Source organism: Pan troglodytes, chromosome 14 (genome assembly GCF_028858775.2).
Source record: "Pan troglodytes isolate AG18354 chromosome 14, NHGRI_mPanTro3-v2.0_pri, whole genome shotgun sequence".
In the NCBI taxonomy this organism is placed as follows: domain Eukaryota; kingdom Metazoa; phylum Chordata; class Mammalia; order Primates; family Hominidae; genus Pan; species Pan troglodytes.
This window is the reverse complement of record NC_072412.2, coordinates 31,470,072-31,584,880: the sequence shown is the minus strand read 5'-3', so window position 1 is coordinate 31,584,880 and position 114,809 is coordinate 31,470,072. Positions and strand designations below refer to the sequence as shown.

The window sequence follows — 114,809 nt, the reverse complement described above, 5'->3', positions numbered from 1 at the left end:
TGGGACCTCTTGACAGAGGGAAATGGAAGTGGACGGATGCTTATGCAGCCCTGTCCAGTAGGAATATAATGCCAGCTACGTATGTAACTTAAACTCTCTAGGAGCCACAATGGAAGATAAAAATAAATGAAATTAATTCTAATAATATATTAACCCAATATACCCAGCACACCATTTCAACATATAACCAATATAAAAAAATTTTTAATATCTTTTTTCATACTGAATCTTCAAAATTCACTGTGTATTTTTAAAATTTTACTTTATGTTTTTTAGGAGACAGGGTCTTGCTCTGTTGTCCAGGCTCGAGTACAGTGGTACCATCATAGCTCACTGCAGTCTTGAACTTGCTGGCTCAAGTGATCCTCCCACTTCAGCCCCCCAAGGAGCTAGGACTACAGGCACACACCACCACAACCTGGCTAATTTTTGAATTTTTGGTAGATACAGGGTCTCACTATGTTGCCCAGGCTGGTCTCAAACTCCTAGCCTCAAGTGATCCTCCTGCCTTGGCCTCCCAAAGTGCTGGGACTACAGGCGTGAGCCACTGCACCGGGCCCGGGCACAGCGTGTTTGCAGTAGCCACATTCCAAGTGCTCACTAGCCACATGTGACCAGTGGCCCCCGTATTAGCCAGTGCAGGTTAAAATGAAAAAGGTAGCATGTGAAGCTGGGCAAATTATGATAGGATACAGAGATTGTGTCACTATTTTTACGATTTATGTATATTTTCTGTTCCTTATGGGTTCCCTCCTAATATTTAGAGGTCTTTGAAATTCCATTGTTTCTTAGCAGTGCTGAGAAGAATGAGGAAAGTATTCTTCCTCCACGCTGGGAATGGATTTTCAAGGGAGAGCAGCTCATCTCCCACTCCGCCCTATCCCATCCCTAGAGGGAAATCCCAAGGGGAAGGGGAAGTTCTCAGCACAGAGCCCCTCCCCACTTGGATTAGTCCCTTCCTAAAAGCTAACTGTGAAATCTCTGGATTTTGTTTTAGAAGGAAATCACTTTTTTCATAGTTTCTTTTCACAATTTTAGTACCTTAGCTGCCAGAAATAGAATTTATTACTTTACAATAATTATTATAGCCAAAGCCACCATATATTCTGCATTTCCCAGGATGGTGTCAATTTTGAATGTTGTTTCTTTCAGGCAGGCATGGTGAATTTTGGTTCAGAAAACAGGATCACTCTCTCACGCTCTTGAGGGTGAACTGTTGGAGAGTCACTGTGGTGATCAACCAATGGGTACTCCCTAGTTCCTGGAACTGAGAACTTCTGTCTGGATACTTCTCTATAAATGGTGTCGGTAGACTCTGCCACTTTCCCCGGGGATCTGAAAGAGTTCTCCAAGAAGCCCCCACTTCTCAGGCGGCAACAGGGCAGGTACCTGGGCGGTAGCCCTTATGCTACTGTTCATAAATCAATCTGAGTTTTATGGGTGCTTTTTCTGAGGAAGGAGAGATTTAAAGTTATGTAGCGGCAACAAAGCTTTCTAATAATATTTTTGGCAGGCTGCTAAAGAAAGATGAAACAAGAAAAGATACAAGCCCTGGGAGAGTGGTGGTAGCCCTTGGGACGCCAGCCAGATGTTGGTGCTCACAAATCGGGGGAGACAATGGCCTTTACTGTTGCCATTTACAATGCCGGGCAGCTCATTAATCATTAGCTAAAATGATTTCACTTTCAGGGTCTAGGCAGGTCGGGGCTGGGGTTGGGGAGGGCTGTGGCAGGAGGCCTGGCTTCCAGGCCGGGGAAGTGTCCCAGAGACCTACTAGACGGGGCCCCTCCCCTCCACTGCTCAGGGCAAAGGGCACCAGGAGGCGGAGCTGGGGTCGAGGTGGGAGTGGGTGCGTCACCCTTGTTTTCCGGGCTGTGAGTCTCCCAGCGTCCCCAGCTTTCCAGGTAGGGACGCCCCCTCCCACGCACACGGTTCCGGCGGGTGGAAAGGAGGGGCTGGGCTCCCAGCGCCCGCCCCTCTATCCATCACATGGCCGGAGAGTCACAAAAACAACAGCTTTGGCCAAGACCGTGACTTCAGTAAAGGGAACCCGGGGCTCTCGCAGCCAGCCCTCCTGCCCATGGAGGACAGTTTCCTTCAATCTTTTGGGAGGCTGAGCCTCCAGCCCCAGCAGCAGCAGCAGCAGCGGCAGCGGCCGCCCCGGCCGCCCCCGCGGGGGACACCTCCTCGCCGCCACAGCTTTAGGAAACACCTCTACCTCCTGCGAGGCCTCCCGGGCTCCGGGAAAACTACACTGGCCAGGTAATGACAGCGGTCTGGGCGCCGGTGCACGGGCCCGGGGCCACCAAGCGCCCCGGCCGAGCGCGCCCCTGCCCCAAGCCGCTCCAGGGCGCCGCTTGCGCCCCCGCCGCGGGTGCCTGCCGCGGCCCCGGCCCCAGCCCCAGCCCAAGCCTGAGCCTGGCAGCGCGGGGAGCCCGAGCCTCCTCCCTCGACCCCTGAGGCCGTTGCCACCCCTGGCGCCTGGGGGCGCGGGCACGGAGAGGAGGGAGCTCGTCCTGTTTGTTTCCCGCCGCGCTGTCCCGGGGGGGACGGATTCCCGTACTGCGCCTCGCGCAAGCCCCAGCGGCCCCGGCCCCTTCCCCGCCGCCGTGCCCCGCCTGGGGCCAGCCGGGCCGAAGCAGCCTTCACCGCCCCCAGCCTCCCCAGCCCCAGGTCGGGAGGGACTCTTCTTCGGGAAAACCCGGTGGCGACTGCAGAGAAAACCGCCGGGCCCCGCTGGCGCGCAGGCGGCCGCTACAGTGCGTCAACAGGAGCTGTAATCCGAGCGCATGAACGAGGGGTCCGGGGGCGGGGGCCCGGGGCGGCCGTGGCAGTGGCCCGGGGCTGGCAGCCCGCTTTGAAAATCTGGCGAAGTCGGGGAGCCTGCGTTTGCTTTGGCAGCTGCGAAGGCGCACAGGTGCACGGGGGCGGGGGGCTGGCGGCGCCACCACCGACCGTCATTGACAGAGCCTCGCCATGGGCGCCCAAATTCGTTCACTTGCGAATTGCGTAAGCGGCCCTCCGGTACCCAGCCGCTGGGAATTACGCGGGCTTGTGCCTGTGGCCACCTTGCTAGGCCCCACCGCTCCAGCCTGAACTCCCACCGCTCCCTGCCTTGCGCTTGATGTTCCAGCAACTTCGAACTGTTTTTATCTCCTGTAAACCAAGCCGCTTCTCTCCTTGACGCTGGCCTTCCTGCCTGGCTTGCCCTCCCGCCTTCTTTTGCCTTTTAAGACCGGGCAGCTATCCCACCCCGCCAGTATATGCCCCTCTTCTGGGCTCCTTGGCTTCCTGTTTATACCTACGTGACTGTGCTTACTTTTTTGCACATGGTTTTTCTTATCCTTCTGTAAGTTTCTTGAAGGTAGGAGCCATGTCTTACCCTGCCAAGCACATTGTCTGGCACGTAGTAGCTGTTCAGTAGAGGAAGTGGTCCCTTTCCCTCAAAGGGCTTCCCGTCTCACTGGAGAGATAAGGCTAGCCATGGGACCAAGGAACTGCCGAAGAATCAAGGTGATGGACAGTCACGTGCGGATTTCGATGGTGCCGAGATAGTGACCTTAGGAGGAGGGACAGCCTGGGGAGGTGCTCCTGGTTGACTCGCGGAGTAGAAGCTTTTGGCCAGAATATTGCTACATTTTCATAAATTGCAGGGACATGTGACTTCTGGAGGACCGTGGGCACCCTTTCCTAAACCAGGGACACATTTCAATAGACCCTCTCTGGCTCGCTGGGGAGGGGAGGTGGAGGACAGAGGCAGAGTCGGGGAGCCTCCTTGGAACTCAGCAGTTGGTTATTTTGTGATACAGTCATGGTGGGTAAATCTGTTACCAACCAAGTATCTTCTGAATGTCAAATCCTGTTTAATTTCACTTTCGCTTTGCTGATCTGTGGCCTGCCTCATACTGAGTGTCAAAGAGACACTGAGTGTCAAAGAAGGAAGTAAACGTCTTTGGCCAGATTTAATTTCTGACTCTGTTGGGAAGCGAAGTAACATGATGGGTGCAAGATACACAGAATGGAACATCAGGGGCTTGGATTCACATTCCTCATCTGTGAAGCCAGGGCGTTGCCTGAGTGGTCCTTAGGGTCCTTTCTGGCTCTAACATTCTACACTTTTAGGATTTTAATTCCTGATTGACATTTGGCTAAGCAGAAGACACCGGATGAGAGATCACCTATTACAGACCATCTCTCTCTCTCTAGGGACGACTGGAGTGAGCACTGGCCTGGGAGTCTGAAGATTGTGCCTTCAGACCTACTTCGTCACTTACTAGCTGGCGACTTTGGTCAGTCATCTAGTTTTTCCGGGCCTTATGTTCCTTACATGTGACTACTAAAAGGCTACTAGATTATAGGATTTATTAAAGATCCTTCTGACTCTTAATTTCCAGTAGTCAGATTAAAAATAGTTTGCTAATAATGGCTATGTTAAAGAGCTCTGACCTTGGAGTCAATTTATGGCTCCACATCCAAGCTCTACCATTCACTAGTTTTGCTTTTCACCCAACCCCTCTGTGCCTCGGTTTCCTTTTCTGTTAAATGGGGATATCTGTTCTGTTTGCCTCTGAGGGTTTTGTGAAGATTAAATGTGTGTGGGAGGACTTTTTAAACTTTAAAGTGCTATATACATTTTAAGAGGTGTTAGTTACTGCTCCGTTGTTGGTCAGCTGAGATAAATCTTCAGTGTTCCCTGGAGCCTGGCTCTGGAGTGAAGAAGGTAGCTTGGCAGTTGACTTTGAGTCCTCCCGTTTCGCTGGGCATTGGCAGTTCTGGGAGCAGAGCAGCCTTGGCATGCCATGGGGTGGATTGTGTGTTTATAGAAAAGTCTGGGATGTAAGCGAGGAAACGGGCCACAGCTCAGCGGAAGGGAGGCCGGTGGTGAGGATGGAATGGTGGAGAGGCAGGCTCAGGTGTGGCCCACCAGGAGCTGCCTTCCCCACTTTTTTGGGAGGTAGGGTGGGGAAGAAGAAAAGAGCAAATTGTTTAAAAATACACATGTATATAGAAAATAGTAAAACTGTAAGGTTATCTGTGTGTTGTTGGATTCTGGGAAATTCACATTTTCTCTATTCTCTGTATTTTCCAAATTTTCTATAACGAATATGTATTTCTTAGAATAAAAATTTTTTTCTTCAAAATTTGGAGGAAATCGCTTTTTACAAATGTGGGTTCATCTTTTTCTGCTTAACCTTTTTTCTCATTTGATTAAAGAACTAATAAAAATTTTTTTGAAATTAGGATATGTCTTGTCTCCCAAATCAATGTTAGATTTCTGTGCTTTTTACATGTTTTCATAGTTTGAAGTGGATGGAATGTGGAAAAACATCTATTTAAATTCTTTGAATTTATTTTTTAAAAGTTGGAGTTTTAACTGATTAAATTTTTTGAGCACATCAAAGTACTGAAAAATTAGCATGTGCCCTAAATCTGCTTTATCACCCGTGTTTCATTTAAAAAGCATATTACAAATAGGTTTTTACCACTGACCTATAAGCTCTACTTCCAGGAATTCATCCTAAGAAATAATTGGAGGGTGGAGCGGTGGCTCATGCCTGTAATCCCAGCACTTTGGGAGGCCGAGGTGGGTGTCCACTGAGTACTTATAAGACCTTTAGCACTTGTTTAGGGAAGCATATGCCAAATAAGCATATGAGAAGGCGCCTGCCTGGGATTAACCAATGGAAAGCCGTAATCAGCCCACTGCTGTGGGTAAGGGCCAGTGGGGAGTGGCATCTCAAATGCTGTTGGTGGTGAAGGCCGGGGAGGCAGTGAGGAGGATGAAGGCTAATTAGGGAGAAAGGATCTTCTCCACATGGAGACGGTTCTTGAGCTGGCCTTGAAGATGGGAAGGAGGTGGCTGAACGAAGGAAAAGGAACAACAGCCCGACTAAGGAGATGGAGGTGGCAGAGAGCTGGGTGTGCTCCCGGGCTTGATTGAAGTGAAGGCTTCATTGTAGTGAGTGTATTGGTGAAGTAAGCCCAGGACCAGATCATGGAGAACATTAAAGGCTGAACAAAGGAGTAGAGAGCTGTTGTCAGAAGAAATAAGATTCTAATGCCAAGACCCTTTCATTCTCAGCAGATGAGCCAGAACTCTCTCTTTCACAGCTCAGCTGACAAACTCACCTGGAACTGCACCTGTCCTTTCCGCTACCTCAATGAAAGCAACCGTGGGTGAACCTCTGTGCTTTCCACTGTGTGTGTTAAAATGCCTTCCGGTTTTAACCATTTAAACCATTTTTATATACAATCCACTGGCATTGTATTATGTGGAACTACACTCACAATATTGTACAACCATTACCACTATCTATTTCAAAAATTTCTTATCACTCCAAACACACTCTGTGCCCATTAAGCAATAACTCCCTATTCCCCACTCCCCCGACCCCGGGTAACCTCTCAGCTACTTCCTGTCTCTATGCATTTGCCTCCTTTACATGCTTCATGTAAGTGGATCATATGGTATTTGTCCTTTTGTGTCTGGCTAAATTTCATGTAGCTTAATGTTTTCAAGGTTCATCCATGTTGTAGCATGTGTCAGAACTTTACTATTTTTGTATCTCAATAAAATATTACCTTGTATGGGCATACCACTAAAACATCCTTTTTAAATGAAATTGCCATAATAGAGGGTAGCCTTTCTTTGTTTTTTCATGGTCTTATTTGAAAAATTAAAAGTTGTCAATCTTATTTCAGTTCCCCAGAATTTTTTTGAATCTTTACATTTCAATCAAAGCAAAGTCAGGGGAACCACCCTGTAGTACATGTTGCATCCTTTGCAATGTTCTGGTTCCTTTTGGCACCATCACAAATGGTTTGTAACATGGATTCAGTTAGGCTCAAAGGATGCCCGCTGACAGCTGTCTTTTCTCCTTATTCATATCTCTGGATAACATGGAATTTTCCATCATGAGAAGTACCTTTTCATTATTTCTTTTCATTATAGAGCCTTGCACAGAAGTGAAAGGATGCTTTTCTAATGTGATGCAATGGTAAGGCGGAGATGGGGAGAAAAGTATACTTTACAACCAGATAAGCAGTGGAATGTGAGAAACAGTGAGAACAGGGGGCCAGTTAAGTTGGCTAAGTAGTGAGTAGTTGGACCCCAAAGAATACTCTGCTCCACAGTGCTCCTAGCCAGCAGGCCTGGACTGTGGTGTGTTTCTTTATGAGGCCAGGGCTCTCATTAATAAAAGCAAGCTCACAATAGAATGTTTGCAGCATTCCAACTCTGTGAATATAAAAGTGGAGGGTCAGACAGGTGATATATCAAATCTTTAGTCATCTAGGTCTACTTGGAAAATGACTACTAGCTTTTTGTATTTTTCACAATTTTCCTAAGGTGGGTCCTAAATCTCCTCTCCTCACTACCGAGAGTCCTTGTCCTTACCCTCTCTCTGGAGGCTGGGATGAATGAGGACTTAAAAGCTGTATCTGTTTAACAAAGAGTGCAAATATACAGCGTGGTATGTGCTTGTTCTTGCTCATTGGAGAGGCTGTATCAGGAAAGATTGCCCAGCTATACAGGAGATTCACCACAAACACATTCCTGGAGCTGTTGGAACAATGGAAGAAGACCCTGCTGAACTGGGGCAATCCGATATTGCAGGTGTGGATTATGACCCGAGAGGAAGTAGAAATGGATGAAGGAAGGAAGAATAGGGGGAGAATACTTTCAAAGGAAAAGTTCAGGAGATGCATAGGAACTCCCCTGGAGTTCATCTGGTCTGAGCCCAAGACACTGAGAAGCTAAACATCTTGATCAGGGTCAAAGGGATGTGTTCTCCTATTTCTAACAGAGAGCTTTTTTTGTGTACCCCAAAAGAAGAGGCCGGAAAGGGGGTGATCTCGTGAAAGGGTAATGAGTTTGGTTTTGATCTGTCGTATAATGAAAAAACAAGAGCCTTATAAGGGGGCTAAGTTAACCTGGATTTCAACTGTCAGGGTAAGGAAGCTACATTTTTTTGTTGTCAATATTAATGTTTCTCATAATATAAAAAATATTACTCACCAGGGAATTTATTTTCTTTATTAACGTACCATTGAGGGCAACGGGAGGAAATGAGATTTAGATTTTTAAATACGTTTCCATATTTATCCTGGTTATGATGTGTTGGAGAGAGATGTGGTAGTCAACTTCCAACTCCCAAGCAGGTCTAAAGTCTCTTTCTCATCTGCTCACATGTTAGGATATTTATAAGTCAATGCCTTAGTTCCTTCATGGCAGTTTCATGAACCTTCCCCTACATAATAGCACCCGCCTAAGGCCACTCAGACTCTGGATGAACCCAATAAGAATTTTTTTTTAGTCACGCCAAGTTATCTGAAGATACTGAGGCTCTCTGGGATTAAGGAAATTTTATAATAAAGAAAAATTAGTCTGCCTTCCAACTGTTCCTTCATAAGGCAGATCATATGTATGGCTTGGGGAGAAGGCTGTTTTTATCAAGGTAAGAGTCTGGGAAAGGGGAAGGGAGAAATGGGGAAAGAAAAGCCAGCACATGGTTACTGCTGACTGTCTGCCCGGCCCTTTTTGGACACTGGCTTATTGAATCTTCACAATAACCCTGGGATGTAGTCATTTTTATTTTATAGATGAGGATTTTAGGATTGGAGAGTCACACATTTGAGAGACTCAGGGGATTTCATAATACACCAAGTGGTCTCATATTACTAGGGAAGTTCATGGACAAACATACCTACATCCCTTTCACAATTATTGGGGAGTCCTGCTGAAGTATGATTGTATAGCCAGGATTGTCCAGCACTCTTTCCCTACAGATTTTAAGGATATGCTGAAGAAGAAAGAGGGCCTGAAAGGGACTTTCATGCTACCATTTGTTGCCTTGTACCTTGGCTTTCTTTTCTTCTTGGCATTGGTACCACTGACGTATATTTATTTATTATCTATTTCTTTTACTAGAACGTAAGCTTCATGAGATATGATGTAAATTCCATGAGATCAGGAACTTTATTCTGTCCAGCTCCTAAAAGAAGGCCAGGCACATCACAGGCCTTTATTCAACATTTGATGAATGCATTAGTTCATGAAACGCAATGTGAGATGCCTCCTAAGATGTGGAAGCTTGGATGTCAGCATGGCTCTTGAGTAAAGAATGAAACCAAAGGGCAGATTATTCACATAAAGAGAAACGTAAAAGAATGAGGCTGGGCATGGTGGCTCATGCCTGTAATCCCAGCACTTTGGGAGGCTGAGGCGGGTGGAATCACCTGAGGTCAGGAGTTCGAGACCATCCTGGCCAACATGGTGAAACCCCGTCTCTACTAAAAATGCAAAAAATTAGCTGGGCATGGTGGCAGGTGCCTGTAATCCCAGCTACTTGGGAGGCTGAGGCAGGAGAATCACTTGAACCTGGGAGGTGGAAGTTGCAGTGAGCCGAGACTGCCATTGCACTCCAGCCTGGGCAACAAGAGCAAAACTCGGTCTAAAAAAAATAAAATAAATAAAAAAGAATGAATGGGATATGGAGAACAGACAAGGGGGGAAAAAAAGAAAAAATAGAGCCACTCATTCCAAAGTTCTCAATTCGGTGCATAAGAAAATGATTCCTATTTGTTGCAGGTGAAAATGTTTGATGTGCCGGCTCCTTTACCTCATAGTTACAGTAAGAAGAAATTTAAAAATTGGGATCAAAGATGCAGCCGCCTTCCCATTTAAGCAGCACAGACAGCCCAAAGTGACAGTTTTCCTGTACAGTTACTCTTCTGTTATCTGTAACTGATCTATGACATTTTGGGAAAAGACAGCCAAAAAAAATTAGTACTGAGGTAGGTGTGCCTGATTCCTTCCCCAATTCTGCTCATGACTGAACCAACAGAACACAAACACAGGTGAAACCTGCACAGCTGTGAGAGCCTACAAAAGTTCACATGCAAGATACTGAAAGGAATTTCTGCTCAATAGAGTCTGTGGGACCACACTGACACGAGAATGAGGGCTCTCTGGGAGTCTGGCTTCGGACCTCATGAACATGGTCTACTTTGGAGGTATGAGGGGTAAAGGTAAGAGAAGTAGGGCAGACTGGGAACTGTTCCCTGAGTCCCCCTAGCCACTGTGGCTTGGGGACACTTGAGGCTAGCAGTGATTGAGGCTTGGCTCTCCAAGGACAGGACTTGGCCCTGGTGGGGTGGGTGGCAGCACTGCCCAGGTTCGGCCACACCTGGCCTCAGGGGAGGCTGCCCACGTCATCTATAGCTTGGCTCCCTCCCTGCTCTCAGGCTGCTGAGCCATGGAATCTGTTTTCTATCTCCCAGTTTAAAGTCCTCAAGAAGAATGTCAGTAGCATTCAGAGGAAGTGCTGGGATCCAGGAAGAATCCTCTCCGTCAGTCTCCTTTAAGGGTTGTATTAGTCTGTTCTCATTCTACTAATAAAGACATACCCAAAACTGGATAATTTATAAAGGAAAGAGGTTTAATTGACTCACAGTTCAGCATGGCCGGGGAGGCCTCAGGAAACAACTTACAATCGTGGTGGAAGGGGAAGCAAACATGTCCTTCTTCACATGGCGGCAGGAAGGAGAAGTGCTGAGCAAAAGGGGGAAAAGCCTTATGAAACCATCAGATCAGCCGGGCGCAGTGGCTTATGCCTGTAATCCCAGCACTTTGGGAGGCCAAGGCAGGCAGATCACCTGAAGTCAGGAGTTCAAGACCAGCCTAGCCAACATAGTGAAACCCCATCTGTAAAATACAAAAAAAAAAAAAAAAAATTAGCCAAGCATGGTGGCGAGCACCCATAATCCTGGCTAGTCAAGAGGCTGAGGCAGGAGAATCACTTGAACCCGAGAGATGTAGGTTGCAGTGAGCTTAGATTGTGCCACTGCACTCCAGCCTGGGCGATCGAGCAAGACTCTGTCTCAAAAAAAAAAAAAAAAGCCAGATCTTGTGAGAACTCACTATCATGAGAACAGCATGAGGGTAACTGCTCCCATGATTCAGTTACCTCCCATCGGAGGCAATTCCCATGACATGTGGGGATTATGGGAACTATAATTCAAGATGAGATTTGGGTGGGGACTGCCCCTGGCTCCTCCAAAATCTCATGTCCTCACATTTCAAAACACAATCATGTCTTCCTAACAGTCCCCCAAAGTCTTAACTCATTCCAGCATTAACTCAAAAGTCCAAGTCCAAAGTCTCATCTAAGACAAGGCAAGTCCCTTCTGCTTATGAGCCTGTAAAATCAAAAGCAAGTTGGTTACTTCCTAGATACAATGGGGGTACAGGCATTGGGTAAATACACCTATTCCAAATGGAAGAAATTGGCCAAAACAAAGAGGCTATAGGCCCCATGCAAGCCCAAAATCCAGCAGGGTAGCCAAATCTTAAAGCTCCAAAATGATCTCCTTTGACTCCATGTCTCATATCCAGGTCATGCTGATGCAAGAGGTGGGCTCCCATGGCCTTGGGCAGCTCCACCCCTGTGGCTTTGCAAGGTACAGCTCCACTCCTGGCTGCTTTCACAAGCTGGCATTGAGTGTCTGCGGCTTTTCCAGGCACAAGGTGCAAGCTGTTGGTGGATCTACCATTCTGGGGTCTGGTGGGCAGTGGCCCTCTTCTTACAGCTCCACTAGGCAGTGCCCCAGTGGAGCCTCTGTGTGGGGGCTTTGACCCCACATTTCCCATCTGCACTGCACTAGCAGAGATTCTCCATGAGGGCACCACCCCTGCAGCACACCTCTGCCTGGAAATCCAGGCATTTCCATACATCTTCTGAAATCTAAGTGGAGGTTCCCAAACCTCAGTTATTGACTTCTGTGCACCCACAGGCCCAACACCATGTGGCAGCTGCCAAGGCTTGGGGCTTGTACCCCCTGAAGCAATGGTCTGAGCTGTACATTGACCCCTTTTAGCCATGGCCAGCCAGAGCTGCTGGGAAGCAGGGCACAAAGTTTCAAGGCTGCACACAGCAGGGGGGCCCAGGACCCATCTCATGAAACCATTTTTCCCTCCTAGGTCTCCAGGCCTGTGATGGGAGAGGCTGCCATGAAGTCCTCTGCCATGCCATGGAGACATTTTCCCCATTGTCTTGGTGATTAACATTTGGCTCCTCGTTACTTAGGCAAATTTCTGCAGCTGGCTTGAATTTCTCACCTGAAAATGGGGCTTTCTTTTCTATCACATCATCAGGCTGCAAATTTTCCAAACTTTTGTGCTCTGCTTCCTCTTGAATGCTTTGCTGCTTAGAAATTTCTTCAACCAGATACCCTAAATTGTTTCTCTCAAGTTCAAAGTTCCACATGTGGATCTCTAGGGCAGGGGCAAAATGCCACCAGTCTCTTTGCATAGCAAGAGTGACCTGTACTCCAGTTCCCAGTAAGTTCCTCATCTCCGAGACCACCTCAGCCTGGACTTCATCGTCCATAGCAGCATTTTGGTCAAAGCCATTCAACAAATCTCTAGGAAGTTCCAAACTTACCCACATTTTCCTGTCTTCTGAGCCCTTCCATTAGTTCCAGTCTCTGCCTGTTACCCAGTTCCAAAGTTGCTTTCACATCTTTGGGTATCTTTACAGCAGTGCCCCATTCTCTGTCGTACCAATTTGCCATTCTCACACTGCTAATAAAGACATACCCGAAACTGGGTAATTTATAAAGGAAAGAGGTTTAATTGACTCACAGTTCAGCATGGCTGGGGAGGCCTCAGGAAACTTATAATCATGGTGGAAGGGGAAGCAAACACATCCTCACACGGTGACAGCAAGGAGAAGTGCTGAGCAAAAGGGGGGAAAGCCCCATATAAAACCATCAGATCTTGTGAGAACCCACTATCACGAGAACAGCATGAGGGTAACCATTGCCATGATTCAATTACCTCCCACTAGGTCCCTCCCATGACACATGGGGATTATGGGAACTACAATTAAAGATGAGATTTGAGTGGGGACACAGCCAAACCATATTGAGGATGAACTGAATCTAAGGTTTGGGTAAAATTCTCATTGTACAAAAATGAGTAAATAGAAATTCTCACACAGCTTGGGACTCTATAAAAAAGTTTGCCAGCTGGGCCTGGTGGCTCAAGCCTGTAATCCCAGTACTTTGGGAGGCCAAGGCGGGTGGATCATGAGGTCAGGAGTTCAAGACCAGCCTGGCCGAGATGGGGAAACCTCATCTCTGCTAAAAATACAAAACTTAGCCGGGGTGGTGGCACGCGCCTGTAATCCCAGCTACTCGGGAGGCTGAGGCAGGAGAATTGCTTGAACCCAGGAGACAGAGATTGCAGTGAGCCGAGATCATGCCATTGCACTTCAGCCTGGGCGACAGAGCAAGACTCCGTCTGGAGGGGGGTGGGGTGGGGAACAAAAAAAAAAAGAGTTCGCATAATTAGGCTAAAAGAGCGTCGTATTCAAGAGCCATTAATACATTCACAGATATTTACTGAGCATCTCCCATGTGCCTGGCATTCTTCTAGATGCTCAGAATGGAGCAGTGGACAAAGGAGACAAAAATCCCTGCCTTCATGGAACATGTATTCTATCAGAGAAAAAAAATTCTCAAGGAAAAAAGGCAATTTTAGCATCTGCTCTGCTCTGTTCTCTCAAAAAATAAGCAAAGGATTTCACAGGTATGCCACCGGAGGTATATATCCCCAGGAAATGTCCACATACACACAAGAGGTAGGCATAAGGAAGTTCACTGAAATTTGTTCATGATATGGAAAATTGCAAATAAGTATCACTAGAGAAAATACATAAATAAATGTGGTTATTTTATAGCGCTCAAGCACAGCAGTTTAGTGTGTGGCTCTGGGGCCAGAAGCCTAGGTTTTAATCCAGTTGTACCACTCGTTGGCCCTAATTTCTTTGTCTGTAACACGGGGATTGGGGATTCATAGCAGTGCTTATCTCCCAGGTCTATTTGAGCATTACGTAAAAAATGTAAAGCCTCTAGAATAGTGGTTAGCACACAATAAGCACTTAATAAACATTGGCTATATTTATTATTTTGCTGATAATGGAGTACTATGTAGCAGTTAAAGAAAATGGACTAAGTCTATATATCAACATGAATAGATCTAAAAAATGTAATGCTCCTTCATTTTTTAATTCAACAAGTATTTATTGAGTGTTTATATGTTCCACACAGTGTTCTAGGTACTTGGGAATCATCAGTGAACAAAACAAAGATCCTGCCCTTGTGGACCTTATGTGCCAGAGGTAGGGAAATGGATATAACCTCTAAGGAAACCGTATGTTAATTTAGGCGGTGATAAGTGCTGTTGAAAAGGGGAGAGAGAAGCACGGTGAAGGTTTCTGGGAGTGCCAGAGTTAAAGTGGGGGTTGGTTGAATTTTAAGCCAACAAAACAAGTATGAGAAAATGTTCATGATTATGAGCTTTAGGTGGTGTGTATGCAGGTGTGTTATTATTTCTTTTGTCTTTCTCTATATTTACATTTTTTCTAAAAAATTCCTCTCTATGATATAAAAGATTAAAGAAAAACTCCTGATTAGGAGTCTGAAATACGAAGGAAGTTGGTTAAGAAGCAGAAAATTAAAAAGGAGTTAAATGATATATAAAATAATCTAAAGTAAGTGTTAGAATTTTAAAGTATATTAGAGATAAGCAGAGTCACAATGCAGAAAATCAAACAATAATGTAGAAGACAAATGTGAAAATAAATATAGCCAAAAATAACCAGAGTAAATACAACCAAAGCAACAAATAAAGATATCATAGAACATATTTGACTTGAAGGCTCAGAAGTGATTAAAAAAATAAATTAAATATCTAGATATATCCTGGAAAGACTGTTGCAAAAGCTGTTAGTTAACTACCCTTTCTTCTTTAGCAAGCACACTTTGTTGGGTGTGGCAGTGTGCCCAACTATAAAACTAGTTTTCAAGGCCCCCTTGCCTCTTTGGCTGTGTGGAACATGGAGGTGCAGCCTGGCCCTGCAGTGGCCACTAGGAGGCCCTCTGAAGAATGGGAGCCTCTTGCTAAAAAAGATGCTAGACTCCTGGGTCCATGTTGATCATGGAGTTGTGACACCAGCTCTGGATTCTACCTCTGTCTTTTTACACACAAGATGTAGACATTTTAATTTTATTGAAGCCACCACTGTTAGAAATCCACTAACTGGGGTTTCTGTTCAATGCATGTGAACCCACTTTGAACTGAAACCTAAATTTAAAATATTAATGCCTGTGGGGAAAAGATTGTAGTTCAGTAATTCTCATCTAGCCTGTTGTCTTTCATACGAAGACAACAGAAAGGCTTTCTCAGATCTGCAAGAGCTCACAAAGTCTGTAATACCCATGTGCCCTGACTGAATAGACCTGAGGTAAAGGTTCTGGCAGCCCCACATGCAAACGGTAGAAACCCAAGCCAGTTTTTAAGCTCTTGAAGCCCTAGTTTCTTTATTTGTAAACCAAGTAAAAGTAAACGATTTACTTCATAAAATTGTTATAAAGGTTAAAGGGACAGAATATATGCCAAGCTCTTTGTTCACTGCTTAGTACTCTTTTAAAAAAATAATAGAATTTATTGGAACAACCAATCTTAGCCAACCATGAGAGGAATCACAAACAAGAAGAAAAGAAAAGAAAGCCACTGCACCCAGCTAAAATTTAGACTTTTAGAGATTATTACAAACAAAATTAAAAAGCAATTGCTGTACATAATAAAAAATTGACATTCAATAAGAAAGATAAACCTCCTAATAAGGAGGCTTTATTCACCAAAGGACGTGAAAGTGCAGTTCACCAAAGAATATCTCTAAATGATCAGCACACACACACAAACTAATATTGCTGATAATTAAAGACGTAGGGACAAACTAAATGCCTAACCATAGACCATTGGTTAAGCATTAAATTATTAGTTAAGCATTATGTTATGGCACATCCATAGGAATAAGTATGCCATATCATTAAAAATCATGTCATAGAAGAATATTTTATAAGGTGGGAAATAATTTGCTATGAAAAAAAGCTTGGTTAGGCTGGGCACAGTGGCTCACGCCTGTAATCCCAGCACTTTGAGAGGCCTAGGCGGGTGGATCACCTGAGGTCTGGAGTTCAAGACCAGCCTGGCCAACATGGTGAAACCTCGTTGCTACTAAAAATACAAAAATTAGCTGGGCATGGTGGCACATGCCTGTAATCCCAACTACTCAGGAGGCTGAGGCAGGAGAATCGCTTGAACCCGGGAGCTGGAGGCTGGAGTGAGCTGAGATTGCGCCACTGCACTCCAGCCTGGGTGACAGAGTGAGACTCTGTCTCAAAAAAAAAAAAAAAAAAAAAAAAAAAAAAGCTTGGTGCAAACTTGGTCTACTCTACATGATGTTCCTCTTCATGTAACAAAAGATAAAATGAAAAGAAATTATATATATATTTCCAGTCCTGGAAAGAAGACCAAAATGTTAATAATTATTTGTAGATGGGGGAATATAGGGACCTCACTCCTTTTTTGCACTTTTTTTGTTTTGTGATCAGAGAAATAGATGTAAAGATTGCTGAGGGAAATGTTGGAGAATTGGATCGGTACATGGGCTCACAGTTTTGTCCCCCATATTAGTTAATATTACAAAGGAAGCAAGATACCTTTCCAGTGGAGAGGTCTGGCTAACACCACCCTTTAGCCAAGTGATCGAACTTAGCATTGAACTTAGCATGGTGGGACAGACTGTCATTATGTGCAATCAGAAGTACACAAACATCACCTCTGTACTTTGCTTTTAAAAAACATTTAATCTGGGTTTAATCACTAGGAAACAACCACACAAACCCAGAATGCAGAACATTCTCATACCAACTAGAGAAACCAAAACAGCATGAGGACAGTTCTAGATTCAAAGACGTTAACCAGACATAATAACCAAGTGCAGTACTTGAAGCTTATGAAAAATATTCTTGAGACCATTGGGGAATTTTTAAAAATTTAAATGTAAAAACCTAACATTAGGCCAGGAGCGGTGGCTCATGCCTGTAATCCCAGCATTTTGGGAGGCCGAGGCAGGTGGATCACCTGAGGTCAGGAATTGGAGACCAGCCTGACCAACGTGGCAAAACCCCATCTCTACTAAAAATACAAAAAAATTAGCTGGGCATGGTGGTGGGCGCCTATAATCCCAGCTTCTCGGGAGGCTGAGGCAAGAGAACTGATTGAACCCAGGAGGTGGAGGTTGCAGTGAGCCGAGATCGTGTCACTGCACTCCAGCCTGGGCGACAGAGTGGGACTCCATCTCTAAATAAACACATAAGTACATAAATGCATAAAAATAAAATAAAAACCTAACATTAGCTCTTATGAATTAATCACTCTTTCAGGCTCTTTCAGGATGATAGGCCCTGCGGAGTGAGAGCCAGCCCCACCAGACGTGTGAAGGACCTTGCTTAGGGCACTCTGCCTTAATTTTTTAGATGCAATAATGGTATTGTGGTTATGCAGGGAATTGTTCTTATTCTTAAGAGATACTTGATAAGGAATTTAGGAATAAAGTATCGCGATGTATGGGGTTTATCTTTTTTTTTTTTTTTTTTTTGAGACAGTTGAGACAGAGTTTCGCTCTGTCACCCAGGCTGGAGCTGGAGTGTAGTGGCATGGTCTTGGCTCACTGCAATTTCTGCCTCCTGGGTTCAAGTGATTCTCATGCCTCAGCCTCCCGAGTAGCTGGGATTAAAGGTGTGCGCCACCAGTCTGGCTAATGTTTGTTATTTTTAGTAGAGACGGGATTTCGCCATGTTGGCCAGGCTGGTCTCAAACTCCTGACCTCAAGTGATCCGCCTGTCTTGGCCTCCCAAAGTGCTGGGATTACAAACGTGAGCCACTGCGCCCGGCCTGCAATTTACTTTCATATTGTTCTCCAAAAATATACATAGGAGAGACATAAGCTAAGGCAAAATGTGAACATCTGGTGACCATAGATGAAGGGTAAGCAGTGTTCAATATACTGTTTTTCAACTCATTTCCATAGGTTTGTATATTTTCTAATTAAAAGGTTGTGGCGGGAGAAGTTCAGGTGGAAATAAAAAGGAGAGGGCAAACTATAGGATAAATGAGACTTAAGGGACATGGCAACCAAATACAATGTGGGGATCTTGTTTGGTCCCTGATGCACGCACACCAACTGGAGGAAAACACTGATGAGACAAGCAGGGAGACTAAACACTGATGGAGTGACTGATGCAATGAAATAGGAAGGACATGAGAGAAGACTGGCCATATGTTGATAACTGGTCATGTGTATATGAGGATTGAGTATATTATTCCATCTACTTTTGCATGCTTGAAAATTTCCCTAGTAAAAAACTGGGCGTCAAGTTAAAATTACATGCAATGTCTGACTTTCTCAGTGAGTGACTGACTGGCTGAAGAGATATCTAAATATATCTCTATGGTTTTCTATTATTAAATAAAGAATTACACAAAAGAATAAGTTGTGAAATCAAGATTAGCCCCTGAGTTTCTCTTATAATAGTGATTTTAAATGAATTTGAGTGGGGGTTGTGGGAGGTGAAGGTTATATGGAATTAATTATCTTTCTATTTTTTCCCTTTTATTTTCATTCTCTCAATTTCCCTAATGCATGAGGCTCCTGACCACCATAAAGATAGAACTGGGGCTTAACCCTCATCACTTCTGAAGCTGATGGAATGGTATTTATTGCTTCCACTTAAGTTTGAGAATCTCAAGATTGTCTATTTAATCAGTTCTTTATTTAGCTAGTAGAGTTTTTATTGTCCTGCCTATTCAACATGCTACTATGGCTGCTAGTGCTAATTTAACATTTAGGTGGAGATAAAACAAGTTTTGAAGTCATTCAGGAAGATCATACAGGCCAAAAAAAAAAAAAAAAAAAATCCTTGAGAGCCTTAAAGGTGAAAAACACCCTTAGTTTTGTCTGCCTGTTTGTTAGGAAGAGTATGGAGGCCACACAGTCAGATGTGTCTCAGGAAATGATGGATGGTGTTCTTGCCCCATAGTGATCCTGAACCATTTAGCTTTTACTCTAAGGTAAAATTTTGTGATTAAAAGGGCAGTAGTGTTATGTGCTGTTTTTGTTTTCTAGAAGGAAATAGGATTCAAATAAAACAAAACAAACAGTGAATTGGATACTCATGCCTTAAAGTCTTTTTAAAGGAAATATTATAAAGTATTAACTTCCAATCAATAATATAAACCACAAAGAGGAAAACAAGAGCAGATAAGGGTATGTATATGAAAAGAAAAATTCAAGTCTGAAAATGTTCAAAAACCAAAACAAAACTTGTAAGTAGCAGACTTAATAGGAGAACAAATGAAACCAGATTTAGAAGGGATATCAAATCTGGGACCTGAAAGAAAAAATAAATCTTGGATTCAGTTACCATGGTTGCTTAACTTAGTGTACAGAGGATAAGGGAAATACATTATCCACTATTATTTAATCTCCGAACACAACTTTCATTATTTAAATAATATTGATGAAAATAACTTTAAAACTGTACAGTGTTCACAAATATAAAATATACATACCTGAAAATGCATCAGTGCTACCCTTAGATTTTTGTCCTGTCTGTATAATTGTTTGCATCAGAGGTTAAGGTTTGGACTTTCGATGTGCGTATCTTTAAAGTCGAATAACAGACATTCATACGGAAACTATGAGCACTGGTTCATCAAGTCTTCTTTATACTTATCCCTTCCTTCGTGTCACTGGCTTTATCTGTACTAGATTTAAAGTGGCCACATTTTCTTTGCTCTTCCTTCCATTAAGAAGTCTACTTTCCTCGCCCTTCAATGTGGGCCAGCAAAGTGACTCGCTTTGACCAAAAGAATGTGCTGGAGCGCTGGCGAGCAGCTTCTTGTCTTGTTCTCTTTAAATACCGCGGTCTGTGAAGAGACCTGGGTGAGGCTCTTTCAGAAGGATGACAGGCCCTGCGGAGTGAGAGCCAGCACCACCAGACGTGTGAAGGACCCTGCTTAGGGCACTGCCCAGCCCCACGTTGTCAGGTGACGCAGCTGCCGCAGGGACCCCGGGCAAGGCCCGCAGATCGGCCCACCTGAGCCCAGCCCAAATTGCCAACACAAAAGAAGTTCATTCCCGCGCCCACACAATAGACTTCCCAGCGTCTGAGAACTATCCACCTTATCCCTTTTATTTTCTGTTCTGCCTGAAACACTCCGCACGTCTCCGATGATCTTTGCTCCTCTGACATGGTTTCTGGACCTTGCATTTATTTGATCACTCTTCTCTGGACACGTTCAAGCTGGCCAAATTTCTCTTTAAATTGTGTGGCAGTCAGAATTGAAAACAGTGTTTCAAAGATGATTTGCCTCTTTTAACCCTTAGAGTCTTTCTGCTTTTCCCTACAGCCCCTTCTCCCCTAACAAGCCCTCCAGCACTCGCTTCCTCCTCTCTTTCCTGCCCGTGTGCTCAGCCCCTCCCCCAAGAGGCAACAGTTTTCTCATCCCTCAGGGACCAAGTCAAACTTGCATCCCTCCTTTGCATCACTTTCCCCGGCTCCTGACCCTTTCTCTCAGCGCTTTGCTGGGCCAGTTTTTCCTCTGTGCGCTGCGCTGGCTGTGCCAGGTCTGACTCCTTTGGCTGGGCCATGAATTCCTTGAAAGCAACTACTTTCTTTCTGTACCTTAACGCTTCACCTGGCATTTGGCACATATTAAGTGCTCAATAAATGTTTAATGGGTTGGATAATTAACTAATATTCTTTCGGTATTAAAGTGTATTATCTACTGGCCCGCATTTCCCCGCAAAGCTACCAAGGGAGACTGTCAGATTCCTGTTTAAACAAACATAGTATGTCCACTGAATTTCCTGGTTTGCCACTGTTTAGTTCATTAAAAAAGAAAATGCATTTGGTTTGGAATTTCAGTGATCTATGCTGCCTTATTTTTAAATGCTATCAAGCTTCTGAAGAATTTTGACAGATATTTAGTTACCATTTCTGGAATGTATATTCACTCGTTTTTGAAAATGGAAGCATTTTACTTTAGTTTTGTCTTTCATCTCCCTCTTAATTCACCGCAGTATCTCAAGGACTACTTGACATGCGCGCTCCGATGTGTTTATTACTGTGGCGTAGAAACAGTCTGGGTTGGTCAATTTGGCCTCATTGTTATTATAACACCATTTTACTTTTGTAAAGTGCCTTACTGGGTACAAAATGTTTTCTCATACTGGCCTCATTTCAGTCTGATTAGAAGCTCTGTTTAATAGGTAGGGATAATTATCTGTGTTTTACAGTTGAGAAAACAAAAGCTCCCAAGCCTGTGGGGGCACCTGAAGTGCTTACTCATCTGTGGCCCCAAGGCCTCATGTTTGTTCTGTTCTTCCTGGATTAAAGATCTTTCTGCTCCATGGAGAAGACCAACAACAAAAAAGACATTGAATAGCTTTGCTTTCTCTTTGCATTTCCTGCCCTTGTCATTCTCCATCCTTTTTTCCTCCTATTTTTAAATATCTTCTTATTCTGAGCATGGCCATGTGACCATATTTTCTGTTTGTTGGCTGGGTTTGTTTGTCCTCAGTTTTTACAGATGCGGAAAGGAAGCTCAGACACGTCTCCAGTTCTTCCGGAGCATGACATCCACCTTCTGCCAAAAGATAGTACGAGCAAGGATTCAAGTGGAAACATCTTCTCTTTGAAGTTCTTTTGTGCAGAACTGAATAAGCGTATTCATTTTGTTTTGGTTTTGCTTTAAAGGGGAGCTCCATGGTGGTGTTTCTTTTTGCTGTGATATTTCCTACTTAGAGTGGTGGAGGGTAGGAAGGTAGGGGACAGTGGCTCTGTCGCTTTCCTTCTCCTGTTGTGCTTTTCTCCCATTTGGCTCGGGTCATCATTAAAACATAAATATGTTACCTGATAAAGTAGAGCACGTGCATCACTTCCCCACATTTCTCACTAGAACTAGTTTCTCAGATGGGTCCTTACAGAGAACAAAGCTCCAAGGAAATGGGCCAGCTCAGAGTTTAGGGGGCCGAGGGAAGGGCTGCAGCGTGGGGGTCTGGCACCCATGGGCAGGTCTTGGGCAGGGGCACTGGTGCCTCGGAGAGGAATGGGCACCGGGATTGGTGCCCAGGAGGAAAGACAGTCACCGGGCCTGAGACTTAGCTTCAGTTTCTTCTTGAGTCAGTTCTTGCCGCTGTAGAAGGCAGCGGCAGTGACTGTGTCTCTTAGTTTCAAGGACTGGCAACACACACTGCTGCCTCTCAGCCCTCTCCCATCTCCTGCTAAGGAGTGATGCCTTCTAGACGTAATAAGCATCTCTCTTTTGAAACTGCATTTTAACAACTCCAAACCTGGTGGTCTCAGAATTATAAACTGCTAAATGTTAGAGATGGAAGGAAATTATTTCTACTGAGACTATACATATATTTAAGACGTCTCTCTCTCTCATTTCTCCACTTTCCAGACAATTGCAGCATGACTTTCCCAGGGCCCTGATTTTCAGCACGGATGATTTTTTCTTCAGGGAAGATGGTGCCTATGAGTTCAATCCTGACTTCCTGGAGGAAGCTCATGAATGGAACCAAAAAAGAGGTGACAAATTCCTTCCCAAACTCCTGGGAAACCCTGATGTGCACATAGATTGTAGCTGCTGCAGAATGAATAAATTTTATGGAAGGAGTTTAACCGAAAGTTCTGCCAATTTTTCCCCCAAAACAGAACACCAGAGCATAACCTCCTTAGATTCCAGAGAAAGAAAATTATTGATAGTGGGCTCTGAAGTTGTGTGATGAGGAGATGAGGGCATCCTGTAATAAAAATGACGAATAGAGATTACGCTCACCCTTCCCTCTGATTGTTGCATGTTGTTCACTGTTATGTAACATTGTGTTGCAGCAAGAAAAGCAATGAGGAATGGCATATCCCCCATTATTATTGATAATACCAACCTCCACGCCTGGGAAATGAAGCCCTATGCAGTCATGGTAGGAAGAAGTATCATTCTGAATTTTCAGTTATGGACATTTTGTGAGAAAGTTGAAGCATCTGTTCTTTCCTCTTTTTCTGATGTTCCATGATTTCATATTTGCTAACAGTGGTTCTCCCAGGGAGAAGGTAATGAGGTTTTATTTTAGTGTTTCTCTGCTGTTCAATGGCTGAAGTTTGCTGAGATGCTAATCTCACTTGAGGATACAATTTAAAAATAGTCCTTGGCAAATGGTCCTTAGTGTGAATCCTTGATAACTTTTCTGTCTTAATTACTTTCCTACGGCAAGGCATACAGAGAAGCACCCACCGAAATGTTCAGATCAATACTAATACTGAATTAGATGGCGCTCCTAGTGGAGCTACAGGTCACAACAGGACAGTTCTGCCTCTGGTGAGCCGGGAATTTCCACACTGTGTGCTGTTGCTCCCTGGGAGTTCCAGGGCAACAGAATATTTTAGTCTAAAAACAGATTTAGGGCCAGGCGTGGTGGCTCACGCCTGTAATCCCAGCACTTTGGGGGGCCGAGGCGGGCAGATCACTTGAGTCCAGGAGTTCGAGACCAGCCTGGCCACCATGGTGAAACCCCATCTCTACTAAAAATACAAAAATAGCCGGGGCGTGGTGGCGGGCGCCTGTAATCCCAGCTACTTGGGAGGCTGAGGCAGGAGAATCGCTTGAACCTGGGAGGCGGAGGTTGCAGTGACCTGAGATCGCACCACTGCACTCCAGCCTGGGTGACATGAGTGAAATTCCGTCTCAAAAAAAAATAAATTAAATTAAAAAATAAAAACAGATTTAGGATTAACACTGTAACCTTATTGAGATGGTAGAATGCAAATATAAATAAAAACAACTCAGCTCTCCATTGTCAGAATAGCAAAGAACAGTACGATGCCTGTAACAGTGTGCACATTATCCTTTAATTGTGAAGTCTATTTGGTCTTTTTTCATACATATTCCATCTCTTGTGATAATGTTTTCATTCCCTATTGGGTCTAGAAAGGAGGAAGGATCCAGAACCATAAAAATGGGGCAGGAAGGCCGGGTGCGGTGGCTCATGCCTGTAATCCCAGCACTTTGGGAGGCCGAGGCGGGTGGATCACGAGGTCAGGAGATCGAGACCATCCTGACTAACACGGTGAAACTCCGTCTCTACTAAAAAAAAAAAAAATACAAAAATTAGCCGGGCGTGGTGGTGGGCGCCTGTAGTCCCAGCTACTGGGGAGTCTGAGGCAGGAGAATGGCGTGAACCCGGGAGGTGGAGCTTGCAGTGAGCTGAGATCGTGCCACTGCACTCCAGCCTGGGTGAAAGAGCGAGACTCTGTCTCAAAAAAAAAAAAAAAAAAAAAAAAAAATGGGGCAGGAAGCAGATAGTGGAGTATCCTCCTCGCATCATGCAGAATCCCTACCTGGTTAATTGTGAAGTGAATAGGTCCAGACTGGGCTCACGATTTTAGACTTCTTTTTACATCTGGGGCTAACTGGCATACTTACAGGTGTGCTTTTCTCTAATGATCTTCATCAGTTCCACTTACTTATGCCCAGATTGTGGGGCTTTGGTGAATGTAAGGAAGAATGAGCCCCAAACTTGTGGTTACTTCAGTTCATGTCTAGTCTACTTGGGCGAGAAATGAACAGGCACGTGAAGAGTCAATTGAATGAAGGCCATCACTTACAACCAAGACTTAAGGACTAACTGACAAGTAGCCTAAGGGAAGTCATTTTACTTTTGTTTTTGTTTTGTTTTGAGACAGAGTCTCGCTCTGTCTCCCAGGCTGGAGTGCAGTGGCACGATCTTAGCTCACTGCAGCCTCTGCCTCCCAGATTCAAGCAATTCTCGTGTGTCAGCCACCCCAGCAGCTGGGATTACAGGCGCGTGCCACCACGCCTGGCTAGTATTTGTATTTTTAGTAGAGACGGGGATTTGCCGTGGTGGCCAGGCTGGTCTCGAACTCCTGAGCTGAAGTGATTCACCCGCCTCGGCCTCCCAAAGTGCTGGGATTACAGGTGTGAGCCACCGCGCCTGGCCTCATTTTACTTTTTATCTTCTGGATACGTGTAATCTTTTTCGGCCATCCTCAGCTATTAATTCGACTTAGAAATGAGAGGTTTCCGGTTGTGTTATTTAAATCCTTCCCAGTTGAGAAGTGCCCATCTCAAGAATGAAAAGGAAACCTTTTTGCTTAGCTCTTTCCACTCTATGTTTTATAAACACAATAAATTATAGTGATAATAGAAAATTCAGTTTGAGATAAGGTAGTAGTCAATTTATGAATGCAAAGAATATTTGGATGTTTATAAGGAAATTATAATAGTTTTCTAAACTCAAGGAAATGGGGCCCAGAGCATTGACCCAAATTGTATTGCATAATGGGGAGAGCTACTTTTGGAAGGAAGATGATGTGAAGTATGTGACTATCACTTTTATTTCACCAGTTATGTTCCTATGGTACTCCCACTTTCTAAAGGAAGGCATGAGGAATAGGACAAGGCATCTGACAAGTAAATCTACAAAAATCCCATAAGTGACTTTGAGACATCACTGAGTTCATTCATACCGGTGTTCAGGACGTTTTAAACTAGCTCAGTCATCTATTTTTAAAGATGTCCAAAACAAAGAACCTTTACAAATTTCCTACATACTAGATAAAATTGAGCAAAATTTATCATGGAGAATTATGAGAGTGGCTAAGTATGGGAATGAAACAACTGCATTTATTGTGATAAATTAAGGCATTGGATTACTGGTAAAACAAAAGGAATTCTGAAAAGATTTGTAGTAAATGTTAAATGGCAGCATAAACATTCCCAAACATACATACTATGTCTTCAATGTTTTATGTACTTTTGAAAAATCAGGCACTTGAAAATAACTATGAAGTTATATTCCGAGAACCTGACACTCGCTGGAAATTCAACGTTCAAGAGTTAGCAAGGTACTTCTTTGTTTTTCTAGTTCCTCATTATGTATCCTGCTATTTTCAGGTATTTCAGACCGAACAAAAGAATCTTTTCAGGCTGGAAATGGACATGGTAGTTTTCAGGCCAGAAATGGTAATTCTTGGAAATTGATAACTTTGGAATTATTAATGTGAAGACTTTAGTTTTGGGTCAGTTTTCTAATATAATGCTAAATGCTAAATCTTGGCTTGGACTTGGTCCTTTAAAAGGATGCATTTAACATTCTGCTAAAATGCTTCTTCATCAAGGAACATTTAAAAGCACTTTATCTGCATGGGACTGCACATGTCAGTGGTGTTTTTGCATTTAGGCTAAAGATCTTTAGATGTTGAGCAGTCTGCGATTCATTTATGATCTAGATGCTGCTTCTAATTTATAAAGCAATAAATGTTCAAATAATACTAACTTGTTGATTGAATGCATGGGTTCAGATATTCTCTATCTGTATTATTTGATGTCATTGACTTAAAATAGCCAGTGAGATAAGAATTTACTTCTTAGGAGTAAGGCTGGTTCCTCTTATGGTAATAGGCAGATAGTGTCTTCAAAGTGGATCTGTGGACTACTCCATCAGAATTGCCTCAGGTGGCTATTAAAATCCGAGTTCATGGACCCCATTCAGTAGTTGGAATCTCTGGTAATTATATTTCTAACTATATCCCCAGTTGATTCTTCTGCCCACTAGAATTTAAGATTGTTTTAATAAGTATCTCCTAGAAATATATCTCAGGGACTGATTAACATAAGTAGATAGATATATGCATGACATTAACAGGCAAATGTACGATTTTTAAAAAATCTCATGGTGTTCTTTTATGTCTTGAAGCACGTAATTGAGAGGACCAGAAACAAAGCATTTCTGAAGCTTTAGCTCCTTGCTAGCCTCAGGGTGGTTTGGGGGTGTGCAGGGCAGCATGAAAAACATGAGTGGAGGCTGAAAGAGAACTGCTGAACAAGATGTTATGCTTTTGCCAGAGCTAAGTCCTGAGAACAGGGACTGCAATATCTGCAATACTAGAGGACTTGTAAAATATAAGTAACTCATTGTGGTATCCTGCCTTAACTAAATGCATTTTTTTTCCATGTAGAAGAAACATTCATGGTGTCTCAAGAGAAAAAATCCACCGAATGAAAGAACGGTATGAACACGATGTTACTTTTCACAGTGTGCTTCATGCAGAAAAACCAAGCAGAATGAACAGAAACCAGGACAGGAATAATGCATTGCCTTCCAACAATGCCAGATACTGGAATTCCTACACAGAGTTTCCAAACCGGAGGGCCCACGGTGGATTTACAAATGAGAGCTCCTATCACAGAAGGGGCGGTTGTCACCATGGATATTAGAGGCCTATCTTACAGCCATGCAGAATTTTCCTAAGTCAGTTTCTACTTCAATTTTTGTTATTTTTTGTTGCATTTTAGTCAGAGCTCCAATTCCAGTGTAAATAGCTGAACTCAAAAGTTTCTGAGCAAAGTCATTATATTCACTATCTTCACCAAAATTTGTTAAAGTGCTTCTATATGCATGGTCTGATGCTGGGAATTCTGCAGATTTGAGTAAACAGTCTCTTTCTCTAGGGTAAGAATTTGAAACCAAAACTTGAGAACACACCCAAGAATATATTTACATAGGTTCATAGATGAAATAAAGTGTTTATATTATATATAAGCTTCAGTACTATTTGCTCTGAAGTGATCTATTTATTTTTTCAGGAAATTCATCTCCATCGGTAAAGTTGGGAAGGTGGAGAGAAGTGGTGGGGGGGGGGGCAGGAAAAGTTTTAGTGCCATTGCTATTTTGATAATCTATGTATCTAAAAATGTGAGATGTGCGACTCTTATGATACTGATTTTCCTTTAATGTTAATATGCCAGAAAGCATACATCTAAGGGAACATTGTCCTTCAAAGTAGACACTTTGGGAAGTTATTTCTTTATTTTAATGATGTATCATTGTTAAAAATGCTGTCAAATCCTTAATAGCTATAGGAGCTACTGAGGGAAATCAGTGTCATTATTTAAAGTCACACCTTGTGTTTTTACTACTTTATTCAGCAGGATTAAACCTGAATAACTTTTGGCTGTTGTGCTAATAGTGTAAATAAAATAAGCCTGCCTTCATAAAACACTAACTTTTAAAAGGAATAAACGACTTCTAAAATTATGCCTATTAACATGTGTAATTAGTCGGCAGCTCAAATGTTTGGGAGTGCAAGAAATTAGGCACCCCAGGATATAGGTCATACAGGGATATATAAAAGCCATGCTCATTACAAAATGAGCAGTTGATGTTTTATGTGGCATTAAGACAATCAAGTCCTCACAACTCTGGAATGTCTTCTTATACTGATGCTGACTTTATGAATCCAAATTAATTTCCAACAGGTTGGAATCAGATTTAATGTGAGATCATGATAGACAAGACCACAGAGGACGTATGCTCTATTTCTTCTTGGCCAACAGCTTCTTTCTAATGTTCTGTGAAAAATTATTTTAAGTGTCTTATATAATGGTGCTTTTATGGTTATTAAAAATTGTAAATGGTATCACATTTATATGGATTTGTCATTGGATCTTTCTTTGGTTCAACAATAAAAAAATTTAATTACCTAAATGCCAAGAAACTCAACAATATACCAGTTTTTCTGTATCACAGGCTTATTTACCAGTCTTTTTTTAATAAATAGGAATCGTAAAGGTAATGACAAAAGCAGCCTTATAATTTAGTTGCTTATATATTTGATCTGTGTACATGAGACTGTTTTAACGTTATCTGACACTACTGAAACCTGCTCGACATCTCCATGACTACCAACACCATATGTGTAATGTTTTCTTCACTAACATTTTAAAAACTGGTATCTCCTTTGAGTAAGTTTGGCTGACAATAGTAAATCCCAATGAATCTAAGGTGTTATCAGCTTTGCTAACTTCTGTATCTCCAAGCACAACATAAAATAATCTCCTAATGATCTACTTAATAATGCTCCCATTTTCCAGGCCCAGGTAGTCCTGGATATCTTGGTTGATAGGGTGGTGGCATAACCAGCTCAATATGGATGGCTTGACTCGTCTGGGCTGGTAGAGGGGAGAAATGTCAGAGAGCTCAAAGTGGAAATTACCGTCCTTTGATTTCACATGAGCGGTTCAAAGGACCAGATTCAAGCCCTCCTGACTTGGCTGGCTCCCTGCTTTAGGGTTTTTGGCTCACTTGGGTTAAGTGAGTGACCACTATGGAGAAGTGGCTCTGGGTTACATAACTTTTCTAGAGCTCTAAAGAATAGTTTCCTGGCCTATTTAATGTCTCTTCTTTCCCTAGCTGACCCCTGAAATATTTGGTTTGTAAACCATAAAAATTGATTAAATGCCATCAACTTTATCCCCTGTAGAAGTGATCTGTTTTTCAACTCCCATGGCTTCTGATTTGTATAACTCTTTGAACACCCAATACTGACTTGTATTGTGTTCGCTGTTTGCATCATTCATAGAACTGGCAAATGCTCTTTATGGGCAATAGGGTCTCATTAAATGACTGCTGAATAAATAACACAAATTTTTACCATTATCCCTGATGATGCAGTATGTTGACTTTGTAGTCATTAAATTGTCACTTTTGAGGGGATAATATACACATATACTCAAGCTTCATATTTTGTTTCATGTAGCTTGGATGTTATTTATAATTTATAAAAAAGTGTGCGCATATCTATCAACATAATGGGTGTTCTACATGAGAACAGACAATAGCAGTTTTACCAAGGATTCAAAAAAGAAAAGATTAAATTCTTGTAATTTTTTCTGTTCTCCTGTTTGAAACCCAAGTTTTATTCCTTGTTCTAGAGTGGATCACTGCAAAATTAGGATGTGAAAACCAAACTGTTTTAGAAACAAAACAAGTCTCATTAATAAGACTTGCAGAATACTTAAGTTACAAGGAGTAGCAAAATAGACAATTTTGTTAATGCTTTTTACAGAAGAGAAAAATCATGGCTCAGAGTTATGGAAGGAAACAAGTCAATTTTTTAAAAGATTTATTCTTGGCTTTAAACGTATTTATAATTAGATTTGAAAACATGATATTATATAGACATTTAAGGCATTAAAACATCTGATTTAAGAACTTCTCCATGCTATTAACTCCCAGTTAGAAATGTTTTATCCCTTTTCTCTATTAAACATAAGAAAGTAACAAATATTGGCCGGGCACAGTGGCTCACGCCTATAATCCCAGCACTTTGGGAGGCTGAGGCAGATGGATCACCTGACGTCAGGAGTTTGAGACCAGCTTGGCCAACATGGTAAAACCCAGTCTCTACTAAAAATGCAAAAATTAGCTGGGCATGGTGGTGCGTCCCTGTAATCCCAGCTACTTGGGAGGCTTGAGGTGGGAGAATTACTTGAACCTGGGAAGTGGAGGCTGCAGTGAGCCAAGATCATGCCACTGCACTCCAGCATGGGCGACAAAGCAAGACTCCATCTCCAAAAAAAAAAAAAAAAAAGGAAGTAACAAATGAGAGTATCATCTTAAATTGAATTAATCTTCTGCTTCTGTGGTAAGTTTAAAAGGGCATAGGCTCTGGGTCCTGTGACAGCGCTAAAAATAAAGCAGGCAGAATCAGTGCCAATTTGAAAGCAAGATATTTTCTCAAGTTTGAGTTTGGATGACCATTTTGTTGAAAAAAAAATTAACTATGAAATCTTCTGATTTAAAGTATTTGAATTTTTAGTTGAAGTAATTTAATTTCAGAGATCACACTGGAATAGTAAAAAGGAATTAAGAGTTACACTGAGGGTTCTATTTTTCTTATAATCATGCTGACTTAAGGATGAAGAATTGCTCAAAAGGAAACACCACTCTTCATATTCATCCTGACTTTTGAACAGGATGGAACTATAGCAGAACCAACATATTTGCATTAAGGAGAACTATTTCATAGTGAGTTACCTCTAAAAAAAATCCCCTAAAATAGTAGCTAAACTAAAGGGAATTATCTGCATCAAAATAACTGTACTAAGAGACCTCATTCCATTTAATGACACAATCTAAAAGAAAATGGTAGGTTTATTTCACTTGTAAAATAATACTTGTAGTGATCAAATCCAAAGATTTAAAAGATTTTCTTTTCCCCTTTTTTTTTCTTTGTAAAGATGGGGGTCTCCCTATGTTGCCCAGGCTGGTCTTGAACTCCTGGCCTCAAGCACTCCTCCCACCTCAGCTTCTCAAAGTGTTGGGATTACAGGCATGAGCCACCGAGCTCAGCCAAAGATGTTTTTCTTGATTAGTTAATAAATTACATTTAGTTTTAAGATATGCAACTGAAGCAAAAGTATACCAATACGGAATCGGGCAAAACGATTTTTGCCCGATACACAAACGCTGAGGTAAATTTGAAACTAATTTCTTTTCTCATTGTGCAACATAAGTACTAATGTGTGGTTTGAAATTATATTCCAGTCTTATAAACTGGAAAGGTTAAGCATCAATAATTTATTGTCGCCTTTGCAAATGCTTAGATATATTTTTTAGTTGTAATTGTGTCCTGCTTATTTTTCTCACATTCTTCCGTACTGGCCTGGGAACTCTCCTGTTCTTTGATCAGAGATGTAGTACAACGTCGTTTCAGTCTGAGATAATCTTCTGAACTGGTGGGAGCAGTCCTAGTGGATTCACTGACAGATATAAATTGTTTTTCTCCTGTTGAACCAGACAAAAGAGCTTGGGTATTTATCAATGCAAGTTCTTCGTCAGCTATTGAATTACTTTCCAAAAGAGAAATTTCATTGAATTTTTTAAATGGAGTCATCTGAGGAGAATTCAGTTCTTTTTTCTTTATGGGTGTTTCGTATTTGGTGCCACAACTCCTTGGTGGCTGAAATGCCTTCTGTGCAGCCGGAGAAACAAATGTACAAATGGGACTAACAGGTGGAGGTAAAGGCAGTCTACTCAAGAAATCCAAGGCTCTTCTCTTTTTGCAGTTCTTTTGGTCATCAATCTCTTTCTCCCCTTTACAAGACTTTGAAGTCATCTGGGCTGAGACAGGTGTGGAAACAGACTTCCTTTTGGCCATACAAAGTGATAAAGGACTTTGATAATATATCTCACAATTAGGAGAAGACATCTGATAAAAAAATGAAAACATAGCCTATCATAATTATGTAGTAACATAAAAAACTAAATCAAAGTAACTTTTCATTGAAAATATTTAAGCACGCAAATATTACACACAGTCTCCCTCCCCTAACTGCTAATAGGTTAGGTGATTTGAATTCACATTATTCCTATTCTAGATGAAAGTAATTTTACATAAGAACATATAAAATGACATGAAAATGAAGGAAGATGAAGAATAATCACAGTAAAAGACAAAAAAGGAGGTAGGGGACATCACTTATGCTTTAATCTTTTGTTTTTTATTATTAACAGATTAAACAAAGATAAATATTTTAAAGCCATCTTGAGAACACACACTATCTGGGTTCTAATACCTACTTTTCTAGCTTTGTGACCTTATTAGGCAATTGCTTAACCTCTCTCTATGCCACAGTCTCCTCATCTACAAAGTGAGGATAATAGAGTCAAGTCCTCACTTAACATAATTGATAGGTTCTTGGAAACTGTGACTTTAAGTCAAACAATGTATAGCAGGTCTTTGAGCAATGTCATTTAAATCTTCAACATCGTTTTGTTAGAACAGTGATGAGAAAAAAAATGGTTTTGTTATATACATCACTTCCCTTAAAATCAGTTTACAAAAACCTATTGACAATGTTAAGTGAGGACTTAGGTTTTATCTCATAGGGTTGTTATGAGGATTAAATGAGTTAATATAGATACCCTTAGCAAGTATTAGCTATTTAAGAATCAGCCATTAGCCAATGTTAAAGACTTTAGCTTGATTTGCATCTACTGTGATTTAACCACCTAAATAGCTTAGAAACAGCTTACAAACAGCTTAGAAACAACCCTAATTGTATGGAACAGTGAAATAAATGGCAAAAAACACTTTTCAATCACATGTAAATGAAAGCACCTGTTGGGAAAGTGTGCACCCAGAGTTTCATATCTTGCTTCAATAAATAAAATTTCTAAATAACTATACTTACAGGAGCCACATAACAACCACACTTTCTAATGAAGTTTAATTACATTTTACCATGTTTACTAGGTATACAACAGAATATACGATGGCCTCCATATATACTTCTTATAATATTCCTTGAGTTTACATTAACTTACCAGAAGCTTGTTTCCTGTACCAGGAATGATTTGAGCAGCGTACGGCCCTGAAGTACAGTCTTTAGTTGGGGTGGACCACTTGGGATCATTTGCATGCAGTATATGCATAAGCTTGTTTTCTGCTTCATTGCAAAGTATGTCAATATTCTAAGAAAATAAGTGGAAAAGCTGCTTTATAAATTGCAAACCCACATATTTATGTTTCCAAAAGTATTTCCTTTAAAAGCAGAAATGAAAAGTTTGGACCAAAAAAGAATGAAAAACCCTAAATGTGATACCAATTGTCAAACATGCCGACGCAAAATTACAAAACCAGTATCAGTGATTTAGGGGAATCTAGCTGATAGGGAGAGGGGAACAGAGAAAAAGTACGTGTATCTGAAGGAAAGAGATCTTCTCTGTCATCTAGTTTAATCAGCAAGCTGTCATATGATCTGGACTGAAGCTGGAAGATTGGGGCTCAAGTCCTAGCTCTATTTACTACTTAATAGCTGGGAATCATCTCACATCTATAAAGGTACTTCTTTGGTTAGAGAAAAGAAAGAATTGCCTCACCTACCTCACGTCTGTTCCAAGAATTAATTGAAATGATTTATAGGTTAAACTACATGAAACTGTTGTTTGAGAAGTCACAACTGGTCAAATATCAGCAATTTCATATGGTTTAACCTAATTCATGACAGTATTTTGTAAAACTTTAAAACGCTATGTAAATGACAGTTGTCTCTTCAGCAGGATTAGTAAACTGCCTTTGAAGACGTCTCAGAGAAAATGCGGGCTCGGTGGCTCATGCCTGTAAACCCAGTACTTGGGGAGGCCAAGGTGGGCAGATCACTTGAGGCCAGGAGTTCGAGACCAGACTGCCCAACATGGTGAAACCATGTCTGTACTAAAAATACAAAAATTAGCTGGGCGTGGTGGCACGCACCTGTAGTCCCAGCTACTTGGGAGGCTAAGGCACGAGAATCGCTTGAGCCCAGGAGGCAGACACTGCAGTGATCCGAGATTGTGCTATTGTACTCCAGCCTGGGGGTGACAAAGCAAGACTCTGTCTCTAAAAAAAAAAAAAAAAAAGAAAGAAAGAAAGAAAAAAAAGAAAATGTGGGGTGTAAACAGTAGATATGCTGTATGGGAACTAAATAATGAATACAACTCCCACCCCTAATTTAGAAACTAGATATAGCAGAGTGTTATTCATTATGCATAGAGTCTCTAGGTAAAATGTCAACACAGCTTTCTTTATACAGCTCTAATGCTTTTAAAATATATTTTTATATAAATTCTGAATAACACACATTTCAAATATTAAACTACAGAATTAAGAGGCTTATTTTTTGTGTATTCTTCACTAGTTACCAACTTATGAAATCTCAAATTTTACTGGGAAGCAGCATTGCATAGCAGTTCCTAGTCTGGGTTCTGCATTCGATGGCCTAAGTATGAATCCTAGTTTTACTAACTTGGCATTTGACCTAAGGCAAGCCATTTAACCTGTTTCTCACTGATAAAATAGAAAAACAGTTCCCTACCTCATAAGGTTGTGGGAGAATTAAATGAGAAGCTTAGAACAAGGTCTGACACATAGTAAACACTCAATAAACACCAGCTAATATTATATAATGTATATATAGATTTAAGCAGAAAATGCATACCTGATCTAGGGAAAATAATATCAGTGTCTCTTATCTGGGATTAAATCAAGTCAAAGAAATATAATCTGTATAAAACACTAGATATGGAGTTTAAATGTAAACCTGTAGTCTCTATATTATTAACTAATCACACTGCTGACTGCTGCAAACCACAGATAACTCATATTATTCTTGTAACCAATTTCCAGTTTGCTTACAAAGTCTGCATTTCTGAACATCCTTCTCACAATTTCTCCTAACTCATTTCCCTTCAAGTCATTCTTCTCTTTCTAGTTGCTGTCATTTCCCCATTCCCCCATCTCCTGAGGTTCATGGGCAATTAATATATGATTAAACTTTACCTCACATACTACCTCAACTATCCAATTTGTATAAAAGCTATTTCCTTGATACTGGACTGTCAAAATAGAAAAATACCAAAATGTGTGGTGATGCTGAAAAGTAACCTTACCTCAACAGTATTTTTCATTTTGTTGAATGTCTCTTGAAAGTGGCCCTCTTTTGGACTAGCAGAAAACACAGAAAAATCTCCAGCAAATAAAGTAAGAAGGCCTGATTTGGATTCTGGTCGCCACTGGAGGTTGCTTGCAGCAATTAACATATGAGGCTTAATAATGTCCTCATTAAGGTCTATCCAAAACTTTATTGCCAGTAAATTGTAACATTCGTCTGACAAATAGACGAAAGGGGCAAGTCCTAGAATGGAAAAAAAAAAAAAGAATGTTATTATAGATGTGTTAGATGAATTTTAAGATGCAAGAAAGGAAACTCTAATATGCCTATTTATTTTGGTATATGCTAATAATAAAAGCAAATCAAAATAGCTGAATTTGGCGAAAGCTCAGGTTTTCCAAAATGACCTGTTGCTTACAGTGCTAAAATTTCAATACCAATATGACAACACATTCTTTTACTGAGGTCATGTGGAAGTAGGTATACGCACACATTGCTAATAGGAGTACAGATTTGTGCAAGATTTCTGGAGATAAATTTGGCAATACCTAGCAAAGACACATATGCATTTACCTTTGCACCCAGTAATCCCATTTCTTGTACTCCTCTCGGAAGCTAGACCTCTAATAATAGTAAAATACACATGAACATAAAGTTCATGAAAACACCTATGAACAAGGTTACTCACTGAAACATTATAATTATAAAATATTGGAAGCAACTTTTATTAGCTCATATACAGGATAGAGTTGGATAAACTGTGGTACATCCAAACAATGGTGTACCACGTAGCTCTAAAAAAAGAGTGAGGACGATTTCTATGAACTGATCTCCAGGACACAGTGTTGAGTTAAAAAAGAAAAGCATAAAAGAAAGGCTAGAGTATGTTCCCCTTCTTATAAGGAAGAAGGGAATATAAGAAAATACACATGTATCTGTTCATTTGAGCAAAAGAAATCAGGAAGGATAAACTCAGAAACTAAAGGAACAGGGTGTGAGTGGGGGAAAAAGGAGGATTAGGATTGGGACTGCAAGGATAAGGAGGAAGTGACATGAAGTATATCTTTTTGTACAGGTCTGACTCCCTAGAACCACAGTGATACTTCACATACCCAACAAACCAACCAACAAACAAATCCAACTAGACATGAGGGAATCCAAAATGGAAGACAAACATTTCCCACCTCTGTCTGCTGAGAGGGCCTGGCAGTACTGATGCCTCCACAGTAAAGTAATGAGCCTATCTAGCAACCAGATCTTGGATCTAAACACCATTTTCTACTAAAAAAAAGGAGCCAAGAGAAATGGCTGATTCCAAGACTAGGGCAGGGAACATACAAGATGAACTTGGAACATCTTGTGATGTCAAAAAATAAGGAAGTGTCCAAAAAGTGAAGAAAGCTGGTTGAAAGAACACACGAGTCCATATGAGAAAGCTCCTAATGGTCAAAGCTAAAAAAAAAAAGTTAAACAATAAAATAATGAAGGTACCAAATTTTAACCTGCAGAATAAAATAAATGTTCTTGAGTCCATACTGATATAAATAACCAAATAAATACATTGGTGGAAAGGGCACAGCTTTTCCTTATAGAATTCCAATTAACGTAGAAGGAAAGAAAGGGGGAAAAATCATAATTAGGCAAATACCACAGTAATCATTGTTGCAAACAAAATCAACTGATGAATGCTAGTTTGATGTGAAATAGGATTCAGTCTCAAAGAATCTCCCTCAAGATATTTATTAACTACAAAGAAAAAGGAAGTTATTGTACAGAGGAGAAACCCAGCAGATATCACCTTAATCAAGTGATTAAGATCAGTATCATTAACCCCTTGATATGATGTACTGAGAAAGACACATCATCACTTCAGTGGTAGTCTTGCCAGAAATGCATAACTTCATCCTAGTCATGAGAAAACATCAGACGAACTCAAATTGAGGGGAATGCTACAAAATAATTGATCAGTCTATTCAAAAACATAATGATCATTATCAGTCTATTCAAAAGCATAATGATCATGAAAAAGAAGACAGGAAGTATTAAAGACTGGTAGAAAATACAGGGGAAAAAATGACTAAATGCAATTTGGGATCCCAGAACAAAAAAGGGGAAACAGGGTAAAATACCTTAAACTCAAACAATTTTTCAAATACATCTACAGTATGGGTAATAATTATACCACTATTAACTTTCTGATTCTAATTGTACTATGGTTATGCAAGATATTAACATTAGGGGAAGCTAGGTGAGGAATATTTGGAAATTCCACGATTTTTGCAACTTGTTTAAAGGTCTGAAATTAGTTCAAAATAAAGAGTTATAATTTTTTTTTTTTTTTTTTTTTTTGAGACGCAGTCTCACTCTGTGGCCTAGGCTAGGGTGCAGTGGTGCAATCTTGGGTCACCGCAGCCCCCGCCTCCCGGGTTCAAGCCATGTTGGCCAGGCTGGTCTCGAACTCCTGGCCTCAAGTGATCTGCCTGCTTTGGCCTCCCAAAGTGCTGGGATTACAGGCATGAGCCACTGTGCCTGGCCAAGAGTTATAAAATTCTAAAGTGAAAGATGGGTAGGTGCTATCCATTCTATCCTGGGATAAACCAGGATAGAACTGAGGCTAGGAAAGCTGGAGTTGGAAGAGGCACTAAGCATTTAATTCTACTCTTTATACTTTCTTGTTTTTGTTACTCTGAGAATTATGTATCCGTTGTAAATAACAGGGAATGGAAATGTCATTCTCAGATAAGGATTTGTTTATTCTATTGCAAATGATGGTTCATCTTTTCTTTCTTTTCATTTCAAATTTATTTAATGGATCTTAATTTTAAACACTGCTTTTAAAGAAATTATAAGTTTCTCAAGCATGTTCCATTTTCTAATTTTGGAACTTGCCTCTAATTATATTCAAAACTTGATGATAGTACTGTCCTTCTCCCAAATGTCCTTTTTAAATATATCTTGTTTTCCCCAAATATAAAATACATGTTTATTGAAAAACATTTAGAATACAGAAAAATAAAAAGTAAACAGTGTAGTTTCCTCATTTCACTTTTACGTAAGTGGAGGTTTCCATGTCTGGATCAAATTCCATCAAAAGAAATGGAAGCCTTATTTCTTTAATTATCATACAACTGATAACAACTAGAAGAATTTTTAGTGTAACACTTTTAGAATCCTACACTAGGTAAATCTTCACAAGACAAAAGGAAAAGAAGAAACTTATTTTGCAGCTTTGTGGTCTGGCCTACTCTGAACTTGCATAGAATTCTTCAAAGCTTTTAATTCCTTTTAGAAAATGTCACTGAAACAATAAAGGACTTAGCAATTTATAAAACCACTGTCACCGATTCCACCTGGAGTGGATGCCATGGTGCGGGTGCAGATCCCCTTCAGGACCAAGGCATGTGATCCTCCAGCTTCTGGGGAGGGCTAGCTATTGACAACTCACCTCTGAGTTCCCTCCTGGACTTGCCCTCTGTCGAAAGGCATTGTCTTGCTTAAGGCTATGCCCCTCCCTGGAGGAGCCAGTATGCAAGGACTGGCTCTTGCCTCAGGCTAGCAAGACTCTGAAGGGCCACCCAGCTCCAGAAGTCCCTGTGGGACTAACTGAACCTTTCTTCTCCTTCTGCCCAATCCTGCTGCATTTGCTTCCTCACAAGTGCTGTTCCTAAGGGCATTTTCTAATCTCCTACATGAAATCTGTAAGTCTGTTTCCCAGGGAAACAGGCTTTCCCCAAAACAAATCTTTCCCAACCTAAGAAAGGTTCTCGTTTAATTAACTCATTATATATCACAGTGTTTCTGTAATACAGTAACAAAGCATTAGATTAAAAATACAGATGTCCCTGTTTTAAGCCCAACTCTCAAATGTTGAGTTTGCTTTTGTTTTGTCAGCATGAAGTATAAGAAAGAACCTAAGAGCTTTAGGGCCTGAAAGTATAAGTTCAAATCAATTTATAGCATTGTGACCCTGAGCAGGCTACTTAACCTCTCTGAGCTCCAGTTTCCCCATCTGTAAAGTGGGATGATAACAGCAAATGAACAGTGTGACTATGAGGACCGTATGAGATGCTGCATACCTGGAGTTTTCAACAACTGACCCCTGCTTCAACCCATTATGTCAGAAGTGGAAGTAGAAATCCAAACAGAGTCCCTGTCCTTGAAGAGATCATTGTATTACTGAGGCTAGTAGGTGGCTTATTCAGAAATGTACAGGTAGGATCATGGACCATGTGACAAGTGCTGAAACAGCCAAACCAACAAAATGCTTCAAAAGCTGGAGGAAGGAGGATCTAACCCAGACTGTAAGCATCTGACTAGGGAGGTAATACTCGAGCTGAATAATAAATAGGACAAATTCATCAAGAGGGGGAGAACAAAAGAGCATCTACGCAAAACAACATTTTTAAAGGTAGGAAGCATTAAATGTTATCATGCATCAGGAATATGAACTTGTACAGTTTGTTTTATTATTATGTTTTAAAGTAGTTTTTTTTTAAATTTAGTTTTTATGTTTATAGAGACAGAATCTCACTGTTGCCCAGACTTGTCCCAAACTCCTAGCCTTGCGAGCTGCCTCAGCCTCCCAAAGTCCTGGGATTACAAGCATTAGCTACTGCGCCCAGCCTAAAATTAGAGTTTAGCTGACGTGTGTATGGTGGTGGTTTAAGGCAGGAAGTTGAATGGTTTTGGGGGTATACAAAAGAGTCTGGGTTTCATTTTCTAAGGGACAGGGGACCACTGAAGATTTTAAGCTGGGAGGCATCATGACTAGATCTGGGTGTTAGATAAAGCCTTCTGGTTTAAGGTGGCTCCTTGAAACTTTCTAATAGAACTTTAACACTTAAAAACAAATTAAATTTTAAAAAGGAAACATTCACCCAAAATCTACAAACGTGGAATATCATGATATAAAATTTAAAATCTGGTGATTAAGAAACAGAAGATTATGGATAGAACTAAGCACAGGAAGGCTCAGAGTCTAATCTCCTTCCCCAACTAAACTGGTAAAATGACATTTTTGAGAATTCTGTTATTCCTAAATCTGAAGAATCTTTACCTTTTTCTTCTTCTGAACAGAAATGAGAAAAAACTGCCAGGGACCAAACAGGTGACCAGGACTGACTGACATAAGGAAAGGTTCCAGGATGTTACAGGATGCATTGTGACTAATTCCCAGTACCTGTGAATGCAGCCTTATCTGGAAACACAGTCGAGGACAACTTATGATGGGGTTATGTCACAATAAACCCGTTGTTAGTTGAAAATGCATTTAAATAGGGACACATCAATTGGAATGATGACAGATTTCTCATCTAAAACCAGAGGCCAGAGGGAAGTGGCACAATATTTTTCAAGTACTGAAAGAAAAAATTATCAACTACAAATTCTATATCCTGAAACAATTCTCAAGGAATAAAGGAGAAATAAAATATTCTGAGATGAGAGAAAACTAAAAGAATTTTCTCTAACTCAAAAATTGCCTAAAAGAAATTGTTTAAACAGAAAAGAGAAGATTAAAGGAAGACTCTCAGAGCATCAGGACTGAGGACAATAGGATGGAGGAAGAAACAATGGAAAGAGTTTGAGAAATGGACATATACGACAAGCTATCATTTCCTCATGCAGTTTATAAATTATGTTTGATGACTAAAACAAAAATAATAATACTATGATATCCAAGAAAATAGTATTTAAAAGTAGGGAAGAAAAAGGTCTGTATATGGTCACTATCCAATCCCTTTCCCTCCAAAATCAAAATGAAAGCAAAATTCTCACACTTCACTTAGAGTGGTAGAATATTGATACTAGTAGACTGCTGTAAGTCATACATGTATGTTGTAACACCTAGAGAAACAACTACAAAAATAATACAAAAATGCCTGAAAACACTAAAAATAAATCAGGATGGAATCCTAAAATATATTTAAGTAACCTTCAGGAAGGCAAGAGAAATGGAGGAATGAAAAGCAGGAGAAACAAAGAGAAAACAAATAATAAAATGACAAAGTTGAATGCTGGCTGGCATATCAGTAATTACCTTCATTGTAAGTGATGTAAATATCCAATCAATGGACAGAGATTGAAAGAGTGGATAAAAATTTATAACCCGACTATTTGTTCCTTATAGGAAACTCACTTTAAATTCGACAAAGGTAGATTAAAAACAAAAGGATCGAAACAGATATACTCTGCAAACATTAATCAATTTGACTTAATTGGCTTTCCTTCACGTGGCAATAAATGTGACTTTCAATCTCAAAAAAAAACAAAGAAAATGCATTTAATACATTTAACCTACTGAGCATAGAGGTTAGCCTAGCCTATCTTAAATGTGTTCAGAACACTTATATTAGCCTACAGTTGAGCAAAATCATCTAACACAAGGCCTGTTTTTAAAAAAAAAAAGTGTTGAATATCTCATGTAATTTATTGCATACTGTACTGGAAGTGAAAAAGAATAGTTGTAAGGTACTCATGTTTTGTTTTCAGACCATTATAAAGTTGAAAAATCCTAAGACATGCTGGGCATAGTGGCTCAAGCCTATAATCCCAGCACTTTGTGATGCTGAGGCAAGCAGAATGCCTGAGCTCAGGAGTTCAAGACCACCCTGGGCAACATGGTGAAACCCCAGCTCTATTAAAATACAAAAAATTAGCCGAGTGTGGTGGCACGTGCCTGTCGTCCCAGCTACTCGGGAGGCTAAGGCACAATAATTGCTTGAGCTGGGGAGGCAGAGGCTGCAGTGAGCTGAGATCGCACCACTGCACTCCAGCCTGGGCAACAGAGTGAGACCCTAACTCAAAAAAAAAAAAAAAGATGAGGTCATATGTGTAGGGTCCAGCCCTATGCGGCTTAGCGGGTGTTCTCCTCGTGTGCGGAGACAAGAGATTGTAAGAAATAAAGACACAAGACAAAGAGATAAAGAGAAAACAGCTGGACCCAGGGGACCACTACCATCAAGATGCGGGAGTCCGGTAGCAGCCCGAACGGCTGGGCTCGCTGATATTTACCGCATACAACACAAGGGGGCAGGGTAAGGAGGGTGAATCTTCTAAGTGACTGAAAAGGTGAAGCAATTCACGTGATTACAGGATAGGGGGCCCTTTCCTTTTAGGTAGCCGAAACAGAGAGGGAAGGCAGCATACGTCAGCGTTTTCTTCTCTGCACTTATAAGAAAGATCAAAGACTTCAAGGCTTTCACTATTCCTTCTACCGCTATCTACTACGAACTTCAAAGAGGAACCAAGAGTACGGGAGAAGCATAAAAGTGGACAAGGAGTGTGACCACTGAAGCACAGCACCACAGGGAGGGGATTTAGGCCTCCGGATGACTGCGGGCAGGCCTGCATAATATCCAGGCTTCCACAAGAAGCTGGTGGAGCAGAGTGTTCCCTGACTCCTCCAAGGAAACGAGACTCCCTTTTGCGGTCTGCTAAGTAACGGGTGCCTTCCCAGACACTGCTGTTACCGCTTGACCAAGGAGCCCTCAAGTGGCCCTTATGCGGGCGTGACAGAAGGCTCACCTCTTGCCTTCTAGGTCACTTCTCACAATGTCCCTTCAGCACCTCACCCTATACCCGCCAGTTATTCCTAGGTTATATTAGTAATGCAGCAAAGAATACTACTAAAAGCTAATGATTAAGGTTTATAATGATTGCTAATTGTCCATGATCATCTCTATATCTAATTTGTATTATGACTATCCTTAATCTAACTATTTTCTTTATTATACTGAAATAGTGTGTGCCTTCAGTCTCTTGCCTCGGCACCTGGGTAATCCTCCACCCACACATATGGGCAGGCTCTAATATAATGGCTGGTGTCCTAATATATGGGGAAATTTAGACACAGACATGTACATTGGGAGACCACCACCTTACAATGAAGGCAAAGGTGGAGGTGAGACATCTACAAGCCAAAGAATGCCAAAAAATGCCAGCAAATTACCAGAAGCAAAGAGAGAGGCAATGAACAGATTCTCACAGCCTCAGAAGGAATTAACCCTGCCAACACTTTGATCTTGGATTTCTAGCCTCCAGAACTGTGAGAAAACAAATTTCTGTTGTTTAAGCCCCCAGTCTATGGTTCTTTGTTATAGCAAATAAATACATGGCGTTACTCACTGAACTGGGAAAAATGATCCAGAACCAGAGACATCTTCCAGGGATACATACTGTATCATGAATAGAAACTCAAATATCCAGCCCTCACGCTGCAACTAAGCAGGGGGAGAAATTAATCTTAGATAAGTAGAGAGTCAAGAATTACACTGGGTCATGGCACCGACCGTCTCACTTTATTTTAGTGTAAGTCCAGTATTTTGTTTCCTACAAATCTACCTAACATTTTTTTTCTGCTTCATACAAATGGTTTCTCTTACATGCACACACACATTGATTCATTAATTATTGAATGCAACTAATATTTTATCAGATTTGAGTAACTGTTCAATAATTACATCATTAGAGTGAATTACATAATATGTTTCTGAAAACAGCAAGCAGAAAAGATGATTATCACTTTTTCTTTATTTTGAGATGCAGTCTCGTTCTGTGGCCCAGGCTGGAGTGCAGTGGTGCGATCTCAGTTCACTGCAACCTCCGCTTCCCAGGTTCAAGCAATTCTTCTGCCTCAGCCTCCTGAGTAGCTGGGATTACAGGTGTGTGCCACCACCCCTGGCTAATTTTTGTATTTTTAGTAGAGAAGCGGTTTCGCCACTTTGGCCAGACTGGTTTTGAACTCCTGACCTCAGGTGATCCACTCACCTCAGCCTTGATTAGCACATGTTAACAAAAAATCAAATGAAATATGAAAGTGGTCAATATTTGAGTGCCTAAGGACCCTGTCCCACAGAGTTCTAAAACTCAGCAGCCAGTCTCAGGGCCCACTCACAGTACTCTAGAGCTTCATTCATGTTTCCTTTCAATTTGTACAGAAACCTAAGGAGGCTTAAGCTTTCCAGGTCTAACGCATTTCTCTGAAGTTTCCTTAAAACCAGTTTCTCCAAAGAATTGACACTTTTATCCCTTGAAAATTATGCCTTTTTCTATTTTTATTGCTTTTAAATAACAGATAATTGCACTGACATCAGATTTCTTTTGAAATTCCTGAAATCTACCATAGTGCAAATATATGTCTTGCATTATTTCTTCTACCACTGGTTTCATGCACAACACTTTTTGAAAAGTGTCTTCAGCTTTTCTGTGATTGCCTGCTTCTATATACTTTCCTGCCAGTTCTATATAGGCAACGTCAAATGTGGGCTTTTGTTCCACAGCAGATTGAAGATGAAATACAGGTGATCTTATCATTTTGTCTACCTTTTCTCTGTTCTGCCCTCTAGGCTGCTTGTTGGTAGCTTCCTTCATTTGGATCTTTTGTGTCCTGTCACAAAGCCCTATATGGTGATGCAGGAAGGCAGAAGTGGGAGTTGCCTGCAAGGAGGTTTTTAAGAGCTCAAGAGCTTCATCCACAAAGTCTTCTCTTCAGTAAGAAGAGAAGACATATCCAAAGACATATCCAAAGACAAAGGTCTGCGTGGACGTATTGGCCAGAGCTGCTTCAAAGTACTTTTCTCCTTCAGCTTCCTGTCCTTCATCCCAAAGCTTCAGGGCAAGAAGAACCTTACTATATCTATCATCTACATTTAGCCTGACAGCCTGCCTTAGGGTAGGCAAAGAAAATGACTTGTGATCCCCCGTTGCTAATTTAAAGCCATCCAGGCGACAGGCAGTGATTTCATACCCAGTGTTGAGTTCAGGGTTTTCAGCAACCACTGCCAGATCCTTTTCAAAGCAGGCCTTGGCCTGTTCATAATTCTTTCCTCCACATTTCAGCAAGGCCCGTTCTTCCTCACAGTCCATCTCTGGACATTCCATTCTATGACAGAAAGGACTTGAAAACTTCTTGCAAATGTTCTCTACCTTGTCCAGGTAAGTCTGGGTTTCTGCCAGTCTGCCCATGTGGTAATACACCCAGGCAAAGTTGCCCCAGGTTACCAGGCTTCTCAAATCTGATTGGCATCTTCTTTCTGGATTAAGTCTTCAGCTTCTTTCAAGTTCTCCAGCACTTCCTCATTCTGGCCTTTCGGGTGTTTCACATAGGCTAGTAGGTTGTGTATTGTGTATTCCCACACTGTATTTAGTCTAGAAACCCCATCTGGTCCAAGACTCTGTTTTCCAAATCAGGCATTTCATCATCTTTAATTGATACCTCCCATGTAAAGTGACATCTTAACTGCTCCAGACTATCCTTGACCTGATGATCATCAGCATTTTTACTCATGGTTGCTGTGAATTAGGCAGCAGTTCTGCAGTGGTTTAGCCGGACTCCTCTGACATCTAGGCCTCCTCACTTTTTCTTCTCCCACACACCTTGCCTTGGGGCCAAGAGCTGATCTTGTGTCAGTAGTCCCCATAACAAGCACAGGCTCCCCCATAAATATATACACCTGCTATAAACACACAAAAATTAAAACATTTAAAAAAGGCAGCACAGGCTCTCAGTCATGCCAAATTCCCTGGATTCCGTTTCCAGGCTTTGGATGTGGCCTTTCTGGGAACCATCTCCTCCTACCTCTTCATCTCCTCGAATCCTTTTAATGGGGCCTCTGGAACTCAGTAAGATCTCCACTACCGTCACCCTTTCCTGCAGGTGCTCTCATTGCCATCTTGTTGCAACAAACCTGGTTCTTGTCTGCCTGTACAGTTGCCCCTGCAGACCTTGTGCTACTGGAGGGTGAGATGAGGCAGATGTCTTCTTCATGCTTCATTGCTGCTCCTCCCACTCTAAAAACACTCAGTGTTGAACTTCGTGTTATCAGACTGTCATTCATTACTGTTCCTTGCTACAGGCATCCATTGACCCCAGCTCACTCATTGCCTTTCATTCCTTGAAGATTTTAACTCATAACTCACTGTCATTCTGTCATCACGACGGTCATGTTTCCTGGAAATTTCAGTATCCTCACAGGCAATCCTTCCAATACTCTGTTGCTCCCAAGTTCCTTGTTTTCTTCCTAAATGATCATGTCCTCTATTTTCCATTGGTAACTCACTGCAATGGACATACCCAAGACTTTTATTTCCAATAACTCCATTTCCCCCAGAATCTCAATTTGAAGTACCTCCTTCTTCAACCACCTACCTTTGATCTGCCCAGTTCACTCTCTCTAAAACCCTAACTCAAACCCACCGTGACCTACAATCAGCTTTTCTTATCTCCTGTTCATTGATCCACGTCTTCTAATGTCTCTTCTTTGCTCTGCATTGTGTCCAAGGTCAATTATTTAAATCCTCCTTTTGCATATACCCCCAAATTCTTTGCCCTTCTTGCTTTGCATTACTTACCCAGCTAAACTACAGACCTGGTTAAATTCTACTTTCCAACTACTTCATGCCCACACCATCAGAGCTGAACACGGTTGAAAAAATATCACACAACAACAATATATTCATGAACATTAAACCTCCAGTGGGCCCTGGCAGTCATGATGTGTTTACTTAGTCCATTTACTCTACCACTTTCTTAGATAATGATTTCATGCCTTTCCTCTTCTCTCAAACCTTCAACACCCTTCTCTTTCTCTTTTTCTTTTTTGAGACGGAATCTCCCAGTCTGGAGTGCAGTGGTGTGATCTCGGCTCACTGCAAGCTCCACCTCCCAGGTTCACGCCATTCTCCTGCCTCTGCCTCCCGAGTAGCTGAGATTGCAGGCGCCCGCCACCACACCCGGCTAATGTTTTGTATTTTTAGTAGAGACGGGGTTTCACCATGTTATCCAGGATTGTCTCCATCTCCTGACCTCGTGATCCACCCACCTTGGCCTCCCAAAGTGCTGGGATTACAGGCGTTAGCCACCGCGCCCGGCCCCCTTTTCTTCATTCTGACTCTCAGCTGATGATTTTGTGCCCTGTTTCAGCGAGGAAATAGAGCAATCAAAAGAGGTCTGCCACAAGTTTCCTCTTGTATATCAACTCTTCCATTGGTATCTATACCTACGTACTTTACTTTTTTCATGTGGTTACAGATGAACAGTCTCTCCTGCTAGCTAAGGCCAATTTCAACAGAGCCTCTAGATACCATACTGCACAGTATCTGAGAACAGTGCCCCACAGCTGTTCCTGTTTTGCTTCCATCTTGCATTTTACCTTCTTTATTGGATCTTTCTCATCAGCATACAGTATCTCATCAGTATGCTATTAGCACTTTCAACTGAAAAAGCAAATGTTCTCTTGATCCTGATTCCCCTTCTGGCTACTGATTCATTTCTCTTCTTCTCTTAAAGCAAAAATCCTTGAAATGCCTATATTCACTATCATTCCTCCTTTCCCTCCATTTCCTTTGCCCCACTTCAGTCCACTGAAAGTGCTCCTCCACGGTGTTAAAGCCAATGATCAATTCTTGGTCCTCACTTCATTATCAATTCTATGAAATAGCATTTGGCAGACTTAATCACTCTCACTACTCGGCAATTCTTTTTTTCTCTTGGCTTTCAGCATACCTCACTCCAGTACTCCTCCAACCTCTCTGGCCATTCCTCTGTTTCTTTTACTGATTCCTATATTTACATTTATATTTCCCTGCTTCTAAGTATAAAAGGCTTCAATCAGGTCTTGGATCTCTTCCCGTCTCTATCTACTCTCCCATGCCCACAGTGACTTCATCCAGTCTCACGGCTTTAAATGTCCCCTGTATGACTGGCCGGGTGCAGTGGCTCATGCCTGTAATCCCAGCACTTTGGGAGGCCAAGGTGGGTGGATCACGAGGTCAGGAGATCGAGACCATTCTGGCTAACACGGTGAAACCCCGTCTCTACTAAAAATACAAAAAAAATTGTAGTAAAGACTCCCAAATTCATATCCAGCCATTCCTCTGAACAGATTCCTATGTAACCATCAAGTAGACATTTCTACTTAGATGCCTAATAAGCATCTAAAACTTAACTGTCTAAAACTGAGCTCCTGAACTTCCCCACATACTTGCTTTTCTTGCAGTCTTTCCTTCTAAGTGGCAATTCCATTTTTCCCAATGCTCAGACCATCCTGCACTGTCCCCCTACCTTCAAAATACAACAAGAATCTGACTGCTTCTCACCACTTCCATTGCTTTTGTTTGGTTCATCGTCATCTTTTGCCTAAGTGCTTGAAAGAGCCTCCAAATGGCTTGTTTGTACTCTTGTGCCCCCTACAGCCTATTCTCAACACAGCGGCCTGAATGATTCTGTGAAAACCTGTCAGACAGTGTCCCTCTACCTGGAATTTTCCTGTGACTTCCTGTCATCACAGGAAGTTACAGTCCACACAAGGACCCCCACACGACCTGGCTCTTCACTGCCTCTGTCCCTGGCTGTTACTTCTCACTCTCTGGTCTCTGCCAATGCTTCACGGCACACTAGGCATGATCCTGCTGTACTGCGGCCTTTGTAATTGCCTGGAAAGCTTTCCCCAGATGGCCACATGCCTCACCTCACTCCCTCAATTCCTTCAAGCTTCACTCAAATGTCAGCTTTCCAGGGAGGTCTCTCTCCTCACCTCTCAATCTAAAATTACATCCCTCTCTCTTCTCTGACATTACCCCCTTACCCACTTAATTTTTTTTCTGAGCACTAAAAAAACTATACACATGTATATTACTTATTTCTTTGTTTGTAATCTCCCTCCCCCAACCTCATAATGTAAGCTCTATGAGGGTAGGGATTCTTATCTCTTTTGTTAATTGCTATGTACCCAGCACTTAAAACACTGTCTAGCACATAACAGTCATTAAATAAATATTGATGAATTAAATGAACAAAAGTTATCCACCTTCTATAATAACAATAAAATGTGTGAAAAGAGTCATCCAAATATGACCAAGATGAAATAAAATGGCATGGGAACAATGTGTTTTACTAATATAATATAGTCAAAGAAAAACCTACGAAGCACTAAAACATAACTCACCAAACACAAACACATTTAAAAAATAAGGAGAAAAGAACACAGCAAAAGAGAAAGAGCAAAACTCCTAAGAAAACAAAACTCAACAAATAGAAGAAAATTCTTGAATTCTTCACAACAGATTCATGCTATTGAACTTAGTAAGACCATATATTCAATAAAATAAAAGCTTGACTCTGGCCGGGCACGGTGGCTCACGCCTGTAATCCCAGCACTTTGGGAGGCCGAGGCGGGTGGATCACGAGGTCAGGAGATTGAGACTATCCTGGTTAACACGGTGAAACCCCGACTCTACTAAAAATACAAAAAAATTGGCCAGGCTCGGTGGCGGGTATCTGTAGTCCCAGCTACTCGGGAGGCTGAGGCAGGAGAATGGTGTGAACCTGGGAGGCAGAACTTGCAGTGGGCTGAGATTGCGCCACTGCACTCCAGCCTGGGCAACAGAGTGAGACTCCATCTCGGGGAAAAAAAAAAAAAAAAAAACAACGCTTGACTCTGAGATAATAAATAGCCCTGTACAATGAAAAGTAGAGTGTATGGCTAAGGAAATAAATTGAGGACACCAATATAACATCACAATGGGATAAACACATACACTAGAAATAGTAAGAAAACATAAATTGCAGAAAATAAAATTAAGGACAATTTCTATAAAATTAAGTACACAGACTAGGATGTAACTTGTTACCCCTGAAATAATATAGAATTGAGAGAATTGCTTTTCATGAAAAATCAGAGGTTCAAAGAGGCTTACTTTCAGATCACTAGCTAGCTAGCAAATTTGCCAACTGGTAGCTCCAACTAATCATAAGAGATTTTAAAAGACAATGTTTTTTAAAAGAATCAATAAAAAAAATCAACTATACTGTGCATTACCTGTTTTTTTCACAACAGAAACGACAAATCCTATTAGGTCCACCTCAGAACAAGATGGCTGAAAGTCTGGATCTAAAAATTTGCTGAAGTGAAGGGGCTCCCGTGGCTGGTAAACCTGAAATAAAATTTCATCTGAAACCTACAGAAAACAAAACAAAAATTCAACATATGGAGATTCCATAAACTAACAAGCACTTATCAAAACTGAAAAATTACAATGAAAGGTTTGTACCGGTAGTTGTTGATACTGAGTTTTTTTTGTCGCTGCTAACTGTATGTTAGCTCTTTCAGATTTACTTTTAGATTTTGAAGCTGCAAGATGATAAATTCTGTATCTCTTTCCTTCTGTTAACAGAGAATATAAATCTGATGATGGACGCCAAATACTCAGTATAACTGTTTGGAGAAAGATGAGAAAGATGCAATGGAAGAAGTGATTATCATTTAAATTTTTGTTTCAAAATAAATACAGATCCTCTTTTATATTATCTCTTTGTGGGCATTAGTAGTGGATTTTGCTTCTCTGATATAAACTAACTTTATACTTTATCTGGATTTATAATCATTTTGTTAGTAAGGTCATTTTTTAAGTTAATAAAACTGATAAAAACAAAGCATTTACATACTTACCTGAATCTTTTTCTTTTTTTGAATAGCTTACAATACGCAACTTCCACACGGTTGTGACATCCCTTGATAAACCTTGTTCCTTTTGTTCAGCAGATTCCATGGCCTTCCTAATTTCCAACTGGATCTGAGCTTGTTTCTTATCATTCAACATTTGCCTGTGATTATTCAAGGCTCTTAACTGCTCTTCACTGAAATAACCCTGTGACCATTTAAGATATTGGAATAAAAAGCAATCAGAACAAAAAAGTTCCACCTATTGTAACTGGATGGCTTTAAACGGGACAAATACAACAAAATTAGAGCTCATCTTAAGGGTGTGGTTAATGTAATCAGTTTCTCACATAATATTCTCAGGTGCCTCAAACTATTAATAATTCTATTTCCCTATGGCAAAAATGATCCTCCAATTATAAGTGTACTCTAATAATCATAATCATCACCAACTACATTATAGATGGCTAATATCTGAATGCTCATTATTTTGAGAAATAGATCTATGTGAAGTAAATGTACTAATTCATTTAATCTTCACAACAGTCCATGGGGTAGGTAATATCATTGTTTCTGTGTTGTAGGTAAAACTGAGGCACAAAGGGGACAACTAATTTGCACAAGCCACATAGGTAGAGGTTGGCCCTAGAACCCTCATTCTTAGCCCCAGGAGTATAATTCCATTAACTTTGAAATAGCAGATACAATTTAAAACAGATATGTACTAAACATACTTTTATGTTTGCCTCTACACTTCTGTCCTACTCACTTTAGCAAATTTCTACTTGTACCTCTTGGGAATCTTACCCAGTGTAACAAAAATAAACAGATAAATCAATAAACAGATAAAATAGGAAATGGAATTTAGACATGTAACATACCAGACTGCTGCTACACTTTAGGATATTATACATCTTAATATCCTAATCTATACCGGGAAGGGAGATTATCTATACTGAAAAGGGAGATTATCCAATCTCTGTATCTTATATAGGTATAGAGATTCTAAATATGCAGGCAGTGTTTAAACAATTTTGTTGTAAAACCTGATTTCAAAAGGCCATCATTCAACATTGTTACTGAAAACAAATTCTAACAGGACTGTTTTAAAAATGGATGCCTACGTTCTCCTCAAATAATTACAAAGATAACTTTAATAAAGTCAAATCTCATAGACTCATAGGCACTTAGAACCCTAAAGATAACCTACTCTTAGGTTTTCCCTTGATAGAAGGTGGAAATGAGGTCCTAAGAAATAAATACATCACTTGTCCAGTTACAGAGTGGCTGGGCAAGGCCCTACTCCAACTCTTATTCTGCCCCCTTATGTCCAGACAAAAAAATATTGTTAAATTTTGTGGATGAAATTAAAGCTATCTTCATGATGATTCATAGAATGCACAAGCTTCAACAAATAATATTGTAAAAGACAGAGGCAAATAATTTTTCAAGAAAGAATCATAAAGCCTTCATTTTCAGACCTGCAGCAAGTATACTCACAGGTTTTAAAACCGGACTCACTTCTCACAGGGAGAACCCAAATTGTAACATTTCGGAACAGGAGGGAATTCTACTCAGTACAGCACTGCTTACATTACTGATGAAATATTGTTTATTTTGTAGTCCCACTATTTAAGAAATTTAAGGCTATATTCACAAGATTTACTAAGTCATCAAGTGAATGAAATTAATCAATTAAAAACAAGTAGTTTTGGTAAAATATTTGCTCCTTCCTCCCTAACAAACTAATCTTAGAATTTGAATTTTTTTTAGCTATCTACCTGTCTAAAAATTTAGGAGGTAGCTTAATATATAAAATTATGTTCTAATAATAGTAACTAACATTTATATGGAACTTTTATATAGATTATTTATTTGATCCTAAAACAACATTTTACGCCCATTTAATAGCTTTTTTTTCTTTTTTTTGAGACGGAGTTTTGCTCTTGTTGCCCAGGCTGGAGTGCAATGGCATGACCTTGGCTCACTGCAACCTCTGCCTCCTGGATTCAAGCGATTCTCCTGCCTGAGCCTCCCGAACAGCTGGGATTACAGGCATGTGCACCACGCCTGGCTAATTTTGTATTTTTAATAGGGACGGGGTTTCACCACGTTGGCCAGGCTGGTCACGAACTCCCGACCTCAGGTGATCCTTCTGCCTCGGTCTCCCAAAGTGCTGGGATTATAGGCGTGAGCCACCGCGCCTGGCCAGCTATTTTATTGTCATTTACTTTGCTAATAAAATGAGAGTGCCACGATTCTAAAGCCTATGCTACTTCTAACAGTTTAGTGCTTCGGAAACATTTCTACCCAAGTACCCTTAGGGTAGAGGATTATCAAGTACACTCCAGGAAGGACTTGAGAAACAGCTAACAACATGGAAACTAAGCCATTACTTTGAAGATATTTGTTTTATCTTAAAAATAAAAAAGTTTTTTTGCTTCAGAGTACAGGAGGGACAAAAATAAAACAAGTTTTGCCTGCATTTTAAACCAAATTTAATTAATATATAAAATTCTAGAACCCTCCCATCCTCTACTCGGTATATAGTTGAAAACATACCACCACACTCGTCTGGCACATCACTGAAAATCCCAGAAATGTACACATCCCTTTTGAGAAATGCAGCATTTCAACATACTCCTTCCTGTGATGGCCAGAGAGTCTAAAACAGCTTCTCACCTTGAATAATCATCAAGCCTCATTATATGTCCTCTTACTCTCTCACCTCAAGGTAAGCTGGGTCTGCTGCATTCTTCACTGCTTCATAAAGCTCTGCACCATCTTGCAAAGCACGAACTTGCTGTCTTGTTAGTGCACGTGATGGTAAATATGGTTTTGTTGTGTTTTCTAAGAAAAAAAAAAGGATTATTAATTCACTAAACTGTAAATTCAAAAGCAACTAAAACTAAAGAACCAAGCATAAAACACCCAAAGAAGGGAGATTTAAAGATAAGAAACTATATAACTGCTAAAAGTTTTTTCTTTTTTTTTTTTTGAGACAGGGTCTCACTCTGTCACCCAACTTGGGAGTGCAGTGGTGTGATCTCGGCTCATTGCAACCTCTGTCTCCTGGGTTCAAGTGGTTCTCCTGCCTCAGCCTCCCGAGTAGCTGGGATTAGAGGCACATCCAACATGCCCGGTTAATTTTTGCATTTTTGGTAGAGACGGAGTTTCACCATATTGGCCAGGCTGGTCTCAAACTCCTGACCTCAAGTGATCCACCACCTTGGACTCCCAAACTGTTGGGATTACAGATGTGACCCATGACACCTGGCCTGCTATAAGTTTTCCAGGAAATTTTGAAACTAGTGTACTCATGGTTAAAAAAAAAAAGTCATACAGAGTTTAATTACAGTAATATGTGAGTTAACATAGGTATATTTGTTTTAATGTATTTCACTTCACTGAGTTTCATAGATACTGCATTTTTTTAAAAACACAAATTGAAGGTTTGTGGAAACTATGTTGAGCAAGCCTACTGGCGCCATTTTCGCAACAGTATGTGCTCACTTCATGTCTCTGTCACAGAGCTCTGACAGAGATGTATAGAGTGATTAATGTTATTTTCATGACTCCTAACACAATATCCATTTTGTGGCCCATGGATCATGGAGTCATTTCAACTTTCAAGTCTTATTATTTAAGAAACATGTCTTGCTGGGTACGGTGGCTTACACCTGTAATCCCAGCACTCTGGGAGGCCGAGGCGGGTGGATCACCTGAGGTCCGGAGTTCGTGACCAGCCTGACCAACATGGTGAAATCCCGTCTCTACTAAAAATACAAAATTAGCCGGGCGTGGTGGCACATGCCTGTAATCCTAGCTACTCCGGAGGCTGAGGCAGGAGAATTGCTTGAACCTGGGAGGCAGAGGTTGCTGTGAGCCAAGATCACGCCATTGCACTCCAGCCTGGGCAACAAGTGCGAAACCCCATCTCAAAAAAAAAAAAAAGAAACATGTCTTATAAAGAATAGCTGCCATAGTGATTTCTCTGATAGATATGGGTAAAGTGAATTGAAAACCTTCCAGAAAGGATTCACCATTCTAAATACCATTAAGAACATTAGTGTTTCATGGGAAGTCAAAATATCAACATTAACAAGTTTACCAGAAGTTGATTCCAACCCTCATGGATGACTTTGGGGGGTTCAAGACTTCAGTGGAGGAAGTAACTGCATATATGGTGAAAATAGCAAGAGAACTAGAATTAGAAGTAAAGCCTGAAGATGTGACTGAATTACTGCAATGTCACAATAAAACTTAAATGATGAGGAGCTTCATACGATTTGGCTCTGTGTCCTCACCCAAATCTCATCTTGAACGGTAATCCTCACATGTTGAGGGACGGACCTGGTGGGAGGTGACTGGATCACGGGGGCAGTTTCTCCCATGCTGTTCCATGATAGTGAGGGAGTTCTCACAAGATCTGATGGCTTAAAAGTGAGAGTTCTCCCTGTACTCTCTTTCCTGCCACCTTGTGAAGAAGGTACTTGCTTCTCCTTCATCTTCCACTATGATTGTAAGTTTCCTGAGGCCTCCCCAGCCATGTGGAACTGTGAATCAATTAAACCTTTTTCCTTTACAAATTACCCAGTCTCAGGTATTTTTTATAGCAGTATGAGGATGAACTAATACAGATAATTGTTACCAGGAGTGGGGGACTGCTATACCGATAACCTGAAAATGTGGAAGTGACTTTGGAACTAGACAACAGGCAGAGATTGGAAGAGTTTGGAGGGCTCAGAAGAAGACAGGAAGATGTGGGAAAGTCTGGAACTCCCTAGAGACTTGTTGAATGGTTTTGACCAAAATTCTGACAGTGATATGGCCAGTGAAGTCCAGCCTGAGGTGGTCTCAGATGGAGATGAGGATCTTATTGGGAACTGGAGCAAAGGTCACTCTTGCTATGCTTTAGAGCAAAGAGACTAGTGGCATTTTGCCCTTGCGCTAGAGATCCGTGGAATGTTGAACTTCAGAGAGATGATTTAGGGTATCCTGTGGAAGAAATTTCTAAGCAGCAGAGTGTTCAAGGTGTGATGTGGCTTTTTCTAGAAACACACAGTCATACATGTTCACAAAGAGATGGTTTGAAATTGGAACCTATATTTAAAAGGGAAGCAGAGCATGCAAGTTTGGAAAATCTGCAGCCTAACCATGAAGTAGAAAAGAAAAATCCATTTCCCGGGAAAGAATTCAAGCCAGCTGCAGAAGTTTGCATAAGTAACAAGGAAACAAACGTTAATAGCCAAGGCAATGGAGACAGTGTCTCCAAGGCATGTCAGAGATCTCCACAGCAGACCCTTCTATCACAGGCCTTGAGGCCTAGGAGGGAAAAATGGTTTTGTGGGCTGGGCCCAAGGCCCCACTGCTCTGTGCAGCCATGGGACATGGCAACCCGTGTCCCACTTGCTCCAGCTCCAGCCATTGATAAAAAGGGCCAAGGTACAGATCAGGCCATTGCTTGAGAGGGTGCAAGCCCTAAGCCTTGGTGGCCTCCATGTGATGCTGGGCCTGTGGGTATGTAGAAGACAAGAGTTCAGCTGTGGGAGCCTCTGCCTAGATTTCAGAGGATGTATGGAAGTGCCAGGATGTCCACACACAAGTCTGCTGCGGCGGCAGAGCCCTCATAGAGAACCTCTGTTAGTGCAGTACTGGAGGGAAACCGGGAGGGAAACTGTGAGGGAAATACGGGGTTGGAGCCACCTCCCACAGTCCTCAGTGGGGAATTGCCTAGTGGAGCTGTGAGAAGAGGGCCATCATCCCCCACTGACAGCCTGCACTGTGCAGCTGTCACTCAATGGCAGCCCATGAAAGCAGCTGCAGGGGCTGTAGACTGAAGAGCCAAAGGGGCAGAGCTGCCCAAGGCCGTGGGAGCCCACCCCTTATATCAGCATGCCCTGGATGTGAGACATGGAGTCAAAGGAGATTTTAGAGCTTTAATGACTGGCCTGGGTGCAGTGGCTCACTTGAGGCTAGGAGTTATTTTTATTTTTATTTTTTATTTATTTTTTTGAGACAGAGTCTTGCTTTGTTGCCCAGGCTACAGTGCAGTGGTGTGATTTTGGCTTACTGCAATCTCTGCCTCCTGGATTCAAGCAATTCTCCTGCCTCAGCCTCTGGAGTAGCTGGGATTACAGACGTGTGCCACCACGCCCAGCTAATTTTTGAATTTTTCGTAGAAACAGGGTTTCACCATGTTGGCCAGGCTGGTCTTCAACTCCTGACCTTGTGATCTGCCCACTTCAGCCTCCCAAAGTGCTGGGATTACAGGAATGAGATACCACACCCAGCGAGGCTAGGAGTTTTAAGACTAGCCTGGCCAACATGGTGAAACCCCATCTCTACTAAAAATACAAAAATTAGCTGGGCATGGTGGTGCACAGCTGTAATCCCAGCTACTTGGGAGGCTGAGGCATGAGAATTGCTTGAAACAGGAGGCGGAGGTTGCAGTGAGCCAGTATCTCTCCACTGCACTCTAGCCTGGACAACAGAGCAAGACCCTGTCTCAAAAAAAAAAAAAAAGATTCATTGATTGCCTGGCTAGGTTTCGGACTTGCATGGGGACTGTGGCCCCTTTGTTTTGGCCAATTTCTCCCACTTGAGATGGGAACATTTACCCAATGCCTGTACCCCCACTGTATCTTGGAAGTAACGAATTTGCTTTTGATTTTACAGGCTCATAGGTGGAAGAGATTTGTCTTGTCTCAGATGAAGACTTTGGACTTGAACTTTTGAGTTAATGCTGGAATTAGTTAAGACTTTCGGAGACTGTTAGGAAGGCATGATTGGTTTTGAAATGTGAAAAGGACATGAGATTTGGGAGGGTCCAGGGCAGAATGATATGGTTTGGCTCTGTGTCCCCACCCAAATCTCATCTCAAATTGTAATCCCCATGTGTTGAGGGAGAGACCTGGTGGGAGGTGATTGGATCATGGGGGTGGTTTCCCTCATGCTATTCTTGTGCTAGTGAGGGAGTTCTTATGAGATCTGTTGGCTTACAAGTGGCAGTTTCCCCTGCACTCTCTCTTCTGCCACCTTATGAAAAGGGTACTTGCTTCGCCTTTGCCTTCCGCCATGATTGTAAGTTTCCTGAGGCCTCCTCAGCCATGTGGAACTGTGAGTCAATTAAGCTTCTTTCCTTTAGAAATTACCCAGTCTCAGGTATTCTTTACAGCAGTGTGGGAACAGATTAATACAGAGCTGCTTCTTATGGATGAGCAAAGAAAGTAGTTTCTTGAGAAGGAATCTAGTCCTGGCGAAGGTGCTGTGAATATTGTTGAAATGACAACAAAGGATTTAGAATATTACATAATATTCTGATAAAGCAGAGTTTGATAGAATTGACTCCAATTATGAAAGCAGTTCTACCATGGATAAAATGCTATCAAACAGCATTGCATGCTACAGAGAAATCTTTCATGAAAGGAAAAGCCAATCAATGTTGCAAATGCCATTGTCTTATTTTAAGAAATTGCCACAACTGCCCCAACCTTCACCAACTACCACTCTGATCACTCAGCAGGCATCAACATCGAGGAAAGATCCTCCACCAGCAAAAATATTACAACTCACTGAAGGCTCAGATGATCATTGGCATTTTTTAGCAATAAAGTGTATTAAGGTATGTGCATTGTTTTTTTTAGACACAATGCTACTACACATTTAAGAGATTATGCTATAGTGTAAACATTACTTTTGTATGCTCTGGGAAACCAAAATATTCATGTGATTTGCTCTACTGTAATATTTGCTTTATTGCAGTGGTCTAGAATCAAATCCACAGTATCTCTGAGGTATGCCTGTGAATGATTTCATATTCATTTATTTATGAAAATAGTATGATCTAGTGATAATTTTAAGCAAATAAAACATAAGGAGCAATATTTCTGCAGATAACTATAGAACTGTAAGTTCTATAGGACATGTAACTTATAGTTCTATAGGACATGTAAATTACATGTCCTATAGAACATGTTACATCTATATAAATCATGAGGAAATGCAGAAAAACATAAAATCTTCAGCAACAACAAAAGGGAGATATGAAAAAATAAAATTTATGTCATATAAACATCAAAACACCATGATTTTAAATATTAAAATTGACACCACAATAGGTCCTAGTTCCAGGCATAATAACACATGAAAGCTAATAACTACCATGACAAAAATGCAAAAGCCACATCATATAGGTAAGAATTCAGGAAAAATATTACAAATGGCTTAGGGAAAAATAACCTGATATTTCTGTCCCTTGTTGCTATTCTTTGTCTAATACCAAAAAAGAATACTCTAGATACTAAAAAATAAAGTCAATTTACTACTCAAAATAAAAACAATTTACTCATTAAAAATGTTAAATTCAAAGTCTCTAAGACTTTGTTCTCATATTAGAAATAACAATGTGTACCATATAACTCATTTTACCTTCATGTTCTTCAAATTCCTCCTGAATTTTAGTGAATAAGGCTTCTAGTCTCTTTTGTTGGGCCTCCACATATTTTGCTGCTTCCTTTTCTTCCTCTCTTTCATTGCGAAATATGTATAATCCAGATGATGTCTTCTCCATCCACTGTAATAATGTGTTACACACACCAAAAAAGTCATATATATAACATTCAAGTTAATTGTATCAGGCCAGGCACAGTGGCTCACATCTGTAATCCCAGAACTTTGGGAGGCTGAGATTAGTGGATCACCTGAGGTCAGGAGTTCGAGATCAACCTGACCAACATGATGAAACCCCTTCTCTACCAAAAATACAAAATTAGCCAGGTGTGGTGGCTCAGCTACTTGAGAGGCTGAGGCAGGAGAATCACTTGAACCCCGGAGGTGGAGGCTGCAGTGAACCAAGATCACGCCATTGCACTCCAGCCTGGGCAAGAGACCGAAACTCCATCTCAAACAAACAAACAAACAAACAAACAAATTAATTGTATCAAAAGAAAGAAATATATGGTAAGTTTCAAGAATACATCATACCTGTATAGGGTATGCTCTTTGAATAATTACATCAACACAACCAACATTTCCTCCATCACTGAAAAGCGATGATAATGGCAGAGGAAAAGGTCTAGGGTCAGGAAAGAATCCAAGTTTGGTATACCAGCGAGCAGGCCGAGTACTGTTAGCAGAAATCTGGACAAATTAATAAATATATTGATTTAATAGTTAAATATGTATTCAATTCTATTACAGATATCATAAGAGTTTTCATTCTTCTAGAACTGCCTTAAAAATATTCACTTTAAAAAGTCTTAGGAAGATTAGTAAGACAGTAAATAAGTAAAAAACTGTATAAAAGTGAAAATATTTTCACAATATAGTACTTCTCAAACATATTGTTTATACTGCTACAAGTTCTTAATGCTATTTAAATGTTTCTATTAGAAAACAGATAAAAGGAACTTCGATTTAAACATAATAGTTTAAAATACACTTATTTACCCAAGCTTCCTCAAAAAATCTACATGGACAAAGGCAACTAGAGAGAATAGGAAATGAGGTATCACCAAAATTTTGGAAGCTAAGAATTTGTGGAACAAGTAAATGACAAAGCAGCCTGAGAATGATTATGGCTAATACAAAGAGCAAATATTCATCGAACACTTACTAAGGTACCTGGCATGGTGTTAAGCGCTTTATGTATATTAACAATTAATCTTTGGCCAGGCAAGGTGGCTCATGCCTGTAATCCCAACACTTTGGGAGGCCGAGGCAGGCGTATCACCTGAGGTCAGGAGTTCGAGACCACCCTGGCCAACATGGTGAAACCCTGTCTCTACTAAAAACCAAAAAAGTAGCCAGGTGAGGTGGTGGGCGCCTGTAATCCCAGCTACTCGGGAGGCTGAGGCAGGAGAACTGCTTGAACCTGGGAGGCAGAGGGTGCAGTGAGCCGAGATTGTGCCACTGCACTCCAGCCTGGGGGACAGAGCGTGCCTCCGTCTCCAAAAAACAAACAAACAAATTATCTTCACAATAATCTGAAGACTCATCTCCATTTTACAGACAACGATAAAACTAAAGTATATGAGAAACTACACAACTTGCCCAAGGTTATTCAGCCACCAAACTTGTTGTAAGGAGTTAACATGAAACAAAATAATTAAAGGAAAACACTCAGAAATTGGAGGCAACAGGTACCTGTGAAGGCAGGAGCATATGGTGGGGCTGAAAATAGGAAGAAATGGTTGACATTTTGTACAAACGTAGTTGAAACACCAGATTTTCTTTCCTATCCCAAGTAGCCAGGTGGCTGTCCCTCCCTCATACTAAAAAAGAACCCAGGACCCTATTCTTGCTGCAGCATTAAAAAAAAAAAATGCAGGAGACTTTATTTTCTGGAGGGCTGAACCATACATATCGTGGACTCTGGAATACTGAGCAGACGCAGCCAGGGTGGGGGTGAGATGCTATTATTGAAAACAAAACTGGGCCGGGTGCTGTGGCTCACGCCTGTAATCCCAACACTTTGGGAGGCCGAGGCGGGTGGATCACAAGGTCAGGAGTTGGAGACCAGCCTGGCCAAGATGGTGAAACCCCGTCTCTACTAAAAATAAAAAATTAGCCAGACGTGGTGGCAAGCGCCTGTAGTCCCAGCTACTCGGGAGGCTGAGGCAGGAGAATTCCTTGAACCTGGGAGGTGGAGGTTGCAGTGAGCCGAGATCGCACCACTGCACTCTAGCCTGGGCAACAGAGCAAGACTCCATCTCAAAACAAAACAAAACAAAACAAACAACAAACAACAAACTGAAATAAAATTCTTACACTGACAATGAGTCTCCCTATTAATTTCCTTACTCTGCTCAGCTCTCAGAACAGTCACTGATATTTGAGGGTCTCCTAGTTAAAAACTAAATCACTACATTACTACCCTATGAGCTGACAAGCCTCACCTCACATACAACTTCTGGATCAGTGAATGATCACCATTGAGGAAAGTCTCTAACCAGAGAGACTCAAATAGACAAAGGTTTTCATTTAAAAAAAAAATGCAGGGAGCAGAAAAAACGAAAATGAAAATAAAACATTAATCATTAGCTTTAGAAAGATGAGAAGATACTGTATCTATGAAACAAGAACTGAATGTCACAAAAAAAAGAAAAACATTTAGGGAATAATAAAGGTCTCTTGAAAATTATGTTGGTAGACACAAATTCACTTTAAGAACTAGAAGAAAAGGGCTGTAATCCTTTTCCGGATTTACAGGCTCAAGCTTGTAATCCCAGCACTTTGGGAGGCCAAGGCGGGCAGATCATGAGGTCAGGAGTTCAACACCAGCGTAGCCAACGTAGTGAAGCCCTGTCTCGACTAAAAATACAAAAAAATTAGCCAGGTGTGGTGGTGGGTGCCTATAATCCCAGCTACTTAGGAGGCTGAGGCAGGAGAATCGCTTGAATCCAGGAGGCAGAGGTTGCAGTGAGCCAAGATCGTGCCACTGCACTCCAGCCTGGGCGACAGTGCGAGACTCCATCTCAAAAAAAAAAAAGACAACCCTAATTTGAGGGTTGCGAAATGGTTATATTTTAATTCTATTATTCCTTATTTGTTGAAACATTTTTATAAACAGAAACTTCCCCTCATCTACTTGAGGGTCCCAAAATATAGATCATATAAGAGAAGAAAGATAAATGCTTGATTTTTTTCTCCTTTTACCTAGTTTTTGTTGTTTTTCTGAGGCTGGGTCTGGCTCTGGCTCTGTCACCCAGGCTGAAGTGCAGTAGCACGATCTCAACTCACTGCAACCTCTGCCTCCTGGGCTCAGGTCATCCTCCCACCACGGCCTCTCAAGTAGCTGGGACTATAGGCACATGCCACCACACCTGGTTAATTTTTGTATTTTTTGTAGAGATGGGGTTTTGTCATGTTGCCCAGGCTGGTCTCATACTCCTGAGTACAAGCCATCTGCCCACCTCAGCCTCCCAAAGTACTGCCATTACATGCGTGAGACACTGTGCCTGGGCTTTAGTTTTTAAAACAATGAGAATAGAAGTTATCATTTGTTATGAATTTCAATTTTTTGCTGTTATTATCCTTTTTTTTTTCTTTGAGATGGAGTCTCGCTCTGTCACCCAGGCTAGAATGCAGTGGCACAATCTCGGCTCACTGCAACCTCTGCTTCCTGGGTTCAAGCAATTCTCCCTGCCTCAGCCTCCCAAATAGCTGGGATTACAGACACCCGCCCCCAGGCCTACCTAATTTTTGTATTTTTTAGTAGAGATGGGGTTTCACCATGTTGGCCAGGCTGGTCTCAAACTCCTGACCCCAAGTGATCTGCCTGCCTCGGCCTCCCAAAATCTTGGGATTACAGGTGTGGGCCAGTGTGCCCAGCCTGTTATTATCCTTTCTGATGCTCAAATTATTTTATCTGTGATCAGTAAGAATCTATTCTATTACACTCCTAAGTCCTTTTGACATGACACTAGTAGTGTTTGATGCTTAGTTTTTTTCTGGTATGTCAAGACTTTCCAGATTCATATATTTCTTCCTCTGAATCTGGAATCAGCCATTTCTTCAAGACACCTTGCATCCTTTTAAGAGAAAACAGTACTTAGAAAACAGTCTGAGAGCTAGGGTTACTCACTACTACTGGATTATTCCTTTTTTTTTTTTTTTTTTTGTTCTTTTTGATAGATGAAACCAATAAGCGTGTTTTTTTTTTCTTTGAGACAGGGTCTCACTTTGTCGCCCAGGCTGGAGTGCAGTGGTGCGACCTTGGCTCACTGCAACCTCTACGTCCCAGGTTCAAGTGATTCTCCCACCTCAGCCTCCACAGTAGCTGGGACTACAGGAGCATGCCATCATGCCTAGCTAAGTTTTATATTTTTAGTAGAGACGGGGTTTCACCATGTTGGCCAGGCTGGTCTTGAACTCCTGACCTCAAGTGATCCATTCACCTTGGCCTCTCAAAGTGCTGGGATTATAGGCGTGAGCCACTGTGCCCAGCCAGCATGTATTTTTTAAAGATAATATAGATCTCGAGTTCATAATGATATTTCCAATACAAATGCAGAACCACAAGTTTTCTTTTACTTCAATCTCACATCTGCACCTTTCTCTGATAAAAAGATCCCTGTTCTCTATAATCATATAATTACTCACATACAACAAATATACGTAAAAGAGTATACACATACAACATACTTCACATCCACTATAACTTCAGAATAGGAATACCAACACTACCACCAACAATATGATTACTAACAATAGCTTAAGATTTTGTTTCATTTTATAGTTGTTGTTGCTATTGTTGTTCTTGGGGTATATACCACTAGGGACATAAAACATTTTTTAAGTTACTTGAAATACTTTCTTGGTATGATTATGCTCTAATTGAAAACACACTTAAGTTCTTTGCTTTCATTTGACTTTCTAAATTTTTAGGAATTGCTTTTTTTGTATTTTGTTACAAAATTATGTAAAAATATTTAAAGACAAATCTATAAAACATGGCATATTAATAAAGAATTAGAAGAAAAAAATTAAAAACCATCCCAGAAGTTAGAATAAAAAAAGACAATCAAATAGAAAGTAGGAGAAAAGACAAGAAAATTATAGGAACAATATAGGAGGCCTAGTGTCCAAACATCAGGAGTTCCAGAAAAAACTAGAGAAAAAAATGGATGGAAATTATAAAAGAACCACTTAAAGAAAATTTTCCAGAACTCAATGAAGGACTATGTGTTTCTAGAGTAAGTGCCAGTAAGCATCTGGGCCAAGAACTAAAGGAAAAAAAAAAGTTAAAAAAAAAAAAAAAAAGACACCAAAGTACATTACTGTGAAATTTAAATAACAACAAAACAGGCTGGGCGTGGTGGCTCATGCCCGTAATCCCAACACTTTGGGAGGCTGAGGCAGGTGGATCACCTGAGGTCAGGATGAGACCAGCCTGGCCAATATGGTGAAACCCTGTCTCTACTAAAAATACAAAATTTGGCTGGGTGTGGTGGCAGGTACCTGTAATCCCAGCTACTCGGGAGGCTGAGACAGGAGAATCACTTGAACCCGAGAGGCGGAGGTTGCAGTGAGCAGAGGTCACGCCATTGCACTCCAGCCTGGGCAACAAGAGCGAGACTTTGTCTCAAAAATAAATAAATAAATAAAAATAAAGACAAAACAATCTTAACTTCTTAAAACCAGAGCACATAATGAATGACTGAAGATAAAAACAGCACCGCAGGCCAGGTACAGTGGTTCATGTCTGTAATCCCAGCACTCTCGGAGGCTAAAGCGTGAGGACCGTTTGAGCCCAGAAGTTCAAGACCAGCCTAGGCAACACAGGGAGACCTCATCTGTAAAAAATAAAACACTCCAGCCTATGTAACACAGTGAGACGTTGTCTCAAAAAAAAAAAAAAAAAAAAGAATGCACTGCAATTAGCAGGAGCTATGCTAAAGAAGATAAATGAAATGTCTTAAAAATTCTGAAGAAATTATTTCAACCTAGAATTCTATATCCAGCCAACCTTACCCTAAGATATCAAAAAGCTTGCATGCTCCTTTTCACAACAAGCCTCTGAGAGTTGTGGGCCCTTAAAATTGGGGGAAAAACTCTAGAAAGATGACATGGAAACCAGGAAATGGGGTTTCTAACACAGAAAAGAGGTAAGAATAATTTACAGAATGAGAGCTGTATGGCACACATAGAAAATGAGCACTTCAGAATGGAGTAAGAATATGAAGAGGTCCAGGGGTTCTCCAAGAAACAGAAATGGAACCAATGGAGAAATTTTAACATATTGGGCAGGATTTTTATAGCTCCTGTGTAAGGACACAGAAAATTAAGAGAAATGAAAAGGACAGTTAATAACTTCATGGAAAGCAGTAAGCTGTAAAGAAAGGAAATGTGATCACAGTCGATTAGGTATTAAATTGCAAAAAATATTTTTCAGTCATTATAATGTATACACTGAATACAGATTTCACTAAAAATCATGCTGTATTAGTAGAGGGAAGATGGGGAAGAGGGTAGAGAAATATGTAGCAGTGTTGGAGTAAGAGAATGAAATCCTCATTTTCCATAGCAGGAAGTTAACGGTTGCTGTCTAAACTGAAGAGAGAAAGAAGACAGCAGTACAAGCTAAAAAATAGTCAAACAGACTGGAAACGATTGCCTCTTGGGACCATGAATGAGGATGGGGAGGGTTGTGCTAGCAACTGCTTTTTTTTGGTTATATGTCTTATATTACTTGAGTTTCCAAATTATGCACATGCATTGATTTGATTTAAAAAAAAACAAAAAGAAGAAAATGAAAGCCACTGCAAGCTTGATGTTCTAAGCAACATAAAACAAAAGACTGTTTCAGCTTGATGGAATGCTTTCAGTAAAAAGCAATCAATCCAACATGGAACTAATGCCAAACAAAATATATCTTTACCTTAAAAATGTTTAATTTATAAAACATTCTCTTTAGAGTGATCCAGAATACCACAGAAGTAAATTCTCTGCAAGGTTACCTCTTAAGTGAATCTGAATGTACAATATTATCGGTAATTTCAGATAGCAATACTGCAGACCATTCAATATGACAGAGTCCTGTTATGTAGTTTAAAATCTACATAGAGATAAAAAGTGTATCTATTACATATTTGAAAAGTACTAAAATGTAATTCTCTAATCCAGAGTGGAATAGGGATCTGATCAAAGCAAAGCTATGAGAACAAGAGGGCAGCAAGCTACAGATACCAAAATCAAATGGTGCAAATTTATTTTGCTTTTTAATTGGAAATGCATTATTTAAGCTCAAGAAAGATCTCTGGACTTCCCAAAAACTGCACAAAAACTTTAACTGTCTGAAGAATATGCTTTTTATACTAAAATTATCAGTACATCTAAGAAATTGAGCATCCTTAGTAAGCATTTAAAATTTAAATGTAAAACTTCTAGAATTTAACTGAATCAATGACTGATTTTTACCAAGAGTGCAAATTAATTTACCTTTAACATAAGAGATTCTGGGGCTTCAAGAGGTGTACAGGCATCAGGAGAACCCACCAGTTCTGCTCCATGAAGAATAATCTTCTGACCAACTGTCAGTCTGCCATTCTTTAAGACAGCTAAGAGGGGAGGATCTAACTGGGCCTTAACAGCATACCACCCATCTGTAAGTTCAATAATGGCCACTTTTTGGGTATCTGCACTACTAGTTTTATTGCTAGAAGTTTCAGATATATTTGCGCTCAATGAAATTATGTCAGAAACACAGAGAACAAGTGTTTTTGCAGCTGTGTCATCCCTTTCCATTATCTTTTTTATAGCCGATCTTCTGCTTCTATCAATTTCCATATCATATCTAAAAGTGAAAACAAAAATGCATATTTTAGGAAGTGTGACTCTAGAATTCCACTGTTTAAACAAGTCACTGAATAACTGAGAATAAAAACTGAATTTATCTAAGAAATACTGAGAATTAAAAATTTTGTAGCTAGGAATATATTGTTTCATATTGTTAAAATATCAATTATTTTTAAAAAGCAAAAAATAAAATGCAAAAATGCTTTATTAGCAATCCCCGAATAGTGGATCAAATTAGTAACTCATATTCTTCTCATACATCAAGAGGTTAAGGAGGGGGTGGGGAAAGAAGGAAGCAAGCAATGCATGAATGTGTGATCTCTCTTAAATGGGGGCTAGGGATGACAGGAGAACAGCAGTGTGGGATGGCAACTGTCACTGACAACTGGCTTGTGCAACATTTTGACATGGAAGTCACAGACTACACAGAAACCTTAACCATACTGCCGTATATGATTACGTAATGTAATGCTTTAAACTTGCCTGTATTTTAGTTGAAGAAGCACCCTTTCTGGGCTTAGGCATCTATTAGCAAATTCCTTAGGAAAGGCACATTCCATAGCTGCCAGTTTCCATATGATCCATCTATAGTGATTATAAACCCATATTCTAGAAATAAGCTTTGGATCCACACCTGGAGTGTCACACAGAGCCCTGAACAAATAAAGGTAGAATATTATCATAAAAACCACATAGGATGATACTGAATTCAACAACTACAACTATTCTCTGTACAAAAACTACATTGTTCAAGATCATTAAGTTTTTATGAGTTCATATGATCTACAATATAATTTCAGAAAATTATTTGACATGTATCAAAGTATCATACTGATAAAAACTTCACTTGCTGAGCATGGTGGCTCATGCCTATACTCCCAGCATTTTGGGAAGCTGAGGCAGGAGGATTGCTTGAGGCCAGAAGTTTGAGATCAGCCTAGGCAACATAGTGAGACCCCCACATCTCTACAAAAAATAATAAAAAAAATCAGCCAAGAGTGGTAGCTCACATCTGTGGTCCCAGCTACTTAGGAGGCTGTGGTGGGAGGATTGCTTGAGCCCAGGAGGTTGAGGCTGCAGTGAGCCATGATAGTGCCATTGCACTCCAGCCTGGACAACAGAGTGAGACCCTATCTCAAAATATAAAAACAAAACAAAAAATTCCACTTAACAGTCAACAGAATGATTTCAACTCATATTTGTTCCTGAAAAATGAGATCCTTGATTTTAAATAATTATATTTTAGATTATTTTTCTTATGAAAGAGATTTTTTTAGAAATCACGCCTGAGAACTGCCTTTCTTAGTCTTGGTGCTCTCTTTGATCCTGTCCCCTCTGTTCTCAAATCTCTAACTCCTCCTTTCTCATTCATACTCTTAGCACTAAGACAACAGAAGTAATCAAAAGAGAACTTCCATAAGCTCCCACCCTCATATCTATCCACTCACAGCATCTGTATCCCTACACTTTGCCCTCTTCCAAGCATCTACATCCTTACACTTTGCCCTCTTCTACCATTTGTGCACTAGCTCCTACCCCTTGCTGCCTACAAGGCCAACGATCAGGAAATGCCTCCTCTCTCTCCTGCATCATCAATTTTTTCCCTCTCTACTGAACGATGTTAATCAGCATAAGAAACGGTTTTTTTCTACCTTAAAACAAGCCAAAACTAAGACTCTTTGATCCTACTTCCTCTCCAAGCAATGTCCCTCTCTCTGCTTCTTTTTGGCAACTCCCAAAAGAATCGACTGTATTCTGTGTCTCCAATTCCTCCTCTTCAACTGCTCTTTAATTGCATTCTAATCAGGATATCACTCCACCAATCTATTGAGCTATTTTTAATAACGTTAGTAATGTCTTCTGCAGTGCTAAATCCAGTGGCCAATCTCAGTCCTCATCTTACTTTACCTATTAGAAGCAGCTTCCACAGCTGGTCATTTTCTATTCCCTAAAATTCCATCTTCATTTGGAATGCAACACCCCATTCTGCATTTATTCCTAACTTTCTGGCTGCTCTTTCTCAGTCTCTTTTTCATGGCCTTCAAGTCCATCTATATGCCGATGACTTGTGAATTGATTTATTTGGCCTATACTTTACCTGTGTATAGACTTCCATATCCAACTGCCTACCTAACATCTCCACTTGGCTGTCTACTATTACATCTCAAGCTTCAAATGTCCAAAACCAAACTCTCCATTTCCCTCCATCTTTGGTCTTCTCAATTCTGGTAGTTACATACAACTCTATCCTTCCAGCTGCTAAGGCCAAAATCTTCACAGCCATTCTTATTCTCCTCCTCTCTCACGTTTTATATCTAATCCTTGAGCAACTCCTAATGGTGCCACTTTCAAAATACCCCAGAGTCCAACTGCTTTCCACCAATTCCACTGCCACTTCCCTGGTCCAACCAACCACCTCTCACATGTATTTCTGCAATAGCTTAAGTGGTCTCTGTGTGTCCATCTTTGCCCCTCTCCTCAACAAACAGCCAGAATTATTTTTTCAAAAATAAGTCAGATCAGGCTGGACACAGTGGCTCACACCTGTAATTCCAGCACTTTGGGAGGCCGAGGAGGGTAGATCCTGAGGTCAGGAGTTTGAGACCAACCTGGCCAACATGGTGAAACCCTGTCTCTACTAAAAATACAAAAATCAGCCGGGCATGGTGGTGCGCGCCTGTAGTCCCAGCTACACGGGAGGCTGAGGCAGGAGAATCGCTTGAACCTAGGAGGTGGAGGCTGCAGTGAGCCGAGATTGCGCCACTGCACTCCAGCCTGAGCAATAGAGTGAGACTGTCTCAAAAAAAAGTCAGATCATGTTACCCTTTAAGCCTTCCAGTGGTTTATTCAGTAAAAATCGTGCAGAGTAAAAGGTAAGGGTCTTATGAAGGTCTATGAGGTCTTCCCTTTGTATCTCATCTACTACTACTCTTCTCCTGCCCACTCTACTCCAGTTGCACTAACTTCCTGTTCCTCAAATACTTCAAGCATGCTCCCCTCTTAGAGGCTGGGGGTCTTTTGCTAGGATAGTCCTATGCTCCCTCCTTTTACTTTAGGTCATTTATCAAATGTAGCTGACTCAGTGAAGCCTTCCTAACTACTTATTAGATTAAAAATCGCATCTCCTTGCCCAACTTTCTCTGCCACCTTTCCAACTTTATCTGTCTTTATAGTATGTATCTTCTTCTAACATACTATACAATTCACTTATATTTCAATATTTTCTATGCCTTCCACACCCACTAGAATGTATGACTCATCAGGGCAGGGACTTTTTTGTTTTCCTTTATTATCCCTAGTACCCAGAATAGTACCTGGCACATAGCAAGTGCTCAATAGAGATTTGCTGAATTATCAGAAAAAACTAATGAGAGCTTCCACATTCCCACTTAGACTACAGGGCAATCATTCTTAACTTCTACCTTATGCAGTCTATTTAGTACGAGAAAATAATACAACCGTTTAACCAACTTTTCTTACTGGAATCTATAAGCAGATGTTTGTTATATAAGATACGCAAGATGTAAACAATATTTTGTTTTTAAAAGTTAAAACAAAATTCAGGAAAAAAAGTTTTATCACTTTTCCAAAGCTATAAATTTTGGAAAGATGTACAGAAATTTAAAGATAAGGATGCTGAGGAAATAAATCCCATCTTTTGCCACTGGCATAATGTAATATATCTCTGATAACAAAAAGCTTTAAATTATGTTTCTGTAAAAACTACAATAAAAAGAGGTTATATAGTTTCTAAATTGTTGCTGTTTTAGGGCTCTGAGATTTTCTAGTTAATTGGCATTATTGATATTCAAATATTTCTGTTTAGCTTTTAGTGTTTATTTATATTTTGTATCCATTAAAATATATAATGAAAGAAAACATGAAGTAAGTGTGTGTCGGGGGAGGAATCTACCATAAGGCCATTTCAAATTTAACTTTCTTTTTTTTTTTTTTCTTGAGACAGAGTCTCACTGTTGCCCAGGCTGCAGTGCAGTGGTGCGATTTCGGCTCACTGCAACCTCCGCCTCCCGGGTTCAAACGATTTTCCTGCCTCGGCCTCCCAAGTAAGTGGGATTGCAGGCGCGTGCCACCACGTCCAGCTAATTTTTGTATTTTTAGTAGAGACGGGGTTTCGCCATGTTGGCCAGGCTGGTTTCAAATTCCTGACCTCAGGTGATCTGCCCACCTCAACCTCCCAAAGTGCTGGGATTATAGGTGTGAGCCACTGCACCTGGCCTTTTTTGAAATAGGGTCTTGCTCTGTTGCCCAGGCTGGAATGCAGTGGCGCGATCTTGGCTCACTGCAACCTCCACCTACTGGGCTCAAATGATTCTCCTGCCTCAGCCTCCCGAGTAGCTGGGATTACGGGCATACCTGGCTAATTTTTGTATTTTTAGTAGAGCTGGGGTTTCACCATGTTGGCCAGGCTGGTCTCGAACTCCTGACTCTCAGGTAATTGGCCCATCTTGGCCTTCCGAAGTGTTGGGACTACAGGCGTGAGCCACCGCGCCTGGCTGGGCTAATTTTTTAATTTGTTTGTAGAGATGGGTTTTCACCATGTTGCCCAGGCTGGTCTCAAACTCCTGTGCTCAAGAGATCTGCCCACCTCAGCCTCCCAAAGTGCTGGGATTACAGGCATGAGCCACCATGCCTGGCCCTCAAATTTAACTTTTTTCTTTTTTTTTTTTTGAGATGGAGTCTCACTCTTATCGCCCAGCCTGGAGTGCAGTGGCTCGATCTTGGCTCACTGCAACCTCTGCCTCCCAGGTTCAAGCGATTCTCCTGCCTCAGCCTCCAGAGTAGCTGGGATTACAGGTGCCTGCCACCACGCCCAGATAGTTCTTGTACTTTTAGTAGAGATGGGGTTTCGCCACGTTGGCCAGGCTGGTCTCGAACTCCTGACCTCAGGTGATCTACCTGCCTCGGCCTCCCAAAGTGCTGGGATTACAGGCATGAGCCACTGTACCCGGCCAAATTTAACTTTATAAATTGGGCTTTATTTATAAATGCCTAAGAAAAATGTCCCAAATCAAGAAAATCCAGTTCATTAAACCCCAGGACAAACAGCACTTTTCAAAAGACTTCTACAGAATGCTTAACCATAATGCACTTAAAACAATTAAATGCATAAAAATTTGATTTCTAGCCAACTTTTTAGTTCGAGAGACAGTTAAGAGAAGAAAGAGGGATGAGGGAATACATAAAAGTTAACACACAATCTTTTTGCATAGAGTACCTATAAAATTCTTCTTTTCCAGCCTTTCCATCATTGGAGGGTATGAGCCATCCACCATCAGCCAACTGTATTCCTTTTCCAGTCCATAAACTTTCCTTACCAAAATAATCTTCAGTGTGAAACTGAAAAGACTCTGCATTTTTGCTGTTAATTTTTATGCAATGTTTAGAAACGCCATACATATACAGCTACACAAAATAAACACACACACAAAAAGAAAAACAATTTAAAGTAAACATGTATCACACAATAAAAACAATTATAACAAACCAAAACTGAATTTACCAAAAATTTTCATTAACTACTAGAATCTTCACTACAAAAACATTTAAGTTATTTACTAGAAACTAAAAATTTTAATGTAATATAAATGATCCATACATTCCACAGTCTGCTGTACCTTTTCCACCCCGCTTATACGCCTGCTAAATCTGCCATAGGAAGGTACTGTGAGGATAAAAAAATTTGATGTTTTACAAAATCTCTTAAGTTCAAAAACTTAGATGGGAAACAAAAGGGAGAAGTTTAAGTATTTCAGGGTATGTGACCTCAGGTGGTCAGATCTGTACACAGGCTTGGCTTACTTTCAAAGTGCTTGCTTTCACCCCAGGATATCTAACCCAAAGTGTCTTTTTGTTTGTTCAGAGTTTGACTCTGGAGTCAGACTCTTTGCTTTGGAACCATAGCACTTCCACTTACTAGTTAAGTGACTTTGGGGCAGTTACTTAACCCTCTCTATGCTTCAGTTCTCTCATTTGCAAAATGGAAACAAAGTAACAGTGCCTTTCTTTCAAGGTGACTGTGAGGATTAAGCAAGATATACCTAATGCATGTGAAGTGCTTAGAAGAGCATCTTACACCTAGAAAATGCTCAAAGTTAGCTATTAATGTCATCAATATTATTTTCACCTCTCCATTGCCTAAAATTCTACCTAGATAATATTGGCTTAAGGAGAATCCTCTTTGGAAAATATAAATAGCTCATAGAAGGTTCAGGGCTATCAGTTATTCACATTTGAATATCAGTAAGACTACTTTAACACCTAGCTGAGAGCATTTACAATGACAAAATAAGAAAGATTTGAAGGGGGAAAAGAAGTCGTAATTTGGAAGCACAGATCACTTTAGTAGGATGAGGCAGGCCTAGCAAGGGGCCACAGGCTGCCATTGCAGGCTAATTAGAAAATATGATGATTTCATTCATCCATTCTTGCACTAATGTGTTCATTCTTTAAACAAAGCCATTTGTAGATACTAGTTAATGAAATAAAATTACACTCTGTCATAAAAGCCATCAGTATTGTAGACAAACACATACCTGTTTATGAGAACACGCAGAGGGAACTTGGCCTCCTACTGCTGCTTTCAGAGAGATTCGAGGCAGAGTGGATGTTTTTGCAAGATACAGACTGCCTGGCTGTGGAAAGATGCGTTGCCTTTGTTTCTTCTTAATTCGCATATCCTGTATATCTCTGGCATTCTGAAGACTTGTAATTAAATCTATCAAAGAATAAATACTTAGCAAAAATAAAATTGAAATTTAAAAAGCACAACCCCTGGCCAGGCACAGTGGCTCACGCCTGTAATCCCAGCACTTTGGGAGGCTGAGGCGGGCAGATCATCTGAGGTCGGGAGTTCAAGACCAGCCTGACCAAAATGGAGAAACCCTGTCTCTACTAAACAACAACAAAAAAATACAAAAGTAAAAAAAATACAAAAGTAGCCAGGTGTGGTGGCACATGCCTGTAATCCCAGCTATTCAGCAGGCTGAGGCAGGAGAACCACTTGAACTCGGGAGGAGGAGGTTGCGGTGAACCGAGGTTGCACCATTGCACTCCAGCCTGGGCAACAAGAGCGAAACTCTGTCTCAAAAAAAAAAAAGCGCAAGCCCTGTTTTATAAAATTATACATATCAATTTCCTCGAAGTTTACATGCTCTCCTTTTCTCTAAAAAGGGTACCCCTTTTAATCCTTCATAAATGAAAGGATGTTTCAACTTGTAAAGCTGTATAAATATGAATATCTTTACTATTTTTATCTCTTTTTGAGACAGAGTTTTTCACTTTTGTTGCCCAGGCTGGAGTGCAATGGCGCGATCTCGGCTGACTGCAACCTCTGCCTCCCGGGTTCAAACGATTCTCCTGCCTCAGCCTCCCAAGCAGCTGGGATTACAGGTGCCTGCCACCACGCCCAGCTATTTATTTATTTATTTATTTTGTATTTTTAGTAGAGACGGGGTTTCACCATGTTGGCCAGGCTGGTCTTGAACTCCTGACCTCAGGTGATCCGCCTGCCTTAGTCTCCCAAAGTGCTGGGATTACAGGCATGAGCCACCACGCCCGGCCCTATTTTTATCACATTTTAAAAAGAAAATTAGTAGCATGATAGAAAATATATTCCAGTAACAGCAGTCCTAGATTGTGTGTCTAATTTTTTTTAACAAGTCCACAAGAAGTTATCTTTGAAAGAAACATTAGAATAATTTAAACCTAATCTTTGGATTTAGAAAATCTAAAACATTAAAAAGGGTTTTAAAATTACCACCACCAAAGGGGGAAAACCATCAGGACATTATTTAACAACGGAAATATCTAACTGAAAGGCAAAAATTCATCACACAAATTGTCATACAATACCTAAAGGTTCTTCTTCACACTTTGTGAAAGTTACAGCTGCTGCTTGATTGGAGTTGTTTTTGTTAAACTGATGAATCTCATTGTCATTAATCTTATTTTTACTATCATCAGAGCCATGTCCATCAATGTTTTGCTTTTGTCTGTTTTCCTCCAAGTTAATATTCCTAACACACTGTTCAACTCTGTGAAAATGTGATTTAGTTTTAAAAGGTGGAACAAAGACTTTGGTTGGTCTGCCTGTAGTAACCAAGTGTCTCATTTTTTCATTTCTTGTAGCAGAAACTTGATAAAATGGATGTCCTGAAACTGCTAAATTGCTTGAAGATTTTTCCAAAGTCAGATGTTCATACAAATGAGATTTAGACAGAAATTCTTGACCAGGTGCGGTAAAATTTGGATTCTGTATCTCTTGACGTTCCTTAGTTGTGCTGCAATGGGGAGAAAATATATAAGTTTATCGACTAGTACACATATAAATATTTAGGAATATGCCTTTTTTGCAGACCCTCATTTGCTACATGGTGATACTATTCTGGTAACTGTTTTGCATTCACCATGGTTGCCATTCCAAAACAATATCACATTTTTCAAGGCTAGCCTTTGACTTTACAATCTACCTCACATAACACATAATAGAAGAGAGTCTGTCAAGTGTGGACCCTCTCAGTGTGTCCCCTCTAATTCCATCGTAGTACTCCTTACCTCCTTCACCAGGGAAATGTCTACCCATCCTCTTCTCTCACCTTCACATCTTCACCTGAACTCTCTACTCCGCCTAATACCTCAGTCTCCACAGGAGATCCCCTCTTTCAATTATCCCACCTCGCTCCCTTTTCTCTCTTCTACCTATTTATACCTTTTTTAAAGTGCCCTTTTTATTTAGCCCCAAAATCTTGCCTACGTTTGAAACTCTTATTTTCTCACTCACCTTTATCTCTGCCTCAAGCTAATACTCACTGTTACACTCCACAGTCAACCTTCTTCAATAGGTAATGTAGCTATTTTCACTTCCTCAATTTCTACTCAATAAACTCTCATTTCTCCCACTACTCTACAGAAACTGTTCTCAATAAAGTTGTTAATGACCTCCCAGATGCATGTGGGATGCACGCAAACTCATTCTACTCAACTTTCCTAATAGCTATGACAGTTTACATTTTCCTTCTTTTAAAATTCTCACCATCACTGTACCTCTTTCATCATTTACTGGTTTTACCTCTTCCTGATTCCTCAAAAAAAAGTCTCCAAAATTGGATGTCTTCCTTAGACACTTTCCCTTGCTAATGTGAGTCATTTCCATTGCTTAAAGTATCACCTAACAATGAAAATATCCTTTATCCTCATGCCCGATTTTTCTCCTAGGGTTGTTCCTACATTTTACACTACATACAGCATCAGACATCTGTACCTTGATGTTTCACACTCATTTCAAACTCAACATGTCCAAAAGTGATCACCTTTCTCAGCATACGTGGTCTTCCTAATACTTGATATCTTGTTGAAAACCCCAGATTTCCTTTTACCAAACCCTGAATACCTGGAACTTGAAGTTGTTCCTTTAGTTATCCGTTCGCCTATCCATCAACTATTTAATGAATTCCTACCAGGTGCCAGACATTGTTTTGCTGGGGAACACGGTAACAAAATTTTGTTTTTGCAAGTATATTTCAGTGGAAGGAAACAGACAAACAAATGTGTCGATTGGCCTAGACACAAGTGTGCCTGGAGCAAGGAGAGCAAGGGGAACATTAGAAGGTCCGACTGGAAAAATAGCAAAGCAGCCAGATCATGAAGAATCTGTACACCATGACAAGGGCTTTTAGTCTCTACTCTGAGATGGCACACCACGGAATAGTTCTGAGTAAAGAAATGACATAATCTGTCTTATGTTTAAAAGGATCCCCCGGCTTCTTTGTTGAGAATTCACTGTGTATTGAGGAGTAGGGAGGTAAGCAGGGGGACCAGTTCTACTGAAAGGACTGACTAGAGTGGGTTCAGGAGAGTACTCAAAGAGATAAGTGAAAAGAGGAGGGACAATTCTAATGAGTTGGGCTTTAAGAGAAGAAAATGGACTGTTGAGATTACTTAAGAAAGGCTGTTCTTTTTAAGATGAGAGATGTACAACAATTGCTTAGGGTGATGAGAACAATCTATTAGAGAGGAAAAAAATCCAAGCAGGAGAGAGACAAGATAATTGCTAGAATGATTTCTTCAAACAGGTGATCTAGATGAGATCTAATGCACAAGAATGAATAAACCTTCTGTCCCCAAACTTCTATTGATTGATCTTTTAATCCTTTCTTTTTAAATATTCAGAATATTTTTAGTATAAGGAGTTTGCCTTGTAGGTTATGCTCAAGATATCTATTTAAATCTAAGTGGAAATAATTTGCCAGTCTCAACTTATCACTATCTGGCCAAATCTACTGAATTTCTATCTTAATCATTCTCTACCCTCTACTCTACCTCCTTTGCTAGGTTAAGACCTGTACTTACTAATCTCCTTGCAACAGTTTTGCTTTGGTATACTTCTAAAACACCAATCTTATTTTGTTCCTCTTGTTAGAAACTTCCAAAGACAGCCTATCACCTACCTAGGTTTCAACTTATCAGAAATGACATACAGGAAGCTTCCTATTTGGTCCTAACCTCCCCATTTCTTTTTGTTTCCCTCTGTCCCCCAACCAAATTCCAAGATTTGGAATGCCATCTTTAACCAAGCATTCTTTACATTCTGTCTGAAGTACTTTTGAGCAGTCATGTGATTAGCTGATAATTTTTGTGTTCTTAGATCACTTTTTACATCTATTTTAGAATTTATATTACATTATAATTCTTGTTTTCATGTCTGGTTCCCAGGCTAGCAATCTGAGTTAGACTTATTTATCTTTATATCTTTCACTATAGTATATATTAGGTAGTTTGAGCAGGTACTTTAACAAATGTTTGTTTGTTAAATACATTAAACTATTCTCCCATTTTACACATAAATTAAGGAAATACACGGGTAAATACGTATTTCCTTTCTTATTTAATACAACTGTTTTTGATAAAAAAAAAAAGAAATGAAAAAAAAAATCACCTGGCTTTCTACATATGTGTATGTGCAGCCTGCTAAAAAACACATTCCAGAAATACAACTCAGTGACTTCAACAATTCCACAATCAGGTGTTTTTGAAAAGGTAACATTAGGCCTGGTACAGTGGCTCACGTCTGTAATCCCAGCACCTTGGGAGGCCAAGGTGGGCGGATCACGAGGTCAGGAGATCCAGACCATCCTGGCTAACACGGTGAAACCCCTTCTCTACTAAAAATACAAAAAATTAGCCGGGCATGGTGGCACGCGCCTGTAATCCCGGCTACTTGGGAGGCTGAAGCAGGAGAGTCGCTTGAACCTAGGAGGCAGAGGTTGCAGTGAGCCAAGATCGTGCCACTGTACTCCAGCCTGGGCGACAGAGTGAGACTCTGTATCAAAAAAAATAAATAAATAAAATAAAATAAAATAAAATGTAACATTAAAATAATTTCAATGATATTTTTAGGCTTAAAAATTTATCAGCTAGAAAAGAGTTTGCAACTACTTTAAACAGTTTTAGATGATTTTATCATATTTATATGTCTAAGTGACATGTTTCTTCTTGACTTTTTCTCTTGAAGTACCCCTACAGAAAATGAAAATTCAGCTCTGTCAACACAGCTTCTACCTTACTACACACACACTCTTGCCTTTCATCTTCCTAAATTACGTATTTAATTCTACTGTGTCCGGAATTGGTTCCTTCTGGTGGGTTCTTGGTCTTGCTGACTTCAAGAATGAAGCTGCGGACCCTCACGGTGTTACAGTTCTTAAAGATAGTGTGTCCCGAGTTTGTTCTTCCTGATGTTCAGATGTGTCCAGAGTGTCTTCTTTCTGGTGGGTTTGTGGTCTTGCTGACTTCAGGAGTGAAGCCGCAGACCTTCCCAGTGAGTGTTACAGCTCTCAAAGATGGCACGTACAGGGTTGTTTCTTCTTCCTGGTGGGTTCGTGGTCTTGCTGACTTCAGGAGTGAAGCCGCAGACCTTCGTGGTGAGTGTTACAGCTCATAAAGGTAGTGCGGACCTAAAGAGTGAGCAGCAGCAAGATTCATTGCGAAGAGTGAAAAAACAAAGATTCCGTGGCATGGAAGGGGAGCCGAGCGGCTGCTGGGGCTGGCTCAGGTGGCCAGCTTTTATTCCCTTATTTGGCCCCGCCCACGTCCTGCTGATTGGTCTATTTTACAGAGTGCTGATTGGTGCATTTACAAACCTTTAGCTAGACACAGAGTGCTGATTGGTGCGTTTACAAACCTTTAGCTAGACACAGAGCGCTGATTGGTGTGTTTACAATCCTTTAGCCGGACAGAAAAGTTCTCCAAGTCCCCACACGACCCAGAAGCCCAGCCAGCTTCACCTCTCACTATCAATGTTCAACATTTACATTACGGCTAAGTCAGTATAAAGTATATGTAGTATTAATAGGCAGTATATTTTATTTTATTTTTTTATTTTGTTGTTTTTTTTTTGAGACGGAGTCTCGCTCTGTCGCCCAGGCTGGAGTGCAGTGGTGCAATCTCGGCTCACTGAAAGCTCCGCCTCCCGGGTTGACGCCATTCTCCTGCCTCAGCCTCCCAAGTAGCTGGGACTACAGGCGCCCACCACTACGTCTGGCTAATTTTGTTTTGTTATTTTTAGTAGAGATGGGGTTTCACCATGTTAGCCAGGATGGTCTCAATCTCCTGACCTTGTGATCCACCCGCCTCGGCCTCCCAAAGTGCTGGGATTACAGGCGTGAACCACCACACCCGGCCATTAATGGGTAGTATATAAATAGTGTATTTCCTTTACAACTTTTGCTTTCTCTTAATTTTTAAAATCTGCTTATTTTCTATGTACTTACTGTTTATTCACATCTAAACTCTTAGCTATATATATAAACCTCTTTTCATTCTGTTCACAAATTATAGTTTTTAAAAAAACATTTTTTCTTCTCCTTGAATAATGTTTCTTCTAAGTTGTTTTCATTAATGTGTTTTTTGGTTATTTTATTTTTGCTTTTTCTGATGTCTCATAATCTTTGGATGTCTGTTTATAGTTAAGAGTGAGGGACCAAAAGGCTGTTTTGAAGCACTTGGTACAAAGATAGAACTTGTTGACTGCAAGCTACACAGTAGCTTGATTAAATGGAAACTTCCACTAGTGAAAACTTAGCTGTCTATATTCTGGAAGCTGAGTGGTGGAAAAGGGCTTGGTGAGGGGAGATCCCAACATTCAATATGCATATATTAACTTCTTCTTGCTTTCAAGTAGTTGCTTCTGCCTTCAACTGTGCCTAGTGTGTTCACCCTCTACTGTATCCTCTCTGGAGAATAAGCCTCTGGTTCTTTTCATAGAGCGGGCAGGAGACAGTTGCCCAGCTTCATGAGTATTGCTGCTGCTGCTTTTTTTTTTTTTTTTTGATGTGGGGTCTTGCTCTGTCATCCAGGCTGGAGTGCAGTGGCGCAATCTTGGCTCACTGCAGCCTCCACCTCCTGGGTTCAAGCAGTTCTCCCACCTCAGCCTCCTGAGTAGCTGGATTACAGGGGCATGCTACCATGCCCAGCTAATTTTTGCATTTTTAACAGAGATGGGGTTTCACCATGTTAGCCAGGCTGGTCTCGAATTCCTGACCTCAGGTGATTCACCTGCCTCAGCCTCCATGTGAGCCACCGTACCCAGCGAGTATTGCTTCTTAAACATAATTTCAACTTATTCCATTTTGGCTCCCTCCTTCTGCACCACCCAATTCTAAAGATAAGAAATGAAGCCACCAATTCCTAGTCTTTTGAGACCTGAGCGTAAAATTGTTGGTTCTCTGCTGTCCCCACCACCAGCTTTCATTCAGTTTCCTTCTGCATGCTTTGAGAAATTTAGTTACTTTGTTATTTCCTATTTTCCTTGTTTGTGTGTGTGTGTGTGTGTGTAAGTTTCTTCAATGATGTTTTGGTAAAAGTTTGGAAGGCAAAGAAAGGAGATGAGTATGTTCAATTCACCATCTTTTTTTTTTTTTTTTTTTTTTTTTTTTTTTTTTTTTGAGACAGAGTCTCACTCTGTCACCCAGGCTGAAGTGCAGTGGTGCAATTTTACCACAACCTCCACCTCAAAGGTTCAAGCGGTTCTTGTGCCTCAGCCTCCGGAGTAGCTGGGATTACAGGCGTGTGCCACCACGCCTGGCTAATTTTTGTATTTTCAGTAGAGATGGGATTTTACCATGTTGGCCAGGCTAGTCTCGAACTCCTGGCCTCAAGTGATCTACCCACCTCAGCCTCCCAATGTGCTGGATTACAGGTGTAAGCCACTGTGCCTGGCCTCAATTCACCATCTTTACTAAGAAGTTTCCTAATACATTAAAACATGCAGGTACTGCTTTATTTTTATCTTGAAGGCAAACTCTTCCAAAGTCTCTTATCTTCTTCAGTTCCAAAGTAGTCTAGCTGCCTTTCTAGACTTAGCAACACAGCTACTCTGGGATCTCCCTTCAATATCATCCTGAAAGCTCCCTTTGCCTCTCTTCTATGTTGAATTCTTGTTTCTTAAGTCCTATACCTTCCTCCTTCTTGGTGTATGCATTTGTTTTGGTTAGTTTCCTGAGAAAAGCGCACGAGAGATCTCTTAGTACTTCACATCTGAAAAATGTCTACCCTCACACTTAATTCAGATTCTAGGTTGGAAATCATTTTCTCTCAGTATTTTGAAGGCACTTCTCTGTATTATATAAGATCTACAGTCTTCTAGATTCCATTGCTGATAATAAGAGAATTCATACTATTATGGCTTGAAACAATTTGAAACCTAACTTCTTGGTCCTCTAATGAATTTAAGGTTCCTGTCTGCCTCTATTATTCTAAAAATTCACAAGGATGTGCCTTACTGTGGGTCATTTTTACTTGTGTGCTCACTCAGTGGGCCCTTTTAATTAAGGAAACTCATGTCCTTCAGTACTAGTAAAACTTTTAAAATTATGTATTTATTTTAAAATTTCTTTCTTCATTTCTCTTCTGTGCCTTCCTTCTCAAACTCTGTATTTTCAGATGATAGATCCACAGAATTGACTTTTCATACCTTTTTTCATTTTATTCTGTATTCTGGGAATTTTCATGATTCTTCCATTATTTCTACTGAGTTAATTTATTTGTGCTATCATATTTTTAATTTCTAAGAGCTTTTTATAGCAACTTGTTCTTATTTTATGGCCATTTTTTCTTTTCTTACCTGAGAATATTAGTAGGTTTTTATGAAGTTTTCATAGTCTATTTCCTCTAGGTTCCTTTCTGCTATGGATTTTGTACGTTGGTGACTATGTTTCATAGTAGCTTTCTTCCAATGACTAGTTATCTTTGACTATCTTTTCTTATTTAAAAGTGAAGCACTAAGTAGCTTCCTGGAAGCTCTGTGCATGTCAACAGTTAACTTCCTGGTCTGGTGACTGGCTATACTGTTTCATCTGAGTATCCTCAACTGTCAGTATTTTTTGGTCTTTTCTATTGGGTCAGGCATATTCCCTAGGAAAAAAAAAAATCTTCCAGTCTCATGCCTAGAGGGCCTGCATTTGGGAACCAAGTGTGGGAAGGAGCTAGGTCTCACTGCTTGACATACAGATTTGTATCTGATCTTTCATTTTAGTATCTTTCCCTCAATTGTGCCTGGTGTCCCCTCCCTCCAGGCCACCTTCAATTCAGAATCCTCTCAATTCATCTTTTTCAAAAACAACCTTCTGATTTCCTGGCAGAAGAAGGATAACCGCCTATTTGCAGTGGGGGAGGAAATATAGATGTTTCTTAAAAAGAATTTCAACTAATCTTCCTATTTTCTACTTCACCTTCAGAAGTACCTGTTGCTGCCAATTTGAATCTTTTTCAGGTTTTTTAGGGGAAAGCATCTCTGTTTGCTCTAGTGTCAGGTTTTAGCTTTCTCATGCTTACTAAATCCTTTATGTTTCTGGCTTCCAAACTTTTGTTGTTTCTTCTCATCATTGTCCTTGGGAATTATACATTAAAAAAACCATCTTAGTACTTTTTGAAAGGTTTAGAGAGGAGAGATAAAAGGATATTTTTAATATCTGCAATCTTTTTGTTAACTGATTTTGAGCAATTTCCTTAATTCCTCTCAACCTTAGTACTTCATCCATAAAATTAGAATAAAATCTGTCTACTTTACAAAGCTGTCATAAAATTAAAAAATAAAATAATGATATGAACAGCACTATAAAATACTACCGAAGTATTTTATAAATTTTATAAAACGGGAAGTGTTAACTTCTTGACATTAGTGTCATTATTTTTAGAAATGTTCATTTATAAAAACGAGACTTTTCTCATTCTGTATTAGAATTTAGAAAAATTTAAACATGTCTTACCGAAAGGGTACACAGGTAATCGGCTCTAAAGAAACATGATGCATAAACAATCTTCGATCTTTTATTGTGCCTAGGAAACAATTATTTTATATTACATATTAGTTAAAATCTAAGAGAATATCCATGTTACTGTAAATACACAAAAAATTTGAGACAATTATAGGCTTTAAAATTTTCAGTGAATGTAACGGATGCTCAATAAATGTTAACTATGAAAATAAATTATTGATTCACAAATTGATAATGACTATGCACCAAATAACTCACAGTACAAGCATACAACAGAAATCAGCATAAATTTAGTTAGTTGATGTTAACCATCGTAACTCAAAGGTGTTAGCTAATTTCTGATGCAAATACCAAATTTAAAATTTAGTCTTATGAAGGTTTAAAAGCTAAGCTTTAGATATTGTTCATTCTCAGTATGTAACTGGAACCTAATTAAATCTTCAATAAGTCCACTAGTTGGAAATTGGTTAAACTAGGAAACACTGACACAGCCAGATGATCAACTACTATGTAACCACAAAAAAGAATGAGGACGATCTCTATATACTCATTAAGGAGTCATCTCCAAATAATTCTTAAGTAAACAACAACCAATAAACAAGGTGCAAAATGGTGTATATACTGTATCTTTTGAGTAAGAAAGGGTAATGAGTATATACATGTATTTGCTTATTTTTATTAAAAAGAATCCTGAAAAAAAAAACACTAAAAAAGATTACCTATAGTAAGCAAGAGGTGGGTGAATAAAAACTCTAAGTATACCTTTTTGTAGTTCTGATGAATGAACTATGTAATGTTTTATTTATTCAAATGTAAAATTAAATAAGAAAAGACAAATCCTAAAATTGAAAACAAATGGAAAAAAAGGAATGTAACCTAATTATCAAATTGGTAACCACATCTGGAAGAATTATTTTGAGTGACATTTGAACACAGTATTTTGACTAAACATTCTTAATAATATATGGGTTGAGTATCCCTAATCTGAAAATCCAAAACGGTCACAAATCTGAAACTTTTTGAGTGCCAACATGAGGCCAGTAGAAAATTCCACATCTGACCTCATGTGACGGATCACAATTTAAATTGTCTTATGCAAAAATTATTTAAAATATTGTATAAAATTACATTTAAGTTATATGTATAAGGTGTTTATGAAACTTAAATAAATTTCGTGTTTAGACTTGAGTCCTATCCCCAGATATCTCATTATGTATTGTGTATGCAAGCATTTCAAAATCTGAAAAAATCTGAAATCTGAAATAGTCCTGGTCCCAAGCATTTCAGATAGGAATACTCAACCTATATACTCTAAGGACAAAAACTGCAAACAATTCTTACATTTTCCTTAGTAGTTTTATTGTCAGTAGTTAATACTGATATTGTATATTTAGATTATTATGTATATACTATAGGACAATGATTCTCAAGAAATGATCAGTGGAATCCTGTTAGGTATCTACAACCATTTTAGGGAATCCAAGCTGTCAAAACTGTCTTATTAGTAAAATGTTATGTATGTCCTTTTCACTGTTGATATTTGTACTGTTGGTATATTATGCTTGCATACTTCAGTGCGTTTCTCAAGAAAATACACTTAAATGATTGAGTTGTGAGCTATACTAGCTATTTTTTCACGAAATACCTTTTACTTGAAAGAATAACCAACAAACTATAGTTATTCAGACTTGGGTATTCGGCAGACATCTTTTCAAAAATGAATGAAAATAAGCTTGTCACCTACAAGAAAAATAAGTGACAATACTTATTGCCGGGGAAAAATTCAAGCTTTTAGACGAAAATCAGAATTTTTGGGAAGCTTGTATCTGGCTCTGTAAGCTTGACAGCTTTCTACTACTTAAACTTTTCTGATCGGTAATGGCATCAATGAAAGTGATTGTTTAATACTGCACAATAAAACTGTCAACTTTCAGAAGATCCGCATAACTCAGTGAACTCATATCTTCCAAATGACCAACGCATAATATTACTAATTTTAACATTAATCAATTTACATTTCTAATATGGTAAATATCAATAGATATATTCCACATAAACAAATGCTCTTTTAGGTCCTCAGTAATTTTTAAGAGTATAAAGAGGTCCTTGATTAGGCACAGTGGCTCATGTCTGTAATCCCAGCACTTTGAGAGGCAGGTGGATCACCTGAGGTCAGAATATTATATACCATACCTATAGAGGGAGAAAAGATATAAATAAAAAGCAAATTTTACCATCTGGAGTGCTTTTTGAAGCCTTTAAGGATTTTTCTTGATTTTCTATTATCCTGTCAAATTCATTTAATAAGTTTCTTTTGATTGAGGGTTCTCCTAAAAAGAAATATTTCATATATGTTTTTAAGGCAAATAATATCAGTTTTATTTCTCAAAAGCCTATAGACCATTTTTTTTAAAGCTAAAGTATTGACTCTTTAAATGTTAAACAAAAATACATACAACAAATAGTGACCTAATGTTTGAAAGAGTAAAGTCAGTCTTCAATGTCAATTGCATTTTTGTTCTGTTTTGACCACTTTAAAACACCACTATTTAACAGGGTCTAAACAGGATAAATCCTAAACAGGATAAACAGATGCTACCAGATACCACAGATAAGCTACTTTTTGAAAAACTGACACTGAATATAACTCTAGGTTTACTGGCAATAAGGCCTAACAAAATTTCTTCAAATAAACTTTTTCTCTCTTTTTTTTTTTTTTCAGCACGGGGGCAGCCATTAACTGAAGGAGTAATTTATTATGTAGGTCCTTGAATTAGAGTTAAGAGGCTTTTTATAATTACCAAATTACATTAAAGTACTAGTAATAGAAACAATTCTTATTTAAAAATTCTACAGAGGCTAAGAGGGTAAGATTAAACCATAATTCAAGGTAGGCATTTCCATGTCATGCTGAGATAATATATAACAGGTACTTTGCTTTTTGATGCTTTATTACAGGGAATAAATTTGTATAATTTAATAAGTAAAAATGTCCATGCAAGGCTTTAGGAGGTGTTAGATTATTATAAAAGTGGTTTAATTGTTTAACAGTGACCTGTACTGTTCCAGTAACCAGAAGCTGACTAAGTTATACACTTATATGTTACAGAAATGAGGGAAATTAAGTAGTAACACCGTTGAAAGCATTTACAAGTCTGAGTTATTGTTTTTTTTTCCCTAGGTGGAAAGTCAATATACTTCAGTATGCACAAGAACAGAATGGGTTGCTATAAATAAAGCCATTATTTTCCACAAAAGAATTACAAATATCTTTAAGCATATATACCTCAGAATTTCACACTAAAGGACAGCAAATAGTTTAAGTATTATAAACGTACTACTTTGTCCATAAAGTAAATCCTATATTGAATGTGACCTGGACAACACTTGATTAAGTAAATCTGTATCCACCAGAATGACTTAGGGGCAAAAGGCACTTTTTGAATGAGGAGACTAACTTCGGTGTCTCTCTGTAATACGTGGGGTCTAGACAGGAAGAGTTCTAATAACTAAAATATTTTTATGAGTTTATAGGTTTTTTAAAAAGGAACTAGTTATTTAAGATTATCCACTGAAATGTTGGAGTTTTGGCATTTGCTTTAATTGTAACTAACCAACAGATTCAATTATTTAAGATTATTACCAGTCAGATACACTAATAGAAAAAAACACACACAAAAAAACAAAACCAAATACATACCTAATATAGGTATGTATAAGGTTAACCTAATGCAGTCATTTGCCACATAATGACATTTTGGTCAACAATAGACCACATATGCAATGGTCATCCTATAAGACTTTAATAGTGGTCCCATAAGATTTTTTTTTTTTTTAGATGGAGTCTTGCTCTGTCGCCCAGGCAGGAGTGCAGTGGTGCAATCTTGGCTCACTGAAATCTCTGCCTCCAGGGTTCAAGTGATTCTCCTGCCTCAACTTCCCTAGTTGCTGGGAGTACAGGCATGTGCCACCATGCCCAGCTAATTTTTATATTTTTAGTAGAGACAAGGTTTTACCATGTTGGCCAGGCTGGTCTCAAACTCCTGACCTCAGGTGATCCGCCTGCCTCAGCCTCCCAAAGTGCTGGGATTACAGGCATGAGCCACTGAGCCCAGCCCCATAAGATTTTAATACCGTATTTTTATTGTACCTTTTCTATGTTCACATACACAAATGCTTGCCACTGTGTTAAAACTGCCTAGAGTATTCAGGACAGTAACATGCTGTATAGGTTTGCAGCCTAGGAGCAATAAGCTATACCATATAGCCTAGGTATATAGCAGGCTATACCACCTAGGTTTGTGTAAGTATACTCTATGATGTTCCCACAATGATGAAATCTAACAATCTATTTCTCAGAACATATATCCCTGTCAAATGACACATGACTGTAGTTGAACTAAGTTGTTAGATATATATACATTTAAAAGGGAAGTTAGAATAGTCCACATAACATTAAGATCAAGATACCATTTACTAACAATACTGTTTTTAGATCACTTCCTAAATGAAAAAAAGGGAGCAAGCCAACACTTACTGAATGCTCTCTGCCTACTATATGTCAAGTTCACTGCTAAGTGCTTTAAATACACTTTTTTTTTTTTTTTTTTTTTGAGACAGTCTCGCTCTGTTGCCCAGGCTGGAGAGCAGTGGTGTGATGTCAGCTCACTGCACCCTCCACCTCCCAGGTTCAGGTGATTCTCCTGCCTCAGCTTCTGGAGTAGTTGGGATTATAGGTGCGCGCCACCACGCTTGGCTAATTTTTTGTATTTTTAGTAAAGATGGGGTTTCACCATGTTGGTCAGGCTGGTCTCAAACTCCTGACCTCAGGTGATCCACCCACCTCGGCCTCCCAAAGTGCTGGGATTACAGGCGTGAGCGCCACGCCCAGCCCTCATGGGAGGTGTTATTTGCATTTTATAGATAAGGAAACCGAAGCTATGCAAGTAGTGTAACTAAGTAGTATATATTACCCAGTAAATGGTATAATCGGACACCAACTTTTAAAGTTCATATAAGTCAGAGTCTGAACTTGCTATGTATATGAAAACAGTTAAGTTAGTATTATGCAGGTTTTGTTAAGAGTTTCAAATTTTCTAGAGAAACTCAAAACTTTTTAACAGTAATTTCTCAATTATTATACTAATAATCTTTTTGAAAATATATTGAGACCCTTAAAACATGATTTCTTGGTATACAGATTCAGAGATATCGAATCTGTATACCAAGATATCAAATCTGTATACGAATACTGACTCTGTGTATCTGTATATCAAACCATACTCCCCCAAACTGACTACACAAAAATGGCTGAAAAGACATAGTTTATAACACTCTTAACTGTTAGCATACCAAGTCTACTGAATAAACACTTTAAAAATAGTGATTGGCAACACGAAAGGTAAAAATGAACACTTACCCACTAAGATAAGGGGCTCTCCTCTTCTTTTTCCAATTCTTGAATTTGACAAAACCATTTCCTCATTTTCGGGACATGTAAAAAGAGAATGTGTGGCATGACTTGGCAGTTCAGAATCTGTCAGTTCATCATCTTCCATAAAAGCTTTAGCAATTTCTACTGCTTCTGTTTCAAAGTAGTTTTCTGAATCTTTGGAGTAAGTAGAACAAACTTCTATATTTCTTTTCACAGGAACATCAGAAAAAGTTTCAGTTTTACCAATTTCCATTTTTACGTTTTCAGGTGAAGCCTGTTCTTTTCCCAAAACATGAATGTTCTCAACAAGTGAGACTTTGGTTCCTAATACCATCTGTTGTTTGTCTTGTTGAAATTGAGAGAGATATGGAGAAACTTTAATAGAGTGATTATTTTCTGAAGAACCACCTTCAACATTTAAGTTATTTGATAATTTAAATTCTTTACTGCAGGTTTTTTCCATTTCTGAGTTTACACAGTGCTCTGGGTTTCTCTTATCAACACGAGGAAGTATTTTTGATACATTTTGTCTAGACGTAGGTGAATAGTGAAGACTATGCTCAGTTCTGATTAAATCAAATTCCTCTAACACTCCCTTAACTTTGTGTAAGGAACTTTCTAAAATGGAAACTTGCTTTCCACTTGCTGTACTAAATCCAGAGAAAGCAGATGAATTTACCACATTATATGAAAAGCCTTTTTGGGATATTAAATGTTCTGGAGTACGTATAGCAGTATTTTCTTCTCTTGTGAGCTGGTCTGAATGTTCGTTACTTTTAAACAATACTTTGGAAAAGACTTGCTTGGTACTGTCTTCTATTTCAGAAAACACTTGTCTTGCGTTTTGTAATGAAGCATCTGATACCTGGACAGATTTTCCACTTGCTGTGCTAAAAATCCCACAAGTATTTGTAGATGAGACTGACTTATGAAGCTTCCCTATACTACATTTACATATATCTGAAGTTTCCAAACTAACATCACAAGGTGATATTTTAGAAACTTTCTCCAACCCAGACATATTTTGGTTATGTTGTAAAATTTCTTCACTCTGAATGTCAGCAAAAACCTTATGTGAATGCGTGCTACATTCATCATTATCTAGAGAGTTATGAAGAATATCCTCTGAATCATCCAATGCCTCGTAACAACCTGCCATAATTTTCGTTTGGCAAATTTTTGATTTATTCTCGTTGTTTTCCTTAATTACTTTACTGAAACTGTCTGTAAATATGTCTTTCACTTTTTTAATTGTTTCATGTGAAACACAAACAATTTTACCACTGGCTATCCTAAATGCAGGTGGCCCTACCTCAAAATTATTACTATTAGATATGGACAATTTAATGGCTGCATTTTTATTTTTGCAGGGTGAAGAGCTAGTCACAAGTTCCTCAACACAAATATCTTCATTTATAGTTTGCGGGTATGCATTTGCATCTTTTACATTGGATATTACTTTGGAAAAACTAGTGTTTTTTTGATCTTCAACATTCTTCAATACTGGCTCAATACCAGAATCAAGTTTATTTTTTGAGAGATATCCTGAATCATTATATACCTCATCAGAATGGTAGGAATAGCTGTTAGACATGCTACTGTTACTTAAATAAGTATCTTGTTTTGCGGAGAGATGATTTTTGTCATTTTCAGCTATAGTACTGTTTGAATTATTTTCATACAAATAATTTCCTACATAATCTGCAGTATTTATTCTTTCTGGTTGACCATCAAATATTCCTTCTCTAAGCCATTTTTTTGCTTCAAGTAATGAAGTCTGACTCACAGAAGTTTTTCTACTACAACTTGTATAAAAAGCTAAGGCTGAATTTTCAATGACTGAATAAGGGGACTGATTTGTGTAACAAGTTGCAGGACTTTTTGCTGTTTCTTTTTCTACATTTTCATGTACTTTAACTTTCAAAAAGATACTTTTTGATGTTTTGAGATTTTCAGTTTGTCTACATAAATTATCACTTAAGAGCTTAGGTGGCACCACAGTCTCAATAGAAACAAGGTTTTTATCATTATTGAGAGAATTCTGCATTTCTTTACACTTTGGGGCAGTTGTGATCTCAATGGTCTCACATGCTAATTCAAGGTCTTTACAGGCCTCTCTGTACTTTAGGGTCTTTGCCCATTGATGGCTAAAACTGGTGATTTCACTAGTACCTTGCTCTTTTTCATCAAAAAGATTTTTCACTTTGTCCAAAGATTCCTTTGCAATTTTAACTTTTTTCCCACTAGCTGTATGAAAACCCAACAGAGTAGGTTCTTTGATCTTTTCATCACGTTCGGGTTGTCCCTGGAAGGTCACTAGTTGATTTCCAGTACCAACTGGGACGCTTTCTTTCAGTATTTTGTGTTTAACTATGTCTGTTTCCTCATAACTTAGAATGTCCATTTTGTTCTTTCTTATGTCAGAATGTAATTCAGAATTTAAGGAAAAGTTATGCAATTCTTCTGGTTTCTGATCAAAGAAATTTACAATTTTATTAAATGACTCTTTGGCGACACTAATATTTTTCCCACTTGCAGTCTGAAAAAATGTATCAGAAGTCTCAAAATCTTTTATATTTTGCTCCGTTTTAGTAGCAGTTAACTGTTCTTTATTTGAAGTATTACCATGACATGCTTCTTGAGCTTTCACAACTTCCAAAAAAGTTAAATCTGACAAATCTTCTTTAATCTGAGTGTTTCCCTCCTTCATAAACTGGCCAGATAATTTAAGACATATGTTGTGCTGATCAGTAAATAGCAAGTCCGTTTCATCTTTATGAATACAAACAGTATCATTTTTACTTGAATCACTGCCATCAAATTCTAAGTTATGAGAATTTCTACTGGAAGCAGTATATTTGTTATCTTCATTTTCAGTATTTCTCTTGTAATTTTCAGTAATTTCTTCAACAGAAGTGCCAGTAGTCATTTCAATATTATTTTGTAATATCAGTTGGCATTTATTATTTTTTTCACTTACAGTTTTATCATTATGATTTTCTATCTTAAACATTGAAACAACAGAATCATGACATTTACTTGAAGATAAACTTATTGGATGTACCTCTGCAGAAGTTTCCTCACTAATATTCTCAATATCACTAAACAGTTTCACAGCTTTTTGCAGAGCTTCAGTAGAAACATTCAGTTTTGTGCCATGAGCAGAATAAAAGCCCCTAAACCCCACTTCATTTTCATCTGTTAAATAACCAGAAGCACTTTTGTTACAGTCATTTTTCAACAGGCCAGCAAACTTCCGTTTAATTTCAACTGTACCTTCAAATTGCTTGCTGCTGTCTACCTGACCAATCGATGGGGCATTCATTATGACATGAAGATCAGCATCTCTGCATTCCTCAGAAATGGTCTTTAAGATAGTCATCTGGTTTTCAGGCACTTCAAATGTACTCTTCTGCAATATGTAGCTTGGTTTTCTAAACTGAGTAAATTCAAACTGACTTCCTGATTCTTCTAATATGGTAGAAAGTTCTGTAATTTCTGCCTTTTGGCTAGGTGTTAAATTATGGTTTGAATTAAAATCCTGCTTTGAAAATAACATCTGAGGGGTTATATGACTATTTTTACAATCAGAAACAACTACACTACTCTGTAAATGTGCAGATACAGTATTAATTGACTGAGGCTTGCTCAGTTTCTTTTGATTATCTAATGCCAAGGTATTTACAATTTCAACACAAGCTAAACTAGTAGGATATTGTTCTTCAATATCTTTGAAGAACATTTTGCTCTTCTTAATGTTATGTTCAGAGAGCTTGATTTCCTTATTTGAAGCTGTTCTGAAGCTACCTCCAAAGCTGTGATTTGAAATTGGACCTAAGAGTCCTGCCCATTTGTCCATGTAATCATTATTTTTGTCTGGTATTTTATCTATATTCAAGGAGATGTCCGATTTTAAATCTTGACCTAGAGTCATTTTTATATGCTGCTTTACACTATTTTTGTTCTCCTCTGCAAGAACATAAACCAAATCTTTTTTAATTGACACTTGGGTTGCTTGTTTATCACCTGTGTCTCCATATAAAACCATGGTAGAGTTCTTGAAAATGGGTTTGTTTACACAAGTCAAGTCTGTTTCATGAAGTTCCTTAGTATTTCCTAAAGCAAGATTATTTCTTTCATTAGCTACTTGGAAGACAAAATTATTCTCATTGTCTGAGAAAAGTTCTTCAGAGTCTGGATTGACAGTTATTTTTGAAATTGAAGTAGTTTCTTCTTGATTGTTTTGGATTACTCTTAGATTTGTGTTTTGGTTGAATTGTACCTTTCTTGAAGGTGATGCTACTCTCATGTATTTTTCAGGTGGCAACAGCTCAACGTTTTTATAATTTTCATTTAAAGCACATACATCTTGATTCTTTTCCATGGGAATATTTTTGGTTAATTCAACATCAGATTCATAATTGTTACCTTTGAGCTTGTCTGACATTTTGTATGATTCTTTGCCTCTAGAAATCATGACTAGGTTTGACAGAACATCCTTGGAAGTAGGAGTTAAAATAAGAGTGCTGGCATTTTCATGGTCATATAAAAGACTTTTCTGGGATTGAAAGTCAGTATCACTGTATTCCACTTTTGAATGTTGTACTGGGTGACATGCTGCAGCCAAGACCTCTTCTTTTATATCTGAAACTTTTTTGCTTTTTGGATCATTTTCACACTGTCCTTCCTGCAGGCATGACAGAGAATCAGCTTCTGGGGTAATAAATAACTGCAGTTTTTCCTTATTACATTTTGCTTCTTTATAATCAAGATCCTGAGAGATTACTGTATTATTAGAACATGTTTCATTTCTAGAACATTTCCTCAGAATTGTCCCAAAAGAGCTAGTTAAGGACAAAGTTGGTTCTTCAGAATCATTCTGTGAACAGCTTCTTTTGACAGAAGAATGCAATAAACCTAAACATAAAAACACAAAGTGACAAAATTAAAGTACCATCAATCACATTCACTAAATATTTTTCACTAAGTTAAAAAGGTAGTGTTTGGGCACAGTGGCTCATGCCTGTAATCTCAGCACTTTTGGGAGGCTGAGGCAGGAAGACTGCTTGAGCCCAGGAGTTCGAGACTAGCCTGGGCAACATAGTGAGACCATGACTCTATGAAAAATAAAAATTAGCTGGGTGTGGTGGTGTATGCCTGTGGTGCCAGCTACTCAGGAGGGTGAGGTGCAAGGACTGCTTGAGCCCAGGAGGGTGAGGCTACCGTAGTGAGCTGAGATCACACTAGTGCACTCCAGACTAGGTAACAGAATGAGACAGTCTCTAAAAAATAAAAATAAATTAATTAAAAGGTAGTGCTCAAAACACAAATTACATGAAAATAACTGAATGTCAAATTTAAAGCAGAAAGAATCCTAAATATGCTCTATTTTTCAGTTATTACATTTTTTAGCTCAAGATAAATTAGACCTAAGTTTTTTTTTAATAATAGTTACCAACTCAATCAAAATTAGTATCTAGGTCAAGGAAGTAGCTAGCTACCATAAAAAAAACTCAAAGTAATTTTTATTGGAAAATAAAATTGAAAAAATTTCATTGCTATTAATACTGGTGTGAACAGAAAAGCAAGGCATAGAAAAGGAATTAGAAAAGTAACAATTTTCTTAATTCTTTCACGTTGAAAAAAACAAAACCACAATTTTTAAAAACAGGGTCCATATACTAACAGCCTGAAAGATGATCTAATCTCAACGATAAAGGCAAATGAGTTCAACTGCTCTGTTAAATTTCTTGACCCTCTGAATTTTCTACTAACCAGTTCTTAATTGCATTTCATCAGTGATCACATGTATTAGCTTTTTTTTTTTTTTTTTTTTTTGAGATGGAGTCTCGTTCTGTCACCCAGGCTGGAGTGCAGTGGCGTGATCTCAGCTCATTGCAACCTCCATCTCCCAGGTTCAAGTGATTCTCCTGCCTTAGCGTCCCGAGTAGCTGGGATTACAGGCACATGCCACCACATCTGGATAATTTTTGTTTTTTTTTCATAGAGATGGGGTTTTACCATGTTGGCCAGGCTGGTCTTGAACTCTTGACCTTAAGTGATCTGCCTGCCTTGGCCTCCCAAAGTGCTGGGATTATAGGCGTGAGCCACTGTGCCTGGCCTATATTAGCTTTTTCATTGGCTTTAACTATGATATGCATAGTATCAAACATTTTCCTCTAAAAATTTAACCCAAACTTCAAACAGTTCTGTACTGTGGTCTCACCAACTCTACTATTCACTGAGCTATTCACTAAAGTCTTCTCATAGGGAGATAAAATCACTTTGTAAACATACAGTTTAGTTGCTAAGTGAACTGTTGCAACAACAAAGAGGACAGAGTTACACCACGGAGATGCAGAAATAGAGCAGTAACAGTATGCAATCTTTAAAATATTTAAGAAAATTATGTAACAACAACAGCAACAAATCATTATTTTAGAACTGGCCTACATTAAACTTAGCTAGTATTTCCTCTATTTAAATTTTTTTTTTCTTTTTTTTTTTCAGGGACAAGGTCTCATTTTGTGGCCCAGGCTGGAGTGCACTGGTACAATTTTGGTTCACTGCAGCCTCAGTCACTTGGGCTCAAGTGATCCTCCTGTATGAGCATCCTGAGTAGCTACAACATCAGAAGCATGCCACCATGCCTGGGTATTTTAAATTTTTTGTAGAGATGGGGTCTCGCTATGTTGCCCAGGGTGTTCTTAAACTCCTGACCATAAGTGATCCTCCTGCCTTAGCCTCCCAAAGTGCTAAGATTACAGGCATGAGCCACTATATCTAGCCTATTTTTTTAACATGCTTTAGAGAAAATACATAGTAAGTAGCACCACATATTTATATGAGTTGTCCAATTTGCATATAATAAACACTTTTTAAATTAAAGCAGGAATTAGCTAGCCAAGCTCTGAATGTTTATGAGTCAAAAACTGTCTCAAGTTGTTGGCTGGAATGTAAATTAGTTCAACCATTGTGGAAGACAGTGTGGCAATTCCTCAAAGACCTAGAACCAAAAATACCATCTGACTCAGCAATCCCATTACGGGGTATATACCCAAAGGAATATAAATCATTGTATTATAAAGATACATCCACCTGTACGTTCACTGCAGCACTATTCACAATAGCACAGACATGGAATCAACCCAAATGCCCATCAATGATAGACTGGATAAATAAAATGTGGAACTCTACACCATGGAATACCATGCAGCCATAAAAAGGAACAAGATCACGTCCTTTGCAGGGACACAGGTGGAGCTGGAAGCCATTATCCTAAGCAAACTAATGCAGGAACAGAAAACTAAACATCACATGTTCTCACTCATAAGTGGGAGCTGAACAATGAGAACACACGGACACAGGGAGGGGAACAACACACACTAGGGTCTGTCAGGAGGTGGGGGTGTGTTGGGGGAAGGAGAGCACCAGGAAAAATAGCTAATGCATGCTGGGCTTAATACTTAGGTGAAGGGTTGACAGGTGCAGCAAACCAACATGGCACACGTTTACTTATGTAACAAACCTGCACGTCCTGCACATGTACCCTGGAACTTAAAATAAAACTGTCTCAAGAGTGATGGATATACACAAACTATGCAAACTTATCTACCATGTTTGAGTGACCTGATTCTAAACACTGGTAATTAAAGACCTAAACAATCATGTATACAGATGATGCCTAAGATTAAATATAAGATATGAAGATTTTAAAAAGCAGAAAAAAGCACAGAAGGAATCGTCATCTATAAAACTATATGTACTATTTACAAAAAAAAAAGACAGAGGTACCTGAATCAGCATTTGCAAATGTAAGTGGTGCTTCAAAAGCATTTGCTTCAAATTGGGCTGAACAGTTAATTAGTTCTGATTTTTGGTCTTTTGGTATTTTTTTTCCTTTATAAGATGTTTCATCATGTATAGCATAAATAAACTTATTTGTTTTCTTTTTCAAAGTGGATATTAAACCTGCATTCTTCAAAGCTACAGAAGTCTGTGTGGTGGTGGCTGGCCAGCTTCCATTATCAATTAAATTTGGACATAAGGAGTCCTCCTTCTGTGAGCAAACAGTATGTATTTCCAGTCCACTTTCAGAGGCTTCAGTTTCTTTTTTAAAGTTTGGATCAGTCATATGACCTGAAAAACTTGCATTGAAAGTCTCTTTAGGTGATTCTCTTATTCTGAATATAGACTTTTTGATACCCTGAAATGAAGAAGCCACTGGAGAAGTTCCAGATATTGCCTGCTTTACTGCAAGAATGCAGTCTGTATGAGATTCAAGATGCTGCTCTTCATCTCTCTTATTTACCACTGTTTCCTCATTTAATGGCTTCTCTGATTTTGGTAGGCTAGAAATACGTGGCAAAGAATTCTCTGAAGTAAGAAAATCTTTCTTTCTTTTGTTCTCTGTGTCTAATAGGTCTTTTTCTGAAATATTTTGGTCACATGAAGAAATATGCAATAGGGGTATTTTCTCCATCTGGGCTCCATTTAGACCTGAAAGGGTTAGTTGAGACCATTCACAGGCCAAAGACGGTACAACTTCCTTGGAGATTTTGTCACTTCCACTCTCAAAGGGCTTCTGATTTGCTACATTTGAATCTAATGGATCAGTATCATTTGGTTCCACTTCAGATACAAATGAGTATTTTTCTTTCACTTGGTTTTTAGATTTTTCACATTCATCAGCGTTTGCTTCATGGAAAATTTTTTTCCTAGTCTTGCTAGTTCTTACTTTTTGTAGATTTTTTGTTCTACATTTAGAAAAACATAATGAAAAACTATCTTCTTCAGAGGTATCTACAACTGTTTCATATACTTCATCTTCTAGGACATTTGGCATTGACTTTCCAGTGTGGTCTTTGCAGCTATTTACTTTAAATGAATTCCCTGATGTTTTTCCAAATCCTGTTAAAGTATAAAACAGAAGCACATTAATATTTTATAAGCCATATAATTTATATTATTCTCACAACCTTTCTCATAGAAACAGTTTATGTAGAATGTGCTAAATATTACATATCAGTATTTAAAGGGTTATTCTGAGTACTTGGCATTTTATTTTTTGGTCAGTCACCCCTTCTGTTCTTCTAGTAAAGCCTGATTCCCCTGATTCCAATGAACCTAAAGCCCTTTATTCATACAACAATCCCTAAAAACCTTTCTTTAGCAGTTCTACACAATTAAAACTCACCTAATCTTACTATAGATACCATTAAATATTCTAAGACCTATCAAAACAGATGTTCCAAATCAATTCTGTGGCCCTATAACAAGGGTAAATCTGATTTTACATATGCATATACATACGTACATGATACCACACAGACAAAAACAGATATCAAATCCTACACAGTTACACAGACATACACACATACTAAGAAAAATGCAATATTCCATGACCTGATTAGGTAAACTATGGTATATCTAAACCACATTTACTTTCTAATTAGAAAAAAAAAAAGCTCAGATTTTGTTAATTATATATCTTATTGTCTCTGAAAATTTTCAATAGGCTTTGTTTTTGTGTCACAACCACATATTAAATAGTACTGTCTTACACAGTATTTAAATACTATCATCGAAATCAAATTAGTTTCTCTTTTTTTCCATTGAGACACGGTCTCACTCTGTTGCCCAGGTGGGAGTGCAGTGGCACACACACAGCTCGCTGCAACCTTGACCTCCTGGGCTTAAGCGATCCTCCCACCTCAGCCTCCTGAGTAGCTGGGATCACAGGCACACCAAGTTAGTTTCTACTCTCAATACTTTGAGATAAAATACTACTTCAGTAGTCAAGAAAGGAAAAGTAATGTATTTTTAAGAAAAGAGGAGCAATCCTTCAATGGTGCCAATTAAAAAGAGTAGTTCAGGCTGGGCATGGTGGCTCACGCCCATTTGAGACCAGCCTGGCCAACATGGTGAAATGCCATCTCTACTAAAAATACAATAGTTAGGCATGGTGGTGCATGCTTGTAATCTCAGCTACTTGGCAAGCTGAGGCAGGATCGCTTGAGCACAGGAGGCAGAGGTTGCGGTAAACTGAGATCACGGGTGACAGAGCAAGACTCCACCTCAAAAAAAAAAATCAAAACAACAACAACAAAAAACCCTGTAGTTCAACTAAACAGAGGACTTACCATGACTTGTAGCTTCTCTTTGATTTGTGTTTTCACTGTCTGTCACAGAAGCGATAAATCTATCATTTTTCTTCAGACTTTCATCATGATTAGAAAAATAGCTTTTCACATTCTGCAAAAATTATAGTTTAAAATCACTAGTATAAAAACTCTCAATGCACATATAGTAGTAGTCCCCCCTTATCCATGGTTTCACTTTTGGTGATTTCAGTTATCTGCAATCAACCTAGGTCCAAAAATTTTTAATGGAAAATTCCAGAAGTAAGCAATTAGTAAGTTTTAAATTGTGTGTCATCCTGAGTAGTGTGATGAAATCTTGCACCACTAGGATGTGGAAATCTTAGGAAAGGAAAATGGAAATGGAGAAAAAAAAACTTGCACCATCTTGCTCCATCCCACTTGGGACATGAATCATTCCTTTGTCCAGCGTATCCAGGCTGTATATGGTACCCACCTATTAGTCACTTAGTAGTTGTCTTGGTTATCAGATCGGCTATTGTGGTACCACAGTGCTTGTGTTCAAGTCACCCTTATTTTACTTAACAATGGCCCCAAAGCACAAGTATAATGATGCTGGCAATTCAAATATGCCAAAAAGAAGCCATAAAGTGCTTCCTTTAATTGAAACAGTGAAAGTTCTCGACTTAAGGAAAGGAAAAAAATTGTACTGCGACATCTATGGTAAGAACAAATCTATCTGTGAGATTGTGAAGGAGAAAGACATATGAGCTGGTTTTGCTGTCACACCTCAAACTGCAAATGTTGTGGCCACACAGTGCACCATAGAAGTAGAAAAGGTATTACATTTGTGGGTAGAAAACATGAACAGGTTGTTTTGATTGACAGCTACACATTATGCCAGAAAGCATAGAGCCTAAACGAAAACTTCAGTAAGGGATCCCCTGAAATGAATGACACCAAGCCATTTACTGCAAGTAAGGGATGGTTGGTTACACAGATTCAAGAATAGGTTTGGACTGAAAAATATAAAAATTACTGGAGAGGCCACATCTGCTGATGAAGCTGCTGCCACATGAGTACAGAACAATAAGATATTTTGAGACAGAGAGACAACATTCACATAACTTTTATTACGGTATTTTGTTATAATTGTCCTATTTTATTATTAGTTCTTGTTAATCTCTTACTGTGCCTAATTTATGAATTAAACTTTATCACAGGGTATGTGCTTATAGAAAAAAAGATTATAGGTATATATATATAAATACTACACATTTTTAATATATATATATAGGGTTCGGTACTACCTAAGGTTTCAAGCATTCACTGGGGGATATTGGAATGTATACCCCATGAATAGGGGACTACGGTATATATTGTATATATGCAACTTTAACAGAGAGACAGCAGAGTTTCACAGGAAGTTAAAATCACATATAGGACCAGGTTTACAGACTTTCTCAAAGGCTTAGATAAATTACAGATTAGGAAATTAAAAATGTAAGATAAATAATTTAACAAGGCATTCCAAAATTGTTAGCAATTTCAACAGTCTAATCAATGTCATATTTACTTACAGCAGTAGTATCATGAGGAAATACAGTTTCAGATGCTTCTTCATTTCTGACTGTAAGATAAAAATTTATGTGTATTGTATATTATCACTGGAATGCAAAAAATTATTTTTTGTCAGACATCAAAAAGCACATCTACTATTTGATTACATGACACATTTGAAACAAAATGAACTGATTCAAGTACTTAAGTATAGTAATTAGAAAGGTCAATCAACACAGTGAATAAACTATACTTACTTCCTTAGTACTACTCACAAGGTGGTAAGATATGGCTTGGTGATCATTACTTTATGGTAATACTGTCCACAATGAGTTGGAAAGTCAGATGATGCTGTGAGGTTATGACTTAAAAGCTAAAGCTTGGAGACTTTAGCATTCATTTAGACAACACTACAGCCTAAAGGCATACTATATATTAAATACATCTTTTCAAAATGATTTTATCCATATTATTTCATCTAAGCAACAGAATAGGGTTAACTTACTCCCAGCTAAAGAGGAATCAAAATAGAATGCTATTTTGCTAGAATAAACAAAATGTAATACTGGTTTGGGAATAAATTAAGCTCAGGCTTTGAGTACAACCTAGTTTTTTAAATACACACACACACACACACACACTTTATGACTGCACACACACATGGGCACACAAAGGTTAAGTAAAAAAGTTTTACAAAACAAACTTTACTGTGTGTAGGACTTCTGGATAAAATACAGGACACCTCATTAAATTTGAATTTCAGATAAACAATGAATAATTTTTTAGTGTTAAGTATATCTCAAAATTATTCGCTGTTTACCTTAAGCCCAAATTTAACTAGATATACTGTATTTTTTATTTTCTAAACCCTAACTACATGTGATGTACTCAGAATTTTCATTTCATTTAAAAAGAGCATATACGACTCACAAAATAAGTTTCACAACTATGAACAGGTCATAATCTGCAATTTGAGAAACAATGATTTGGCCCAGTATCTTCTTAGACAAAAAAAATGTGGCTGAGACAAACGAATCACTTGAGGTCAGGAGTTCAAGACCACCCTGGCCAACCCGGTGAAACCTCCTCTCCACTAAAAATACAAAAATTAGTCAGGCATGGTGGTGGGTGCCTGTAATCCCAGCTACTCGGGAGTCTAAGGCAGGAGAATCGCCTGAACCCAGAAGGCAGAGGTTGCTGTGAGATGGTGCCACTGTACTCCAGCCTGGGCAAAAGGGCAAGACTCCGCCTCAAAAAAAAAAAAAAAAAAAAAAAAAAAAGAAAAAAGAGAAAGAATGTTGGTGAATATTTACTTTTTTTCCCATTATTATGCAATCTTTCATGTTTTGCCTATAAACTGTGATGCATTTGTTTAGATGAACTTCCAAATACTTGTTTGTACTATAATCACATTTATGTACAGACATTTCTTTAAACTTGTATGTTTATTATCTCATAAAAATAAAAAAGAATGGTCACAGGTGGGTGTGGTGGCTGCTTGAGCTCAGGAATTTGAGACAAGTGTGGGCAACATGGCGGGACCCATCTCTACAAAAAATACAAAAAAAAATAGCCAGGACTGGTAGTACACTGGTGGCATGGTACCTGTAGTCCCAGATACTTGGAAGGCTAAGAGGAAGAAAGATTAATTGAGCCTGGGAGGTTGAGGCTGCAGTGAACTGCGACGGTGCCACTGCACTCCAGCCTGGGCAACAGAGAAGAACCTTGTCTCAATTAAAAAAATAAAAAATAAAAAGTCACAACTTTTCAAATACTAAGTCATGATTAGCCAAATCTCAGCTACTCAGAGATTTTTAAGTAGTTTTATAACAGGATTTTTTTCTTTTTTTTTTGAGACAGAGTCTCGCTCTGTTGCCCAGGCTGGAGTGCAGTGGCGTGATGATCTCAGATCACTGCAAGATCTGCCTCCCGGGTTCATGCCATTCTCCTGCCTCAGCCTCCTGAGTAGCTGGGACTACAAGTGTCTGCCACCACGCCCAGCTAATTTTTTCTATTTTAATAGAGACAGGGTTTCACCACGTTAGCCAGGATGGTCTCGATCTCCTGACCTCGTGATCCTCCCACCTCAGCCTCCCTGTCACCCAGGCTGGAGTGCAGTGGCACAATTTCGGCTCACTGCACCCTCTGCCTCCCAGGTTCAAGCAATTCCCATGCCTCAGCCCCCAGGTAGCTGGGATTACAGGTGTGTGCTACCACACCTGGCCAATTTTTGTATTTTTAGTAGAGACAGGGTTTCACCACGTTGTACAGGCTGCTCTCAAACTCCTGGCCTCACGTGATCCACCCTTCTCGGCCTCCCAAAGTGTTGGGATTACAGGCGTGAGCCACTGCAACCAGCCTACAATAGGAAATATTTCTAGATCCTAGTAACAGAAACTGTGGTGAGACTGCAAAGAGTTTACAGTTTAATGAATGGATAAATATTGCAGTTTATCACATAGTTGTGTAATTACACTTGTGGAATTTAAGACCTCAATTCAGTACTACTGGCAATACAGACCTTAGAACACATTTAAGTAGAGAAAACAAAAGCTTATTTAATGCTGCTTTAATGCCCCGATTACCACAATCATTTGTAAAAAGAATTCAGTCACACCAAATACTGCCTCTTAAACGCTTATATAGGCCAGTAAAGGAATATTTGTAAGCTATTCTACATTAATCACATCGTACTAAAACATAATGCTTGACACCACTGGACTACCACTTAATGTATTTGTATTTATTCCAATCTACACTTAATAGAATAAAATTATTGTCAGTTACTAACACACTTATCAAAGACATTATCTAATATTTTCTTTTCATATTTCCTTTTAATAGAAGTATTAGAGATGACAATTATCAACCTCATCTGCTCTTTCTTGTAAATACACATTTGCTATTATTACCTATGAGCACAGTAGAACTAAGGGTGGGTGGTGTAGCTAAAGAACTTGACCAAGACATATCAGGATCCACCTCAGCTCCTAGACTTTCAGAAATATGTTTTGGTGTCTGACGACCCTGGGAGGAAAGAAAATAGTTTATTTTTTATAGAAATGCCCTGATCATTAAGGATATTATTTTTTCATTCACTCTTTATTTCACTTAACGTTTACTGAATTGCCTGTATGAGGCAGAATGCTAGGTACAGATTTGTAAATCTCAGGGCACAGGTATAACGCTATTGTCAAATTCTCAATTACTAAGTCATAAAAATAAACCAGGTAGAATATTTACCTTCACAAACTTTGGTGTATGAAACAAACTCCCACATACCACTGGGGGTAAAAAAATGGGAAAATTGTTAAGTTTTATTTTTATTAACATTTCTAGTATTCTAAGAATAAAAAGCATTGTTTTTAATCATACCTGACTTATCTCTTTGTGGTGTTACATGTGTGCATTGTAGAACAACAGGACTAAAATAAAACAAAGCAAATCCCTTAGGTTATTTTAAAAATCTGGCAAAAACTAGTTTATCTTATTTTTAAAAGAAGATTCTCATTCATATAAATTGTTGGAATACTACTTTTAGATATTTTATATTACATTTTAAAAAGTAAATCTCTCATGAAGCATTAAATAATCATCAAGTGATGTTTAAAATGCCAACACATATGTACTCACAAATTTCAGCTGCTGGAAACCGTGTATTTTAAACTCAAAAATTTTGTAAAGTAGGCTGGGCACAGTGGTTCACGCCTGTAATCCCAGCAGTCTGGGAGGCTGAAGCGGGCGGATCACGAGGTCAGGAGATCGAGACCATCCTAGCTAACACAGTGAAACCCCGTCTCTACTAAAAATACAAAAAATTAGCCGGGCATGGTGGCGGGCGCCTGTAGTCCCAGCTACTTGGGAGGCTGAGGCAGGAGAATGGCGTGAACCCGGGAGGCGGAGCTTGCAGTGAGCTGAGATCGCACCACTGCACTACAGCCTGGGTGACAGAGACTCCATCTCAAAAAAAAAAAAAACAAAAAAAAAATTTGTAAAGTAAATCATATTCTCTCCAAAGATGAAAAGTACACAATTTATTTTAAATTGATAATTCAAGGACTGACTTACTGCTTTTCACCACTGTTATTTTTGTTACTTAAAAAATCACAGAATATACAGAAAACCAGCCAATTCAACATCACAAGAACAACAACTTACATGTTTCTAATGTAAAAACTATTCTATTAAAGGACTCAACCTAAAAGATTATTTAAAAATGTAAGATCTTCTACCAGGCTCTTAGCCAAAATATTAGCATAAAAATCAGATTCATCTTTATAGAACAAATATATGTAGGAAAATGTTTCATTTAAATATTTTAATATAATAGCTTCATCATACCTTTCACTAAGACAAGAATTTAGAAGTGGACAGGAAACATCATCTGCTTGATCCATTTTAGTTTTCACTGTGCAAAGACTTTTATGTCTACTATTGGGAACATTCCTTCCTGAAACAGTACAATAATTCAGTGAGAATGTATATACTCTGGATTATAAATTTGCATTCTTTGGAAGTGTTTAAAAACAAAAAGTCTCCTCTATACTGGGAATGAGAATGTATAGGGAGTTGTAAGAAGAGGTTTTTCAGTTTGCTGATTACCCCCCAAAAAGGATGCCCCGAGCACAGTGGCTTATAATCTGAGGGTTCTGGGAGGCTGAGGTGGGAGGATTGCTTGAGGCAGGAGTTCAACACCTGCCTGAGCAACAGAGTGAGACTCTGCCTCTACAAAGAAAACGCTGGTGTGGTGATATGCCTGTAGTCCTAGCTACTTGAGAGGCTGAGGTGGGAGGATCACTTGAGCCCAGGAGCTTGAGCTATGATCATGCAACTGTATTCCAGCCTGGGAAAAGAGCAACATCTTGTCGCTTTAAACAAAAGAAGAAAGAAAGAGAAAAAAGGAGTAAGAGAAGACATTTACTGAAAACCTACCAATGTACCAGATCTGACAATATCACTTCTGCTAAAAACCTTTCAAGATCTTACTTTTCAAGATCAAGTCAAACTCCATAGTATGAAGGCCTTTCACAATTTACTTAATTTCTTCATTTTTAATTTTTGTGGGTACATAAGAAATACATATATTTATGTGACAATTTACTTAATTTTTATGATGCCATTCTTTTACAGTCTACTTTTTACCCATACCCAACCATTTGCATATCCTGAAAGAATGTTTTCTTTAACCTCTAGGACTTTGTACAAGCTGTTTCCCCTTCTTTGCTTTTCTTGACCTGGAACAACTCTTTCAGGCTTCCATTTAGAAACTACCTCCTCCAGAAAACTTTAGTGATCCCTAAGGTAAGATTAAGTGTTTGCCCCCCTATGTGTTCCCTGAAGAGTTTGATCATACACTGTTCTTTTTCCCCCTACTAGGCTGTGAGCAATCTGAGGTAGAGATTTTGTCTTATTTGTCACTGTATCCCTAGCAACTACAAAAATGTCTGGTATATTAGTCACTCCTGAAATATTGACTGGATGAATAAATTGGATATAATTAGACAAAGTGAGTTGCAGACAGTAATACATAATTTCTATTCTTATTGAACACATCCATTTTCTAAGAAAATAATGTCCAGAGTTTCTAAAGCTATAGGTGGCTTTAACAATATGAAATCCAATTTACAGTTTTTCAATATTTCTATTTTCTGTATTAGAGTAGATTATATTTGACTCTCCAGGGCATTAAGTACTCATATGGTTCCAATAGTTCATGGTAACTACAAATTTGGCACCTGAGTCACTTATTATTACTCTTAGAAAATAGTTGCTTTGGTTGGTCCTATAATCTCTAACTTAGCTTTCGGGAAAAATAAGCTCTATCAATGTTACTAAAATAAAGTGAAGACCAAATTTAAAACTGTTTGTAGCAGCCTAAATAAAATGTCTCATTATAGTCTCATTTTTCAAGTTAACATGGACTAGACATAATCATTAATAAAGCAAATGTATGTGTAACTTAAAAACCCCACTTCAACAAAATATCCAACCTCCTTCTCTAATGAGATTTTTAATTAAAGATACTAAAAAGTAGCTAATTCTTGAAAGAAAATTGACTTTAAAAAATAAAACAGGCCGGGCATGATGGCTCACGCCTGTAATCCCAGCACTTTGGGAGGCCAAGACGAGCGGATCACGAGGTCAGGAGATCAAGACCATCCTGGCTAACACAGTGAAACCCCGTCTCTACTAAAAATACAAAAAAATCAGCCAGGTGTGGTGGCGGGTGCCTGTAGTCCCAGCTACTCAGGAGGCTAAGGCAGGAGAATGGCGTGAACCCGGGAGGCGGAGCTTGCAGTGAGCCAAGATCACGCCACTGCACTCCAGCCTGGGCGACAAAGCGAGATTTCATCTCCAAAAAAAAAAAAAAATATTAAATAAAACAAACAATGAGGTACCACTACACACTTGTTAGAATGGCTAGAATTCAAAACACTGACACACCAAATGCTGGTGAGGATGTGAGCAACAAGAACTCTCATTCACTGCTGGTGGGAATACAAAATGCAACAGCTACTTTGGAAGAAAGCTTGTAGTTTCTCATAAAACTAAACATACTCTTACTATATGATCCCACAATCGTGCTCTTTGGTGTGAACCAAAATGAGTTGAAAATATATTCACACACAAACCTGTATGTGAATATTTATACCAGCTTTATTCATAATTGCCAAAATTTGGAAGCAATCAAGATGTCCTTCAATAGATGAATGGATAAACAAGCTGTGGTACATCAATACGATGGAATATTATTCAGCATGAAATCATTAAAAGACATGGAAGAACCTTAAACACATATTGCTGTTGGGAACTGGCCCCAAAACTGGCCATAAACAAAATCTCTGCAGCACTGTGACATGTTCGTGATGGCCATGACACCCACGCTGGAAGCTTGTGGGTTTACCGGAATGAGGGCAAGGAACACCTGGCCCACCCGGGGCAGAAAACCGCTTCAAGGCGTTCTTAAACCACAAACTATCATGAGCGACCTGTGCCTTAAGGACATGCTCCTGCTGCAGATAACTAGCCAGACCCATCCCTTTACTTCGGCCCAGCCCTTTATTTCCCCTAAGGAATACTTCCAGTTAATCTATAATCTATAGAAACAATGCTTATCACTGGCTTGCTGTCAAAAGGCTGTGAGACCCCTGATTTCCCACTCCACACCGCTATATTTCTGTGTGCCTTTAATTCCTCTAGTGCCGCTGGGTTAGGGTCTCTACAATCGAGCTGGTCTCGGCATATTGCTAAGTGAAAGAAGCCAGTCTGAAAATGCTATATTCTGTATGATTCCAACTACATGACATTCTGGAAAAGGCAAAACTATACAGACAGTAAAAAGATCAGTGGCTGCCAGGGGCTCAGGAGGAGGGATGGGTGAGCAGGTGGAACTCGGGAGATTTTTAGGGCAGCAAAATTATTCTGTATAATGCCATAATGGCAGATATACGACATTATACAATTTGTCAAAATCCATAGAACCATACAAAGGGTGAACTCTAAAGTAAACTAAGGAGTTCAGCTAATAATAACACAACCATTTTAGTTCAACAATGAAAAGAAACCCGGCTATTTAAAACAAAAAGTTAAAAAAATGAACCAGGTGAAAAAGAGTTAATTACCAAATAAACATTTCCCAAATAACCTGAGGATCTCATTAATAAGCTGAAGGATGGTAACAGAAATGCCTATGATTTAATGCAAAAGGAAGGACTGCTGAGAGGCAGAAACAGCACAATTCCTCATAGAACTTTAGGAATAATTTTTAAAAAAATATTACATGTTAGAACTGAACAAAACAGGTTGAAAAACACAGCTTAAGTCTATTACTCTTACTTTTCAATACTGAATCGAAAGTAAATGTAAAAGCAAAAGGTCTCAAGAGACTAGTCAGCAGATTTATGTATTATAGCCTTCAAAAAGTTAACTCCTTTGCAGTGAGTTGAGAGTGGCCTTATTAATTCCTTACTATCCTTCCTTGGTTACAGATCAATTCTAGCAGGTTATGATTAAAGAATTAACCATTTGACCTTAGGTATATCTTTCAAGATTCAGCAAAAACTGCTTTATGGAGCTTTTTCTGACCAACCAGAGAGATGGCTGCTCACTTTTCATGCACTTGGTACATGCTCTTATAACATATCACACTAGTGTATTTATTTTTATGGAAGCAACCAAGATGTGCTTACAAGACGTGCTTACAAGACTGAGTACTTAGAGGTCAAAGGACATCTTATTCACATTTGTATCCTTAATGCCGAGCAGGTTGCCAGACACAAGTAAGCAGTAAGTATTTGCAGAATGGATGACTCCCTTATCCATTTCTATGACTGTTACTACTGTGTTCTGCATATGCTTTGCCCTGTCATTTGTTCCTTTTTTTGAATCCTCCATATCTAGACTACTGCAAGGTCCTATAGTTTTATGTCCCATATTTACTTTCACTGTTATTACTGTAATTCAGGCACTTGTCTCTATCACCTAGACCATTACACATCCCCTAACTGATCTTCCTACCTCCAGTTTTCTCTTTCTATAGGGATCATTCAGGTAGTTTAAAATGTAGACTCATGGGCAACATTTCCAAAAATTATAAATTAAGAGATTCAGAGTGGGGCCTGGAATCTGTCCTTTCAATGAGCAGTCTAGAAGATTCTAATGGCACAGACATGACATTTTGAAAAACGTTATCTCCAAAGACTGCTGTTTGATCATTGGGCTTTCTAAAGCAAATAATACTAATACTCACTCTACAAATATTTACTGAATCCTATGTATACCATTTAGTATCCAATAACATACATGTAAATATTTGCCCATTACCTATATTCCCTTTGTATATGCACTCCCTATAGCCATGAATTTCTTTCAAAGCATGTATCACACTATAATTGCTTATGTATGTCTCCTTCACTAGAAGCTCAACGAGGGCAGACAGGAAGTATTTCTCAGAAGCAGAAATAAGCCAAGATCTGAAAGACGAGCACGCAAATTAGCTAGACAAAAAGTAGGGAAAAAGTAAGTTGTGGGTAGAGGTAACAATATGTTTAATAAAGAGCCAGAGAGCATTGTGGTTTTCGTAACGAAAAGAAATTCAGTAGGAATGAATGGCAAATGAAGATAGGTGAGAGGATGAATATGGCAAGCTGAGCCAAGAGTGTAAATCAGGGGCCTGATCACAAAGGAACTTGAAAGCCATATCAAGTTTAGATTTTGCTATAAGGACAAAGGGAGGTGATCTAAGGTTTGACACAATAAGTAGCATGATGAAATTTGCATGTGATTTCTCTGCTCAACAACCAACCAAACAAATTCAATTTCTTTAGCTTGGCATTCAATGCCTGCCTTTAGTCTGCCTTTTTGCCTTGTCTCTTGGTCCCTTTCAGACACAAAACAACCAAAGCCAACCTGAATTACTTGCTATTTCCTGAACAAACTACATATTCTTCCTCATGTTGTTCCCTCTGCCTAGAACATTATCACTCTACCACATCTTCAAATTTCTTAATCTCTCACCTATCCTTCAAGGTTTAGCTCAAAGGAATAATTGCCTAACTTTGCCCAATACTATTTGCTCTTTCTTCTCAACTCTCATTATACTTTTTTATATTTTTCTCTTAGCACATACTACATTCAACCTTACACTATACTTTATCTGTGTACTCTTTATTCCCCTTACTAGAGATTAACACTCTGAAGAAAAGGGAAAGTTCATTACTTATGTCAAGTAGGTAATAATTATTTGAATGACTGAATATATAATCTTATTACATAATTGCTTAGAAACATGCGGCACCTACGCCAGGGAAACTCCTTCCAAATCATGATACTTATAGTATATCGGTAAAATAATCTCTGTCCTCTGTGATAGCCTGCAGAAATATAGTTTAGTTTAATTAACATCAAAACAAGTCCTAGGTTTTTTTGGCATAAGAAAGACGTAATTCAGCAAATCTCAGTTGGCAAATTTATCAAAGGAGGGATGAAAGAGAACATTTACTAAGTACCTACATTATTTAATTTAATCCAAACCTATGAGACATTATTTTCATCGTCTCCATTTTTCGAGTGAGGAAAAAGAGGCCAGAGAGACTGATTTGCCCAGCATGACACAATTAATGAATGAGCTAAGATTTTAACACAGGTTTGCCTGAATTCCTAGTTTGTAGTTCTCCCCAGTCTACCATATTGCATTACTTACCTAAGTCTAATTTGAATTTATCTAATTCTTTTACAGGAGATTGGTACAGTGGCAGAGTCAGCCCTTGCTCTTTGAATATTATTGGAGTTGAAGCCAGCTGATTATAAGATGGTTTCCTTTGTGGAGTTTTAAATAGGTTTGGTTCATAATTGTTGTTTTTATGTTCAGATTCTTCTGCAGGTTCAGAATTATAGGGTGGAGCTTCTGAAGAAAGTTCTTCAAACCAATTAAGACTTATTGGTCCTAAATCTATTAAAAAAAAAATCCCACCTTAGTTTTAACCAGTGACAGACAAATTTGTGACCCAGAACAGTTAAAGATCATAAGGAAAAAAATGCTTAAGATCTTGACTATGGATTACTTTTGTTAAGGCATATTAATTAAACAAGATCATTAATCCATTCTCTTGCGAATCTATAGAAAGGTGTAACAAGAGTTCAGAAAAGTTACAAGATGGCATTTAACTATATTATTAAAAGCTATATATATTAGCTTTTATTTTCATTTAAATTTTATTTATTTTCTTATTATTCATGGTTCGGAATCAAAAACTATTCACATTAAGAATACATTCCACGATAAAATTCGGCCAGGTGCAGTGGCTCACGCCTGTAATCCCAACACATTGGGAGGCTGAGGCGGGCAGATCACGAGGTCAGATAGAGACCAACCTTGCTAACACGTTGAAACCCCATCTTTACTAAAAACACAAAAAATTAGCCGAGCGTGGTGGCACACGCCTGTAGTCCCAGCTACTCCGGAGGCTGCCACAGGAGAATCACTTGAACCCAGGAGGCGGTGGTTGCAGTGAGCCGAGATCACGCCACTGCATTCCAGCCTGGGCAACAGAGCAAGACTGTGTCTCAAAAAAGAAAAAAAAAAAAAAAAAAAAAGAAAAAAAAAAGAATACATTCCACAGATAAAATTCAAAAAATTCAAATAATTCTGAAGAGTACACAAGATGTGGCCAATCTATGGGTATGAGGAACATGTGGACTCTCACATAAAATGGGAATTCTCTCTTAAAGGGAAATGACAAATTTGTATTGTGAGCTATTCATCCTCTACCATTACAGTTCAAAACTACTTTCATAATAACGCTATGGAATCATTTCCCTTTTTCATGATGTTGACATTTGTATCAACAGTGCAAAGATGGTGCTGGGTAAAACTGCTGGCACATTTGCATGAGTTATGGCAGTGGCACCAAACTAATACTAGTAGCCATTATATTCCTTACCACTGAGTGTCCTTGTTAAAAATAATAATAATAATAATGCCAGTTTAATGTAAGAATGTCCTAATGAAGCAGTAAAAATTAATTTCGAAGCTCAATGCTTTAGCACTTCTTTTAATAATCTGACAAAATAGGAAGCATACATAAAGCACTTCTGCATACTGAAGTACAATACTGCCTAGAAAAGCACTCGTGTTGAGCTGTGATCTGAACAAGCAATTTTTTCAATGAAAAGTCATTTTTACTTGAAAGAACAGCTGACAAAGTTATTTCAACTTAAATAATTTGGTAGACATTTTCTCACAAATCAATGAAGTGATCTTGTTGCTGCAAGGAAAACAGTTTGTTGTCAATGACAAAATGTGAACTTTCAAATGAAAATTAGAATTTCCAGTGGCTCATTTCTACCCAATCTTAAAAGACTTTTCTGACATCCATGGTGATATTAATGAATGCGATTTTTAAAATACTGTTTAATGCAATGTATCAATATTTGGAAACTTTGTATAATTCAGAACACCACTATCTTCCAAATAATCACTGCATGATGTTGCGACATGGGAAAGACCTATGGTATATCTATTAGATCTTTGAAAAATCTATGCAAAGTACAAGGAAAAATACCAAAAAGTAACTGAAAACTATTAAGATATTCCTTTTTTCAACGTGAGGTTAATTTTTTTTCATATACTTCTACCAAAATAACAGATTAGACACAGATAAGTGAATCCAGCTATCTCTATTTAGCCAGACATTAAAGAGAACTGCAAAAATGTAAAAACTATTCCACTCACTTGTTTTCAAAAAGTTATTTTTCCTAAGAATGTTGTGATAATATGCAATGGGTTAGCTTTCATTATTTTTAAGTAAATTAACTTCAAATTCTTAGTTTTTTGTTTGTTTGTTTTGAGACAGAGTCATGCTATGTGGCCCAGGCTGGAGTGCAGTGGCATGATCTTGGCTCACTGCAACCTCTGCCTCCAGGGTTCAAGCGATTCTCCTGCCTCCGCCTCCCGTGTAGCTGGGATTACAGGCACGCACCACCACACCCAGCACATTTTTTTGTATTTTTAGTAGAGATAGGGTTTCGCCATGTTGGCCACGCTGGTCTCAAACTTCTGGCCTCAAGTGATCCGCCCACCTCGGCCTCCCAAAGTGCTGGGATTACAGGCGTGAGCCACCACGCCCAGCCTTAAATTCTTAGTTTTAAATTTCTAATATGGTAAGCTACATAAACAAAAGCACTCCGGGGGTCCTAGATCATTTTTAAGAGTATAAGGAGTACTGAAACCAAAAAGTTGGACAACTTCTGCCATAAAGTAACATTAATGCTTCTGATTTGTTAGTAATTGTTCCTACTGCTAGTCAAGGGGCCAGTTTCCTCTTTATCCACTAGACGTTCTATATTTATCATGTGGTTAACCTGCAAACGATGATTATGTTGTTAACTGGATTTATACACACATAAGGAACAGTTTATGGTTCTAAGCAACACTGTGACGTACTGGGTTTTTAGCAAGCATTTTTTAGAAAACACTTTCTCGGTGTAATTTATAAAGTTATATAAAATTTGTCAATACCTGCTTTGTTGCAGCGTGTCTTAAAAATTTCAAAAAATGTTGGCCTCTCTTTGGATCCAATAGGCATTTTTACCTACAATATTCCTCCAATGCTTGGTAAATAAGTCTGCAAAACAGAAGACCAAAATGCACTTACACAGGGATGCATTCCTTATTATGTGACTGAGGTAAAAATCAGAAGCGCTGGAAAATTTGTTTGAATTCTAATTCAGTCCCATCTCCTGGAACGATAACAGCTTACTGTGAGGATGGGAACATTTTACAGTTGTGCTGTCCAAACCGGTGCCACTAGCCACATTAAGCACTCGAAACGTGGCTAGTGCGACTAGAGAAGAGGGTTTTCATACGATTTAGTTTCAATCACGCCAACCAGTGACGCGTGGCTAGTGGGGACAGAGGGCTCCAGTTAGAGACCAACGCCGCCTGGTAATTCCCATCAGCATGTCTTCGGAATACAGCAATTACCAGGGGCTTAAGTAAGGCAAATACAGCGTGCCCAGCAGCTGTAAAACACTTCCCCAAAACAGCAATATTCCGTTAAAGTGATCGTGTTTCCAAGAAATTTCAGATGGCGTCATCTGGGACAGCTGGGAGGGAGGTTAAGTCTTGAGCTGAAGGCGGAGCCCAAAGGCCGGGCCGGAGGCGGGAAATGGAGACCCAGGGAAGGGGCGGGGCTCAAATTTGCTTGGCGAAAATTTGCCTTCGGGCAAGGACCTTTCTCTCAGGCATGGGTGGGGGTTGGCAGAGACAAAAGGGCAAGAAGCCGCGGCAGCGACCCGGGGCGTGAGGCGCTCCCCCGCCACGCTGGACTGGGACTGCGGAAGACGCGCTCGTCCCCACCCACTACCACCACCACTAACCCGCTCCAGAGGTGCAGTTCTTTTTTGGCCGGAGTAAGCTGACAAAAACCGCGCCGGTCACAAATCTGTCCCCTCAGGCTTCTTCCGGCGGCGACCCACCGCCGCAAAAGACACCCGAGGCGCAGCAGTGGCGCAGCAGAGCCACAGCGGCTCCGCTTCTGCCGCCTAGTTTCAGAAGCTCGCGCCACAAGCCCGCGCTGGCCACGTGACGCCGTGACGCGACACGCAGCACACGCACCACCCGGAAGTCAGGCCTGGGTGGGCCGCTGCGGGTATTTCTCAGTGTGGCGAAAGGAAATTCCTTGTCAGGCATCCCAACCGTCAGTATCTGACCGAATAAAGCGGGAGCTGGAGTGTGTGTTCTCTTCTCGCTGACCCTTAAGAGTCCCAGGCCACCCTGCTTGGAGGGGCCGCCCCTATGCCTACTCCAAGTCCCCCATCCCTTTCTTTTTGCTCCAGCTCATGTTTGGGTGGGCGCCCTCGGGACACGACCTGGGACCTATGAAATACCTTTGTTCTGACCTTAAAAGGGATGTTCTCTCAAGACCTGTTCCCCAAAGCGAGCCGATCTTACAAAAGCTTAGAGTGGTCGGTGTG

General features: G+C 39.5%; 2 protein-coding genes, 1 non-coding gene and 1 pseudogene across 33 annotated transcripts; 2 read left to right on the top strand and 2 right to left on the bottom strand.

The window, feature by feature from the left end:
- Positions 1–1,200: 1,200 nt before the first annotated feature.
- On the top strand, positions 1,201–28,484 carry N4BP2L1 (NEDD4 binding protein 2 like 1). 24 transcript variants are annotated; one of them, XR_010150638.1, is made up of 9 exons: positions 9,901–10,029; positions 13,439–13,643; positions 14,113–14,183; positions 22,382–22,509; positions 22,813–22,901; positions 25,766–25,842; positions 26,399–26,504; positions 26,956–27,006; positions 28,256–28,425. XR_010150638.1 is itself a non-coding variant. In XM_063792455.1 (9 exons), exons 2-8 carry the CDS (start codon positions 13,494–13,496, stop codon positions 26,997–26,999), a joined length of 657 nt encoding a protein of 218 aa, XP_063648525.1. In that variant the 5' UTR covers positions 9,901–10,029; positions 13,439–13,493; the 3' UTR covers positions 27,000–27,006; positions 28,256–28,425. The 24 variants fall into 24 exon arrangements, 23 of the variants coding, with proteins under 23 accessions (XP_063648526.1, XP_016780633.2, XP_024204291.2 ...); XM_063792455.1 differs by lacking the exon at positions 25,766–25,842 and adding an exon at positions 25,892–25,960; XM_063792453.1 differs by lacking the exons at positions 26,399–26,504; positions 28,256–28,425 and adding an exon at positions 9,590–9,795 and having other exon boundaries at positions 9,932–10,029; positions 26,956–27,363.
- LOC112205277 (small nucleolar RNA SNORA16B/SNORA16A family) lies at positions 9,650–9,776 on the top strand. The gene has a single exon (XR_002939178.1). It is a non-coding gene; the product is annotated as a small nucleolar RNA SNORA16B/SNORA16A family (small nucleolar RNA).
- Positions 28,485–29,884: 1,400 nt separating the features above from the next.
- BRCA2 (BRCA2 DNA repair associated) lies at positions 29,885–114,448 on the bottom strand. 8 transcript variants are annotated; one of them, XR_010150631.1, is made up of 28 exons: positions 114,213–114,448; positions 113,353–113,458; positions 110,536–110,784; positions 104,676–104,784; positions 103,710–103,759; positions 103,578–103,618; positions 103,247–103,361; positions 100,355–100,404; positions 98,817–98,928; positions 96,469–97,584; positions 88,660–93,591; positions 85,475–85,570; positions 83,232–83,301; positions 74,821–75,248; positions 73,503–73,684; positions 72,185–72,372; positions 67,432–67,602; positions 66,592–66,946; positions 59,635–59,790; positions 59,080–59,224; positions 54,761–54,824; positions 53,378–53,499; positions 50,659–50,857; positions 50,261–50,424; positions 50,029–50,167; positions 35,211–35,455; positions 33,108–33,254; positions 29,885–31,989 (listed from the first exon to the last, which is right to left on the bottom strand). XR_010150631.1 is itself a non-coding variant. In XM_016925134.4 (27 exons), the coding sequence occupies exons 2-27, from the start codon at positions 113,417–113,419 to the stop codon at positions 31,381–31,383; spliced, it is 10,257 nt and encodes a 3,418-aa protein (XP_016780623.4). In that variant the 5' UTR covers positions 113,420–113,458; positions 114,213–114,448; the 3' UTR covers positions 29,885–31,380. The 8 variants fall into 8 exon arrangements, 4 of the variants coding, with proteins under 4 accessions (XP_016780623.4, XP_016780624.4, XP_054520835.1 ...); XR_010150630.1 differs by lacking the exon at positions 54,761–54,824 and adding an exon at positions 46,130–46,268 and having other exon boundaries at positions 31,340–31,989; XM_016925134.4 differs by lacking the exon at positions 54,761–54,824.
- LOC129136717 (interferon-induced protein with tetratricopeptide repeats 1-like) lies at positions 44,047–45,614 on the bottom strand (annotated as a pseudogene).
- Positions 114,449–114,809: the final 361 nt, after the last annotated feature.

Bases quoted from the DNA above. Each gene is read 5' to 3' on its own strand.
- BRCA2 (XM_016925134.4), bottom strand. From the start codon at position 113,419: ATGCCTATTGGATCCAAAGAGAGGCCAACATTTTTTGAAATTTTTAAG. The intron at 59,225-59,634 runs GTATGATGTATT...ACATTATTACAG, and splicing joins AAAGAGCATACCCTATACAG to TGGATGGAGAAGACATCATC. The intron at 35,456-50,028 runs GTAATGCACAGT...TTTCCATTCTAG, and splicing joins TTCTGTTGTGAAAAAAACAG to GACTTGCCCCTTTCGTCTAT.
- N4BP2L1 (XM_024348521.3), top strand. From the start codon at position 2,081: ATGGAGGACAGTTTCCTTCAATCTTTTGGGAGGCTGAGCCTCCAGCCC. The intron at 2,263-13,438 runs GTAATGACAGCG...GCATTCTTCTAG, and splicing joins GGGAAAACTACACTGGCCAG to ATGCTCAGAATGGAGCAGTG. The intron at 14,184-22,381 runs GTAGGGAAATGG...TCCACTTTCCAG, and splicing joins GTGGACCTTATGTGCCAGAG to ACAATTGCAGCATGACTTTC.